The sequence below is a fragment of the Dryobates pubescens genome, chromosome 17 (genome assembly GCF_014839835.1).
Source record: "Dryobates pubescens isolate bDryPub1 chromosome 17, bDryPub1.pri, whole genome shotgun sequence".
Taxonomy (NCBI): Eukaryota; Metazoa; Chordata; class Aves; order Piciformes; family Picidae; genus Dryobates; species Dryobates pubescens.
The window spans coordinates 5,611,559-5,748,659 of NC_071628.1; the positions used below are offsets into that span (position 1 = coordinate 5,611,559).

Sequence of the window (137,101 nt, forward strand, 5' to 3'; positions counted from 1 at the left end):
ACCTCTAAATTTAGTGTGCAAGCCAAGTGTTGCATCCAATGTAAAGGTCAAATTCCAGTGAAAGCAACAGCCAAGAAAGGCTGGTTGGGACATGGGTATAAACACTACCTGCTGCTTCATATCCTGGCCTGGGTGCTGGCTCTGGCACAGGGCAGAGTGATTTGCACCAAGGACTTGTGTGTGCTGGGCAAATAATGCCCTTGTAAGCATCCTTGCGATGGGACGTGTCGCTCTGCCCGCAGGTAAAGCTGGACAACAAAACTCTGGTGGACTTTGCCAGGCTTCTGATGGCTCTGGCAAGGACTGAGCTTTATTTCTCATGAAGGGTTTGGCTCATTCCTTATAGCTGCTGTGCTTTGAGCTCTGAGCATGACCTGGCTGGTTGAAGTGGCCAGGAGTAGAGCGTGATGCATGCAGATGATCTCAGCGCTTGCTTCTGACGCACTCTCTTCTGAGCGCCCCTGGAAGATAACAGGAGGTTCTGCATGGTGTAAGCTTGGGTTGGTGAGATGCCAGTCTCAAAATAAGCAGTGTGATGTCTTGTGTGCTTAAACATAGTACTGGTGTGGCTCTAAAACCCTTCTACATATGTACTTTTTTTTTTGAGACCTTAAAGTGGCAGTTTAGGTTTAACGCCTTTTTTCCTGGTTAAAAACTGCTGGGTAAAAGGCTGTGCAAGAAAGCTGAAGGTCCTTCATGATTCCTCTGGCTCAGAATCATAGAACTGTTAGGGTTGGAAGGGACCTCAAGGCTCATCCAGTTCCAACCCCCCTGCTGTGGGCAGAGACAACTCACTCTGCAGCAGGTTGCCCAGAGCCACATCCAGCCTGGCTGCAAAAACCTCCAGGGATGAGGCTTCCACCACCTCCCTGGGCAACCTGTGCCAGGCTCTCACCACCCTCATGGGGAAGAACTTCTTCCTAACATCCAACCTGAATCTACCCATTTCTAGGTTGTTCCATTCCCCCCTGTCCTATCACTACCTGACACCCTAAACAGTCCCTCCCCAGCTTGCAGTACTTGTGTAGCTCCTGTGACCTCTGACTGTCCTCCAGTGCTCTACAGAAGCTTAGTCTGGCAGCCTTTTCCATCCAGGTATGCTGCTGTAGAGTCTTTCCTGGGTGTGTGTGTGCCTTGTGTATGTTTTCATCTGAGTGGTATCCAGTCATCTTCCTCTGCAGTTAATCCATTGGAAGCTCAGCCCTGTGACAGGCTTCCATAGACTTCCTGGAGTGAAATGCAAATGAAATGCTGGCATGGAACTTGGCTTTGTTTTAAAAAGCCTTTGGAATGCTCTGACTTTCCACCCTTTCCTTTTAAAGTTCCCCTCTCCATAATGTGGTTCTAAATATCTTCCCTGGTAGTGCCAGGCCTGTGACTTCTGCTTTTGCAGTGTACCTCTTGGAAGAGGCACTAGCTTTGGCTGCTATTGAAGGTGGTTCATTTAATGGAAGCATCCCCTAAGTTCAGTGAAGCAGCCTGCCTTCTTCCCCTCCAAAGTGGGGAAACCCCTGGTTTCTGATCTGAGTCTGCCTCTTTCAAGTGGGATGAGTTTGCTTTTCTCTTGTCTGGCAGATTTGCTGTCAGAGTTTTACTCCTCAAGCAGGCCCTATAAATAAATGAAACAAGTCCAAGACATGTCTTGTCTGTCTGGAGAGAGCCTCTCTGGCTCTTCTCAGGCTTAGTGGGGAATAGAGGATGTTGCACTGTGTGGCAAAAGCTGGAAAACCATAGGGAAGAGGATTCTTAGAGGCTCTCGGTGTTGGCTAGGCGTGCTCCCCTGGCTCAGTGTCCAGCTGAGCTCTGACAGCAGTAGTGAGCCAGTACACTGTCTGGTGGGAGAACAGCAAGGAGGCTTTTGTGTCAAACTACCATTGCTGGAAACAGGATTCTTCAGTGAATGTGATGAAGCATGAAGTACCTTGCTAGTGGAACCCCTCTCAGAGAGGCTGTCTTTGCTTCTTGTCTGTGGGGAGTTGTGTGCAGCTGCATCTTTGCTTTAGCCCAGAGCATTTCTAATGCTTCAGTGAAATGTGCCTGCCAGGCTTTCAGCTGCTCATTAAAAGTCCTGAGGGAAGGACCCTATGGGAGTGGTTTCCTTCATTGTTTTTATCTTTTAATGTTTGCCTTCCAGTATGCAGAGTCAGGCTGAAGTTTGGCATGGGTGGAGGAGCTGTAATGCTTGGTAGTCACCAAATCCTGTGCGTGCCCTGCTGAGTCACAGAGGGAGCTGGCTCCTGCCCTGGAAGAGTCTCTTCTCCCCAGGAAACCTGGAACAGAAATGGTATCCAGGTCTCAGAGTTGTTGTCCATCATGAATTCACTTACTGCACAAATAAGTATCTGGATCTTCCCCCTGCCCCCCCAAAACCTCTTTGAAAGGATACATAAGGAATTTGCTGCAGCTCTACTGGCTTTTGCTGTGCTTGTTTCTGTTCCTGCCTGGGGGACACAAGGGTTTTCTCATTCTGCTTGTACAGGTCAGGTTAACAGCAGTGCTGAAATGTTTCCTGCAATGTGATTTGATGTATTTTCCCCACCACCACCTTTTCACTCTGTGATGAAAGTGGATGTGTGAGGTTATTACTTGAAAAGACTGCCAGTCCAAAGGGCTGTCATGCCTGGAAGTGATTGTTAGTAAAAGAATTACACACTTAAGGTGCTTCTTGGCCCCAGGAACTTCAGCTGCTTTGTGTTCCTCTGTGTGGATCTCAGAAGGCAGCTTGATGGCTTCCAGTGATACATCTGCTGCCTCTTGTTAATGTTGTTTAGCCTGCTACAAGTGACTCTAATGTTCTGCATAGAGAAAAGGCCAAATGTTTGTCTGTTGATATTGAATGCTTGACCCATTTAGAGGAGATCCTGGATTAAAACTGGACTGGCTCAACTCTGGTTATCTGGCCTTTTTCACGGACAGGTTAATTGGGTCAGTGCAAAGAAGGCTTAGCAAAATGGGAGCAAGGTGACCTCATCCCTGCCAGTTAATAGGGAGGCATTTGTCCTATGTGACTGGAGGCAGAGCTCTCAAATCATGGAATGATTTGGTCTGGAAGGGACCTTCTGACCTTACAGTGGTGGAAGCAACCACCAGGTGAATGGAAACATCCTGTGCCACCACCCCAGATAGCATCCTGGACCTTGAAAAGCAAGTCTTATGGTGACATGGTGAGCCAGACAGTACTGAGTCAGGCAAGGGGATTCACTGCACATCCAAAACTGTGCCAGGAAAAACAGCCTTAGGCAAAGGCAAGCCCACATTTGCACCAGCAGGAGAAGGACCTGAGTGCACTTGACATGGAAGGATGAGGAAGTCTGATGGCTGCCTCAAGAAAATCCTTAAGGATTTTTGTTAGAGGTGAGACTAGCCAATAGATTAAATTCCATTAGCTGTGCCTAGCAACAGCTGAGCCTTCTGAATGTAACTCCAAGCTGGGGTGCTTTTTTTAAAGGGGCAGCAAGCTAAAATGAGACCCAGAAATAGCAGGGAAGATGTGATGTGTTTGTAAGCTGAAGATGATGTGGGAGAGAAGACTGTCAGGGAGATGCAGCCCTGCTGGGCCAGCGATGTTGAGTCATTGGTACCATGACTAGCTGTGCCCAGTCTTATTCCTAACAGCTCCACTGGTGGGAAAGCTGCAGACAGCAAACTAACTTAAAATCCAAGCAGCAGGAAGGTCTTGGATAATTTGTGTAGCAGTGTCTCCAGACTTCTAATTAAAACCCTGAAGATGGCAACAATTTCAGGGAGTTGCAACTGGGGAAGGTTTGCTTGAGCACTTGGCTGTCCTTGAGCCAGTGACTGCTCAGGAATCATAGAACTGTTAGGGTTGGAAGGGACCTCAAGGATCAGCCAGCTCCAACCCCCCTGCCATGGGCAGGGACACCTCACACTACAGCAGGTTGCTCACAGCCACACAGCCTGGCCTTAAAATCCTCCAGGCATGAGGCTTCCACCACCTCCCTGGGCAACCTGTGCCAGTGTCTCACCACCCTCATGATAAAGAACCTCTTCCTAATATCCAATCTGAATCTGCTCACTTCTTGGTTTGCTCCATCCCCCAGTCCTATCATTCCCTGACATCCTAAAACATCCCTCCCCAGCTTTCTTGTAGCCCCCTTCAGATACTGGAAGGCCACAATTCGGTCTCCTCAGAGCCTTCTCTTCTCCAGACTGAACAGCCCCAACTCCCTCAGTCTGTCCTCATAGGAGAGGAGCTCCAGCCCTCTGCTCATCCTCACGGCCCTTCTCTGGACACCTTCCAGCACCTCCAGATCTTTCCTGTACTAGGGGCTCCAGAACTGGACACAGTAATCAAGGTGGGGTCTAACTGGAGTAGTGGGGGAGAATCACCTCCCTTGCCCTGCTGGCTCTGCTTCTCTTGATGCAGCCCAGGATGTGATTGGCTTTCTGGGCTGCAAGTGCAGGAACTTGCTCTGCTCTTCTGCTGGTACCTTCCCTGGAGAAACCATTGCTGGGGTCTGCCTGTTGTCTTCCACGTAGTTGGTAATGGCATTGGTGAGAGTCTAAGTATGGAAGTGAGGTGGCATAGTGCAGCTGAACACTGCCCTCAAAGCCTTCATTGAGGCAATGTCATCTTCTGCCTGGAAGCATAAATGGCTTTCTGTAGCCCACTCTTCTCTGCTTTCTACCATGAAGCTCAGAACTGGGGAGGGGGGGGAAAGAGATAAAAGCATCAGAGTTGCCAACTCTTAAATGTCTCAGCTTCCTTTCACCCTCTGTTCTCCTGCAAGGCAGATGGTTATGGTGGCAGAAACCTGCAGCTTTCCAGCAGGCTGGTAATGGATAGCTGATGTCAGAGTTGTGTTCTTCTAAGGGGTCCTGCATTGAGGACATAAAATGCTTCTGAGGTTTTGTCTTTGCTCGAGTGAGTAAGACTTTGGTGTGGCTTATCCTGTTGGTGTGGGGTTTGGAGTTGGAAGCAGCAGCTGTGGTGGAGAGCAGGCAGTTCTGGAGCCTTTCCTTGGAAGCCCAAATTCCTTGGGGGTTGGCTGTGCCTGTAGAGAATCCAGTTCTAATTGTAAATGGCTAGGGGCTGAAAGCTTGCTCTCTTTTATTGGCCTCATCAAACTCTTGTAACAAGCCTTGGTGCCTGTGCACTGGTGTTAATTGGGTGGCTGTGTCTGAGGCTCCTGGTGGCTCTCACCAGCCTGTTGAAGTGTGAGATGTTGTAACTTCTCAAAAAAAAGGGAAGTGTGGGAACAAGCAGAGACTGTTTACGAGCTTCCATCTGTAGGAGTGTGCTGCTTTGCTGAGCCTGAGTGGAAGGAGCAGGAAACTTCTTTCAGACTGGCTTCCCACTTCAGTGACAGTGCGGAGAGTGCAGGAAGTGGAGGAGAGCAGCAGCCCCTTCCTTCAGGCCTTTTAAACACCAAGAGGTTTGGTAGGTGTAGCTGTTGCTGTCTTTATAGAGGTGGTGACACTGTACTCTGCTGGAAGTTCAGAACTTGGCTTTGGTTTTCCTTCCTGCTTTCGGTCTCTTGAAGGTGCCTTTTGGATCCTGCCCGGGAATTAAGCTGCAGGCAACTGATCTGCTCTAGAGCCTGCTCCTAGACAAGAGGCTTGATGCAGATGGGCTAGAGCTGAAGTGCTTGTGACTGAATACATGAATCAATTGCAGTATCTGTGGTGTGACCTCTGTGTTAGTGCTCTTCCCTTCCAGACAAGGTGGAGCCTAATCAGTGATGATTTGCTCTTCCTCCCTTCGCAGGTCAGCTTGGGTAGCACGCGGATCCAGACGGTGACATTTCTGCTGAGGACTGGCAACTGCTTCTGGCTTGGAGAACAAGTGACATTGGTAAGGTTGACTTGTCAGCTGCTGCCTGCCTTGGGTTACCCATGGGGCTGAGGACAAGCCCAGTCTCATACAATATGAGGGAAATCTCCCTGTAGTAACTGCAGACAGCTGTTGGAAACCTCTTCAAAAGGAGCTGGGTTGGTTTAGAAAGTTGACTTCAAGCAGGAAGGATGTTGTCATGTGGAGGTTTTGAATGCTCTCCCCTGCCCCTCTTCCTTTTACTCTGAAGCCCCTGAAAGGGTAGATGTTAATCTGGTCATCCTTCAGCTGCAGAGCTACAGTGAAGCAGAAGCAATGCTGAACTTCCTGGCACCTAGTGAGCACCTTAATGCAAGAGTGAGTTACAGTATTCTCATGGAGTTGCAAAATTCAGTAACTCCTCCAAGTTCTCCTTGACAAGCCTGACTTGTACATGAGAAACACATCCAAGGCTGCTGGCATGTCTTTATAGCCTGGCTTTGCCCTCCCTGTCTGTTTGAGCTGGAGAGTCTTGGCCCAGATCCAGTGACAGTCTGCAGACTGCACACCTGAGACACCTTTGTAATTCTAGTGCAGCACTGATTTGAGGAATAGAGCTTTCCAACTGCTCATCCTTCTGGTAGTCAGGGGGGATTTAAAGCAGTGCAAAACAAACTCCATTTCATCTTAATTGTAGTCAAAATCACATCTTGGTTTCCTCTTGATTGTAGTCAGTCCGCTGGGATTGCTGTAGCAGCAGTCCCTAGCGAAGGCAGCTGGTGAGCAGAGTTAGAGTAGAATTTACCAGGTTGGAAAAGACCTTCGAGATCATCAAGTCCAACCTATCAGCCAACACCATCTAATCAACTAAACCATGGCACCAAGCTCCCCATCCAGTCTCTTCCTAAACACCTCCAGGGATGGTGACTCCACCACCTCCCTGGGCAGCACATCCCAATGGCCAATCTCTCTTGCTGGGAAGAGCTTCTTCCTAACATCCAGCCTGAACCTCCCCTGGTGCAGTTTGAGACTGTGTCCTCTTGTTCTGGTGCTAGTTGCTGGGGAGACCAACCCCCACCTGGCTACAACCTCCCTTCAGGCAGTTGTAGAGAGCAATAAGGTCTCCCCTGAGCCTCCTCTTCTGCAGGCTAAGCAACCCCAGCTCCCTCAGCCTCTCCTCCCAGGGCTGTGCTCCAGACCCCTCCCCAGCTTTGTTGCCCCTCTCTGGACACCTTCCAGCAACTCAACATCTTTCCTAAACTGAGGGGCCCAGAACTGGACACAGGACTCAAGGTGTGGCCTGACCAGTGCTGAGCACAGGGCACAATGACCTCCCTGCTCCTGCTGGCCACACCGTTCCTGATGCAGGCCAGGATGCCGTTGGCCTTCTTGGCCAGCTGGGCACCCTGCTGGCTCATGTTCAGCCCAGTATCAACCAGTACCCCCGGGTCCCTTTCTGCCTGGCCTGGTGTTCTACATGGTGGCTCCTTTTGCTGTAACTCTACCAAGAACAGCTTGTGACCTCCTTGTAGTCAAGATGGCCATTTCAGTGCTGGGCAGCAGCATCACTGCTGAAAGCCTTTTTGCCCCTGGTCTCCCTTTGCAGGCTGGCCATGAGCGCGATGCTGGAGACGCCGGAGCTGCCGGCGGTGTTCGACGGGGTGAAGCTGGCCGCGGTGGCTGCGGTGCTCTACGTCATTGTTCGCTGCCTGAACCTGAAAAGCCCGACTGGCCCTCCTGAGCTCATTTACCAGGACTCTGCTTTGGCTTGTTTTCTACTCAAATCCTGCCCACTTTTGACCAAAGAGTAAGTAATCTCTCTGTTTTTTCCTCCCTTCAAACATGCTGACTTGTGTTACAAGGAGAGCGAGCTGCGCTTCACCCTTCTCCCGCCTAGTGTCAAACCTGGGTGCAAGTGACTGTCAGGGTGTTCTCTTGGAAATAGAGATGTACAATCCTAGAATGGCTCAGGTTGGATAAGATGTTAGAGATCATCTATTCCAGCCTGTTTACCATGGGCAGAGATGCCTCTCAACTAGACTTGGCTCCTCAAGGCCTCATCCAGCCCAGCCTTCAACACCCCCCAAGCAGGAGGCAGCCACAACCTCCCTGGGCAGCCTGTTCTAGAGTCTCACCACCCTCCTACTCAAGAGCTTCTTCCTCAGCTCCAGCCTAACCCTGCTCTCCCTCAGCTTCTAACCATTTCCCCTCACTAGACACCCTCAAGAAAAGTTCCTTTGCAGCCTTCCTCTAGGATCTCTTCAGGTATTGGAAGGCAGCTCTAAGGTCCCTCTTCTCCAGACTGAACAACCCCAGCTCCCTCAGCCCTTCTTCATAGCAGAGGTGCTGCAGCCCTTGGATCATCTTTGTGGCCTCCTCTGGACTCACTCCAACAGTTCTGTGCCCTTATCATGGGAACACCAGAACCAGATATGTTCCAAGTTAAACACTTAATAATTGCAGGTGTCCCACATGCCTGGGTTTAGGACCAGGTTTTCTTGTGCTGGGCTCTCCATGGACCCAGGGAAGAAGTCATCCCTGCCCCTCTGTATGGCAGCTGTGTGCTGATATTTTACTGTCCCAGCACCACATAGCCCAGTGTCTGTGGAGATAGGGCAGGGGTGGAGGTATTTGTTCCTCTTCATGTGTTCTCTGTTGGGGAAGGAATTTGTTTGGGCTCGCTGCAAGGAAGTGCTTCCATGGTGTCTAGGCACTTCTAATGAAGGCAGGGGTGGCTATTATTTTTAGAGTGCCTACTCTTACTTGAAGTGCCTGAAGTTGATTGAAAACTAATGAAATCATCTGCTAGGTAAAGCACATCATCATAACTGGCTTAATAAAGTAGTGACTTACTGGCCAGCTCCGAGCCTGTTGAATCCACTGTCAGACTGACCTAATGTCAACTTGTGTTTGAGCAGGCTGATCCTTGCCCTTCCATTCTAGAGCCTCCAGAATCTGTGCAGCTGCCCTTACCTTCAGCAATAATGGGAAGCATTTGCTACAATTTGCTGAGGCTGTGGAAGGACAAGGACTTTGATTGCAGTACTTCTTCTGCAATCACTTTGAGAACTTGCAAGTTCTATTTAGAAGCTCTAAATACATCAATTATCCAGTAAGAGCTGAGTGCAGCTGCATGATCCTTTTGGATATCAAAAGTCAAGCTGACTTAATGATAGCCCTTCTAGGGCACATGAGAAGCTTTTAGTGGTGCTGCTAGGGGTCTTGATTACATAAGGTGTGAGATCTCAGGCCACAGGATGTGTAAACTCTTGGAGGAAGCTGCTCTCTGGTTTAAATTGGAGCACAGAGTGAGTTCCCTGGTACACTAAGGAGGTTCTAGCTACTTCTTAGGGAAGCAACTGCTTAGCAGTTAAGTCATAAGCAAGAATCCAATTTCATTGCTCAGCTTCACCACACTCAGTGTGAGGGAACTTAAGTGTGTATCATAGGCAGTTGTCATCTTGGTGTTGGCACTCCAGACTGCCAGCTCCCTATTAAAGACAGAGCAAGCATGAAGCTGTGCTGACTGCCAGTCATGAAGTCATCTTAGTATCAGGCTAATCTTTGGAAACAGATTGTAAACTGAGTCCCTTTTTACTCCTGTTTCAGCTCTGTTCTTAGGGTGCAAGCTCCTAGCACTACTGTATTAGAGATGTGTTTTTTGACTTGCACTCAGTTGGAGAGCAAAGTGTTCCCAAAGGAGTGAAAATACAGAACATGGCTAAAAATTGCAGTGCATCTGCTGTGTAGCAACTGCAGGAGCGAAGGGCTGCTTGTAGAACCCTGGTGTTGTGTTTAACAGTGTGCAGGCTTGGGTTGTTTTTGCCTTCTCTGGATCAGCTCAGGCTTGCCAGCTTCTCTCAGCACTGTAGCAGTGATTCCAACAGGCAGAGGGCTGCCTGGAAGGTTTGTATCACCCCAAGAAACAAACTCTGCTGAAACGAAGGAGAACAACCTGAGAGGTTCAGCTTTATCTGTGTGCCTACCTGGGGGGAGACAGGAGCATCATTGCTGTTGGTGATTGAAAGGGTTTACAGGAAAGACAACTGCAAGGATGTGGGGGGGTTGATTTTTGGGGTGATTCTGCACCTTGACTGTGCTCTGCTGAGATCCCACCTCCAATACTGCAGCCAGTTCTGGTGTCCCAGCAAAAGGAGGACACACAGCTGGTGGAGTGAGTCTAGAGAAGGGCCTCTAAGCTGATCAAGGGCTGGAGCACCTCTGCTATGAGGATAGGCTGAGGGAGCTGGGGCTGTTCAGCCTGGGGAAGAATCTAGGGGGACCTTAGAGCTGCCTTCCAATAGCTGAAGGGATCCTCCAGGAAGGCTGCAAAGGGAATTTTCCTGAGGGTGTCTAGAGACAGGACAAGGGGGAATGGCTTTGAAGCTCAGGCAGAGCAGGGTCAGACTAGAGCTGAGGAAGAAGCTCTTCAGCAGGAGGGTGGTGAGACTCTGGAACAGGCTGCCCAGGGAGGCTGTGGCTGCCTCCTCCCTGGGGGTGTTGAAGGCCAGGCTGGATGAGGCCTTGAGCAGCTGAGACTAGCTGAGAGGTGTCCCTGCCCATGGTGAGGAGGTTGGAGCAGACGATCTCTGAGGTTCCTTCCAACCTGAGCCCTTCTGTGGTCTTAACACTGAACTTTTTCAATACAGAAATGAAGAAAATAAATCAAAGAAGTCCTGTCCTCAGGCATGAAAGTCACCTGGAGACTAAAGGGGAGCAAATGCATTTAAATCCTGCTATTATGCATGAAATAGTTGGTATCACTAATTAGCAAGGGGGGGGGGGGGAAATGATGTGAAAACAGCTTGTGCCATCCTCCACTGCAAAATCTTGCAAGGCTTTGATTGCTTGCTAATTATTCAGAGTGTGAGGAAAGCTGATTAAGCAGCTCTTTTCAGCTTCTACTGTGAAAGCAAAATGAGTAGCCCCACAATCCCTCCTGTTAGATCAGTCCTGGGCCTGCTGTACAGATCTGAGAGCAGCTCTCTACAGCTGTGAACTGGCTTTCAGACCTGGGTGCTGCAGATCCTTTGTGCTCAGAGGAGGAAGGGCTGAGGATGTTGCAGGGGGAGTGGGACACACAAAGAAGAAACTTAAAAAAGGTGCAGAAATAAGCAAAGTTATTTTGTGTGCAGCTGTGCAGAAGTATTTTGGGGGGGGATTGGGAAAGACTTCTGGATTTTATTTCCCTTCTGTGGCACCCTCCTCACCTGTGGACTTCTTCAGTGCATTTTAGCTGTGGTGTCATTCAGTAAACCAAGCAGTGGTGGATGAATAATTGAAGAGCTTTGGCCTGCCTGAGGTGGCTGTGTGCCAGGTACCTTGTACTTGCAGATGTTAGAGCTGCCTTTTACAGCTCTCTAACTGCTGAAAGCTTTCTACATATTGACCAAACACTGGGAAGCAACAAACTCTCTTCCTGGGGCTTCTCTTATTTCCCTTACAAGAAGCTTCCCTTCCCTTTCTCATGTCCAGCCCTGTACTTGGGCTTACCAGGTGAAGTAGCCCAGTCAAACCCCTTCTTCCTTCAAAGAACTGCTGCTTGCATGGAAGCTCTTGGTGCCCTCCCACTTGAGCCTAACCCCTGGCTGCAGGGGCTCCTGCCCTTCAGATGGGTACAGAAAGCTGCCATCTGTTCTCTTGTTGCTGTAGAAATGCAGCCCTGGCTCTTTGATTCATGAGCACAAATCTGGCCAGTGCTTGCTGTGCAGGGTTAGACCTTTTCTCATCTGTTCCCAGTTTCTTCCACCATGGAGTGTGTAGCTTTATTCCTGCAGAGCAGTGGCACAAGTGTCATCCCCCTGGAAAATAATTATCCTTGCTGCCTGCACTGTTGTCATTAGCAAAGGCAAGCTCCTCAGAGTGAGGCAAATGCCTGTCAAGCCTGTTAGTAAACACTGTCAAAGATCCAGCCTAGATCCTTCTTATCCTTTGTTCACACAGTAACCTACACTGGATAAGCAGGCTGCCTGGAACCAGAGGAGTCTTTTGCACTGTCATGGCTTTCCTCCTAGATGCAAAGAGACAAGCAGTCAGAAAAGCTCTCTTCAAGCTTTTCAATGTTCTTTTCTTCCATCTGATAGCAAACAGTGTTTGATTCCTGTCAGCTCCTTGGTGTTTTACCCTGGGAAGAACACTTCCAGGAGAATAATAAACTAGAAGAACAGTGTTCCTCTTGAAGCTTTGGCAGGGGAACATCTTGAGAGGTAGAGAAGAATGGCAGCTCCCTATGGATGTCTTGAAGGATTGACCTCAGAGAGAAGGAACCCCAGGGGGTTTGAGTCCTGCTTAGGTGCTCTGCTTGTAGCAGCAGCAGCAGCAACAGCCCTGTGTTCTCTGACTCTCATCAGCAGGGAAAACATGCTGTAATATTCCTGTCCTGCTTTGACTGGAGTACTTCTTGTAGTCACTGAAAGGTGAGGGAGAGTGTGGTGTGCACTTCATTGAATAAAAGATGCCTAAACTGGGAAGACCACCATTTATTTAACCAAGGAGGCCAGGCTGGGCTTCTAAATGGTCCTCACTTCAGACAGCTGCTATGGGCAGCAAACTCTTAGGCTTTTCTTTTTCAGAGGGAAGAAGTTCTTCAGTAGGAGAGTGGTGAGACTCTGGAACAGGCTGCCCAGGGAGGCTGTGGCTGCCTCCTGCCTGGGGTGTTGAAGGCCAGGCTGGATGAGGCCTTGAGCAGCTGAGTCTAGCTGAGAGGTGTCCCTGCCCATGGTGGGGAGGTTGGAGGAGATGATCTGAGGTTCCTTTCCAACCTGAGCCATTCTGTAACCTGTAAGGTGCCTTACTTTTTTTGCTGTTCTACCTTTGCTGTGCCTTTGCCACCCTGAGCAGTCTGAGCTCAGCTGCTCTCTGTGTGTTTGGGGGAGAGGGAGTTGAACCCTGCAGACTTTTAGATGAGCTTTCTTGATTTGAATTGAGATTTCATTCCCCAGCATCAAATAAGAGAAGGTTCAAATAAAGGTATTTTTTTTGTGTGAAGCATCCTTTAAATAGCTCCAAAGTACTCTGTAAAGGGTGGGGGGAATAACTTGTCACCTGTTGTAATGCAGGCAGCAGTTCTCAGGCTGTTCCTCAGCATGGGCAAACTGCAGGCTTTGCCTTCTTGCCATCAGTTTCTGAGGCACTGAATGTGAAGAGTTAACATTCTGCAGTGTTAATCTCCTCAGATGAAATGAAGTAATGCTCCAGAAATAAGCCTGTTCCTGAACTTCCACTTCAGATCTTTTGAGGACCTGAATGCTGATGCTTGCTAATAAAAATAGCACAGTTTTTGTGCTTTGTGTGAGCTGCTTATGCAGCTGCTGCTTCCCTAAATTCCTGCATGCTAGGCCATCTACAAGCTCTGAAATCATAATCTGCTGGAAGCCACTAAAACTTAATCTACAGTCACATGTTGGAGTTGGGTTGTGTATTAAAGGGCTAGGAGGATGTTTGTGATGCACCTCAAAAGGCACTTGCTCTAGGGCACTGCTGGGGACAGTCACCCCTCAAGGTGTGGAGGCTGTGCTGCACAGCAGGGGAACAGCCTTGGAAGCTGAAACATTGCTTGTGAGTTCACTTAGCCAGTTGAGACTGAGCTCTACTTGTGCCCACTGAGTCTACTGCCATAAGTAACTGGCATCCCCAGACCATCTTTCCTGTCTGCCTTCTGCTGCAGGATTCTGTTCCTGGAAGATACAGGACTGGAAGCCTTAACTACCTGCCTCAAATATTTGTCTTTACTCAGTGCCTGATACCAAATCCAAACAGGAAAGTGAGTCAGTTATGAAGCCCTTGAGTCTGGAGCAAACTGGGAAGCTGGTTTTGATCAGAGACAGATAACTTTTGTTTTCAGGGCAACAGCACTTTGCTGTTAGAGAGCCTAAGTAATCAATGCCTGTTTGTCTGTGCTGCTGGGGTACATCCTCCTCATCCCTGTGTCTATACCTCTGGCAAGAGACCTTCCTGCCTGCTGCTCACCACCCAACTGGTTACTCAGCTCCTGCCATCTGTGGAAATGCTGCTTACAGGCAGGGTGTCTGTGGTGGGGCTGTGAGCAGCTTCTCTGGAGCACCTTGTGATTCAGCTCCATACACTGAAATTGGCTCTGCTGGAATAACCTTTGCACTGCACACTGCTTTTCAGAGCCACTGCTGTTGGAGATGTTGAATTCTGTTATATCTGGAGAAAGAGACTTGGGTATGTTCATTGAGAAGCTCAGCATGAGCTGGCAGTGCCCTCATGCAGCCCACAGGGCAGCCATGTGTGCTGGGCTGCATCCAGGCAAGAGAGGGAATTCTGCCCCTTGGCTCTGCTCCTCCACCAATGCTGCCTCCAGTTCTGGTGGCCCCAGCGCAAGGACACACAGCTGTTGGGAGTGAGTCCAGAGGAGTCCACAAAGATGATCCTAAGGGCTGAAGCACCTCTGGCTGGGGGGGACAGGCTGAGGGTTGTTCAGCCTGGAGGACACTCTTTGGTTTGGAAAGCAGGGTGCAGAAGAATCACCGAAGCTTCCTAATGCCTGCACGTAACCCAAGATTAGAAACCAATGTTGGTGTCTGAGCCTCTGAAAGAGCTGCACATTCTTCTGGTAGGTTGTATTTGACAGCCTTCCTCAATCTGCTAGCAAAACCCCTCTGCAAAGGACTTCTGTGAAAGAGGACGAGCTAGTCATGCATCATCTCGAGGGGGCTATGGCTACTGACCTGAGCTGCTCACAAAGTGAATGCCTGGGGTGAAGCTAGCTGCTGCTTCTCATGCTAGAGAGCAGTGTCTCTTCCATCTATCTGAATAGTTGCTGTTCAGAACCCTCCACAGTGAGCTGCAGAACCATCTGTAGTTCTTGTGCAGCCTTCTTTAGGCTGCAGCATCCTGATGGATTGCTCCTTTGAACTGTGAGCCTGTGCCCACCGACTGTGTTCCATCTCTGCCAGCCACTGCAGAGCAGGAGCTGCTCCAGTCCCCACCACTGCTGGGCAGCTCTGCATGCTGGAGCTGCACATTCCTCCTGCAAAGATCCCCCTGCAGTGCACAGCTCCCTGTGCTGAGGTGCTGGGCTGAGAAAAGATCATTCTGCCAGCCTCATGTGGAGTCCTTTGAAAAGCTTTACAGTTGAGTGATCAAATCCAGGACGCACTGAGGGCTAATTTACAAGGTTGAAAGCATCAGCTGGCAGCTTTTGCAGGCTCTGAAGTGTCATCTGCTTCTGCAGGAGCTTATTTTGGGTCTCTTTGGGAAGTGCACTTGCAAAAACTGAGGGGAAAGTGTACACTGAGTTCCTGCCTGACTGTGAAGAAGTCTCAAATGAGGGAAGAGATTGGGGACACAAAGCTTACTGCTGCTCTGGTCTCACTAAACAAGCCTAATAGTCCTCAGTTTTATAGGAAGTCTTCTCCTGGGGAGTGTGTAGGGGGTTAGGGAGTTGTGGGTATGACACATGGGAGCTGGCATGAGGAAGGAGGTCCAGCTGTGTGAGTAGGGAGTGTTAGAGCACAAAGGCAAGGCTGCTGGCACATGCTGGCGGATTGTGGTCCGAAGCAATAAAGTTGAGTCCCAAGCTGCCTGGTTGTTTCTGTGAACAGGAAGAACATGTTCTCTGCTTTGTGGTGCCTCGAGAAATCTGTGGGAATAATTACAGGAAGCCCTGACAAACACAGCAGGGAGAGAGCTGCTGGTGTCTCTCAGCATCCCAGCTCTCAAGCTTCTTTTGGATACCCTGCTCCCTCCTTGTCGCAGAGACCACAGCTCCATGATTAGAAGCACGTCCCCTGGGACTGCTGGTCTCCTACCCAACCATTCCCACTCTCTGTTGCTGTAATTACCTTTATCAAGGCAGTGGCTGAGTCTCTCCATGGAATAAGGCCATCAGGTGATGGCCTTGCCCCCACCAGGATGCTTCTTGTTGAACCACTTGCAGCTCTGTTGGTACTGAAAAACCTCCTAACTCAGCCTTCACTGCCTTCCAGCGAAGAGCTGTGTTTCACCCCCCTGTCTTTTGAGGGTCACTAAGCAGGTGAAGAAAGACAACTTGCTGTGTCACCTGGCTTTACTGTGCCCTTGATTAAACCTAATTGCCAGACTGCACCCTCTGAGAGGGATTTGTTTGGCAGCAGAGCTTGGCCAGTTGCGACAGGTCCTTTCAGAGCTCTCCCAGCTTCACCTGACTTTGCTTGAGAGGGAAAAAAAATCCCCCTGCTCTGGAGCCTGGTTGTACCAGTGGCTTGTGCAGTCAATAAGCCATTTAATCCCTGCCTCTTTCAGGTACATTCCACCTCTGATCTGGGGAAAGAGTGGACACATCCAGACCGCCCTCTATGGGAAGATGGGGAGGGTGAGGTCACCGCACCCCTGCGGGCACCGCAAGTACCTCACCATGCCAGATGGAGCCACAGCCACCTTTGATCTCTTTGAGCCACAGTCTGAGCACTGCATTGGAGGTCAGTCACACAGCTGCTGGCTGCAGCTAGCTGCTAATCTTGATCCCCTGCCCTGTGGGGGGGGTGGACAACGACACTGCCACTTGGTTTATCAGAAAGGATGGATGTTAATTCTGATAGGAGGCTCAGGCTGGGTGTTAAGAAGTAGTTCTTCCCAGCAAGAGAGGTTGGCCATTGGAATGGGCTGCCCAGGGAGGTGGTGGAGTCACCATCACTGGAGGTGGTTAGGAGGAGACTGGCTGAGGCACTTGGTGCTGTGGTTTAGTTGCTCAGATGGTGTTGGGTGATAGGTTGATGATCTCAAAGGTCTTTTCTGACCTGGTTAATACTATTCTGTAGTAGAAGGGGACTGATAAGCCACACTAATGTAAGCTGAGGCCATTCTGCTATATACTTGTAGCTGAGACAGCAGCAGAGACCCTACTAGGCTAATTGTCCATGACAAGGGGGGAGGAGGGGAGTTAAGGAATGGAAGAAATGTTCTGTAACTTGTGCTTGTAGTGATAGCCTGGCAAAGCATCTGGTGGTTAGCTGCCTTTGGAATGCTCTTTGCCTCTTCAGCCTGTGGGATCATAGAGCAGAGGCTGGCTGCATGGGGTTCTTCAGGGCCTGGTGTGTATGGAAAGGAAGCTAGGCTTTATCTCCCCCTTAGGCAGATGTTTGTTAGCCTTCAGTAACAGAAGGTGTTTGAAGATTGAAGGGAAACGAGCTCTGTGCACAGTGTGGAGTCCAGATCGTTGTGAGGGTGACAAACCACTGGAGCAGGCTGCCCAGAGAGGTTGTGGAGTCTCCTTCCCTGGAGACATTCCAAACCCACCTGGATGTGTTCCTGGGCGATCCTGCTGTGGCAGGAGGGTTGGACTGGGTGATCTTTGGAGGCCCCCTCCCAGCCCCTGACATTCTGTGCCTTCAGAAGCACAATTCACCCCTGCCTTAGCTGATTTTGTGGTAAGGCCATGACTGCCTGACCAGGGTTTGGCCTTCAGATCAAGCAGAGTTCATTTCTGAGCTGCCACTGCTGAGGTCCTTGTGGTATGATGCTGCACTGGAGCAGCTCCTGCTTTGTATTCTGAGCAGTCCTTTGCCAAGGAGGCAGAAACTCAGGGGCCAGAGCTGCTGATGTTGGAGCTTTGCAGGGGAGAGGCTGATAGCAGATTCCAGGCACGTATGCTAATCCTGGATGTAATTTACTGCACTTACTTGAATTACAACAATTACTTTCTCAGCTGATGAAATGATACCTTGTTAAACCAGTGAACAGTGTCAGCAGATCAAATGGCATTAGATTAGCCACGAAGCAGATGATGGCTGATAGCAGCTGATCAGAATGTCTGCACGTGGGGAAGGACAGCCCCACGGACTGGTACAGGCTGTTGGAGAGCAGCTCTGGGGACAGGGACCTGGGAGCCCTGCTGGACAACAGGATGGCCATGAGCCAGCAATGTGCCCTTGTGGCCAAGAAGGCCAAGGGCATCCTGGGGTGGATTAGAAGGGCTGCGGTGAGTAGGTCCAGAGATGTTCTCCTCCCCCTCTACTCTGCCCTGGTGAGGCTGCACCTGGAATATTGTGTCCAGTTCTGGGCCCCCCAGTTCAAGCAGGACCTAGGGGAACTGCTTGAAAGCGTCCAGCACAGAGCCATCAAGCTGCTGAAGGCAGTGGAACACTTCCTGTGAGGGCAGGCTGAGGGAGCTGGGGCTTGGAGCAGAGGAGCCTGAGGGGCGACCTCATTCATGTGCAGGGCAGCGTTGTGAGGACAGAGCCAGGCTCTGCTCAGGGATGTCCAAGGACAGGGGACACTGGGGGCAAGCTGGAGCAGAGGAGGTGCCACAGGAACATAAGAGAGAACCTTTTCACTGTGATTGTGCCAGAACCCTGGGGCAGGCTGCTCAGAGAGGTGGTAGAGTCTTTCAAACCTGGCCTGGACATGTTCCTGTGTGCCCTGCCCTGGGTCATCCTGCTCTGGCAGCAGGGTTGGACTGGATGAGCTTTCCAGGTCCCTTCCAACTCCTAATATTCTGTGATTCAGCTCTGGAAGGAAAACAAGGGGTAAAAATAGCACAGCCAATCTGCTTGGTGTGTGAAGGAGCTGTGAGCTCCTGAGCTTCCCCACACTCAGCAGTCACAACAGGCTGTCATAAGGCAGGACACGTGGAACATCAAACACCTCCTTCAAGGGCAAAGATTAGCCTTGGTCTCTAGGCAGTGCCTGTAGAACTCCTTGGGCAGCTTTCCCTGCAGTTAGAAGCCCCTTCATCCCCTGTAGCATGAATCACTTCTTCACCTCTGCAGCTCCTCTCCCGTCCCATCCTTTTGGCAGGCAGAGAGGATTTCTCTCCTCTTTTTTTTTTTTGTCCTTTAGCTTCCTTCTGGTAGATGGTTTCCCATGGCTGTGGAATGGGAACCTTCTGAGTCTCTTTCATTTGCATGAGGTGACATTTACTTAAGTTGCCTGTCTGTGTGTGCTCAGAGGATGTCACGATGGTGATCTGCCCGGGCATCGCCAACCACAGCGAGAAGCAGTACATCCGCACCTTCGTGGACTATGCCCAGAAGAATGGCTACAGGTGTGCTGTGCTCAACCACCTGGGGGCCCTGCCCAACATTGAGCTCACTTCTCCACGCATGTTCACCTATGGTAGGTACTCCATGGCACCTGGGGGGGGGCTGGTTTGGGCTGTAGTGAACTGAGAATTGGCTGGAGAGCTCCCAGACGGAGAGGGACCTGGGGGTGCTGATTGACAGCCGCCCAAACATGAGCCAGCAGGCTGCCCAGGTGGCCAAGAAGGCCAAGGGCATCCTGGTCTGCATCAGGAATAGTGTAGCCAGTAGGAGCAGGGAGGTCATTGTGCCCCTGTACTCTCCACACCTTGAGTCCGGTGTCCAGTTCTAGGCCCCTCAGTTTAAGAAGGACATTGAGAGACTTGAGGGTGTCCAGAGAAGGGCAATGAGGCTGGGGAGAGGTCTTGAGCATAGCCCTGTGAGGAGAGGCTGAGGGAGCTGGGGTTGTTCAGCCTGGAGAAGAGAGGACTCCAGGGGGACTTTAGAGCTGCCTTCCAGTATCTGAAGGGATCCTACAGGAAGGCTGCAGAGGGACTTTGCATGAGGGTGTCTAGAGGCAGGACAAGGGGGAATGGTTTGAAGCTCAGGCAGAGCAGGGTCAGACTAGAGCTGAGGAAGAAGTTCTTCAGCAGGAGGGTGGTGAGACTCTGGAACAGGCTGCCCAGGGAGGCTGTGGCTGCCTCCTCCCTGGGGGTGTTGAAGGCCAGGCTGGATGAGGCCTTGAGCAGCTGAGTCTAGCTGAGAGGTGTCCCTGCCTGTGGTGGGGAGGTTGGAGTAGGTAATCTCTGAGGTCCCTTAGATGATTGTGGAGGTTCTGAAATGTCAGTGCAGTGTGAAGCAAACCTCTCTCTGGGGAATAAGCACTTCTGAGGCTTTGTAAAACATGATGAGAGGAGCTTGTACCAGCTGATCCAGAAAGTACACCTCTGTCTTAGGAGGGCATGTGAAGATTGGTCCTTGGATGTAACACAAATGTGAAGGAACAGCCACAATTCCACAGTCTGACAGCAAAACTGCACAAGTGGGAGTGCTGAACTGCCATGATCTTGATCTTTCACCCCAAGTATAAAGAAATCTCTTCTTAACCCACAAATTGAAAGGCATAAAGGATTTGGACCTCTAAGGGTGACTCCAGCTGTTCTTAACTGCCTTGCTAGTGAGTAACAGGATCTTTGCAGAGCCTGGCTTCCTTGGCTGGGACCTAATCTGCTTGTTCCTGAGCTCTCTTGAGCCCTCATGTCCCTGCAAACATTGTCAGGAGTCAGCTGTGGGGTTTAGCAGGTGTTAGGCTTCTTTCTTGTTGAGGAGAGCGAAGGTAGATGCTTGCAAGAGCTTGAATTAGCAGCTTGAGTGTTGATCTTCAAGTGCTGAATTGCCCAAATGCTCTCAGATTCTGGGTCTGGCAGACAAAGAGACCAAGAATGCTTTATTGCTTGGTTTATAGTTAGTAAATCTGCTGCTCAGTGGAACACAGCTCAGGAATACCAAGTCCCTCAGTTTGTGAGGCCTCAGGCTGTTAATGGCTTCAAGCCTACCATGCTTGGGAGCTAAGCTTGGCCTCCATAAAGCATTTGCTTTTTGGATACAAGTTAAGAGCTTTCTTCCATGAGGCTCTGCTGTGGACTTGAGTTCAGCAGTGCATCCCTTGAGACACCTTCCTGAGCCTTTCCTAGCCTTGGGCAGGGCAGAGAGTACCTAGTTGCCTTTGAGTGAGGCAGTAAATCACTTGACCAAGTTGCCTTCCAGCAAGACCTTGAGCAGGCTTTACTCTGCCTCCAGCCCAGATCCCCCAGTGTCAGCCTGTGCTGAGTTCCTGACAGCAAACAGGAGAATCCTAAATCTGGGATTCATGGAATCCCCCAGCCTTCACAGCAAGCTTGACCTGTTGCTCTTCTAGTGTTGGATTTCTGAAGTAGTTGCCAGCTGCCCTCAAATCATGAAGGTCAAGCACAGAAGTATTCTGGCTGCTGGCTTCTTGCAGAGGAAACAAGAGCAGTGCAGCTGTCTGTTAGCCATTGGAGAATGGCTCATTCAGAATCTTCACAGGGAAGTGCCCAAGCCCTGCAGAAACAAACAGCCAGAGGTTTGCTGTTCCACAGAAGTAAACAGATCCTAGTGCTCAGTCTGCTCCAGAGCCAGCTAAAACTGGACTCTGATGCCCAGCAAGGATGGCAGCATAACTGGAGCAGTGTTAGGTGAGCACAAGTAGAATCCAGACTCAAGATTTCAGTACTGTGTCCAGTTCTGGGCCCCTCAGCTCAGAAAAGATGTTGAGTTGCTGGAAGGTGTCCAGAGAAGGGCAGCAAAGCTGGGGAGGGGTCTGGAGCACAGCCCTGAGAGGAGAGGCTGAGGGAGCTGGGGTTGCTTAGCCTGGAGAAGAGGAGGCTCAGGGGAGACCTTCTTGCTCTCTACAACTCCCTGCAGGGAGGTTGTAGCCAGGTGGGGGTTGGTCTCTTCTGCCAGGCAACCAGCACCAGAACAAGAGGACACAGTCTCAAGCTGCACCAGGGGAGGTTTAGGCTGGATGTTAGGAAGTTCTTCCCAGCAAGAGAGATTGGCCATTGGGATGTGCTGCCCAGGGAGGTGGTGGAGTCCCCATCCCTGGAGGTGTTCAAGAGGGGATTGGATGAGGCACTTGGTGCCATGGTTGGGTTGATCAGATGGTGTTGGGTGATAGGTTGGACTTGATGATCTCTGAGGTCTTTTCCAACCTGGTTAATTCTGTTCCAGCCTGGACAAGCTCCATGAGGTAGAGTTGAGTCAAGGCAGGTGTGTACAGCTGGAGTTCTATTTGCTGGTCCTGTGCTGCCTCCTGTGTGGTTTGCAGTCTCAAATGCAGTTCACAAGGTGCACAGGCAGTTGATACCAGTGTACTAGTTGCATCAGTCTTATAGCTGGCTTTCTCCATGTTTCTTTTGTCATGCTCAAAGGCAGGAGGAATAGCTGGGGGTACTTGGGTGTTGCATGTTTGGAGGTCTTCATGTCTGTCAAACAATCTGAGGACCCCAGCACTGCCAGAAGCTGAATCCCTGCAGCCCTGTGGGGTGCAAATGAATGTTAGCTGAGAGCAGAACAGCTTTGTGCAGAGGCACTTCTATCCTCTCTTGGTGAGAGGATACCCATAGGTGTTCTAGGAAGCTGCAGTAACTTCTTCAGTGACTGAAAAGGTCTGGCTGCCTCTGATTCAGACAGTTCCTGCTTAGTTAGGCTCTGCAAAAGCCCATTGGGAGCTCTGTCCTCATGAGACAGCTCTGCACTTCTACTTCCTCCCTGTGTCAGCATGGATTTAAGGATCCATGGCAATCTTGCTGCTTTCCAGACACCTCACCTCGGTGCAGAAGTGGCAAACTGCCTCAGGAAGGTGCTGATGTGTGGTGTTCTGAGGTAGCAGTGTCAAGCCCAGAGTTGTTGGGCTCTGCTTTTTCCCCTCTTAGGCTGCTTTAGAAAGGGGGAGCGTAGATGTTGCCATGATTTCTAAGGAAGCTTATTTCATCTTGCTTTGGCACCCTGTCAGAACTGAGCATGAGCTGAGGTCCCCAGGACTCATAAAACAGAAGAACACATGTGTGAATCAGAGCTTTGAGAACCTGAAGGCTGCTGAGAAGTCAGGGGCAGCAGCTGAGCTGGCAGCACACAGCTGAGGCTTGAGGGGGGAATCCAGGGGCGTTACAAGATGGTTCTTGACATTGTCCTCATTTTCAGGTTGCACCTGGGAGTTTGGTGCCATGGTTAATTACATCAAGAAGACCTACCCTCAGAGCCAGCTGGTGGTGGTGGGCTTCAGCCTGGGTGGAAACATTGTGTGCAAGTACCTGGGAGAGAACCAGGCCAACCAGGAGCGAGTCCTCTGCTGCGTCAGCGTCTGCCAGGGGTACAGCGCGCTGAGGTAGGTCGAACAGGCTGCTCCATGCTCTTCTCCCTGGCAGGGCTCAGTGGTGTTTCTCCTGGACTGAACTGCTCCAACACACTGCAGCATGCAGGATGCTGCCCTCCTGCATGAGCAGACAAAGCTTTGTTGATTTGGGAGCACAAAGAAGCTTTCTGTCAACCGTGCAATAAGTCTTCTGTACCTGGCAGCTTCTGGTGTCTGCCTCTGGTCTGGCTTAGCTCTCATTGCTGCAGTGTCTGAAGCAGCACTTGCCATGCAGTCAACCAGGCATGTTGGGCAGCATGAGGAATGCCACTCAGCTGCTCAATGCCTCATCCCACCTGACCTTCAACACCCCCAGGCAGGAGGCAGCCACAACCTCCCTGGGCAGCCTGTTCCAGAGTCTCACCACCCTCCTGCTGAAGAACTTCTTCCTCAGATCCACTCTAACCCTGCTCTGCCTCAGCTTCAAGCCCTTCCCCCTTGTCCTGTCTGTGGACACCCTCAGGAAAAGTCCCTCTGCAGCCTTCCTGCAGGATCCCTTCAGGTACTGGCAGGCAGCTCTAAGGTTCCCCTGGAGTCTTCTCCAGGCTCCACAACCCCAGCTCCTTCAGCCTGTGCTCACAGCAGAGGTGCTCCAGCCCTCATGCTGTTCCCTAGCCAATTCTGTAGTAGCATGCCAAGATGTGCTGGTAGAGGAGCCAGGCAAGGCCAACCTTGTTTGACTGCACAGCCCTTGGCCCTGTGTGTTGAAGAGCTGCCTGCCAGAGTCCGGTGGAAGCTTTCAGCGGGCTGTGTGGCTGCGTTTCGAAGCTCTCGACTCCACCTGCTGGGTGCACACCCACGAGCAGGTCTCCAGCCCCCAAACCTCTGCTGTGCATTGCTGGGCAAGCAGCAGGAAGGAGTTTTGCTTGCTTGTCTTCCTCCCCAGTATCTGCTGCTGCTTTGGAGTGCTGATTAGAAGAGTTAGGGGAAAGCAACAGCAGTAAGTATCTGCTAAGCAAAAGCCAGGGTAAGGAGGGCCTTGTGCCTCTGGTTATGGGAGACAGAAGGACTGCTCAAAGACTGTGTGAAAGGGGATTAGTCAGGTAGATGTGAGCAGTTAGTTTAGAATTCCACTCTAGGAAGCTATGAATTCCTTTTTATTGGTTGATACAGCCTTGATCCCCCCCCTATAGCTTTAGGAAGCTGGGGGAAGAGAGTGGTGGAGGGCAAGGTGACCAGAGATCTGAAATGTCCAAGTCCTTCCAGAGCATTTAAGCATGAGTTCCATGGATGGGCACAATAAAGCAGCAGCAATAGTAGGCTCTGCCAGAAGAGCAGGAGGCTTTCAGTTTAATGAATTAGCCCAGGCTGGGGAATTTGTACCCTGAGGCCAAACAGGGACCTGTCTCCTTATTCCTTAATCTCTGCCTGCACAGGCTTGATTCTGCTTCTTGAGCTTGTGGAATGCACCTTCACCATAGCTGCAGGCTGTGGGGAGAGTCCTCAGCTCTGAAACCTGGGCAGTCCCTCAAATACCAGAAGGTGCCCTGTGGTTTTTGGCAGTGCTTGCAGCTCATCCTGTTGGGAGTGCTGCTCTACACCACAGACTGCAGGGGAACATAGTAGCTTGAGCTTCAAACACCTGGGCATGACTTGATAGGTGTGCTTGGGAAACCTCCTGTGAGGAAGGCAGTGTGCATCTGCCTGTCTTCATTCCCCTCCCCTGGCACAGTGTGGCTGGACAAAGGTATGCAAGGGGGGTTTTGAGTTCAAAAGAAACCATTCCACCCTCCAGCATGGCTTTACTGCAGGCAGACTGCTTGGGTTTGACCTGCAGGTTGAGGCTTGGGAGGTGATGCTAAGTCTGCTGTCGTTGTCATGGTGTGTTAATGTTTAAATGGCAGGAGCAGTTCAGCAGCTGAAAGTGCTCCCAGCACTCTGAGGTTGCTCAGTAAATGAGTGTGTGTTTCCTCAGTAACAGCAAACCCTGCTCAGAGTCAAGCTGTAACCTGCCTGTGACCCTGCAGAGCAGGGGAGTGCTGCTATCTGGCAGAGCACAGAAGTCTGGATGGCTTCAGTTCTGTTTTAACAACAGATAAGCTGTGAAGTGCCCTTCTGCTTTGGGAATAGGTGAAGGCATCAGCTCAGATGCCACTTGCAGCTGCAGCAAGGATTTATTCCTGCAGCTGCTGTCAGCCAAGCTGAAACAATGGCAGGGTCTGTACACATTGGAAACATCTGCACAAGCTAGCTCCTCTGCAGGGCTCTCTCTGCAATAGGCAGCACTTTGCTCAGCAGCAGAGTTTAGGTCCTTCCCAGCAGATAACTGCATCCAGTTAATGCAAAGGGACACTCAAATCCTGCTGTCAGGGTTGCAGACCTTGATGAGTTGCCCCTGGTCACAACAGCTAATTGCACTGTGCAACATGAGAGGGCAGATCTTGGGTCTGATCTCACCAAACCTCATCTGGGTGGAAGTCATTTCCTGGCCAAGGTTAAGCCCTGGCAGGGAAGGCCTGGAGATTTGTTTACACAGCCTCCAGGCTGCTGGGGGATGTTGCAGTGTGTTCATCTGATCTCCCAAGAGCTCCCTTAACAGCTCTGTTTGTTCTGCACTGTCTCTCTTCTAGGGCCCATGAAACCTTCATGCAGTGGGATCAGTGCAGAAGATTTTACAACTTCCTCATGGCAGACAACATGAAGAAGATCATCCTTTCCCACAGGTACTGCAGGACATCCCTTGCACTGAGAGCACTGATTGGGTCAGTTGCTGCTGGGGCAGTTTGTCTTCTCAGCCCTGTAACATGGCACTCCTGAGAGATGAGGAGCCAGCTGCTTGCTTGGTGGCCTTTAGCAGCAGAAGGGGAGCTCATGTGCCTCTCCCTGGTGTGCTGTAACATCCAAGCAAGCTCTAGTTTTGTCAGAAGAAAGAGGGGTTTGTGTTTCTGCCTTCTGAGGAAGCTTGCTTAATGAATAAACAAGCTGCACACAGGAAAACCATTGCAACTAAACTTCAGAGTGGAGTGTTCTGCATCTGTTTCACTTCTAGCCAAAGAACTCCCTCCTCAAGGAGCCTCTTGTTCTGCCACCTACCTGAGGTAGGACTTCAAGCCCTGCTGTATGGCTATGAGCAAATAGTCCAAGTGTAGCTCTGGCTTCTAGCTGTTCCTCTAGAGAGAGTCTGTAGCCAGCAAAATACTTTAGTGTTGCCCTTCCTAGAATGCAGCTGTACTTGTAGGATCCCTGTGCTGCTGTTGTGAGCTGTGGCTGTCACAAAGGAATGTGTGTGGTGAGCAGGTGACAGACTCAGTGGTGGGGTTTCCTCCACCAGAGGTTCTCTGGGTGCTTCTTTCCAGGGCAGTAGATGTGTCAGTGCCTCCCCTCTGTGTGCTGGAAGCTGCCTGGCAGGAGGGGAGCCTCAAAGACCCATTCCAGTTGAGTCTGTGTCACTTGCAAACTTCTGGGTCCCTGTTTACACTCCTGTGCTATATGAAACACTTGTAGAAGGGATTAGGGCAGCTGGCCTGGGGGCTGATGCACAGAAGCCATTTCAGATGGGCCAATGTTTAGACAACTTGACCAAGTTTGATGTGTGGAGTCAGGGAAGCCCCAGTTAATACATACTGCTGCCTGGAGGGCAAGGCTGCTCTGTAAACTTCTGTCCATAACCTCTTGTGCTCTGAGGCAACTCCCCCCCCACATCAAACCTAGCCTCCCTCCCACTCTGCCTGTGAAAGGGAATAAAAATCCCTTTGCAGCTTTTGTTCTGTTTGCTAGGGAGCAGTTTGTTCTGGGGAAGCAACACCTCCTCTCCTGAGGGCAGTCAGTCATGATAAGTGTCCACAGTAAATAGCTTTCTGCTAAAGTAATGCCCCAGGTCCTCTCTGCTGTGTGACCTAATCTGAGCTCTGTGCTGGGGGAGACTCCTGAGGAGCAGCTGGTGAAGGAGATGCTCTGCCCAGGACTGCTGCTGCTGTCACCCAGGCCACCCCCAGGTTTGGTGTGAGGCTGAAGGACCCTCCCTCTGGCATGCAGCCTGTGTTGCTGATGCCCTTAGTGCTGTCTGATCTGGGAAGGGTCTTTTTAAAGGCCCCTGGTGCACTTTTCCAGTGTGACAGGGGAACTTTTTATCTCTGGGGGAGGCTGTTGGTGTTCCTGTTATGTCTTGCTGCAAAGAGCAGCAGGCAAGCTGTGCTCCTTCCCAAGAAGGCCTCCTTGTGTGAAGCCCACTTGTTGTCCTTGAGCAGGTCCTGGCTCTGCTTCCCTGGGTTGATTTGGATGTTTCTCCTTGGCTGTCCTCTTTCAGGCATGTTCTCTTTGGAGACAACAACATGAAGAAGCCACAAAACCTGGCAGATGCTGATCTGGGCAAGCTCTACACAGCAACATCCCTTATGCAGATTGATGACAACATCATGAGGTATGAAGGGTGATTCTGTGATCCTCTGGAGAGCTCAAAGGACCTTGTCTTGCAAGTGCTGCCCTTGCCTGCCCCTTGCTGTGCCTGTAGGAGTCTGCTGAATTGCAGTGCTGACAACCTCAAATTCCTCCTTGCCTTCACATTCAATAAAATCTAATAGCAAGGAGGGTTTTTTTTTTCCCTGCTGCCAGCCACAGCCTCTGTGAAACCATCCAGGAGGGATTTACTGGCAGCCACATCTGAGCCTGCAGCCTCCAGTAGTGTAGGAGGATGGTGATGGGGACACCAGAACTGAAGGCAGTGTTTGAGGTGGGGGGGCTCACAAGAGCCAGAGTGAAGAATGATGACCAAAAAAAACCACCCCAAAATCATTCTCTTGAAAGTCTTGTGAGTAGTAGAAGCCCATGACTGCAGAGACTGTCTGCTGTGTTTCAGGAAATTCCATGGCTACAGTTCCTTGAAGGAGTATTATGAGGAAGAGAGCTGCCTGAAGTACTTGCACAAGGTAAGCTCTGGCAGTGGGGGCTGCCCTTGCACCTTCACATGCCTGCTGGGGAGAAAATGTGCCTTAATTTGGCATTGATAGCTAGGCACAGCTGGCTTCCCTGGCAGCCTATTGGAGTGGGATTTCAGTGCTTGGTACCTCTCATACTGCTGGTAAATGCTCTGGGCTCTCCAGAGCTTGCAGCTCTGACAGGTAGCACCCAGGTGATCTAGAGAGAGCCACAAGTTCAGCTGAGCTGCCCTGAGCACACAAGGATGTGGTGGGGAATGGGTAGTGGCACAGAGCCTGCAGTTTAAAGGAAGATACTGTGGAAGAGGTTCAGGATGCTGTCTGGCAGACAGATGTTCAGCAGACCAAGGCTTTTCAGAAGTGGAACTTGAAGGTTAATTGCTTCTTAATCTACTGAGCCAGAGGATGGAGAAGTTCCAAGGGAGTTTCCTGGCCTTTACCCAAGGTGTCCATGTCAGAGCTTGGCACTGCCTGCCTGCCTGATGTGCAAAGGAAGAAAGGTGAATCTGTGTGAATGCTGAGAAGGGGGAAGGCCTGTGACTCTGAGTCTGTTCTGAGGCACTCCTGCCCTTTGCAAACAATGCAGCACACTTCAGCTGCCTCTTTAAAACTCCAAGGCCTCCAGTGGTGAACAGCCCCCAGCCTTCACTTGCTGCTTTCCTGATGCTTCTGCAGGCACAGGGCAGCTCTGCAGGAAGGTGTCCTCACTGAACTGAGCTGAGATGCTCTCACACTTGGTGAATTTCAGTGCTAGCCCCTCACTGGTTTGTTTTCTCCCTTTCTGCTGTGTTTCTTGATGCAGATCTATGTTCCTCTTCTGTTGGTTAATGCTGCTGATGACCCTCTTGTGCATGAGAGTCTCCTATCAATTCCAAGAGCTCTTTCAGGTATGTTGAAGCAGACTTCTCCAGCTGTGCATGCTTGTGTACCTGCAGCTGCTTTAACACCAATGCTCCATTGTTGCAGAGCAGTTGGACTTGCCTCCTCACATCTGTAATCCTCTGGGAGGGGTTACTAAGCCACTTTAAATCACCAGCTGCTAGAACTAGCAAGGCTAACCTTGAACAGGAGGAGCTTGAGGCCTTTCAGGCATTGTCTCCTGTTTTGACTTGTTGATAGCCAGCAGGTTACATTCAGGTCATTCCTGAGTGGAAAAACACTTCCTCATATCCTTATTCCTCCCTGGGATTTAGTAGAAATGTGAGTTATGAGAGTGACAATGTCTTGATCAAGTGCAGATGAGCAGGCCCCTTTGAAGGGGAGGCACACACTTAGCTGTGTTCCTGAACACTGGGCTGGGGTCTCTCCCATGAGAGGAGCTCTTCAGCCAAGAAAACAATGCAAATTACCTTCAGGAGAGGGAGCTGGCTGCTGCTTCATCCCACAGCTAGTGGGTGCACAGGGAAGGGAGCAGGGTTCATTCTTTCCCTGGTTGAAAGCTGTGAGTACAAAATGTATCCACAGCTGCTTCCAGATCAAAGCACACATAGGAGTCTTCTCACTGCTCCTGGGGGTGTAGAATCTTAGTGGTTTGGGTTGGAAGGAAACCTCCACAGGGCACCCAGTCCAACCCCCCTGCAGTCAGCAGGGACATCCTCCACCAGAGCAGGTTGCTCAGAGCCTTGTCCAGCCTGACCCTGAATATCTCCAGGGATGGGGCCTCAGCCACCTCCCTGGGCAACCTGTGGCAGTGTTCCACTCCCCTCAGGATGCAGAACTTGTTCTCAGCATCCAACCTGAATCTTCTCTAGCTTCAAACCATTGCCCCTTGTCCTGTCCCTGCAGGCCTTTGCAAACAGTCTCCCTGCAGCCTTCTTGTAGCCCCCTTCAGGTACTGGCAGGCTGCTGTTAGGTCTCCCTGGAGCCTTCTCTTCTGCAGGCTGAACAACCCCAGCTCCCTCAGCCTGTCTTCATAGCAGAGGTGCTCCAGCCCCCTGTGCATTTGTGTAGCTCTCCTCTCAACCTGCTCCCACCAGGTCCATGTCCTACCTGTGTTGAGGGCTCCAGAGCTGGACACAGTGCTCCAGGTGCTTACTGGAGCCAAGCAAAGTGGAATGAGGTGGAGGATGGCAGAGCTTAGTGCAGCTAACAGTCTAGTTCCAGTGAGTGTGAGCTGAAGATCCTAAAGAGTGAGCAGGTGCTGCTCTAAGGGTCCAGCCAGCAGCACCTTCTGGCCAACCTTCCTGTAGCAGCTGAGCTCCTGCACACTGCCCTGTGGTGGGAAGCAGTGAGATGATGTCCACTGGGCTTCAGAGTGGCCATGGCTTTTGTCAGGGCATTTCTGCTTCTTCCACATGACTGTTCCTGTAGTTCAGGTGCTGTGGCAGGGCTGGAGTTGCCTGTCCCAGCTGCAGGCTCCAAGCTCTTAACCTGGAACTCTCTGCTTCTGTTTGTTTTACAGAGAAAAGGGAGAATGTCATGCATGTGCTGCTCCTGCATGGGGGCCACCTGGGATTCTTTGAGGGGTCTGTACTGTTCCCAGAACCTCTCACCTGGATGGATAAGCTGGTGGTACAGTATGCCAATGCCATCTGCCAGTGGGAGAAGACAAAGTCTCAATGCTCAGACACAGAGCAGGCTGTGTCTGGCCAGGAGTAATTGGCCCAAAGACTCTGGATCACTTCAGTATATCTCCCCCTTTGGGAACATCTTGTTCCTTCACCTGCTGCTTCAGGTTTCCATTCTCCTTGATAATCCTTTGGCTGGGGTTTGATCACAATGTTTGCTTCCAGGGTGGAGTCCAGCAGAGGTTAGTGTCTGCTCAGAGCATCTCTGCAGCAGCCCCTGGGGTTTGTAACTAACTGCTCTGCTTGTGGAATTAAATGGCCAGTGATTTTTGTTGAGCTGAGGACTGCTTGCTTTCAGATGTCAAACCTCTTCACCCACTGGCCCCAGCCTTGATCTGCAGTGTGTGTTTAGGTGTAGAGGAGAGGGTAACCATGGCTCTGTTCTGCCCTGGTGCTGAACCATACCTCTACTAAGCCACAAGCCAGTCAATGCTTCACTAAAGTGTTGCAGAGAAACACACTTGGCTGCAAGTGGAGTTCCAGCCTTGCACCATCCCAAGGGAGGCCTCTTGGTTCCTAGGAAGCCCTTTAAGCAGTGAATCAGTTTAAAACTACTTAGTGGGGTTTTGTGTTTCAGCTGTCTGTGGGTTGGGGAATCTGTGCTGGGACTCCAGGCAGGGAGGCTGCAGGCTCAGTACCATTTCATGTGTCTGTGTAAACATGTCTTTGCACCAAGACCAGGTCAGTCACCTTCCTGTCGCCTTGGCCTCTCTTTACATGCACTCATCTCTCTAGAACTGGATTTTTGTTTGATCCAGGGCTGCTTAAAGCTGGCTCTGAGCTCACAGATCCTCCAGATTCTTAATCACTGGCAAGCCAATCTCTTCTTAAGAATATTCCACAGGGACTTGCATTCTCTATTAGGGTTTAATTTGTTAGGGGTGGGAGCTATCTATTGAGCTCCACCCCTTGTGTCAGGGTAAATCATGCCCAAATTCTTCCTCTTGGCTCCCAGAGCACTGCATGGTTTCAGACTTGCCTTGCAGTTGCTGGGGAGCCTCTAGCCCTGGTGTCTCTCTTTCCATACCCATGCAGATGCTGCAGGATTACTGGGCTCTCCCTCACCCCCAATTCCTTCTCCACACCCAGACAGCCTCCTCTTATTTTACTGTGCAAGGTGAAGTGTGGAAATGGCCTGCAGGAGAGATGCCTGCTGACTTGTGCTTGTGCCTCAAGTGGCTGCTGTGAGCTGTGCCCAGCTGGTTCTGAAAGACTCCAGTCCTTTCCCTGGGAGGAAAGCTGTCCTGTGGCAATCTGGAGACTGAAACTTTGTGCTCAAAATCTTCTTCTCTTGGGTTTTTGATTCTTGTTTGTTGTGTCAATATTCTAACCTTCATCAAGCCACCCTGAGGACTTCTTTATCCCAGTTGTCAGTGAAGTTGGTCCCTTGTCACACTTCCCATGTCAATTAGCACTTTATTGCTTCAGCCTTGGTCTGTGTTCCAGGCACTTTAATAGCTTAAGAGCAAAAGGAGCTGCAGGACTTCAGTCTGGTAGTAGAGGGAAAGAAGCCTTCTGGACTGCCCTGTCACTGACCAGCAGGAGGTTGGAGAGGTGAGGTTCTGCTCCAATAAAGCAATAATTGGTGGTTGTAGCAAAGGTGCAGTGTCCCAGCAGGCCACTCCTTGCATTTGCCTTGGCCTGGCAGAATGGGCTGTGGAAAGCTGCACATTCTCCTTCTAGTAAAGCCAGGTTTGCTCTCCTCTTCAAAGAGGAGATGTGACCAAGTAAGGCTAAAAACAAGACTTGGCTCTGCTTGTGGCTGTTCCTGAAGAACTATTTTAGGGCCCCAGTTAGCAAGGATATTCTTAGCTGATGGATGCCTTGTCTCTGTGTTGTTATCCTCTTGCTCATTGCTGCATCTGTACATCACTGAAATCTGTCATGAAAGACATTGGAGGTTTCTGCTTAAGTAGCTGTTCATGTAATATTCATTGACTGGGACTTAAATATCTTCTCACTTCAGCAGAAGCAGAGTGTAAACAGCTCTCACACATCAAGTAGATAGTGTGTAGGGGGGTATGGTTCTTATCTCCAGCAGGTCACAACTTCAGAAGTGCTCTTGACTTGCAGAGCATACCCCAGCTGTAGCTTACACAGGTCATGGCTGGCTGGCTGCCTTCAAAGACCTGCCCTTGCCTTGTGTCCTGCCTCAGTGCAGCTTTACTGTGCTGAGTCTCAGCTTCAGGAGCAGAAGCTGGCCTTGGCACAGTACTGCTGTTGAGGTGAAGAGCCCATCCCATGACCCAGCAGGGAGATGCCTGTGAATCAGTGTAGTATGCCTCTGACCTCCTTTGAGAGCAAAGTATCTGCACACCAAGCTGAAAGCCTTACCAAGAGCAGAGGCCTCTGCCCAGCCCCCCAGGCAGCTGGAGCTCAGCCTTCCTCTCCAGGACCCCAGGCTGGCAGAACAACTTGGTGGTTGACCTGCCCAGAAGGTGAGGTGCAGCCTGGGCAGGTCAATGCTGAGGCAAAGCAGGTGTCTTGCCTCTGGCTGTGGCCATGCCAGCCCCTCAGAGTGGAGCTCTACAGGGGAAGCTTTTTCTTGGGGGAGAAAAAACTTGTCTGCTTCCACCTTGTAAAGGTCACTCCTGACAAAGCAGGCTTTCAGAGGGGCTTCTCTGCTGCTGAGGTATGAGGAAGCTACCTTCTTGCCCAGTGTACCTTTGTTTCAGACCACTTCACTACACCAGATGGCCAGGCAATCCATGATCCATTTCTGAGCAAATCTCCTACAATGAGGTGAGCAACTGGGCAGTTCCCAAAGCTGCAGGAGCTTTGGCTGATCAAATAGATCCATTTGGAGGGTCTCCTGGAGCCTTCCTCCTGCCTCCCAATCCAGGCCTTTGTACTTGAGAAGTGCCAATGCTGTGGACTTTGTGAAACTCCACTACAGAAGCTGTGTGGGTATCTCTCCTCCTCCTGACCTGTTCTTGCACTTCCATCTCCAGCTGTTCAAGCCACATTTGACTGGCCCAGCTAATTCCACCCTGCCTGGGGGAGAGCTGATGTCACAGCTGCTTTGTGCAAGGCTTCTGGAGCCTCAGGCTCATCTGAACTTAGGTAGAAGCAGTGGTGGACAACCTGTCCTCCTCTTCTTACCCAGTTTGATGCTGGTGTCACATCAAGGCTCCTGGTGTCAGACTTGCAGCAGGAAGTGGGAGAGGAGACAATTGTCCTGCAGTGACATTATCTAAAGGAGCTGTGCTTGAAACCTTGCTGCTGACAGCAGCTGGCAACTGATCCCCCCCCCCCAAGATGCATGGAGCTTTGTCCCAGCCTAATCTAAGCTATACTCTCCCCAGAGCAGGCAGTGGTAGTCTTGTGGTGTGGGCAGGTGGTCTTCACTTGCTCAGTGGACTCCACCTTTAGTGCAGCCTGAACTTTCAGGACTGGAGTTGTCTTTCATCTCTTGTCAAGACACAGGGGGATGTTGAAGTGTGCACTTGTAGATCATTGCAGGCTGAGGCTGACAGTGCAGTTCCAGATTCCAGCAGGATGCTCTGGCAGGGGCTCTGCTCCCTTTCAGAGTGGGGTTAGAGCACCAGGAGAGCCCTTGTGTGGGCAGTCCCACGTTGTGCACTCACTCCTGGATGGAAGCAGCACTTGAACAGAAACCCCAAGGGCTTTCTCAATCAGATAGCAAGGTGCAGTACTGCTCTTAGGTGGTCAGGCTGGTCCAGCCATCACCTGCTGTCAGTGTCTGGAGAGGTCCAGGACTGTAGCTTAGCAGCTGGGACTTGCCCTTACTGAATACAAGGAACTTGCAGCCTCTGCTGCACTGACTCTGCCAGCATTTTCAGTGGTCCCTTGGTTAGCCTCCACCCTGCAGGTGTCTTCAGATGGGTCTGGCAGTGTTGTGGTTGCAGAGCCAGATCCTTGAACCTCCCTGCAGTCTTTCCTGGGCATTTTTCAGCAGTTCCTGATAAAGATGTGGGTTACAAAGACAGGGCATTAAGCAAAGATGTTGAGAACTATTAGCTCCAGTACTGGATCTAGCCAAGCTCTAGCTGTGTCACCTGTCCTGGGTCTGTCACAAGTTCCTAGACCTTCTGACACGTGGTGCCTTGCCCTCTTTCTCCTCCTCCCTTGACATCAGCATATCTAGAGACTTCAGAAACAGCTCTGTCAGTGCTTTTGAGGCTTTGCTTTTCAGTAAATGACTCTTTCAAGAGACACCTCCTGCCAACTGTGCACTGTACAAAGCATGTCCTGACTTTAAAGGACCTCTGTGGGCAGCCTACAACTAGCTACAGTCTGTTTCAATGCTCAAAACAGCCATGTGTGTGAACAGTGGGTCAGTTCCAGCTCTCTGCTCCTCTAGCAGTGGGGATTGAGTCACAGAAGGAGGGTTTGCCCTGCTTAATGTGACTTTACAGTCCCAAAGTTCTTGTCTGTGCAGCTGGAGGTAGATTGCCTAAGTGGCTACAGCTCAACAAGAGCAGGGTAGCAGCTTCAGGCTTTAGTCACTTGGCTTGCTCCCAAGTTTCTCTGGAAGCATTCTGCCTGCCTGGAGCTTGCTGAAATTCTTCCCAGCCTTCTTCCAGAAGGCCTGCTAGGGCCTCAGCATTGTGCTGCCTGTGGAAGTCACTTGTGAAGAGCATCCTGTTTCTGGCTGGAGCCATGCTCTGTGTATCCCTGCTCCTCAGGTGGGTCTGTTGGCTGTGTAGGTCCTGGTGTCACAGTGTCTCAAAGCAGGGTCACCTTCATGGCTTCTGGGTGAGGAGCAAACAGCTCTCCTTGGTGTGAGGACTTCCTGAGTCTTCTCTGAGTGCCTCAGAGCAATCCCAGGCCAAGAGAGGGGTGCCTTGTAAGTGCACCCCTTTTATCACTGAGTGTCTGATCACTGCCCTGGACTTCCTCAGCTGCTGGGGGAGCTTTGGCTCAAATGCCATCATTGAGTCAAAGCAGCTGTCAGCTTTCCATGCTGCTGGGAGAGTTTGCAGGGCTGTGCTGGACCATTGCATTCTGAACCTCTGTGTTCCTGGGTTTGCTGGGTAATCAGTGGACACACACACTGCAAGCCAGGGCAGCCTTGGTCAGTTTGACTCTGCTCCTCTTGACCAGCCCTTGTCAAGTGCATCTGATAACACTTCCCCAAAGCTCTATCCCCACACCACTTATGGCTAGAACTCTTTCCTTTCCCAAGGGCCTTGCCTAACCCAGTTTTAATGCCAGTAAGAAGCCAAATGTGAGTGGCTCTGCACAGAGCCTTTTCACTTCTGAGAGTGACAAGCTTGCATTGTCTGGCTCTGGCCATGCAAGAGCTTTGATTAGCCACAGACCTTCCTAGGAGCTCCCCTGCAGCTCTGCTGGGTTGCTGACTCTCCTTATGGCTCCTGCCAACTGGGAAGCTTTGAGCAGCCAGACACTTGGTGTCTGCTAAGCCCAAAGCCTAGTGCTCAGCCAGAGTCAGGAGCATGTTTTCTTGTGTCACTTGAGAGCCTGACCACCCTTCCCAGGGACAGAACCCTGGGCATTCCTCCTGAGAGCACAGCCTCTGCTGCTGCAAGCCCCAAGCAGAGGAGGTAGGTGGAGAGCTCAGCCCTGTGCCCCTCTTGTTTTGCTCCTGCAGCTGAGTGCCAGAGCAGGCTGAGTGACTTCTGCTGGGCTTGGGCAGCACTTTGCTAGGCAAATGTTTTCAGATTGGCAGAGCTTGACCTTGGGGACCCACCTCTGAATGCTGCCCTGAGAGAGCTTCTACAGCCAGGCACCCTCCCCACTGCCATCTCCTGAGCCAGGCTCTCTGGAGCTGGCAGCTGCAGGGGAGATGATTTGCAACTAGCAATGCAATTTTTTTCTATATCTGCTGATGTTTACCTTGGAAAAAAAATGATAAATATATAGATCTATATGAAACAGAAAAGGCCATGTCTGAGTCTTTTGTTCTGTGTGGTGTACAATGGAGATCACTGCAAGCAAAATGTGATTTTTGTTATCTCTTGAGTCAGTTGGGGTTTCTTTATTTAAAAATAAAGGACTTGTTGAAGTCAGTGCTAGAGGCAGTGAGTGTGTGTGCAGTTATTGGGGGAGGAAGCACAGAGGGGGAGGGGTTGGAAGGGACCTCCAGCCGTTGGGTCTGACCTCCCCCACCTGCCAGGGCAGGGTCACCCAGGAACACATCCAGGTGGGTTTGGAAAGCCTCCAGAGAAGGAGACTGCAGAACCTCTCTGGGCAGCCTGCTTCAGGCCTATCACTCTCTCCTGCTGTTGGGGTGGACCCTCCTGGCTTCCAGCTCCTCCCTGTTCTTCCTTGGCCTGGCCCCTTCATCCTGACACCCATCCCTCAGATACTGATAGGCATTGATCAGATCCTCTCTCAGCTGCCTCCTCTGACTAAACAGCCTCTGTGCTCTCCCTCTCTCTCCCTAACAGCCTCCCCTGGACGCCTCCAGCAGCCCCCTCTGGAGCTGGGGAGCCCAGAGCTGGACACAGTACTGCAGCTGTGCTCTCAGCAGGGCAGGAGAACCTCCTTAGCCCTGCTGGTGACACTTCCCTTGCAGCATCTGCCGCAAGGCCTGGTGATGCTCAGCCTTCTGCTAGTTCCTCCTGTCCTCTGGCCAAGAGAGGTCCTTGATACCACTCTGGTAGAGTGGCAACAGCTTCCAGCTGAAAGCTTGCCCTGCCTCTCCTGGAGAAGGGCTGGTTTTGCCTGTGGCCAAAAGCAGGCTCTCAGGGTGCTCTGTCAGCCTCTCCTGTCACTGGACCCCTGACTGGCACAATCCTCCAGAGCCAGACCTACAGCTGGGCCAGGACTGAGGGCTGCTGTAGGGCTTAGGTGTGGCCCTTCCTGCAGTGCATGGGAGGGCTCTCCCTGGGGACAGCAGCTTGCCTGGAAGCTGTTCTGCAACCATCATCATCTGTTATTTTTCCCTCCAGGGGAGTGAGTGGATTGCCTGATCATTCAGCTGCTGGCAGCAGAAAAGCACAACAGCATCTCTGGCCAGGACACTGCCCCTCTTTGACCCCAGGGCACAGCAGTGCTTGGCTTGGGGGGGTTGACTTGTCACTTCCAGAGCAAGTGAGGCAGAGGTGGAGGGTCACTGGGGCTGCTGAGCTAATGTGGTGGCTGGGCCAGGCCCAATACTGCTCTTCCCCTGTAAGGAGAATTGCTCTGGGGGGACAGCATCTTAGGTGCTGTCTCTACTGGCCTTCATGCTCTAACTTAGATCTGCTTCAAAGCTCTTTCCCAGCATGGTCAGTGTTCCTCTGAGGGGAAGCTGAGGGCAGTGTGGATCATGCTCCCAGTTCTGTGTGCTGTGCTGCTCCCTGTCTCCCTGTCAAGGCAAGCTACTGACAGTTCGGTCCAGCAGTGATGAGCAGCCCCAGGGACCTCCCAAGAGCTGTGACTGTCCCAGAGGCACAGTGTGGCACCTCCATCTGTGCACCTATGGGTGGGCTGCTCCTGGCTTTCACAAGTGGGCTGCAGTTGGCTTTGTCTCCCTAACAAAGCTGTGCTGTTGTTTGTACTGGCCTGAGGGTGCTGGGGATGTCACACAAAGTTTCTCTGGGAGGGCTCCAGGTGCTCCCTGGCCCTGTGGAGAGCACTGCACAGCGAGGAGCTGAAGGCAGCAGAGTGGTGCCTTTCACTCTGCCTCTCACACAAGGTTGGTGCAGCCTCAGGCTGGGGCTTGCCCTGCCTGGAGGAGCCACGTTGCTGAGGCTGGAGAAAACAGATTCAGCCCCAGTGGCCTTTGCCCAGGCAGGCCCCATCCTCCCCACAGCTTGGGAGCCCATGTGCTGTTTGGTTTGAGCCTCAGCCAGTGCCCTGATGAATGGGGCTCTTGTCAGCACCCTCCACCTCGGCTGGCTTCAGGTGGGGGTCTGGTGTCCTGGCTGATGAAAGGTGCCTGTGTGCAGCTGAGAGGGGCAGCCCAGGAGGACCAGCTTGACAGAGAAGAAGGTAACCTGGGCAGGGACCAGCACCTTCCTCCTCTCCAAGCCCTACTGCTGGCCAAGGGAGAAGGTGGCCTGGAGAGACGTAGCCGCTCAGTTCCTTGGGGGAGGTCTGGCTCATGAACCAGGACAGGATGCCTTGCCTGGGACACTGACTTCTGCCTCCCTCCTCCTCCCCTGGTCCTGCTGGCTCCCCATTAGCAAGGGCTGACTGGCATCAGGCACAGCTCCTCTGCCCTTGCTAGTGGCTTTTGGTGGGGCTTCCCTGACTGAGCTCTCTTGCTGATGCAGTGCTGGGTGGCTCTTCTGCTTGTCTTTCACTCGTGGCTGCTGCAGCCTCTGTTCCTCCTCCCTGCCTGCCTCCCTGCCTGAGCAGGAACTGGGCAAAGCCCTGGGCCCCTGGCTGAGCTTTTGTTTATGTTTTGGGGGCTGTTTTCTCTTTCTGGGTTCTAGCAGAAGACTGAGAACTGGGGGGAGGCTTGCTCAGGCAGGGGTAAGGCTCATTCTGGAATGCAGGGAGAATGAAGACAGCTGAGTCCTGGGTCCTTGTGCCAAAGAACAGCCAGTGACGAGGGGCATAGTACCAACCCTCCCTAGAACCAGCAGCAAAGCCACCACCTGTGCCCAAAGAGCTGCACCTCTCTTCCTTGCCACATGCCACAAGGGAGCCTGGAGCTCTGACATTAAACACTTTATTTCTCCCTTGCTGTAGCCCTCCCTTCCCAGAGTTGTTGCTCTCCTTGTCCTCTCCCTGCAGCTCCAGAGCATGCTGCAGAAGAGGGCTAGTGGCTTCCTCTCTCTGCTGACTCCTGAGGGAAGGAGGAGCAGAGCTGCCAGGCAGCCCGCTGCCAGGTCTGGGGAGGGGAGGGACAGGGGTGAAGCAACGTGCCCAGGGCCTCGTGAGCAGCCAGTCAAGCAATGCTACAGTAAGGAGGTGGTTTGGGTTAGGGGGCCACCTCTGAGCCTATTTCACAGGGGAGGGGGAGCGAGCCCGGGTCTAGAGAGCTGTGTCTTCAGCCTCGATGCGGGGCCCAAAGAGCTTCTCTGCAGTTGCTTTGCCGTCGTACTTGGGCAGGGTGCCCCCGAAGTCTGCCGGCAAGATGTCAGCATCGATCTCCTGGTAGAAGGACTCCAGCTCCTCCCCGTGCACAAAGACCTGGGCAGAGATGGGAGTGACCCTCAGCAGGGGGTGACTCTCCCTGGCTGCCCTGTTTCGCCCAGGGACACGCCTCTGGTGCTGGGTCCCCTTCCCCCACTCACCCTCTCCAGCAGTTTGCTTTTCAGGAAGGGTTTGACCACGTTGTAGGTGGTGGTGAAGTACCAAGGCTGGTGGATGAAGTGGACGGCCTTGAACCTCGCTGGGAAGGAGTCCTAGGAGCCCAAATCCAGACAGAGATGGTTACAAAGGGTGCTGGCCATGTGGAACTGGGTGGGCAGCAGTGAACACCCTACCACTGCTGCGGCTCCCCTTGCCCAGGCTACCCTTCTCTCTTTGAGGCCCCTCCTTCTTCTGGCACAGATTGGCTATCCCAGCCCCAGGAGGACCAGGGAAGCTCAAGAGCCTCACAGAAGATTCATTGCTCCCACTCCCACATCACTGCAGTCCTGCTTTCCCAGGGAGAGCTGAGTGTCTTTGGCTTCTGGTCCACCTGTGAGTGCCTGGGCTGGGCTGGGCTGGCCTGAGAGGGTGGTAAGGAAAGGCCTCCAGGCCATGCTGTAGGATGCTGCTTCTGGCTGACCATTTGAGAGGACAAGGAGCTGGGGCCAGTCCCTCTTGCAGGACTTAGCCAATTAGCTGGCAAGAGAAGGAGCATGTGCCAGAGGACAGCCTCTCCACAGGCTTCTGCCAGGGTGCCGGTGCAGTGGCAACCACAAACCCTGCCAGCCTTGCATTCCCCCTTCCCTAAGCTCTCTGCTCCCCTCAGGCCTGCTCTGCCACTGCTGGGTGCAGACTTTGCCACCTCACCTGGAGCATGTCCACCATCTTCTTGAGCTCGGAGGGTTTGATCCCTGATGCCTGCTGCATGGTGAAGCCCTTGAAGTTCTCAATGATACAGAACCCATTGATCTGGGTCTCATCATTCTCCAGCAGCTTCTCCAAGATAACACAATAGGCACGGAGGATCTGATGGAGAGGAGAGACAGACGAGTATGGTGTCAGGTCTCACCTCCCATGGGCTCCACAAGGCTCTCAGGAAGATGCCCATGCAGTGTCAGCCAGGGTCTGCTTGACTCCAGCCTGCTTGTCGCAGCCAGCCCCGGGACTTCAGAGCAGGGAAGGCGTTTCAAGGGATGCTCAACAGCCACCATGTTCCCCTTCCAAGGTGGGCATGTCTCACATTTGGATCAAGGATATGTTGCCACCAACTTGAGAAAATGGAGCTGAGATAACTTGTGAGTTAGATGCCTGCAGAGCTCTTGGCCAAGAAGCACACTGTGTGCCTTGTGCCTCAGGGTCCTCCTTTGCTCTGCAGGTCTCTCCTTGATGTAATGGTGTGGTGCACCCTCAATGGAAGGAGGCACCCTCAAATTTGGCCTTGCACCACTTCAGAAGGAACCCTTTGGGATCACAGAATCATAGAATTGTTAGGGTTGGAAGGGACCTCAAGGATCATCCAGTTCCAACCCCCTGCCATGGGCAGGGACACCTCACACCACAGCAGGTTGCTCACAGCCACATCCAGCCTGGCTGCAAAAATCCCTCCAGGGATGAGATTTCCACCACCTCCCTGGGCAACCTGTTCCAGTCTCTCACCACCCTCATGGACCATGCCCTCCCAGGCTACAGACTTGCTTCAACCCAGATAGCTGGAGCTGGGTGTGCTGGACACAGAGATGCTGTGCCCAGGTGTGCCGGGCTGGGAGCAGGACTCCGCTGCCCCGGGAGCAGCAGCTGGGCTGAGCTGACCTCATCGAAGGTGATCTCCTCGTAGTCCCAGTTCTCGATGTTGAAGAGCATCACCACCCGGCCGTACTTGTCCCTGCTGGCCAGGATGCCGGGGTAGCCGGCCTCGATGGTGCTGCGCACGGCCTCGGGGGTGAGGTTGTCGAAGAGCTCCGGGTACTGCTGGCGGAAGTTCACGTAGCCTGCGGAGAGGCAGAAATCAGCCAGGACGGCGGCTCCTCGCCTGGCCTCGGGAAGCTGGAGGCGGTAGGGTGGACTGGCGGGGGTGAGACGTCAGTCCTGAGCCCCGGGCTGCAGCCTGGCTGTGCCACGGGTCAGGTCTCCCCCAGCAAAGCAGGGCAAAAGGAGCTCAGCAGAAGACCAGCCCTAGCCCTGCCCTGCTCCGGTGTTAGGCTCCCCACGCCAGGGGCTTCCCACGCCTGCCTTCTCTTCAACACCTCAACGAGCAGATAAAGCACTTTCTGCCCTCATTTCCCTTCTTCTTTCCCTCCCCATTTGGGTGACATTCCCCAGCGCCCCTCTCTTGGCACCCTGCAGGCACGAAATAAGGAATTTCATCCTGGGAAAATGTGGACAAACAAAACGTCTTGTCTGGGAGCCAGCACCGATAATTACAACTCATTATCCCCCAGCCCAGCACAAAGAAGAGTGGAGCCAGAGCCAGGCAGGTCCCCACTGGCAGCCACCCCCCGCAGGCTGCCTTCCCACTCCCCCTCCATCCCTACAGGTCACTTTCAGTGCGGGGAGGGGGTGCCACAAGCTCCCCGACATAACCTCAAGGGGTCCCAGGGCTGCTGAGCCCACCAGGGAGAGAAGAATCAGGGTGGGTGTAGGACCAGATCCTTACAGGGACACGGAGGAGCATGTTGGGGAGGTGTGTGGGGTTCTCAAGGGGCTGCAGCCCAACCCAGCTGGGTTTGCTACACGGATTTAGCAGCCTGCCACCACCAAATGCATTTGTGTTTTCATCCAGTAAATGGGCAAGGAAGGGGAATGCCCTGGCTTTGTGGGATAGCTGGCACCACCCTCATTTGTTTCCTTCCCAATCCCAACTCTTCTCCCTGCACCCCAAGCCCCTTGCCTTGCCTTTTTCTACTTATCCTCTCCTCATCTCCTTCTCACGCCAGCATCCTGCTCTGCAGGCACAGCCCCGACCGAGGAGTTGGGAGGCTCCAGCATGGGGTCGGGAGCTGCCAGGGGGACGGATAACCCTTCCCTCACCCAGGATCGCAGCCTGGGACCCCTCCTCACCTTTCAGCAAGTCATAGGCCCTGTGCACGTCGAACTTGCGGGCGCGGATGAAGCGCAGGAAGAAAGAGTCGTCCTTCCCCTGCACCTTCTCGGCCACCGCCTTGCAAACCTCCTCGCCGCCCGCCCGCTCCTGCACCAGCTCCCGCAGCGCCTTCACCGCCACCCCCCTCTGCTCCTCCGTCTCGTTCAGCTCATCCTTCGCCTGAGGGGGGAGCAGAGAGGGGCCCAGCTCAGCGATGCTGCCTCCACACACCCCCAAAACACCTCAGGCATCCAGAAGCTGGGTGGGGTGCAGTGATGCTCACTGCAGCATAGCAGTGCAGGGAGGGCAAGGTCACCTATGTCATAGAGCCCTAGAATCACGGAAGACCAGGCTGGAAGGGACCTCAAGGATCATCTGGTGCAACCTTTCTTGGCAAAACTATGGTCTAGACAAGGTGGCCCTGACCCCTGTCCAGCTGAATCTTAAGTGTCCAAAGCTGGGGTGTCCACCTCTTCCCTGGGGAGGTTATTCCAACGCCTGACTGTTCTCACTGAGGAACAGGTTCCTCTTGTGTCCAGCTGGAGCATCCCCAGGAGCACTTAGTACTCATCACCCCTCATCTTTTCCCTGGGACTCCTTGCAAAGTCCAACTTCCTTGTAGCCACCCTTTCAGTACCAACTAGGTATCCCCTACCCAGACACCCTCTGGGCTAGCTGCACCCAACGCCCCCTCCAACCACCACAAGAGCTCTCTTCAGGGGTCTTCTCTGACCCCCAAGAAGGAGCAGGAGCCCTGAGCTGTGCCTGACCCCTGCTCCCCACAGCCAGCCTCACCTTCTGCAGGGTGTGTGGGGGGATCTTCTCACACCTCCCAAAGACAGGGCCGTGGTCCTTGGTGGTCAGGCGCTCCAGCTTAGTGCGCAGGGCTTGCTCCTCCTCCGAGACGATGCGGAAGGTGCCCGTCTGGGGGTGAGGAGAGGATGTGAGGCATCCCCAGTCAGTCCCCCCACTTCCCTGCCCCACCACAGGACTCCTGGGAGGGGGTGCTATGGGGAAAAGCAGAGCCACCGTGCCTGTACCCGAGGGGGTGCAATGGGCTGCGTGGGCTGCGTGCTATTCGGGCTCCCCACCGTATGGTAAGAGCAGATGGGGAGGCAGGGGTGCATGGGGCACACCCCAACACAGTGCTGGGGAGAGGGCATGCTCAGAGCCCAGGGGACAGGGTGGTGAGGGAACAGTACTCACGACTGCAGACATGTCGTCCTCTGTCCTTTGTTGACTGCAGGGCACTGGGAGAGGGAAGGAGGAATCAGCAGCAGCGGAGATCCCAATAACCTCTGCAGCCCCCCGTGCCCCAACCCCTGCCCTTCTTGCTCAGGCAGGGGTGCCCCAGGTGCCCTCATCTCCATCACACCCTGCCTGCATCTCTGCCTGCATCTCTGCCTGCCTGCTGGGTGGACTGGAGAATCACCAGGGACTCTTGCAAAAGCAGCCTACCTGGGTATTGCTCATCTGACACCTTCATCCTTTTATTTCCACTGGTGGTTGGGGGTACCTCATGGGGACCCCTAACCCCATGAGCTCACCCAGTGCCATTTCACCACAGACCATTCTCATCTGGACAGAGGCAAGTGCCCAGCTCTGTCCAGGTAGGCAGCCAGCTCCTGCTTTTATTGCCTTTGACTTCTACTGCCCCGTTATCCCCCAAAGGGTTTCCAAACCTTTGAGCCCCTGCTGCTTCAGCCCAGAGCCTCTCACTGGCTGCAAGGTTGGTCCATGAGCCTCTCAGCATCTCTCAGATGCCTTCTGGGTGAACCACGTTTCTCCCAAGCCTGAGGAGGAGCAAGCCTGCCTTCATCCTCTCTCCAGTGCCTGACACTGCCCCTGACCAGCCTCAGCACCAGATCTGAGCACAGGCAGTGTGAGGGATGCTTGGCTCCAGCTCAGCTGCCTCCCAGGGGCATCCTGTTCCCCACCAGTTCGTGGGAGGGGACGAGCATCCCCTATTTCCAGCCGCTGAAAGCAATCCCGTCCGTGGAGGTGCCAGGTTAAGGGAGGGCTTGGTGATGGTCTCCACTGCAGTTATTTTGGATGGGGAAAGTCCCGGGAACTCACCAGGGAGAGGAAAAGCTGAGCTGTCCACAGGAGGTCAGTGCACAGGGGCCGAGATGGACACACGGAGGGCGAGGCCGGAGTGGAGCGGGAAGAAAGCCGGCAGAAAGCTTTGTAGAGTCACCGGGTTGGGATTAGACCGTCACAAGGCATCAACTCACTGCAGCTTTGTAACTAAGCCAGCACAACCCAGGCAAGAAACCCCATTAAAACCTTACAAAAGGCAGCTGAGGAGAGGGAAGGAGGGAGCCGGAGCTGCGCCGGGCAGCCGGAGTGTGCGTGGAGGGGCGGGGGGTGGGGGTGCCGGACCCGATTAGCGAAGTATAAAAGCTGCTCGTTGTGTAACTCACTCATTAGCACGGAGCAGGGGCAGAGGCAGGCGATGGGCAGCCTGCCAGCCCGGCCTGCTTCCCCCGGGGCGAGTGGGACGGCTCTCTTCCCCAGCTTCTGCCCCACAAAGCCTGGCAAGGTCCCGCTGTGGATTTGGCCGCGCAGGCAGCATCCAGCTGCGGGGTTGTGTCCACGGCACAGGATGCTCCTGGGTCTGGTGCTGCCTGGGGCTCTCCAGCTCCTCCCCAGTGAAGCCACCCAAGCCAGCATCCACTCGGTGTCTCTTTCAGCTTTTGAAATAAACAATAGGTGGATTTTACAATGGCTTTTCTTACTGCGTCCCCAAGTGACAGTTGCCAACTTGGAGCTTTAGGAACTGGAACCAGGTCCACTCCAGAGGTGATGCTGTGGACCAACAATGGAGAGAAGTCCCAGGATGTGGCCAGGACCATGCTGAGTCCACATGTGGGTGCAGCAGAATGGCAAAACACAGTTTGCTGGGGCATCAACATGCCAGCATGCTGGAGTGGCATGGGGAGCCTTTGCAGTCTTAACTCTTTTTGGGCTCAGGGTTTGCATGGCTCCTTCCCCCAAGCCCAAGAGAGAAGCTCAGCTGGGTTCTTACAGCAAAGGGGGATTTTGGGGAGGTGGCAGAGCCAGGCTCAGCAGCAGAGAAGGACTGAAGGGGCTTACACAAGGCATGTTTTGTAATGCCACTGGGATTTACAGATTTCATTTCCACGGGGCTGCCCTGCAAATGGAACCAAGCCCCCACTGCGAGGGAGGAGGAGGAAGGCACGAGACTCCATCCAAAGGGCAGAGGGGAGCGGGGAGGGAAAACCCAGACCTGTGCCAAGAAGCTGAGAAATGCCATCATGGCAAGGGCACCGTGCACTGCTGTCCACTGGAGACCCCCCTGGTTATTTCCCACTCCAGCCCTGGTGGAGTGGAAGCTCAGCAGCCTCCTCCAGCTGATGGGAGGTTTTTCTACAGCCCAGTGAGTTAGACAGTGTGTGACAGGAGGACACCGTGGCAGCGCTGGGGCTCCTGAACAGACTCAGTAGCTCTGCACAGAGAGGACCTGTGCTGCCCCGGCCGCTTTGGCATCCTGGCCATCATGCTCACTGCAGATGAAATTGTTTGGCAGTATCATGCACAACCCTTGGCATCACTAAGTGGGTGCTTCATCCCACTTAAAAGGGGAAAAGAAAAAGGGTCTTTGGATGCAGCAGCAGCCCTAAAGGGAGCCACCCCAAGGGTTTATGGCTGAGTCCCTGTGGGGAAGCTCTTGGCCAGGTCCAGTTATCCCCTTCCACATGGCCCCTGGCCTTAGGTGAACCTGCTTCTCCCTACTCCGCAGCGTCGGTTCCCACTCCCTGCAAGCACGGGGCTTGCAAAAGCTCCCATGCTGCTCTGGCACCGGATCCCCCGGCTAAATCCTGCTGCTTAAGGGTGGGCTAAACCTCTCGTGTGCCCAGGGCCACTCCTCGTGCCCCCCGGAATTAAGGGGTTTACTCGAAGGGATCCGCGCCCCACGTGGGTGGCACTCGCCGGGGCTGGGCAGCGCTGCCGCGAGGTGGCCCTGAATGGACACTTTGTACCCAGTGCCCCGGCTCCCTCCCCGCCGCCAGCCCCACGCCGCCCTGCACCCCACGCCGTAGCGCACCCCACGCCGTAGCGCACCCCGCGCCGCACCCCTAAACGTGCGCGCCCCCACACCGCTCCGCACCCCAGCCTGCCCGCACCCCACACCCTCTTCACACCCCACACGCGTTCATCACACGCTGTCCTTCAGCCCCTGCTGCCCTGCAGTCCGTGTGCCTGCACCCCACGCTGCCCCGCACCCCACGGGACTCGAACCCGCGGCTCCCGGGGCGGGCGGCGGGCGCGGGAAGTGCGCGCCCGGGGCGGGAGCTGTTGCCCCGGTGACTCGCGGCCGCTTCCGGGCGGGAATTTCGGGGCGGCGGAGCTGGGGCCCGGCCGGTCCGGGCGCCTCCGTGGGAACATGGCCCAGCGCATCCTGGCGCTGGCGGCCGAGGAGGCTCCGGAGCGGCTCCAGGAAGCCCTGCAGAGCATGAGGGAGAGCGAGGTGCGCGGCGCCCTGCGTGCGGGCGGCGGGGCTGGGGGCGTTGCGCTGCCGGGGCGAGGGTGGCTTGTCCGCGGGTGGGGTGCGACTGACCGCCTCCCCTTCCCCCTGCAGCTGGGCGATATGGTGACGAGGCAGGCTCTGAAGGGCAGGGAGACGGCAGCTTTGCTCAGAGTGATCTTCAAAGGTGGGTGAGCTGCGAGCTGCGCTTGGGGGGCAGGCGGGGAGGGCGACCGTGGCCCCAGCTGGCCGGGTGGTGCGGAGGGAAGTGTCACTTTGGTTTAAAACACAGCCAGGCTGGGCTGTCCCGGGGAAACGACATCTGGGGGTGCAGGGAAATCGACGGCCGTTTGTAATGAACCCCTGGCAAGTGAGCTTTACTTTGGGGAGCCCTGGGGTCTGAGCTGGTCAGCTGAGATTTGACTGCCAGCAGATCCTCCCCAACGTTTTGACACTTCCTGGTCTCCAGCAGCAGGCTGAATGAACCAGGGGGTGTGCCACAAGTGGATGAGTGCTTCAGCGATTTCATCCCAGAGCTCTCATTTCCTCTGCTCAGCTTATTTCTCTGTTTCGTCAGATAGGTAAAACAGGGAGCTGCAATGACATCAGCTCGATTGTTGCCCTGTTCCATTAAAGAACAGCCCCAAACAAAAGATCTCAGGGCTGGATTCCCATCTTAAGGGGAGGATTCAGTGTGAGCAGTGTTGTCTCTTGCTGGGTTTGGGTTTGCCTGTGGAATTCTGTGTGCTGCCTCAGGCTCTTTCCTGAGCCAATCCCATCCTGGGCTGCAGCAAGAGAAGCACAGCCAGCAGGTGGAGGGAGGTGATTCTCCCCCTCTACTCCACTCTGGTGAGAGCTCACCTGGAGTACTGCATTCACAGAATCAGAGGAAACACCCTGTTGGAAGAGACCTCCAAGCTCATCCAGTCCAACCCCTGACCCAGCACCGCAGGGTCCCCACTAAACCACATCCCTAAGCACCAGGTCCACAGGCTGCTTGAACGCCCCCAGGGATGGTGCCTCCAGCACTGCCCTGGGCAGCCTCTTCCAATGTTTGAGAACCCTCTCTGTGAAGAAGTATTTACCGGTTCAACCCTGCTCATTTCCTGTGGTTTAGCAGTGTGTTGTTTCTTGTGTAATTTCCCCCTCCCCCGTTCTTTGTTCTCTTTCTCTCCTCATTACAAGGCTCCCCTTGCTCCCAGCCCAGCGGCCTGCTCAGGAGGCTCCAGGTTTACAAGCACTGCATCCCACTGGTGGAGTCAGGGGACCTGCATTTGGGCAAGGTGTCTGAAATGATGGGCCTGCTGATGCTGGAGGTAGAGATTCCTTGGGGCTGGCTTTCCTGGGCTCTGCTGGGTATCATTTTGTGTGCAGACAGAGACATCTCGCTGAGGAGAGCGAGTTGTGTCCTTCCCGTGGGTCCACCCTGGGCTAAGCTGGTGTTGGAATATGCTCTCTGTGTGTGAATTATTCTATCATCCTATGAACCTGTGATTCCAAAGGTGATTCAGCTTTGGCTGTTCAGACTCAAAACTCCAAACTTGTAATTGCATCAGCTCGATTTTTGCCCTGTTCCATCAAAGAACAGTCCCAAGCAAAGATCTCAGGGCTGGATTCCCATCTCAGGGGGAGGATTCAGTGTGAGCAGTGTTGTCTCTTGCTGGGTTTTGGTGACAGTTTGGGTGTGCATGTGGAATTCTGTGCCTCAGGCTCTTTCCTGAGCCAATCCCATCCTGGGCTGCAGCAAGAGAAGCACAGCCAGCAGGTCAAGGGAGGTGATTCTCCCCTTCTACTCTGCTCTGGTGAGACCCCACCTGGAGCACTGTGTCCAGTTCTGGAGCCCCTAATTACAGGAAGGATCTGGAGGTGCTGGAAGGTGTCCAGAGCAGGGTCACGAGGATGAGCAGAGGGCTGGAGCTGCTCTGCTGTGAGGACAGACTGAGGGAGCTGGGGCTGTTCAGTCTGGAGAAGAGAAGGCTCTGAGGAGACCTAATTGTGGCCTTCCAGTATCTGAAGGGGGCTACAAGAAAGCTGGGGAGGGACTTTTGAGGGTGTCAGGGAGGGATAGGACTGGGGGAATGGAACAAAACTAGAAATGGGTAGATTCAGACTGGGTGTTAGGAAGAAGTTGTTCCCCATGAGGGTGGTGAGAGCCTGGCACAGGTTGCCCAGGGAGGTGGTGGAAGCCTCATGCCTGGAGGTGTTTGCAGCCAGGCTGGATGTGGCTGTGAGCAACCTGCTACAGTGTGAGGTGTCCCTGCCCATGGCAGGGAGGTTGGAACTGGCTGAGCCTTGAGCTCCCTTCCAACCCTAACCATTCTATGACTCTTTCCTGCTGCTGTGTCTTCTCCCAGGCTCGCCAGCTGCCAGGCCAGGCCTTGGCTGAGCTTGCCACCCTCTTTGTTGATGTTATTAAAAGTGGCAGCCTGTCCAATGGGAAATCCTTGGAGCTGTTTTCCACTGTTCTCGCTGCACTGGCCAATTCAAAGGAGAGCCTGGCTTATGGGAAAGGTAACCCCTCTCAGTTCCTTCTTCCCAGCCTGTCCTCCCCTCCTCTGGAATTGTCTCCTAAAAGATTTTTGCCCTTTTTTTTCCCCCAGGTGAACTGAATGGGGAAGAGTTTAAGAAGCAGCTGATAAATACCCTCTGCTCCAGCAAGTATGTCCCAGCTCTGCCAGCCCATGGCAAAACAGGGTGCTTCATGTCGTGCTCTGATGAGTTGGACGTCACCATCTGTGTCCTGTTCTGTCATCTTTGAATCTGTGCCCTCTGTGGCAGTGCCTTGTCTGGCTGGGAGGGCAGAGGAACACCCTGTTCCCACATCTTGCATGAACTGGTCTCAGGAAGTGCTTTTTCTTTTCAGAGCTGGGGCAGTTCAGAAGTGTTAACAAGCCTGGGTGCTTGCAAGGAGGGGGTGGGTGGTTTCTGGTGGGAGTCTTAATACCAGCATGTGGTGGGGACAGGGTGGCACTGAAGAATTGTGTGCAGGGAGGGGAAGGGCTAAGCCATAGCTTTGCTTGCTCTCCAATTTGCTGGCTGATTTTTGCTTTACCAGGTGGGACCCTCAGAATGTGATACACCTTGCCAACATGTTCAGGTAATCCTTTGTGCCCCTTCAGCACCAACACTTCCCTCTGCTGTGCTCAGGTCTGTGTCCTATTTCACATGCAGTCTGGGGGCAATGACAGATAGGAGGTCTGGCTGTGCCAAGACACAGCCTTCTGGATGGTTGGTCAATGAACATCCAATGTCAGATCCATGTGGATCCAAAAGCCAGCTGGGAAGGCATGCCCCCCTCCCCAAAGACTGGGCATGCCATCCTGGGTTTCATTCCCTGTGTGAGTGAGCCTTGCCAAATGAACAGCACATTAATGAACAGACACACTGTGGAGGAGATCTCAGCACCTAAGGTTGAAGAGTGTCCTGGGACAGGGTGTTGAGGGCTCTGTGGGGTGAGGACTTTGGGAGCTCTTGCTGCCCCTCTGGGGCAGCCTTGGTCTAGTTCTGGGGTGAATCTGCTGAGGGATTCTGGAGGAAATCAGTGAAATGCTCAGGCTGCATCTCTGATTCAACAGGGACATTCCACTGTCAGGAGAGGAGCTGCAGTTTGTGGTGGAAAAGGTCCTTAGGATGTTCTCCAAATTAGACCTGCAGGAGATTCCCCCTCTGGTCTATCAGCTGCTGCTGCTTTCTGCAAAGGTAAAAGCTCACAGGAGCTGCCCTCCCTCCCTAAGCATACCCCATGAGACAGCAATATGGAAAGGCTGAGCTACAGGCTGGATTTTGCTGGGAATCCTGTGCTGTGGGGAGCAGGACACAGCAGGACATCCAGAGGGATTTTTTTCCCCCCTAACTCCCTGTGGCCTTGTAAGCTGACTGCTCATCTTGAGCTTCCTTGTGGGGGAAGAAGGAAACAGTTGGGGAAAAAGGATGAGCACAGACCTAGAAGACAGCAGGGGTGATCTGGGGTTTTAAGCTTGGTTTTGCTCTCTCTCTGTCTGTGCTCTCCACACTGTAACAGGTCATGCAGTATGACTCTCTTCTGGGATGTATCCTGACTTGTCTCATGCCTTGTGCTCTTGCTGCAAGCAGAGGCTGCCAGTGGCATCTCTGCTCTTTGACAGGGTCATTTGCCTCTTTTGATTGCTTCATTTCAGACAGTGACAAAATGATCCAGTCAAAGCCAAATAACACATTCTGGAGGTCAAAATGCAGTGCTGGATGTGAGGGCAGGAGTTGAAAAGCCTTCCCAGCTGATAACAGCATGACAGATCCTTCCAAAGGTCCTTTCTAATTGGTAACAGCTTCTAACTAGCTTCATCCAACTCATCAATAAGTGCAGCCAAAAGAAAGGCACCAACCAAACCAGTCTCTTTAACTGGAAATGAGCCACACCTTGCAGTTTATGAGGGGAAGTGAAGGACACAATGCCATTTGTAACTGGTGTGGGATTAGAGTGTTCCCTGGGGTACTGCTGGCCCTGCAGTGGCTCACTGTCATGTCCTGCCTTGCAGGGCAGTAAGAGGGCTGTCCTAGAAGGAATCATCAGTTTTTTCAATCAGCTGGATAGGAGACAAAAGGAAGAACAGAAGGGTCCACAGTAAGTTCTTCCTGTCATCCCCTTCCCATTAAATACCTGGGTATGTGTGGGCACACTGGGCCTGCACAGGGCTCCTTCCAACCTGAGTGGTTAAGCCTTGTACAGGTACAAAGTCCTTGGTACATGACAAAGGATTTATGGCTTTGAATGGCTTGGTAGACCTGCAGCTGGGTCAGGCCAGTCCCAGGCACAAATCCAGGCTGGGTGCAGAGTGGGTTGAGAGCAGCCCTGAAGAAAGGGACTTGGGGGTGTTGGGTGCTGAGGAGCTCCCCAGGAGCCAGCAGTGCCCTCATGCAGCCCAGCAGGCAGCTGTGTGCTGGGCTGCAGCCAGAGGAATGTGGCCAGCAGGGCAAGAGAGGGGATTCTGCCCCTTGACTCTGCTCTGCTGAGACCTCACCTCCAATCCTGCCTCCAGTTCTGGTGTCCCCAGCATGAGAAGGACACAGAACTGCTGGAGGGAGTCCAGAGATGTCCTCAGAGATGATCCAAGGGCTGGAGCACCTCTGCTGTGAGGACAGGCTGAGGGAGCTGGGATTGTTCAGCCTGGAGAAGAAAGACTCCAGGGGGACCTTGGAGCTGCTTTCCAGTAGCTGAAGGGATCCTGCAGGAAGGCTGCAGAGGGACTTTTCCTGAGGGTGTCTAGAGACAGGACAAGGGGGAATGGTTAGAAGCTGAGGGAGAGCAGGGTTAGACTGGAGCTGAGGAAGAAGTTCTTCAGCAGGAGGGTGGTGAGACTCTGGAACAGGCTGCCCAGGGAGGCTGTGGCTGCCTTCTTCCTCCCCGCGGGTATTGAAGGCCAGGTTGGATGAGGCCCTGAGCAGCTGAACCTAGTTGAGAGGTGTCCCTGCCCATGGTGGGGAGGTTGGAGCAGATGCTCTGTAAGGTCCCTTCCACCCTGAGCCATTCTCTGATTTTTCTGCTAAACTCACAGATCAGTGGAGCTCGAGGTAGCCACGATGCCCCTGGAGCAGCTGCGCCACGCGGAGGGCACCGTTATCCTCCACATTGCCTCTGTTATCAACCTGGATCAGGACCTGGGCGAGGAGCTGATCAAGCATCTCATGGTAGGAGAGGGATGGAGCAGGCAGTGCTCCTGAAGATGTTGAATCAGGGTGTTTAGAGCTGGTCTGGGTGGTTATCTGTAGAAGAGATTGAATGATTCCCATGGGGGCAGTCACGGTGACTTTAACATAGAACCACAGAATCACCCAGGTTGGAAAAGACCTCAGAGATCACCAAGTCCAACCTGTCACCCAACACCTCCTGACAACTAAACCATGGCTCCAAGTGCCACATCCAATCCCCTCTTGAACACCTCCAGGGATGGTGACTCCACCACCTCCCTGGGCAGCACATTGCAGTGGCCAATTGCTCTCCTCACCTCCAGCCTAAATCTCCCCTGGCACAGCTTGAGACTGTGTCCTCTTGTTCTGGTGCTGGTTGCCTGGGAGAAGAGACCAGCCCCCCCAACTACCTCCCTTCAGGTAGTTGTAGACAGCAAGAAGGTCTTCCCTGAGCCTCCTCTTCTCCAGGCTAAGCAACCCCAGCTCCCTCAGCCTCTCCTCACAGGGCTGTGCTCCAGACCTCTCCCCAGCCTCCTTGCCCTTCTCTGGACACCTTCAAGTGTTTCAATGTCCTCCTTAAACTGAGGGGCCCAGAACTGGACACAAGTGCTTAACACGTGCCTGAAAGCTTCCCTAAACTTGCAGGAGGCTGCAGTTGACCTTAAGAAGCTTTCTGAGTGTTGTTTGTCATCTTCCAGAGCGAGCAGCAGAAGGACCCTGGTCGAGCCCTGTGTCCCTTCAGCGTGGCTCTGCTGCTGTCGGTCGCAGTGAAACACAGACTGCAGGAGCAGGTATGTGGCTGCTAAGCTCACACAGAACTTCCACTGCACTCCTTGTAGAGGAAAGGAAGCACTGTTAGGTCAGAGTCCCATCAGAATTAGGCTCTGAATGGCTTCAGGATGCTCCTGGAGAGGCAGTTAGGTCATTGGTGTGCTGTGGCTTACGGACCCCAGAGCGATATCAGCGTTTCCCAGGGCTGTGGTTGCTGTGGCTTTGGGTTAGAGGGCAAAAAAAGCAAGGTCTTATTTTCCTAATGTTTTGGCTCTCTGGTGGCCACCTGAAGAGGATCTTGGCAGCAAGTTCCCCTCCTTGAGGCACTTAATGAGGTTGGTGTGTTTGTCCTGAGAAAGAAGGGAGTGCAGGTTCTTGGCAGGGTGTTCTGAAACTGCTGCTCTTACTGGAGCGGACCCAAGCCTCTACAGGTCCCAGTTCAAAGCTCATTTCCTCACACTCAGTGATTTTACCTTCCAGATATTTGATTTCTTGAAAACATCAATCACAAGAAGCTGCAAGGACCTGCAGTTCCTCCAGGCCTCCAAGTTCCTGCAGGATTTGTTTCCTCACCAGTATGATGTCAGCTCTGTAATCCTGGAAGTGGTGCAAAATAGGTGAGGGCTTGCCACGGGCTGCAGGGCACCCACTGGGCTTTGGGAGCAGAGTCTCAGCCTCACCAGGGTGCTCTGGGCTGCTGCTGACCAGATGCCAGCAGGGAACAGTGTCCAACTCCACAGTTTTAATCCCAGTGTTACATTGGTGAATTAAAACAAGCCAATAACCAAGAAGGCAATGAAGAGAAGCTGGATAAATCTGCTCCCTGTACCTCAAACCTTGGCAGCTGATGGAACAAAGGACTCCCTTGGATCAGGCTCCTTTCTGCTGCTTACTGGTGAAGCAGTGGATGAGAGGAGTCATGCTGCTGGCTGGAGTTTGTGTGCTGGTCAAGGGATCAGTGAAAGGTTCACTCTTTTCTTCCCCCCCCACCATGGATAGTCCTCTGAGCATCCTGTGGGATAGCTCTGTGATCTGTCACCAGCTCTCCTTCAGTTCCTGTTCTAGCTTCCTGGCTGACTTGAAAGCCTGAGGATCAGCAGGGTAGTTGTGCACCCTGGCTGGATCCTGCTGTCACACCCAGGTTAGACTTGAGTGCACAGAGCAAGGGAACTTTTGGACTGGAAAGGAAGTGTGAAGGTTGGAGAGCTAGGACTGCAAGATGGGTTGTGCTGTCCCTCAGCCTGAAGACAGCCTAGAGGAGACTCCAAGGAGACCTCAGAGCTGCCTTCCAATAGCTGAAGGGATCCTCCAGGAAGGCTGCAGAGGGACTTTTCTTGAGGGTGTCTAGAGACAGGACAAGGGGGAATGGTTTGAAGCTGAGGCAGAGCAGGGTTAGACTGGAGCTGAGGAAGAAGCTCTTCAGTAGGAGGGTGGTGAGACTCTGGAATAGGCTGCCCAGGGAGGCTGTGGCTGCTTCCTGCTTGGGGGTTGCTGAAGGCCAGGCTGGATGAGGCCTTGAGCAGCTGAGTCTAGCTGAGAGGTGTCCCTGCCCATGGTGGGGATGTTCCAGTAGATGATCTGTGAGGTCCTTTCCACCCTGAGCCATTCTGTGGGGCTGCAAGGGACATCATCTTCCCTGGAGTGATCAAAGCATCTCTCACTGCTGCTTTGGACCCTGGAATGACTGCAGAAGATTTTACTTTAAGATCTCTAGTCTCAACCTTTTCTGTGTCTAAGCTGTTTGTTTCCTGGTCTGTTTCCTGTTTTCCTCAGTGCCTTTGGCTGGGACCACGTTACTCAGGGCCTGGTGGATCTTGGCTTCAGCCTCATGGAATCATATGAACCAAAAAAGCCTTTTGGAGGAAAAGCTGCTGATACCAGTTATGGCCTTTCCAAAATGCCAGCCCAGCAGGCTTGCAGACTGGGAGCAAGCATCCTGCTGGAAACATTTAAGGTAGTGCATGCTTTGGAGAGGATTTCTGGGGGGAGGGAAGGGAACTCTGTTCCTGCTCTCTTGGAAAGCGGTGCCAAGCCCTTGGCTGCTGTATCCACCACGAGGGTTTTACCAACAGGACCAGATGTAGGCTCCTGCCTGCCCCTGTCCTGCTGGAAGAAGCCATCCTCATAAAGACCTGGCCCTAAATCCTTCCTTTTACCATGACAGCTTGCACAATCCCTTCTGCAGTATGAAAGAAACTGCTGAGAAGGTAGAGAAATTCAGAGGTACAAAGAGAAGCTGGCAGAGGTGGGGCTGAAGGCAGCACCTTCACTGAAGTGCTGAATTGGCAGCCCACAGCCCATTTGACCCTCTGTGTTCCAAATGTGGTGTGTGAGCCTCTCTGAGGTGCTGGCTCTGAGTGGCCTGGGATGAAATCTGAACCAAGCTGTGAATTCAGCTGCAAAAGAGGGGAGTGCTGGCAGCCAGTCCCAGCTTACCTGGCAGGTCTGGATTTGCTTTGTGCTGCAGGATGCCTGTGCTGGGAGGTGCAGTAATGTCTTCAGCTGATGTGGGGCTTGATGTGGGTTTTTTTCACTTACTGTTTTTTCTCATTTCAGGTTCATGAGGCCATCAGGAGTGATATCCTGGAGCAGGTCCTGAACAGAGTCCTCACAAAAGCAGCATCTCCTGTCAGCCATTTCATAGGTAACAAAGAGCAATGTGTCCTGCTCGGGGGGGGGCACTCAGAAGGTAGCTTCTCAGAGCAGCTTAGACAATCACAGAATGGTTTGGGTTGGAAGGGAACCTTTAAAAGTCATCCAGTCCAACCCCCTCTGCAGTCAGCAGGGACACCTTCAACTAAATCAGGTTGCTCAGAGCCCCATCCAGCCTGACCTTGAAGCATTCCAGGGATGGGACATCCATCACCTGCTTGGGCAACCTGTGCCAGTGTCTCACCACCCCCATTGTAAAAAGCTTCTATCTAGTCTAAGTCTTCCCTCTTTTAGTTTGAAACCATCACCCCTTGTCCTGTGGCAGCAGACCCTGCTGAGAAGTTTGTTTCTGTCTTTCTTATCAGCTCCCTTTCAGTGCTGAATGGCAGCTCTGAGGTCTCCCTGGAGCCTTCTCTGGTCTCCAAGCCAAACCACCCCAACCCTCTTAGCCTTTCTTCATAGCAGAGGTGCTTCAGCCCTCTCATCATTTTTGTGACCTCCTCTGGGCCCTTGCTCCAACATCTCCCTGTCCTTCTTGTGTGGAGGACTCCAGAGCTGGACCACAGTAGTGCAGGTGGGGTCTCAGCAGAGCAGAGGGGCAGAGTGCCTGCCCTTGGGCTGCTGGCCACACTGCTTTGGATGCAGCCTGGGACACAGCTGACTTTGTGAAGTTCCTGCAGACATGACCAAGAAGAGGAGTTGTCCCTTCCCCTCCTACTGAAGTGTCAGCTGCCTCAGATCACCCTGTCTTCAGTGCAGGTGACAAACAGGTCTGCAAGTAGCTGCCATGGAGCAGCTGCCCCACAGGGAGCTGGTGTCAGTAACTTGTGACACATTCCTGCCCCTGCCTTCCTGCTCCCCCTTGGGCAGCTGCTTGGCAGTCACTGGGGCTGCTGAGCTGCCTGTGCTGCAGCCTCTTCTCTTATACCTCAGTGCCCTCTGGTGGGGTGAGGCCCTGCAGCCAGGTTGTGAGCTTTGCACACTTGGTGCCTGCAGCAGAGCTCAGGTTTTTGGTCCTCCTCCTCCCCTGGCCTCTCCCTGTAGCTGGAAGGGCTTGGCTATTCTGTAACGGTTAGCTCTGGAGGCATTTCCTGCCCTCTGGGTAGCAGCTGCTCCTTTGCTCCTTCTGTTTTTCAGACTTGCTGTCCAGCATTGTTGTGTCTGCCCCTCTTGTGCTTCAGTCCTCCTCCTCCAAAGTCACAGAGACCTTTGACAATCTCTCCTTTCTGCCCATCGACACGGTGCAAGGCCTGCTCCGGGCAGTGCAGGTAAAGAGCTGCATTTCCCCACCAACATCCTCAGTAGTGACAGCCCTGGGCCACAGTTCTGGGCATGATCCAATAACCACCCCCTCCTGAAACAGCCCTTCATGCTCTGCTGTGGTTGTTCAGTGCAGCATGGAGCTCTGCCCTCTAGCAGGAAGCATATGGTGCAGTCTGGCGTGGTCCTGAGCTGCTCTGTGCTGACCTTTCAGCTGGAAGATGCCCAGATGCTGCACACTGTAGAGAACCAAGCAGACAGTGTTTAGCTGAGCAGCTGTAGCTGTCATCTTGATTTTGTTTTATCTCCTCCCAAGCTCCATGTCAGTGTTTGTCTTTGCTTGGGTTGAGATAGGATGTTAGGGGTTGGAAGGGACCTCTGAAGATCATGGAGTCCAACCCCTGCCAGAGCAGGAGCATAGAATCCAGCCCAGGTCACCCAGGAACACATCCAGATGGGGCTTGAAAGTCTCCAGAGAAGGAGACTCCACAACCCCTCTGGGCAGCCTGCTCCAGTGCTCTGTGACCCTCACAGTGAAGAAGTTCCTGCTCATGTTGAGGTGGAGCCTCCTGTGCTGGAGTTTATATCCATTGCCACTTGTCCTATCCCAGGGTGCAACTGAGCAGAGCCTGTCCCTTCCATCCTGACCCCCAGCCCTCAGATACATCAGCTACTGCCCTGCCATTCAGCTCAGCCCAGTCTGGGGGGGAGCAGTTCTTTTCCCCAGCCCTTGCACTGTGTCCTCACTAACCTGAGGAGGTGTCTCACTGCTCCAGCTCTCTGGGTTTAATTTTACATGGGTTTTATTTTGGTTCCCCTGCTGGAGTGATGACAGTGTTGGAAATGCAGGGCCAGATGGGCCTGAGGAAGATGAGCTCATATGCCCTGAGGGCTTGGCATGCCTTTGTGTTTTTCTCTCCAAAGTCTATCTTCCTTTCCAGCCTCTACTCAAAGTCAGCATGTCAGTGAGGGACTCCCTGATACTTGTCCTCCAAAAAGCTATTTTTTCCAGGTAAGCTGGGAAAGGGATGCTTTGAGAAGATGTCTCCAACTCACCTGTGGGTTTGGAGCAGAGATGGGTTTGGGTTGTGCTGGCTGAGTGTCTTCTTACCATGTTCTTCCCCAGAACCAGAGGGTGACAGCTGCCATCCACCCCTTTAGCCTAGGGCTGTTACACAGCAGCAGCTCTACCCAACCCCAAACCCAACCCCAGCTGAATGGGCTCTGGAAATTCAGAAACTGCTGGGAACTCCAAATTTGAAGGCAAAATTAAACCCAGTTCCCACAGGTGTTTACACAGCTGAGTGCATCCAGATGCTAGAGAGGCTGGAAGGAGCCAGGGAGCAGAGTGCTGAGCTGCCACCTTCCCTCTGATCCCTCTCAAGGTGGGGGAGAAGCAGACTTGTTGTCTCAGTAATGCTTAGAGCACACCATCCTGCTGCCTTCACGGTGCTCTGCTCACAGACTGGATGTGGCTGGGCAGTGGCTGCCTGGTTGTGAACCCAGAAGTGCTGCTTAGGATGATTGTTCAAGCCAGGGGCTTGGGAAAGGCACAGGGTTTCAGTGAGCAAAGCCACACACCAGCTGTTTGGGAGGAATTTCCCATCCCTGAGCTCTCTTGAGACTCTTCCCATTCCAGCTGCCAGGGGACATTTGATGCTTGAGTCTTGGCTTGGTGCTGTCCCTCAGGGTGAGCAAGGAGGGAAAGGAAATTGAATGTTGTGAGGTTGTAGAGCAAGGGAGTTCCCAGGCTGTGCTGTCCTCTTGGGGGTAGAGTCCCATGGGGCCCAGCCACTCTCTATTTGGGGACCCTTCTTCATTCTCAGCTCTTCTTTTGTGTTCCCTTGCTTCCTTTTTCCCTCATGCTCCCCTCTCCTGCCCTTGCCCCACAGGCAGCTGGATGCTCGCAAAGCAGCTGTGGCTGGATTTTTGCTTCTCTTAAGAAATTTTAAGGTCCTGGGCAGCTTGTCCTCTTCCCAGTGCAGCCAGGCCATTGGTGCCACTCAGGTAAGTGCTGTCCTGCACTCCCTGGTGTGGATATGTCACAGGATCACAGAACGCTGGGAGCTGGAAGGGACCTGGAAAGCTCATCCAGTCCAACCCCCCTGCCAGAGCAGGGCACACAGAGCACAGCCAGGCAGGCTCTGAAAGTCTCCAGAGAAGGAGACTCCACAAGCTCTCTGGGCAGCCTGCTCCAGGGCTCTGGCACCCTCACAGTGATGAAGTTTTGCCTTCTGTTCCTGTGGCACCTCCTCTGCTCCAGCTTGCCCCCAGTGCCCCTTGTCCTGTCACTGGACATCCCTGGGCACAGCCTGGCTCTGTCCTCCCAGCACTGCCCTGCACATCTTTATCACCAGCAATGAGGTCAGCCCTCAGGCTCCTTTGCTCCAAGCTAAAGATCCCCAGCACCCTCAGCTTGTCCTCACAGGGTGATGTTCCACTGCCTCCAGTATCTTTGTGTCTCTGCACTGGACCCTCTCAGGCACATGAGGCAGTCTTGTGTCTGTTGTACACTGTCTGAAACACCTCAGGAGTGGTTCTCCAAAGCAGCAATGCAACTTCAGCAGGGCTTAGTCCTGGAAGGAAAGCTTTGGGAAGTGCAGTGTGCAAAGAGAACCTGGCTCAGGGAGGTTGCTTCTCAGAGTCATTCTCTCTTCCAGCACTGGTGTGCAGAAAAGGACCTGGGGGTACTGGTTGACAGCCAGCTGAACATCAGCCAGCAGTGTGCCCAGGTGGCCAAGAAGGCCAATGGCATCCTGGCCTGCATCAGGAACAGTGTGGCCAGCAGGAGCAGGGAAGTCATTGTGCCCTGTACTCTGCATTGGTTAGGCCACACCTTGAGTCCTGTGTCCAGTTCTGGGCCCCTCAGTTTAAGAAGGACATTGAGAGACTTGAAGGTGTCCAGAGAAGGGCAACAAAGCTGGGGAGGGCTCTGGAGCACAGCCCTGTGAGGAGAGGCTGAGGGAGCTGGGGTTGCTTAGCCTGCAGAAGAGGAGGCTCAGGGGTGACTTCATTGCTCTCTACAACTCCCTGAAGGGAGGTAGTTGGGGCTGTTGGTCTCTTCTCCCAGGTAACCAGCACCAGAACAAGAGGACATAGTCTCAAGCTGTGCCAGGGGAGGTTTAGGCTGGAGGTGAGGAGAAAGTTCTTCCCAGAGAGAGTAATTGGTCACTGGAGTGTGCTGCCCAGGGAGGTGGTGGAGTCACCATCCCTGGAGGTGTTCAAGAGGGGATTGGATGTGGCACTTGAAGCCATGGTTTAGTTAGTCATAAGGTTTTGGGTGACAGGTTGGTCTTGATGATCTCTGAGGTCTTTTCCAACCTGGCTGATTCTATGCTGAGGAGCTCCATGGTGGTGCTAAGAGCCTGGCAGCGCTCTAGGGAGCATTTCTGTGATCCTTTAGGGGCTGGGCCCCTCCTCACCTTGCTCCTGTGTTGTGATCTCTGAGAACTGTAAGCAGGACTGTAACATGACTAATATTCCCTCTCAGGTCCAGGCAGATGTTCATACCTGCTATAACTCTGCAGCTAATGAGGCCTTCTGCCTTGAAATCCTGGGCAGCCTGAGGTGCTGCCTGAGCCAGCAGGCGGACATTCGGCTCATGTTGTACGAGGTGAGCATGGCCTCTGCCATCTCCTTTTTAAACACCACTGCTGCTGCAGGTCCAGGGAAATAATCATCACAGCAGCCCATCATCACCTCAGGTATCTTGGGACACAGCTGCTAAGGACTGGGGGTGTTTTTTTGGGAGGTTTGGTTGGTTTTTTTCAACCCTCCTTCAATTTATTTGGGAGCATTCTGAGGCCAGAGGCACAGTGATCTCTCTCCCTCAGCTCACCCTGCCCAAGAACCACATTCTGAGGCCAGAGGCACAGTGATCTCTGTCCCTCAGCTCACCCTGCCCAAGAACCACATTCTGAGGCCAGAGGCACAGTGATCTCTGTCCCTCAGCTCACCCTGCCCAAGACCCACATTCTGAGGCCAGAGGCACAGTGATCTCTGTTCCTCAGCTCACCCTGCCCAAGACCCACATTCTGAGGCCAGAGGCACAGTGATCTCTGTCCCTCAGCTCACCCTGCCCAAGACCCACATTCTGAGGCCAGAGGCACAGTGATCTCTGTCCCTCAGCTCACCCTGCCCAAGACCCACATTCTGAGGCCAGAGGCACAGTGATCTCTGTCCCTCAGCTCACCCTGCCCAAGACCCACATTCTGAGGCCAGAGGCACAGTGATCTCTCTCCCTCAGCTCACCCTGCCCAAGACCCACATTCTGAGGCCAGAGGCACAGTGATCTCTGTTCCTCAGCTCACCCTGCCCAAGACCCACATTCTGAGGCCAGAGGCACAGTGATCTCTCTCCCTCAGCTCACACTGCCCAAGAACCACAAAAAAAAGAGGAGGCTCTCTTCCTGTGGTGTGGCCTGAGAAGTGGGAGGTGTACTTGATGCCCAGTGTCTTAATGGGCATTGGACAGAGTTGCTTGTAGTCAGTGCTGAGCTCCAAAGCAAGCCCTGACTGGAGGCTATGGGGAAGCTTCCCCAGAGACTGCATCAGGGATCTGTCTCCTTTTTTTGTGTCCTCCTTCTGCAAGTTTCTAGGAAGGTTAGTCCCTCCCTGAGGTTTCTTAGGGCTGATGGCCTGATACCAAGAGCCTTTTTTGTGTGTGTGTGTGTATCTTAGCTCCTGAGACAACTCTGAGGTACCCTCCTGAGGGAAAAATCCTCTTTAGGTCAGAGGTGTTTTGTTTCCTTCTCGCCTTGGTTGGGCTGACCTTTGGTGAGCTGCAAGCTTTTTGCTGTGTGTTTGCTTTACCCCTCCACTGAGTTTTTTTACAGGCTGGAGGATTTTTTCCCCCCCCTCTCCCATAGTTCCCCCACTGCCTTGTTTTGCCTTTGAAGCAGGATTTCACAGTTTGAAGTTGGATCTGGCGCTGGTGTTAAATAGCAGCAAAAGTCACTCTGGGCTCGGTGCCACTGCTGCTAGGGAGATACAGCCTGTGAGAGGGCCCCTGTGAGGAAATTCATCCTCCTTCTGATTCATCCCTTCTTTCTGTGGTGCCTTGGCCTTGCCAGCTACGGGGTTTTACGCTGAGCACATTGCCACTTGCTCGTGGTCCCTTGCAGCGCCCGAGGGTCACTGCCGCCTTATGACGCCGGTTTCAGTGTGCCTGTGGCTTCTGCTCTTGCTGGTGAGAGCCAACCTGTCCTCCCTTCCTGTCTGCAGGGGTTCTATGATGTCCTTCGCAGGAACTCCCAGCTGGCCAGCTCCATCATGGAGACTCTCCTGTCCCAGGTGAGTGCTGCCCTGTGCTGGGGCTGCAGGCGCCGGCGGGGCTGCGCTGCCGCCGCTCTGAGCAGGCAGCTGGGGTTAAAGAGTGGGGAAACATTTCTCCCTTACCCTGGAAACATGTTTGAAAGTGCTGTGGCACTTCTCTGAGGAGCTGTTCAAATCCCTGCTGTGCTGAGAGAGCAGCCTAGGTGAACACCTGGAGGCTGGTTCATATCCTGTCACAGGCTGGAAGGGAAGGGATGTCGGAGCCCTTCCCAAGCCTCCAGCTGGGAGGTGCTGTGAGAAGGGTGAGCCCAGTGCTCTGTGCACTCCCTGCTCCTCAGCAGTTGCCCTCCCATACCTCCCCAAGGATGTGTGCTGACACAGTAATTACTGTTACTGTCCTCCCATCAGGAGAATACCCAAGTCCATGGAGGATCTGGGAGGATTAACTCATTCCCCAGGAGTGTTGCTCATGGCAACAAGACAATCACATTGCCTCCATCCATGGACAGGCTGTGCTTTCTTGTAGACAAGTCATTTTCTTCCCTTTAATCATCCAGAGAGTTCATGCTGACTAATTCCAGCTTTCCCATGACAGCACAGGGTCTGAGATAGGAACATGAACAGAGCCAAGCCAGCTTTTGGGTAACAGAGGGCACTTCATGGGAGCTTGGTCTAAAGGTTTAATGTTTTGTCTCATTGCTATCTGCATAACTTTGCCCATTCCACACTGGTCCTGTGTCAGTACTTGGAGCATATCTCTCCTTTGGTGTGCCAAACAGCCAGGAACTGGTACAAGCATGGTCTCTCGTGGTTTGTTTTGGTGTCAGGTGGAGCCTGTGTCACTGACTGCACCCATAGGCCAGGACACACCACAGCAGAGCCAAGCCTCTGGGCGATGACAGGCACCAGAAGCTGTTACTTGTCCTGACTGTTCAGGGGATGGGCAGCACTGCAGGCAAAGTGCAAGTGGGGTTGCATGTTGAGGCAACACAACAGCAAGTGGTCAGATAAACCTGCTTTTGTCCTGGCTGAGAGGCACCTAAGCAGCTCAGGAGGGGGTTTCAGGTACGAGTAGAGCAGCTGATGTGGCTCAGGGATGTGTTCAGGCTCGTTATTGCAGTGCCAGCTTTCACTCCATGGGAGATGATCCTGTTCTGTTTTCAAGCACCCTGAGAGGCTCAGTCACCAGCTAACTGGTTATTTCTCTTGTTTTCTATGGCAGATAAAGCAGTATTACTTGCCCCAGCCAGACCTGCTGCCTCCTCTGAAGCTTGAGGGATGTATCATGGCTCAAGGAGATCAAATCTTCCTGCAGGAACCACTGGTAAGAGCTGTGCTGGCTGGCCACAGCTGCAGGCACATCTGCTGTGCTGTGTTTTAGTTGTGCTGCTGCATGAGCTGCATATTTTGTGTTTCTTCAGCCTTTTCTGGCCTGGAGCAGCTCTTTTAGTAACAGTAGAGCTGGGCACCTCACCCCTGTCTCAGGCTTTCTGTCAGAGCTCCACTAGCACAGTGGTTTAGGGGGACCTGTGTGAGAAATGCTCTAAGAGTAGTGAGTCCTGTTATCCTGTATTGAGATCACCATGGCTTGGGGAGGGATTTTGGCCCCTCCTTCACCTTAACTCCACATCAAACAGTTGAGCAGTGTGTGTGTAGCAGAGGGTTTGCTCCTTTGAAAGTGCTGGAGGTGAGACCTCAGTGATTGGGTTCAAAGGAAGCATTCAAATGAATCACTCTGTTTCCCCCTAAGGAAGCTCCCACCCTGTGCTGCAGCAGCACACCCAGGAAGGGAGCAGGCACTTCTCTAGAGTAAGAGCCCTTTTGGGAATTCCTTTTCCATCTCCTTCAGCAGTTGAGGCAGCTGGGTGAGGGAGCAGTGGGAGTTAAGTGTCTGCATCCCCTGTTGGCAAGCTTGGGCAGACAGCCTTGTCTGAAGCTAGAGGTGGGCAGCTGCGTTCAGCACTGCAGGTCCCCTCCTTCTGGGAATGAGACACTGAGTCTCATGTGAACCTCCAAAGGGAGCTATGGCTCTTTGCAGCCAGCTAGAACAGTCTGTCAGTGACCTCCAGCCAGAAGGCTGAACGTGACTGCGTGGCTGCTGCCTTCAGGCCCATCTGCTCTGCTGTATCCAACACTGCCTGGCCTGGTATAAGAGCACTGCACGTCTGTGCCAAGGAGCTGAAGAGGAGGAGGAGGAGGAGGAGGAGGAGGTGGGATTTCAGCAAAACTTTGAAGAGATGCTAGAATCTGTCACAAGAAGAATGATCAAGAGTGAGCTGGAAGACTTTGAACTGGTAAATCACATTCTCAGTTTGGCTCAGTGGAAGAAGACACCGAGTTCTTGTCAGGCTTGGAGGAGATTTGTTTTCTCACTTCTTTCCTTTACCTCTTAGGATAAATCAGCAGATTTCTCTCTGTCTTCTGGTGTTGGTGTGAAGAATAACATCTATGCCCTTCAAGTGATGGGAATTTGTGAGGTCCTGATTGAGTACAACTTCAACATAGGGAATTTCAGGTAAAACATCAACTCTCAGCCTCCAGCAGCAGCTGTGCCTTGCGAGTGCAGCTTCAGTGCAAGCAGAGGAGTGCCAGCACAGAGTGGGGGTGATGCTTCCTGGATGCCAGTGCCTTGTGGCACAGGGAGTGTCTTGCCTTGGAGTGTTGTGAGAGATGGGATGTGACATTTTATAGAAGAGCAGGACAGGGAGGAACAGATGGAGGTGTTAGGGAGGTGGGGAGATGTCGTGTGTCGTGGGCTCCTCCTTTGCAAAGTGTGGCTGTGGCATGTGGCAACTGAAGCCTCAAATGGGAAACTCCTAAGGCTGGGTTTTCTCCATTAATGCTTTCTGCTGCTTTATTGCAGTAAGAACAAGTTTGAGGATGTCCTAGGCCTGTTTGCATGTTACAACAAACTCTCTGAGATCCTGAAGGAGAAAGCTGGAAAGAACAAACCTGGCTTGGGCACCAAAACTGCACGGAGCTTCCTGTCCATGGCTTTTGTATCTACTCTGCTCACAGCTCTCTTCAGGTGAGAAGCTGTCACATCTGGAGTAGCTTGAGCACCATTCACAAGCTGCTTCTGTGGTGTCTGCATGCTGGCTGCCTTGTTCAGTGCACACACAGCACTCTCCTTCATGTTCAAAGCATGGGTGGTAACAGCACAGTCTGGAGACCGTCGTGGTCAGGGCAGGATCCAGAGGTGTGCAGCTCGTGGTATTATAGAAGCATAGAACTGTTTGGGCTGGAAGAGACCTCTAAGGACATGGAGTCCAACCTTCAACCCAACACCAACATGCAAACTAAAGCATGTCTCAAAGTGCCATGTCCACACACTTCTTGAACACCTCCAGGGATGATGACTCCACCACCTCCCTGGGCAGCCTGGTCCAATGCCTGACCACTCTTGCAGGGTCCAGGGCTCCTGAGCTGTGTTCTGCAGGGAGTGCTCCTGGACCTTGCTACAAGACCCCAGAAAAGCTCTGCTCTTCCAGTCCTGAGCCATTCCCTAGGCATCAAACTCCATTGTTTGAGTACCAGAGCTCTGTGGAGCAGAGCCAGACATCAGTTCAAACCATGTCTGCTGGTGTCTTGGGACAGGCTGGTCTAACTGTGGACAGTGGTGGAGTTCCCATCCCTGGAGGTGTTCAAGAGGGGATTGGATGTGGAACTTGGTGCCATGGTCTAGTCATGAGGTCGGTGGAGACAGGTTGGACTTGATGATCTTTCAGGTCTCTTCCAACCTTAGTGATACTGTGACTCTGTCATAGAATCATAGAATTGTCAGGGTTGGAAGGGACCTCAAGGCTCATCCAGTTCCAACCCCCCTGCCATGGGCAGGGACACCTCACACTGCAGCAGGTTGCTCACAGCCACCTCCAGCCTGGCTGCAAACACCTCCAGGCAGGAGGCTGCCACCACCTCCCTGGGCAGCCTGTGCCAGTCTCTCACCACCCTCATGGGGAAGAACTTCTTCCTCACATCCACTCTGAATCTACCCACTTCTAGTTTTGCTCCATCCCCCCCAGTCCTATCCCTCCCTGACAGCCTCAGCAGTCCCTCCCCAGCTTTCTTGGAGCCCCCTTCAGATACTGTCCAAGTGTTCACTACAGGCTACCAAAACCAAGGGGCTTCTCCACCCTGAATTCAGCTGATGACTTTGAACCTTGTAGGGCCATCTCTGTGCCATCCTGAGTTCTCTGACAGCGCTCTTGACTCCTCAGGGACGATGCGCAGAGCCACGAGGAGAGCCTGGCGGTCCTGCGCTCCAGCACGGAGTTCCTGCGCTACGCTGTCAGCGTCGCTCTGCAGAAGGTGCAGCAGCTGGAGGAGACAGGCCAAACTGATGGGCCAGATGGGCAAAACCCTGAGAAGATGTTCCAGAGCCTCTGCAAGATCACCCGGTGAGCGGCTGTGGCACGGGGAGGCGGCAGCCCTGCGGAGCCTGCGGGAGGGCTCTGGGAGAGGGCTGCAGGCCACGGCTGCTGCAGACACTTGCAGTGATCAGGTGGAGGGCAGGGCTTTGTGCTCCTGAGGAATCAGGGGGAGAGTGGGTGGCAGAGCTCCAGTCACAGCCATTGGCCTGGAAGAACCAAACACCATCAAACCTTCCTTGTCAATCTCTTTCTGAGTTTTGGTTCGCAGAATCCTAGCATGGCTCAGGTTGGAAGGGACCTCACAGAGCATCTCCTCCAACCTCCCCACCATGGGCAGGGACACCTCTCAACTACACTCAGCTGCTCAAGGCCTCACCCAGCCTGGCCTTCAACACCCCCAGGGAGGAAGGAGGCAGGCACAGCCTCCCTGGGCAGCCTATTCCAGAGTCTCACCACCCTCCTACTGAAGAACTTCTTCCTCAGCTCCACTCTAACCCTTCTCTGCCTCAGCTTCAGACCATCCCCCCCTGTCCTGTCTCTAGACACCCTCAGGAAAAGTCCTTCTGCAGCCTTCCTTTAGGATCCCTTCAGCTATTGGAAGGCAGCCCTAAAGTTCCCCTGGAGTCTTCCCTTCTCCAGGCTCCCTCAGCCTGTCCTCATAGCAGGAATGCTTCAGCCCTTGGATCATCTTTGGGCATGATGATCTTTGAGGTCTTTTCCAACCTTGTTGATTCTATGATGTTAATTCTGTTCTGTTCTGTTCTATTCTATCCTATCCTATCCTATCCTATCCTATCCTATCCTATCCTATCCTATCCTATCCTATCCTATCCTATCCTATCCTATCCTATCCTATCCTATCCTATCCTATCCTATCCTATCTTATCTTTGTGGTCCTCCTCTGGCCTCCCTCCACCAGCTCTGTGTCCTTCTCATGCTGGGGACCCCAGAGCTGTCCCATCACTCCTGCTCCTGCATGGTTAGAGGCTGGATGCCTGAGGCCTCTGCGACGCAGTGAGGTTAAAACTCGTTTTGAGCTGCAGCATGAAACAGATGTAAGAGGGGCACAAGCTTTGCAAAGCCTTTCTTTAGGGCTTTTTCAAGATGCCTGGAGACATTCAGGCATGTAATCCTTTGGAAATCCAGGAATGTTAACCGTGGAAATGTCTTTGGGGATCTAGGTCACATCTGCATGGGGTCTTTTCAGCTCCCAGTCAGCAGAGAGCACAAAATGCAAATCACCTCTGCCATGAATAATGCCTGGGTCGTGTCTCACCCCAAATAATAGAGGCTGGGTTTGTGGCAGCCATTAGGACTGCATGTGAGCTACATGTTTTGTGTGACTGGACACTGAAACAGAATAAGATCATCTGTGTGGGCAGCCCTGACTGGTGAGAAGAAAGGAGAGGGAACAAAAAAGGGAAAGAGTGGGCTTAGGGGAGCAGGAAAAAGATGTTTGCCTGCAAACAGACAATTATCCTTTGGGCCAAACAGTCTGGGTTCTCTTCAAAGCTTTTGGCTTGGTCTTGCCTGCCTTCACCTTTCTGATTTTATTTGTGTGGAGCCCTAGAGTGAGGGCTGACATTTCACAGATCCACACTGCCCAGAGAGGAGCTCGTTTTGGCACTGACAGGTTTGACACCAGCAGTCAGTGTTTGGGTAGGCTGAGACAGAAGGGAAGCTGGGTGGGAGAAAGGGGTGGTTAAAGATGGACTCCAGATGGGATTGGAAGGTCCCCTGACCTTGACATTCTTCAGCTGTGCAGGAGGAATGCAGAAGCTGTTTGGCTGACTTTGTACATGAAACCTCCTTCAAACTGGATCTCTTCTCCCTCCACTTTCCCACAGCAAAGGAGACCTCACAATGGATATCAGGAAGGGGATCCTAGCAGGGAAATCTGTGATCAGCCCTCTTCCAGTTCTTGCACTGTGCAGCCAGCTTTACTGGAGCATGTGGTTGGTGGTAACTCCTCTCCCATCCCACAGGGTTCTGCTCTGGAGGTACACTTCAATTCCCAGCGTTGTGGAAGAGCCAGGGAAGAAGAAGGGCAAAAGCATCTCCCTGCTGTGCCTGGAGGGCTTGCTGCGCGTCTTCAACACGGTGCAGCAGCTCTACGCTGCCAGGATCCCCCAGTTCCTGCAGGCCCTGGGTAAGCACAGGGTGCACTCCTGCTTTGCTCTCTAGCCTTTTGCCTTCCACCATGGGCACTTAGGGACCTTTCATCCATAGCTAGGGGTATGGCCCTCGTCTCTCAGCAGCAAGGTGGGCTTAGCACCCTAGAGCAGTACCTGAAGGGAGCCTGCAGGAAGGCTGCAGAGGGACTTTGCATGAGGGTGTCTAGAGACAGGACAAGGGGGAATGGTTTGAAGCTGAGGCAGAGCAGGGTTAGACTGGAGCTGAGGAAGAATCTCTTCAGTAGGAGGGTGGTGAGACTCTGGAACAGGCTGCCCAGGGAGGCTGTGGCTGCCTCCTGCCTGGGGGTGTTGAAGGCCAGGCTGAGTGAGGCCTTGAGCAGCTGAGTCTAGCTGAGAGGTGTCCCTGCCCGTGGTGTGGAGGTTGGAGGAGATGATCCCTGAGGTCCCTTCCAGCCTGAGGCATTCCATGATTTTCACACCAGAGGCAAGTTCTAGAGGTATCTTTCCCTGCTTCTGCAGAGCTCTGAGGCCTGCCAGGGGAACAGCTGAGCTCTGGTACAGCATTTGTCTATTCGGAGTTCGCCCCTGACATATTTCTGTGCTCACCGTGGCTTTGCAGTCTGTATTCCTCCTCTAGCTGTGAGCAGTTGCCACCTTTCCCAGTTTCAGGAAGAAATCCTGTGTTCTGCTCTTGGCACTTAGCTTGGTGGGTTTGTTTTTCCTCTCTGCACCTCTCTGTCTCTGCCAGATATCAGCGATGGTGACGCAGAGGCAGCGGATATTAATGTCACCGAGAGAGCTGCCTTCCAGATCCGGCAGTTCCAGGTGAGTGCCACTGAGTGCTGCAAGTGTTCCAAAACACTGCTAATTCTGGCACAAAACACTGCTAGCTCCCTCTTGCTTGACCACAAACTCTGACACAAATTCACTGCCACTTCAGAACAGCTTCTGACCTCCGAGGGAAGCTGCCCCAGGGCGCTGCGCAGAGCTGGGTTGAAGTGCAGCTCTGCTTACAGAGCTTCAGGTCCTGCAGCTGGCTCAGGCCAGACCCAGGCACAAATCCATGCTGGGTGCAGGGTGGGTTGAGAGCAGCCCTGAAGAAAGAGACTTGGGGGTGTTGGGTGCTGAGAAGCTCCCCAGGAGCCAGCAGTGCCCTCATGCAGCCCAGCAGGCAGCTGTGTGCTGGGCTGCAGCCAGAGGAGTGTGGCCAGCAGGGCAGGAGAGGGGATTCTGCCCCTTGGTTCTGCTCTGCTGAGACCCCACCTCCAATCCTGCCTCCAGTTCTGGTGTCCCCAGCCTGAGAAAGACAGAGCTGTTGGAGGGAGTCCAGAGGAGGCCACAAAGATGATCCAAGGGCTGGAGCACCTCTGCTGTGAGGACAGGCTGAGGAAGCTGGGGGTGTTCAGCCTGGAGAAGAGAAGACTCCAGGGGGACCCTCCAATAGCTGAAGGGATCCTGCAGGAAGGCTGCAGAGGGACTTCTCCTGAGGGTGTCCAGAGACAGGACAAGGGGGAATGGTTTGAAGCTGAGGGAGAGCAGAGTTAGAGTGGATTTGACCCTTCAGTAGGAGGGTGGTGAGACTCTGGAATAGGCTGCCCAGGGAGGCTGTGGATGCCTCCTCCCTGGGGGTGTTGAAGGCCAGGTTGGATGAGGCCTTGAGCAGCTGAGCCTAGTTGAGAGGTGTCCCTGCCCATGGTGGGGAGGTTGGAGGAGATGATCTCTGAGGTCCCTCCCAGTCTGAGCCATTCTGTGATGATTCTGTGATAAACTGACCTGAGTACTGTAAAAGCCACACTGGATCCTATGCAGGCCCTTGTGAGCACTCACAGCAAAGGCCAGCACTTGCTCTTTAGGAGCATTCTCCCTGCTGCTGATTCCTTTCTGTGCTGCAGCTTCTCCTTCTTTGCTTCTCAGAATGGCCCTGCAGCAAGCATTGCACACTCAGAGGCTCTGTCTTTCCTTCCCATGGTCAGAGGTCTCTGGTGAACCAGTTCAGTGCTGCTGAAGATGACTTCAACTCCAAGGAAACACAGTCACTCATCACAGTCCTCTCCACTTTGTCCAAACTCCTGGATCCAGCCTCCCAGCAGGTACTTCACAGCTACCATGGAGTGGCAGGGAGGGGTGTCCTAGCCACAGGGGTGGGAAGAAGACTCTCAGATTGGGCTGGTGGCTGAGGGCTCTGCTGGGTCTGCTTGTTCTGCCTTCTGCAGGCCAGACCATGGCAAAGGGACAGTTTTGGTGTGTTACCAATCTCACTCCTGTCACACTCCTGTAAGGACAGTTTGGAACAAGCTGGCTTCCCAGTTTGGAACAAGCTGTGATGTCCAGTGGCAGGACAAGGGGAAATGGGTACAAGCTGGAACAGAGGAGGTGCCAAGGGAAATCTTTGTCACTGTGAGGGTGGCAGAGCCCTGGAGCAGGCTGCCCAGAGAGGTTGTGGAGTCTCCTTCTCTGGAGACATTCAAAACCTGCCTGGATGTGTTCCTGTGTGCCCTGCCCTGGGTGCTCCTGCTCTGACAGGGGGGTTGGACTGGATGATCTCTGTAGGTCCCTTCCACTCCCTAACACTCTATGATTCCCACCCTGCTTCTATAAGCTCTGATCCTGCCTTTGGGCACCTGGAGTCTGAATGGTTTGTTCACCTGAGCAGGGACTCCTAACAGAGCCTACTTGTGGTGCAGCTTCCCCATGAGAAGAGAGCCAAAGGCAGCCAGCAGACTTGTGACCAGTCCAAACTGGCTGAGTGCCTAATTCCTGCTTCACAAGGAGACTTCCTGTAAAACTGGGGCACTCTAGAAGCTGGAGACTGCACTAAAAGTGTGCCAGAAGTCTGGAGTCATCATTTACCTTACATTAAATGGAGCTGTTGCTCTGTCCAAGGGAACCTGGAGCCATTCCCCTGGCCTGGAGCTCAGCTTTGTGCTTGCTAGGTTTAGTGTCCCTTGTGGAACTTCCCAGAGCATGGTGGGGCACCTTTCCACCAGAAGAGGACTCTGCTCATGTCCCTGTGCAGTGATGCATTGGCTGAGATGGTTTGGGGGTTCTTAATGGTTGTTATTAGTTTTGTGCTTTAAATCCTGTCCCACAGCCAGGATATCTTTTCTCCTTTCTGCAGTTCCTTCAGTTCCTGACTTGGACAGTCAAAGTTTGCAAAGAAAATACTCTTGGTGAGTAAGCTTTGGAGAGCAGGTTTAGATGTGGTCAGCTCTGATAATAGATCCCTAAATGCTGTGCTGTTGTCTGTGCTGGTTTTAGCTCTCTGGGACAGGTAGATTCGGGTCCCATTCCGTGGCACACTGGACTCTCTGGTTATTGGAGTCATAGGTGGTGGAGTCACCATCACTGGAGGTGTTCAAAAAGGGATTGGATGTGGCACTTAGAGCCATGGTTTAGTCAGTCAGGAGGTGCTGGGTGACAGGTTGGACTTGATGATCTCTGAGGTCTTTTCCAACCTTACTGATTCTAGGATTCCCCAGACTCTCACCTGCTGTGTTCCTGGGAAAGCAGACTGTGAAACCCCCCCTGAACCCGAGCCTTTCCCTTGCTGGAAGCCTGATGCTCCAGGAGCTCTGCAACTTGCCAATGCATTGTTTGCTCTTGCCCACAGAGGATGCTGCTTGCTGCAAGGGTTTGCTGTCCCTGCTCTTCAGCCTTCATGCTCTCTACAAGAGTCCTGTCAGCCTGCTGCGGGAGCTCGCCCAGGACGTCCACGCCTGCCTGGGAGACATAGATCAGGTACGAGGCAGAGCCAGCCCTAACTCTTCCTCACTTTGTGCTGCCAGGCCAGGATTGAGGGCATCTTTGTGTGGCAGCAGCTAGCCACTCACCAGAATTTGCTTGCTTTCTCTCCTCTGACCAGGATGTGGAAGTGGAGAGCCGGTCCCACTTCGCCCTAGTGAACGCCAAGACAGCAGCCCCCACTGTCTGTGTGAGTCAAAGGAGCCTGGCTGGAGCACTCTGGGGGGGTCTGGGCTGCTCTGCTGCAAGTGGCTCAGAGATCCCTGCTGTGCCAAACTCCTCCACAGGTTTTGTTATTGGTCTTCTGTCTCATTCTGTCTTAGCTGCTGGTTCTGGGTCAGGCAGATAAGGTCCTTGAGGAGGTGGACTGGCTTATCAAGAAGCTCAGCAGTCTGGGGTCAGACACACCAGGTAATAAGAGGGATGGGATGGGATGGGATGGGATGGGATGGGATGGGATGGGATGGGATGGGATGGGATGGGATGGACCAGACCAGGTTGGTAAAGAACTTTGAGATCATCGAGTCCAACCTATCACCCAACACCATCTGATCAACTAAACCATGGCACCAAGTGCCTCATCCAGTCTCCTCTTAAACACCTCCAGTGATGGTGACTCCACCACCTCCCTGGGCAGCACACCCCAGTGGCCAATCTCTCTTTCTGGGAAGAACTTCCTAACACCAGCCTAAAAGTGGCCCAATTCTTATTGTGACACCTTTGGCAAAAGCAGATTAAGAGGGTGGGGAGAAAAAGAAAGCTGTTTGGGGACTTTGAGGTAGCATCACCTGAGGGCAGGCTGAACTCTCCCTTGAGCTGGTTCAACATGAGCATTGTCACCAGATCCCTCCCTGTGCCACCCTGGTGCTTTGTGCACGGACACAGGGGTGGCCCTTTTGCACTTCTCACCCACATCACTGGCTTCATTAGACATACACTCACCAGGTATTCATCCCTTTCTTCTAGAAGACTCTTCTCAGGCATCAAACCAAAGCCAGGCTCTGGAGAAAGGCATCATTCTGCAGCTGGGGACTCTGCTGACAGTTTTTCACGAGCTGGTGCAGACAGCACTCCCTGCAGGGAGCTGTGTGGACACGCTGCTGAGAAGCCTCAGCAAGACATACGCAATTCTCACCTCCCTCATCAAACATGTGAGTGCTGCTCTGCTGACAGTCAGCTGGCTGAGAGCTAACAGCTCCCTGCCATCTGCTACAGCAAGCTCACAGTGACCCCTGGCAGCAGCTCTGCTCAGGACTGGGCTGGTTGATCTCCTGCAGGAGATGAGTCCGTCCTAACTCGGCTGGCTTTCGTGCCCTCAGTGTTGTGACCTTTCTGCAGCAGTGCAGATGGAGGGAGGACTCTCCCCAGCTGAGTTTGGCCATGCAGGGATTGGAGGGGGTATGGAGTCTCCTTCTCTGGAGACCTTCAAGACCCATCTGGATGCATTCCTGTGTGACTTGTGCTGGATTCCATGGCCCTGCTCTGGCAGGGGGGTTGGCCTTGATCTCTGGAGGTCCCTTCCGACCCCTAACATCCTGTGAGTGGCTCTTGCCAGTCCATCCTGTAGGTTCCTCTATGCAGCTGTGTGCCACAATGAACAGCACTGGTGATGTCCTCACCGTGCTCAGCCACCCTGCCCTTGGCACTCCTTGCTGCATGTGGCTTGAAGCATTGGCCCTGGGGGAAGAGGGCCATGAAAGGAGGCCAGTGGAGCTAGTTGGAGACCAGGTGATGAGTACCCCAGAGCTCTCTCTCAGCTCTGGGGTGCAGCCATGGCATTTGGGGTAGAGCAAGGCACTGGGGAGGGTAGCTGTTGCAAACCTTGGCCTGCCCACTGTGCTGTTGGATGAGCTGCTTGGTGTCCCTGGCAGAAGCTCTGCTGTTTTCCTTGCAGTACATCCAGGCTTGCCGCAGCACCTCCACCACCATCCCAGGAAGGCTGGAAAAGCTGGTGAGTGTGAACTGCTGGGGGAAGTGGCTCCTTGCCTCGAGCTGGGAGCACCACCAACCTCTCTGCTCCTTTGCAGGTGAAGCTCTCGGGTTCCCACCTGACCCCCCAGTGTTACTCCTTCATTACCTACGTGCAGGTAAGGCCTAAATGAACGGGCAAAGTCAGAGGCAGCCTGCCTGGTGCTGAGTGGTGCATCAGCTGCACTACATGGGCACCTTGGGGGATTATTCATCTTCTTGACAGGATTTGAGGTTCTTCTGTTTCAAGCTTTGCTGTGTCAAATAATAGCACAAGACATTTCAGCACCACTGGGACCCAGCACGCTGATCTCTGCTGGAGCAGGGACGGAAGAGCGTTTGGGGAGCTGGGTTTTAGCTTTTCTTTTCCTCTCCCTCTTCATGTCAGGGTTTTTTTTGGGGTTTGGTTTTGGGCTGGGTTTTTTTGGATGAGATTAGTGCTGCTGTTAACCACAATGGCAAATAAAGGTCAACAGCACTGCAGTCCTCACAGTGCAGACTAAGGTGGGTGCCAAAGACTGCAGTGCCCAAGTGTTTGGAGAGGAGTTGGGTGCTGGGGTGAGGCACTGGAATAGTGGGGAAGGTGGAGTGGTGTGCAGAGCTGCCACTCCTGAGGCCTGCTCACATGGGTGTATTTCTGGAAGTATAAATCCTGAAATTAGGTTTTCCTTTCTTCTCTTTTTGTTTTGAGATGACTTCCCAATTCCATCCTCCTTGTCTCACCACCTCTCTGCCATCTCGCTGCTAATGCTGATGGCTGGCCAGAGCAAAGGCTGCTCTGGCCTTTCATCACTCCTTACCCTCTAATGACACATCTCTTTTGGCACCCTCCTTCAGAACATCCACAGTGAGAGCTTCAGCTTTGCAGAAGAGAAGAAAAAGAAGAAGAAAGAGGATGAAGCTGCTGCAGTCTCCACAGTCATGGTAAGATTGAGTCACTCTGTTAGAACACAGGCTGCATTTGAACTTGGGCTCATGACTCCAAGGCTTGTGTTAACTGGTGGCTTCTTAGAGATCACCAAGGACAGATGGAGCCTTTAAGGCACATTCAGATTTATTCTACCTTAACTTCAGAGAAAAGTCCTTAAAAAAAAACAAACCCAACCCAAGCAAGCAACCAAATGAAAAACCAAACCAAACCAAACCCACCTTCACTAAATGCAGCCTAGAAGCTCACAGCCAGGAACCAAAGGTTAAGTCTGGTCTGGAATGTTATCATTTGGCACAAGCTGTGAAAGGACAGAAATGAGCTAAGGTCTTGGAACCAATCCTGCCCTCTGCTGAAGTGTTTCTTAGTTTTATCAGTGCATTGAAAGATAAAGTGAGGTAGTTGAAACTGACTGGAAAGATTTGGTCAGGAGCAAGTGAGCAGGCTGGCAGGTTCCTGGTCTTTCATGTCCTTTGTGCTCACAGCCAGCATGTCCCCTGTCTTGTCAGCTGTCCCATGATGTGAAGGGTTTCAAAGCCTCAAGCATGACCTTCCCAGCTGTTCGCTGAGCAGGGGCCGAAACGCTGCGCTGAAACCGTGGGGGACAAACAGCAGAGGTGGCAAATAAACAGGGCAAAACTGTAGTGAAAGCAAAGCACTCCCTGCCTGCAAAGTGTGTGCTTGTGATGCCTTGGCACAGCTGGAGCAGAGGGCGTCCTGCTCTGATGGCTGTCAGAGTACAAAGCAATTCCTGAGGCAGCCTCACAGCAGAACCAGCATGGGAGTCAATTTAATGCCAGTAACAAGCTGGCAAAGCTTGCTGGGGTACAACTGGCATGGACCAGTGCTACTGAAGGCAGTCTTCTGAACTGGAGTGTTGTGCTCCTCCTGCCATGCTACAGGGGCCTTGCTACTTCCACGTGTGACCCCTCAGCCTCCATTCTGCATTCCAGGCTAAGGTGCTTCGGGACACCAAGCCGATCCCAAACCTGGTGTTTGCCATAGAGCAGTATGAGAAGTTCCTCATCCATCTCTCCAAGAAGTCAAAGGTAAGGGGAAGCAGAGCTCTTCTGTGACCTGAACTCAGGGGAGCAGAGGGAGCAGTGGTGTGATGGAGAGCTACTGCTGGTCTACCTTCCACCTTTTAGCTTCTATTAATCATAGAATGGCTCAGACTGGGAGGGACCTCAGGGATCATCTCCTCCAACCTCCCTGCCATGGGCAGGAGACCTCTCAACTAGGCTCAGCTGATCAAGGACTTATCCAACCTGGCCTTCAACACCCCCAGGGAGGAACCATCCACAGCCTCCCTGAGCAACCTATTCCAGAGTCTCACCACCCTCCTACTGAAGAACTTCTTCCTCAGCTCCAGTCTAACCCTGCTCTGCCTCAGCTTCAAACCATTCCCCCTTGTCCTGTCTGTAGACACCCTCATGAAAAGTCCCTCTGCAGCCTTCCTGGAGGATCCCTTCAGGTACTGGAAGCCAGCTCCAAGGTGCCCCTGGAGTCTTCTCTTCTCCAGGCTGAAGAGCTCCAGCTCCCTGAGCCTGTCCTCACAGCAGAGGTGCTCCAGCTCCAGTGCTCAAAGGAGGAAGGTGTAAGAACCTTGCACCTCTCTCAGCCTTTGCCCAGGCTGCCCCCACACTGAAACCAGCAGGTGCCAGGGGCAGTGCTGCTGTGAGCCAACATAGTTGGGTTTCTGCTTGAGCACAACTCTCACACCTAATGGCACCTTTCCTCACCCCTGTCCCCCACTCTGTTTCACAAACAAGAGAGAAAGGTGCCAGGCTGAGGTACTACCTGAGAGTCACCAAGTGGTGCCCACCTGGCTTTTAGGAGAACAGATCTGGGCCACAGGACTGCACAGGGGCAGCTGCTTCGTCACCTACCTTTTCCTTTCAGCCTGCGTTCTTACCTTGAGGGACTCGGTCCCAGTGCTGTGCACAGGCCTGGGCAAGGTAGAAAACTAAACTAGGATGCTAATGGCATCATGTCCTCTCCCTCTGGCTTCTCCTTGGCTGCTGCAGGTGAACCTGATGCAGTACATGAAGCGGAGCACCTCGCGGGACTTCCGCATCAACGCGGCCGTGCTGGACAGCGCCATGCAGGAGCACGGCACCCAGGATGCTGAGAACGAGCCAGACAACGACCAGGTCAGAGCTCCTTCAGCTGCTCTCACCAACAGCTCCCCCCGTGGGAGCCCAGCCGTTCCTGGGAGCTGTCTGTGTGAAATCAGGACAGTTTGGCTTCCCTGGCTTAGCTCTCGCTTGAGTGCTCAGCTGATACGGAGGAGCTAACAGCCTGGCTGATGGCCCCTGCTGCACTCAGCCCTCTCTCTGCCTCCAGTGGCCTTCATTGCCATGCACCACTTGGCTGCACCTCTGCTTTTAGGGAAGATAGGTTCTTAAGGCCTTTTTGTTTGCCTCAGCAAGCAGATAGGTCTATCAGCATTCCCTCTGAGGACCTAGTGGCTGGCCAGGATTAGACCTTTGCAGCATGATCCAAAGTGATTGTGCAGCCAGGTTGATGGCTGGCAGGGCAAACACAGCAAGGCATCGTTCTCCTCAGACCCATCCCCTCCCCTGGGCACTGCTGCATTCAAAACAAGAGAGACAACTGACTTTGCTGATTGTCCAGGTTTTTATTGGTGCTTCTGTTCAGATTTTCCTGAGTGTGTGAAAAAGCCAAACTCCAGCAGACACAGACCCTGTCCTGTGCCACTGCTCACCTGTGGTCTGAGCTCCACAGCAGGAACAGGGGTGGAGCCATGGGGGGAGAGGCTCAGCAGGGGAGAGAAGGCACATGGTTAGAGCAGGAAAAGAGCTATATCCTGTTCTGCACAGCTGGGTTCTTGCTTGAGGTAAACATTCCTTAGCCTCATCACACACAAACAATGCCACTCTGTCCTGCTACCCTCCCCCTGCAGAGCAGCACCACGGAGCAGACAGATGAGAACCAGGAACCCAAAAAGAAGAGACGGCGAAAAAAGTGAAGCTGTGGCTGCTGCTGCTGCTGTGCCTGGCCTGTGGCAGCCTGGCTTGGCCTTGGAGAACTGCAGCTACCTTGTTTCTCTTGCCAGATACTTTGGATTTCTTGCTTCCTGCCCAGGAGTGTGCAAAGCAGTGGCTCTGGCCCCCATGTCAGGTTTTAGAGCTGGCTGCCTCCCTCAGCAGCACCTCTGCTAGTCAAATGTGCTGCTGCCAGAAGTTTCTTGCCCTGGAGCATCCCTTCTTGAAGAAAAAAGGGCTCAGAGGGACCAGGATCAGTCCCTGCCAAGAGATCTCCTGAAAGAAGAGCCAGGCTGTGGCACACAACCTGGACAATTGTCATGCTGGCACTCTGGTGTCATCATTTCTTCTCCAGTGACCCTTTGGTTATTTCAATGAGCTGATAGATATCCAGTGCTTCTCCTGGAACAGAATGGGACAATCAATTCCCTGCCTTCTGCAGCACACTCCCAGGCTGCAACACAGGGGGGTGAGGGTCAAGATTTGCTTTAGTTCAGAGGATGGAGCACAAAAAGCCCTAAATGTATTGAAACTTCTGGTTTGTGTGGTGGTGTGAATGCAACAACCAGCACAGAGGGAAGCTGGAACCATGAGCTGTGCTGACTGGGAGCTGAAGCTGGCTGCTGTTTGCAGCCCCTGAGGGAGCTGAGGTGACAGCTTCCTTGGGCCCTCCAGGCCACTTTTGCTGTTACAGTTCTGCTGACCCTGATGCACTTGTTGGGTTTACCTTGTTCTTGGTAAGAACAGAAGTTCCTCTTTTTTGCCCACAAACACAAATCCTGTTTCTTTAAGCACCCTTTCCCTGCAAGATTCCCAATAAAGGTTCCCTAAGAGGAGTGGAATGTGTGATGTGTCCAACTGAGAGAACAAATCTGAGGGCAGGTTCTTATCTGGAAAAAAAAGCTGCCACACCTTGAGAAGGAGCTGCTTAAGTGCAGACATGGACAGCTCTGGGCCTTAGGATGGTTGGGGAAGACCACAGCAGTGTCCCAGCAGTTCTCTGAACAGAGCTGGGCTGGGCTGAGTGGGGTGGGCAAGGAGAGAAAGCACCATGGGCTGGGACAGTCTGGGGCTGGAGTGCAAAGTACAGCTGCTGAGGTGCCTCCTTCCAGAGAAGGAAGAACCCCAACTCAGGCTGGGTTAGAGCTGCAGCAGAGGGCTCCTATCTGAGGGGCACAAAGCAAACGTGTGTGGGGTAACAGAGCCAGGCCTGGCTCATCAGGACCAGAGCTGTGTGGAAGCAGCAGCACAAACTATCTGGTGACTGAGAAAGGAAAGAGGTAGAGGGGCTGGGCTGGTGACTGCCCTGCAGGGCAGGTGATGGGGCAGAGAGCTGAGGGCTCATGAGGTGCTCCTGGCCAACAGAGGAGCCCTCAGGGAACAAGTGCTCAGCCAAAGTGCTTTGCCTCAGCTGGGGAGGCCTGTGCAGAGAGCACTACCTTGCACAGACACTACTCAACCCTACTGACCTTGAGGGATGCCATATTTCTTCTCCATCCCAGATGGATTGGAGGGTGTCACACAGTTCATGGTGACCTCTTTCCTTAAGCACTGGTCAACATCCACTGCACTGAAGAAAGCCACTGACTGTGGCAGATCCTGGAGGCCCAGTTTGTAGGCAAACATGCACCTGGGAGAACATGAGACCAGGTGGGACAGTGCTACACAGCACCCTCAGCCTCGTCACACCTGGCTCTGATCAGCCACAGCTTCACAGAGTCCTGGCCAGCCACAGCTACCAGGGTAGTGTAGGTTGCACCCACACCACTCAGCAGCTGGTAGTCAAGGTGCTTCTGAAGCACTCAGTACCAGGAGGGTCAGGCATTGCCAGATGGATGTTGGAGAAACAGAGCAGCAGCAGGTTGAGCCTCCTTGGAAGATGGGAAGGACCCAACCCTTTGCTGCTGGCTAATCCTCCCAGGCAGAGATGATGCTGGATTTTCCCAGCAGGAAGCCCTGGGCTCACACAGCAGCCAGCACAAAGACAAACATCAGGGTGTCTGCCCCTGCTGCATCCCTGCCTCAGTGCAGGAGAGAACAGCTTGGCTTTGGCCAGCTCCCACAGAACCAAATGGCCCCAGCACTGGGAAGGGATTTGGCAGAGCTGGCTGTGCCAGAGCTGATGGGAGGGGGGCCCTTTGAGGTCAGGAGCTTTTCTAGGCTGAGCTCAGCTTTGCACAGTGCAGGGAAGCAGCAGGAATGCCCCACACTGTGGAAGAGACAACAGCACCAGTGCTGGCAGCAGACAAGACGCTGTGCCTCCTGAAGGCGGGAGGGAGATGAGGACACAGTTTCAGGCTCCCAGCTGCTCAGTCAAGCCCAAGGGCTGCTGCCACACACCACCTGCAGCCCTGGAGGATCAGAAGGTGATGTACTCACATCCCAGCAGAGCAGATCCGTTGGCCCCATCCCTGCAGGAGCCAAAAGCTGGCAACATCCCCCTCTTGCCAGCACATCACTCCTGGGAACCGGAGCTGAGCTCCACCTACAGCCACCCGAGGCAGGCGTGAGGGAGCTGCACACTCCACTGCTGCCAACTTCCCTGCAGCAGAAGCAAGCTGCTCTGCACCAGCTTGCCGTGGGCAAAACCAACACCTTTGCTGCTGTTACAGCTCGAAGGGGGAACTTTAGCCTAGTCCCTGACTGCAAAGACTGAAGATAAAGGAAAACAATGCTAAGGTCTATCTAATTCATTGGATTGCTAATGGCAACGTAGAGCAGTTCTTCCTCTCTTCTCTTCTCCTGTCCCTGCTTACAACTTCCCTCTCTCTCCTGCCTTGCCAGGGGTATCTCTGTTTTGACTGCTGTGTGAGGGAATGGGAAGGAGGGAGGGAAGTAGGGGGAGGAGGTGGTGAACAGCTCCCCTGGATCCACCCAGGGAGTTCTGAGCAGTTTCTGTGCTGTTTATAAATGATAACTAGATAGGTATTGTACATCTGCTGTATATTCTGTACATCCTCATTGCATTTCCCATCTCTAGCTTGTGGTTTTGCTTGTAAGTAGAGCTTCATCTGCTTCCATCCCAAACTGAGCTGGGCCTGGCAATTTTATCTGGAGGGTAATTCTCTCAAATAACTGGGGGGCTGGAGATGAGGCAGGGAGGCATAATTTCAACCCACCACAGCTGTCACCCCAACCCCTGGAGCTTGCCCTGTTCCCCCCAAAAGGCACATCCCCAGCAGTGGCAGCTCACCTGGTGAGGAGGTTGGTGATCTGCAGGGCCAGGGCTGCCCGGTAGCGGTCCTGGTGCTGGACCAGGTAGCGCACCTCGTCGTGGATGCTGATGCAGAAGCGCCCCTTGATGTCAAACTCCTCAAACAGCCACTTCATGGCCACCAGCATGAGGTGCAGGTAGTCAACAGCAGAGCTCTGCACCACCCAGTTCACTCTGCTGGTCACGAACTGGTGGAAGGAAACACAGGCACTAAGAGAGGGTCAGGGTGCAGCGCCCGGTCCCAGTCCAAGAGGGCTCCCGGGAGAAGCCTGCTAAGTTCAGGGTTGGGGGTTCCTGGGGGCATGCAGCTGAAGAAGAGGGGCAGTGGGTGTCCTGTAGGGTCTCCAGAATCTAAGAGTGGCTGAATGTGGGACTGCCACTCTGGAGAAGACAAGCAAAGCTGGGAGGCTGGCAGCCCAGCGCCACGTCCTTACCTCCCCCTTGGCCACAGCAGGCTCCAGGGCCCTGCTGATGTGGCAGCCCAGCACTGGGGTCTGGGGGAATGGGGACAAGGCAATGCTCTCCAGCTTGTTGAACATCTCAGACTCGGTGCCTCCAGCCCACACTCGTTGCTCCACCACATTCCACTTCTTCTTCTTCCGAGACCTGGCAGGGCAGAGGGAAGGTTTGCTGGAAGCGTGGGAGGGCAGCACAGGCCCCATTTGAGAACCTCAAATGCTCCTTTCCTGGTTTGGGGAAGCCAGAAAGAAGTCCCTGCAGCCTCCTGCTGCCAAGTGACCACTGGGAGAGACTGAGAGAAATGGAACAGAACAGAGTTAACCAGGCTGGAAAAGACCTCTGAGATCGAGTCCAACCTATCACCCAATACCATCTAATCAACTAACCACGGCACCAAGCTCCCCATCCAGTCTCTTCTCAGATGAGAGCTTCCAGATCAAACCTACTCAGTCTTGGGGGAGCAGGAAGGGGACTGGATTATGCAGCCCTATTTCCCTTCTCTGCTCACCACCCACGTGGCTGCAGCTCCCTCTGCCTCACACCCTGACAGCACCAGAGCCGCACAGGGTCACAGCACCTCACCTTCTGGTGGCTTCTCTCTGCAGCCGCTGGACATCCTGGGCTGACACTGACCCATTCTCCGCCCTGTCCATGTTCAGGCCCAGCTCTCTCACCAGCCACTCTCCCTCCTCAGAGAGGTGAAACCTGGAGGGGAGAGTGACCCATGGGAGGTCCAGTGGGATGCCACCAGCCTGCCCAGCACTCAGGCTCCAGTACTGACCTCAGGGGTCAGTACTGGGACCAGTGCTGCTCAACATACAGAACAAACCAGGTTGGAAAAGACCTTTGAGATCATCAAGTCCAACCTATCACCATCTAATCAACTAAACCGTGGCACCAAGTGCCTCACCCAGTCTTATTTTACACACTTCCAGGGATGGTGACTCCACCACCTCCCTGGGCAGCACACTCCAACGGCCAATCTCTCTTTCTCATCAACAACCTGGATGAGGGCACCGAGTGTGCTGCCAGCAGGTTTGCTGAGGACACCAAACTGGGGGGAGTGGCTGACACAGGAGGGTTGTGCTGCCATTCAGCCAGACTTGGATAGGCTGGAGAGATGGGCAGGAAGAAGCTGAATGAAGTTCAACCAGGGCAAGTGAAGAGTCTTGCACCTGGGAAAGAGTAACCCCATGTACCAGTATAGGTACTGCTGAAGAGCAGTGAAAGGGAAAAGGACCTGGAGGTCCTAGAGAAGGGAAGGGCGACCATGAGCCATCAATGTGCTCTTGTAGCCAAAAAGGCCAATGTGATTCTGGGGAGGATTAGAAGGGCTGTGGTTAGTAGGTCAAGAGAAGTTCTCCTCCTTCTCTACTCTGCCCTGGTGAGGCCACATCTGGAATATTGTGTCCAGTTCTGGGCCCCTCAGTTCAAGAAAGACCTCAGGGAACTGCTTGAGAGAGTCCAGCACAGAGCCACAAAAATGATGAAGGGAGTGGAACTTCTTCCTTAGGAGAAGAGACTGAGGGAGCTGAGGGCTCTTCAGCTTGGAGAGGAGGAGCCTGAGAGGTGATCTGATTCACGTTTACAAATATGTAAAGGGTGAGTGCCCAGAGGCTGGAGCCAGGCTTGCTGGGTGATGCCCAATGCCAGCACAAGGGGCAGTGGTGGAAGCTGAGGCATAGAAAGTTCCATGAAAACAGGGGTGAGAATTATTTCCCTGCGAGCCCTGGAACAGGCTGCCCAGGGGGGTGGTGGCATCTCCCTCTCTGGAGCTATTCAAGCCCTGCCTGGATGCCTTCCTGTGTGACCTGCTCTAGGTGCCCCTGCTCTGGCAGGGGGGTGGGACTGGGCGATCTTTGGAGGTCCCTTCCAGCCCCTAGCGCCGATGGGCTCCGTGGGGCAGCACCCACCTGCGGACGCCCTTGGTGAGGGCGTACATCTGCTGGGCCTTGTGGCGCGCCTGCTGCGGGCTCAGCCGGTGGTTGAACTGCAGCAGCAGGCGCTCGGCGAAGGGCTGCCCGGCCCCGTAGATGCGCCCGTAGTTGAACACCTTGGCGTGCTCCCGGCTGATGCCCACCGTGCTGGCGGTCCTGCTGTGCAGGTCCGTCCCGTTGCTCTTCTTCCCCTGCAGAGTCATCCAGCCGAAGGCAGTGCAGCCTGCCGGGAGGGAAGCGAGGGCTAGACACCCGACAGACCCGGCCCTGGGGGCAGGGGGGCGCCCCGCTGCCCCCGCGGCACAGCCCCGGCTCACCGTGCATGCCGGCGAAGTGCGCCTCGCCCAGGACGGCGGCTATCCACAGCTCCTGCGAATCCACATCCGCGCCCACCAGGGCGTAGCCGGGCGGCACCTGGACCATGGCTTTCAGCTCGCTGCCCACCCGGTCAGCCTGCACGCAGGGCACGGTGCCGAGCTCAGCGCCAGCCCTGCCCCTCCCTCTCCTCCTCAGCAGCACAGGAGCAGCCCTCCCGCTGCAGCTGTGCCAGCACGGCACTGCCCACACCCCTCCCCGTTTCGCTCTGAAAGGCAGAAATAGGTTTAAGGCACGCACGGAGCGTCACCCACCCGGTTACTCCCAGCGGGCTCCTCCAGCACAGAAGAAAGGGAGCTTGGAGAAGGACAGAAACTCGTGCTTCAGTATTTTCTCCTCCTTTCACCACACTTGGAGGCTCAGGAGCCTCTGCTGCCTCCTTCCCCTCTCCCAAAGCGCATGAGCAAGACTAGGCCCCCAGCACCAGCCCTGCCCCCTCAAACCCTGCAGCATCCAGCCTAAACTCCTCTCTTTTTCTGACCCGGGCTGTTCCCATCAGTCCAAAACACGCAGAGGGTGCCCCAGAAGAGCCCTGCAATGACCCAAGCCTGGCCATACCCGGGCATTGCTGGCTGTCAGCCAGGTGGGCTCCACCGCCCGGCGGGTGATGGTGCCCGCGGTCACCACCTGCGGCAGGATGGCTCCGTAACCGTCCTCCTCGTTATAGTCGGGGTGCCTGGGACAGAGGTGAGGGTGAGCATCGTCCTGCCAGAGCCCTCCCAGAGCAGTGTAGAGGGGACCACGACCCCGGCTGGGGCCGCTCCCCGCTGTACCTGGTGACCACGCGAGGCAGCTCCCCTTTCTTCAGCCACACCACCATCTGGGAGCTAGGAGGACATGCAGCAGGCGAGACACTGAGCACCACTGGGTCTGCAGGGCCTTCCCCCCGGGCACAGCGTGGCCTCCACTCAGGGTGGGGTCACGACGCGGCCGAGGCTCACCTGATGCGCTTGTGAGCGTTCCTCCAAAACGAGACCATTTTGTTGATCTCCAGGGCTCTGGTGCCGTGGCTGCGGCCCACGGCGGCCCGCAGGGTGCCGTCCTCCATCTGGGGCAGGAAATCCTTGGCAAAAGGGCTTCCCACGTTGTTAGCGTTCCCGTCCTGCGGCAGCGAGAGAGGCGCCACAGCTCCGGGTCAGCGAAGCTCTCTGCATCCTTCCGCCTCGGATGCCGTGGGCACCGCCCCGCGCCAGGCTCGGCAGCAGAAGCAGAGGATGGGCAGGAAGCCCCCAGGGGCACCCAGCTTGCCTTGTGAGGCAGCTTGAAGAACCAGCAGCCAGGGACGTTGACATCGTTGTAGGGACCGTTGCCGTGGTGGTGTGGGGGCTGGCTCCCTGTCTCCACCAGCTCACACAGCTCCTCCATCTCCTGCAACCAGCGGTGCAAGGTGATGCCAGACACGTGCTCAGGCACGGTGGCAGGAAGTCAAGGAAAGAGGGAACAATCCACAACCCCATCCTGTAGGAAACCCCCCTTACCTGTGCCAGGCTCTGATCCACTCTGCCCACCTCCACCTCCAACTGGCTCAGGTCCTCCACCTGTGTCAGGGAGGGCCCATGGGGGAAGCTGGGTCAAACACCAGCTCTCCAGGGACTCCAGACTGTTAAGGGAACTTTCTCATTTTCATCCCCTGCAGCCACACACAGGCCTGGCTTTTGCATGCACACAGGAAGAAGCCCAGCCCCACATCTTCCTCCCACTGCAGGGCCCTCCACCCCTTCCCTCACCTCCTGCAGCATCATGCCATCGTCCAGCAGCAGCAGCCCGTTCTCCACAGCAGCCTCCTGCCCCGGGGGCTGCTCCTTGCCCTTCTCCAGGCAGTGCTGCCTGTACAGCTGCTCGATCACCCTGGCAGGGCAGAGGACAGGGCTCACATGCCCAGCACAGGGCCCGAGGTTCCAGGGCAGCACCTGGCCAGGGTCCTGGCAGCCCCCAGCTCAGCACCCCACTACATCCCCCTCACCTGTGCGGGCAGGAAGGGCCCCCAGACTCTGAGGGGTCTGTCAGCAAATTGTCCTGGCGCCCTGGCACCAGGTAGCCCCAGCCATGCTTCTCTGAGTAGTGCAGGGGGAAGCCGTCCCACGCCAGGCGCATCAGCTTGGGCGTCACCCTCATCTGCAGGCTGATCAGGCTGGGCCCTGGCACCCACCCTGCCTCCTCCAGGCGTGGGCACAGCTTGCGGTACCAGCTGCAGGGCAGCAAGGACGGGTTAGACCATGCAGGGCAAGGCCTGGGGATACCCAGGGTCCCCAACTCACCCTGGGTGGCCTGGCAGGTGCTGGAGTCTCTTGGGCTGCAGCACAACCGTCTCCTTCAGACGCTCCAGGCAGACCTGGCTCGTGGGGACTTTCAGCTGCTCATCCTCGCTGGGGGGACCAGGATCTGGTAGGGCAAGGAGGACTGGGTGACAAAGAACCCCCCATGCCACCCCACTGGCAACCTCAAACCAGCCCCTGGCCTCATGCCTCCAGTGTAGGGTCTCAGATCAGCAATGCTACATCCTGCTGGCTCCAAGGAACCACATCCTTCCATCTCAGCACCCGTGGGGAGGTATCCCTCATGCATCCATGTCCCAGGGATGCCACACACTCACCTTCCTGCCACTCCTGTGCAGCCTCATCTGTGTCCACTGCCACCAGGGAGGCCTTGCTCTTTCCATCCTGATCCTTCTTCTTTTTGTTCTTCCTTGGATTCTTTTTCTGCTTAAACTCCTGTGTGTCCCACTCAAGATCCCAGAGCCAGGGGTCATCCTTGTACCTGCAGACACATGGGAGCAGCTTTGCTCCCATCCCCAGCACCTGCCCACAGCCCCCCCATGGACCACCCAGCATCTGGTCTGTCCTAGGAGGGGCAACACCTGCACCCTCAGCCCACAGGTACCTGTCCTCATGCAGCAGCTCACAGGCATCGTTGGCCAGGTTCATAAGAGACTTCTTCATCTCCTTCTGCAGCTCCTCGTAGGTGCCCTGAGCATCATCCAGGTACCTCTTCCAGTTCCCATTGACAGGCAGGTAGGACACCCCCATCTCCAGCATCCCTGCAAATGTCACAGGGTGGGGGCACCTACAGCACAAAGCAGTGAGGAATTAGATGTCTGCCAGAGGGATTTGCCCTGGAAGCACCAGGCTATGACAGACACCAATCTGTCTTCACTTAAGAGGTTCCCAGCCTCACAGGGCTCTCAATGTTGCTCCCCTGAAGCCATAAGGAGCCCTGTAAGGTCTGTCTGCCCTGCATAGAAGTTGCTGTCCTGAAAACCACCTCATGCAGTAACCCCAAACCTGTATCCTGCTGATTTACCTCATGGAGTCTACCTGCCACCTCCAGCCATGCTGTGCTGCTGCTTACTCCTCCACACCTACAGAGGAGCGGCCTGAAATCTCTCCTGAAAGGGGTCCAGAGGTACCCAATCTCCTGCCACCACCTTCAGTTGAAGCAGAGCCATATCCCATCCCCAGAGGGATCATGATCTGCCCTGATGCCAGCCAAGCCTGCAGCCCCTGGCCAGAGTTCAGCAGCCCTCACCTCTCCATGAAGAGCGGCAGCTGCTCCTGAAACACCTCGTGGGTGGCCTGGACGTCGTGGGCACAGTATGACATCAGGTCCTGGGGGGCAGAGGCAGGTGAGGGCAGAGCAGTGCAGGGTAAGGTGCTGACACTACAGGAGGATGGGGAACATCACAGCCCCATGCACACCCAAAGCCCTCATGTGGAGCAGCAGCAAAATGGAAACTACCACAGAAACATTCAGGCTGGAAGAGACCCTCAGATCACCAAGTCCAACCCAGAACCCCACTCTTCAAGGCTCACCCCTAAACCATATCCCCAAGCACCACATCCAAACCACCTTTAAACACATCCAGGCTTGGTGACTCAACCACCTCCCTGGGCAGCACATTCCAATGCCTGACCACTTTTGCTGGGAAAAACATGTTCCTAATATCCAGTCTAAACCTACCCAGTCATAGCCTCAGGCTGTTCCCCCTCTTATTCTGTCACTAATTACCTGTGAGAAGAGACCAGCACCAGCCTCTCTACAATGTCCCTTCAGGTAGCTGTAGAGAGCCATGAGGTCTCCCCTCACCTCCTCTTTTCCACAGCCCCAGCTCCCTCAGTCACTCCTTATAAGATTCTTTCTCCAGCAGCTGCTCCCACCCCGCTCCCATCTCCAGGTCCCCTGCCCGTCAGGATGCTGGGATGGCCACCTGGAAGTGACTCCTGATGTCAGCCATGGTGCCCTTCACAAAGAGCTCCCTCGCCTCCTTCTGCAGCGGCTCCCCACCCACGTAGAGCGCGTGCACGTCCGCCAGGTTGTTGATGCTGCTGACGTGCACCCAGTCCCACGAGGTGATCTGTGAGCAACAGGGGAGGTCAGGCAGTGCAGGACGAGGATCAGCTGCAGCTGAGGTCAGCAGAGGCAGAGGATGCTGCTGCTCCATTTGAAACCAAGGCCACCTCATCTGGAAGGTGCTGGGAGAGCTTCACCCACCAGAGCTGCTCCAGCACTTCCTGCTCTGTTAGCACAGGAGCAGACGGCCCCAGGAGAGGAGGAAATGGTCCCAACACAGGATCAAATGGTGCCCTGCCACCCACACTACCGCCAGCAGCTCAGCTCCTTTACTCACAGCTGGTCCCTCCGTTTTGCTGCATGTTTTCTTCATGTGCTCCTTGACCTGCTGCATCCCCTTCCTCTTGCCGTGCTTGGCAGCCATCCACAGGCTCCGCTGGAAGCCCGTCAGCCCCGAGATGGCCATGTGCATGCTCATGGTGTCCAGGAAGCGCACCCGGGAGCCCTGGGACACGCCAAGGCAGAGGAAAGAGATTGTCTGGGCACGCTAGAGGAGAACAGTGCTGCCAAACACACTGCACCTGCCAGCAAGCACCACCCTCCATCACAGAGGTGCAAGCCCTCAGCTGAGGCTGCTGTCATGGAGGGAATGCTTTGCATCCCGGCACCCTCTTCTGAGGGCCAAGAGCACCCCCAGTGCAGGCTGCCAGCTGCTCAAAGGCTCTTGCCGTGTCCTCAGCTGCAACTCTGCAGTCTCAAGCAACTCTACAGGGTACAAGAGTATCTCCCCTTAAAAGGAATCAAACCTCACAACCCCAGGGACAGCATCTGACACAATGACCCTGAGAAACTGATGCCAATGACTCTCCAAGAAGCCAACCACAGCTACCAGCACTGCAGGTTACCTGGATGAGGTACTGCTCCTTGATGAACGCCCGGTCAAAGGCCACGTTATGCCCCACCACCACTCTCTCCAGCCAGTCCTGCTTGCTGGCACAGCTGGCACCTGTTGGGCTCTCCAGCGGAATGAGGTCAGCCAGGGTGAGGTGGCTGGACCAGGAGTATCGCTGCTCCAGCAGCCGCCTGCTGCACCACGAGTACCTGCAGAGGACATGCAGCACCCCGCAGCTGTCAGAAATTAAGTAGGAGATCCTGTGCCCAGTTGTGCCTTCAGGATCCTCCTGACCACCATGCTGTGGGTGCTGAGCAGGAGCCTGCCTATGGGAGGGAGGCAACTAACCCTGGGGCATGCTGCTCTTGTTAACCAGGACACATATCCCACACCTCAAACCCACACTTTGGGGCTTCCCTGTGTTTTTCCCACAAGCCAGCAGTCATCTACAGGAAGAGATTCTGCTCAGGAGCATCCTTATCCTTTCCAAAGCTGTGTTCCCCTGACCACCACGATGGGTATGACCCCAGCATCGTATCTCACCAGGCACGTGGTGAGACTGCTACAGCCAGCGTTGGGCAGTGGCCGTCAGCCACACACACCTCCACGTCCAACACCATCGCCCGCTCCTCAGGGAAGTCAACAGCTTCTGCCTGCCCATCAGGGCCATAGCGGGTCCAGCCAAGCTGCCATGCCCATTCTGTGGGCATGGAAGGCAGCTCACACCGCAGCAACTCGTTGGCTGCCTCCAGGTAGGGCAAGCTCTGCTTCTGTGCCAGGAGGCGAAAATGCTCATCGATGTTGTCCCCATACATGCGGGGTAGCTGCAGCTCCACGTCGGGCAGGGTGGAGGTCTCCTTGCCCCACAGGTCGTGGTGCTGCAGGTGCTTCACGCTCTTCTGGACCTCTGCTGCCGAGTAGTGTACTTGGGCCCCCCGGAAGATCTGCTCGTGAAGGCTCTTGGACAGCATCTGGATGTTGAGGGGGTTCATGCGCCGCTGCTCGCTGGCTGGCTCCGGGCTCGGGCTCTCCGGCAGCGGGCGGCTGGCCGAGGAAGTGGAAGAGCATCGCCGGGGCCTGGCGCTGCCCCTCACCGACCTCCTCCAGAGCCAGCCCCTCATCCTCCCTCGCTGTAGGGGTGCTCCCCCAACACAGGCTGCTCGCCCCGGGGCGGCCGGAGCTGCGGGGACGGGGCAGCCATGAGAGACGAGCTCGGCACCGCCACGGACACGCACCGCCGCAGCCGCCCGAGGCACCGCACAGCTGGGAAAGAGCGAGCCGCCAGGCACCCTCCCCACAGGACGGCACAGGCACACCGCTCCCCCAGCAGCCGTGCACACCCCGCAGGCGTGCAGCCCCCCCAAGGAACGCACCCCTGCCGGAGCAACCCCCGTAGCCGTGCACAGCCCCTGCAAGCGTTCGCAAACCACCCCACGCACGCATGCACCCCGTGCACCCTTCCCCGCACCCGCGAATCCGCCTGCATCTGTGCGCAGCCCCCATAAGTTTGCGAACCACTCCCCGTATATCCGTACCCCCCCCGCACGCCTCTACGCAGCCACGCACACACCCCCGGCACGCATGCACCCTCTTATACAGCTGCGCACATACACACACCGCCGCAGCCGTGCGCAGCCCCCGTGAACCTGCAAACGGCACACGCACCCCCGTTACACGGACGCACCCCAACACGCACCGGCTCCCGCCGCCACGCTCCGCCCGGGCCTGCTCCGCAGGGCGGGTCCAACCCAGGCCACCCCGGGGAGGCTTCCGGTTTCGCTGACGTCCTATCCCATCCCCCCCACAACCATGGTACAGTCCGCCGGCTATAGGCTCACTAGAACGCACGGAAAGGCGGCTCTCGGAGCGGCCGCGTGGCCTAATGGATAAGGCGTCTGACTTCGGATCAGAAGATTGCAGGTTCGAGTCCTGCCGCGGTCGGCTGGAAGGCGTAGTGTGGTGTGCCGTTTCCGTTTTTGTTCCCGGGCCTTTCTCAAGGGAACCTGTGCGGGCCTGAAGCTGCTGCGTCCACGACACCGGAATCAGCGCATGAACGGTTCAGCGTTTTGTTCGCGTTTTATAACTGGAGAGAGGAAAAAAAGCAGAGGGGCGGCTGCGTGCGCGAAGCCCCAGAGCTGTGGTGTGGGTACCAGGGGCGCGACAGAGCGGTCCCGGGGCACCGAGCGGCCCCGCAGCAACGTGGGGACCGGCACGGTGTCACACCTTTGTCGTGCTTCGCTCTCCTTCTCCCCGTCCGTGGGCTCCCAGGGCGGGTCACTGAGCACTCACCACCCTGCTCCCCGTCACCCCGCAGCCCCGCCGTGTTCCAGGCGGTGGTTTATGGGGCTCCCCTCAGCAGAATCCGACAGGAGTCGGGGCAGTCACCTGCACCCCAGAACCTCTCCCTTTAAAGCTTTGAGGTCTCAAGGGTGGCTTGGATCGCACGGTGGGGTCTGAGGTCCCCAACCTTGACCTTGGCGTTGAGGGCGCCTTGCTGAGCCGCCAGGTGTCGCTGCGGCCCCGCTGCTGTCCCGTTCCCGCGGGACCGGGGCCGTCGGGGCGTGGGCATGGCTCCGGGCCCATCCCGCTCCGTGCTCCCTCTGGGGCACCGGGCAGCAACTACCAGGCACTGCGGCCCCTTACTTGCCCCTTCCAGTCCCTGCGGAGCTCCAAATCCGGGATGAGCCCCCCCGAAGTCCTGCACGCCCGAGGAGAGGGGGGCAGGATTGGGGGAGGGGGAATCTATTTTCCTCCTCTCCGAAAAGAAAGCTGCAGCACGATGCTGTTCTCTGCGGCTTTGAAAGTATTTCACAGCATCCCAGTAACCCCTGAAATACCTACTGCTGCCCCTATCCCAGCCTGAGATTTGAAGGGAGACAGGCGAGTAATGCTTCACCCAGTTTCACCCAGCAGCGAAAGGCACCCGCCTGGCGGAACCCACCCCGTGGGTGATGCACGTGCTCAGACCCACCCATAACGGGGGCTTGAGGTTTCCCAGGTCGTTCTGCGGCTAAGGCGGGGAGCTAGCAGTGCCGAGCCAGCGAGGAAGGATGCTCCGGGGCCACGGGTTCTCTGGGAGGGAGCAGGAGGTGAACTGGGGTAGAATCTGGGGGGCACCTGGTGCAAAGTAGCTCTGGAGAAGGACCAGGCTGCGAAGGACTTGTTCTCCCCTCCGGTGCATTATGTCAGCGCCTCTTATTTGGGGTCTTTGATCTGCTTTTCCGTCTTAAAAAAAACCCGAAACACACAATACAAAACATAAATGTATGAATACAAACCTGAGCCACCAAAAAAAAATTTCCCCTTCCTTCCAAAGAGGGGAAAAAAAAAAATCCCTGGAATTATTCTCGCCGCTTCATTTCTGAAGCCCTCCCGGGCGCAGCACTCTGGAGGGAGTCGATGCCAGCGAGCCCCCGCTCGTTGTCCGCAGGCAGGACCGTGCCGGGGCTGTCTGTACCTCACCCGGGTGCGGGCAGGGCGGCTCGGCAAGGCAGGGCACGGCTGTAAAAAAAACAAATAGCCACCATCAAGCCCGCAAGAAGCCCCAAATCCGCCGTCTCAGCAGGGCTGGTTGCAATGCCTAAGTAGCGCTCTCTTTTATTTATTTTTTTCCCTGTCTTTTTTTCCCCTTCCCCTAGGCTCTTTGTCTGTCTGTCTGTTTGCAGGGGAAGCATCCCCATCCTGGTACGCCCCGTCGGGCTCGGGTACAAGCGCTAGGGAATGCAACTTCCCCCCCCTCCCCGCCCCGCCTTGGAGACCCCACTCCCCGCCGGTGCTGTCGGTCGGATAATGGGGCGGTGGGACTTTGTTTAACCCTGTTGCCCCCGGGGCCAGGGGTCAAGGGCTTCCTCTTCCCCTGGGGCACGGCGGAGAGGCCGCCGGTCTCACCGGGAGGACCGCGGCTGTGAGGGGGGAGGCGGTGACCGTCGCCTCTTCCTCCCCGTCACGGCCCTCTTGATGGGACCGACGTGGAATCCCGCAAAGCCCCATCGCCCCGCCAGCATCGAAAGGCTGAGGATGGCTCCGGGTGTGTATTTCGGGGGAGTAGGATGCGATCAAATATCATCCCGGGACAGGGCGAGGTGGGGTACTGCAGTGGAGCGGCCCCTGCCTTCCATCATTCCCCGTCTCTTGCCTTCCCCTCTCGATTTTAGGAAGGCTGTATTAACGCGGTGCGATTTTAACGGGGCTTTAACCCCCCTCCGCAAGCAGAGGTATCTCAGCCGCCCGCCCCGGGAGCCAAGAAACGGGAGAAATGGGCAATTTTTATAGGTGACGTACGGGCTTACGTGGGATCCCGTGCCCAACACCACTCTTTCAGCGTTTTTCTCCTGAAATAACCCTTCTCTGCATCTCGTGCCCCCCTTTCCCAGTTCGCACCCCCTTTTCCAGACTGGGAGGGGAGGGGAGCTGGGAGGGGGAGAATGAAAAGGGCAAAGAAAAGCAGCCCCTCACATCCCGATATTTTCTTGTTCGGGAGAAGAGCTCCGGAGCTCCCAAAGTGAGCAATGACGAGGGCGCGAGGAGACAGGGCGCTGTGTGGGGGTCGGGGATGGGATAGAGGGGTCTGGGGGGCCTCCTTTTCGGTATTAAGGGAGAACCAGCGAGGGAAGGATGCTGGCCGCACCGCGGGCATCCGAGGTAAGTCCTCTCCTGCCCGCAGCCGTGGTAGCGGAGCCCGGGCGCTGTCGGCGCTGCGGGCTGCGATTGCTTTAGGGGTGCAAAGGAGCCTGATTCTGGGGGGTTACCCAGGCCGAGGGCCGTCTCATTCCCACCCCCGAACCGGGGTCCTGCGGGGCCGGGCTGCTTCGGAGATTTATCAGGACGGAGAGATGCCGCTGATCTCGGCCCCGGGGCTGCAGGCAGCCTCTGCTCCGCGCCCTGCCAGCTCCCTCGCCTCTGGGTCGGGGTCCTCCCGGGCCGAGCAGCCCCCGGAGCCCACTCCCAGCCCCCGGGACTCCTCCCGTGTGTGTCTCAATTCGCTCAGGCTTGACTTGGCAATAAGCTCTCTCAATAGGGTGACAATAGAGCCCCGGTGGGACCCGAACAAAGAATTTGAAAGTAGTTAAACTGCAGGACACGTCCATCGCCTGGGTGCTTGAATTTAAAAAAAAAAAAGGGAGAAAAAAAAATAAAAAAAGGGGGGGGGGGGGGGGAGAAAAAAAATCGGAGAAAAGAAAAAGGAGAGAGAGACTTTTCTTTGGGCTGGTGAGAAAATGCTCAGGGTAAAAGTTGGTTTGGCGTCTTCATTTCAGCGACAATGGAGCAGAGCTAATTCAATAGGAAACGCGGGGATTTTTTAATGAAAAGACCGCCGGGGTTACACCGAAGTTAAGCTCTTGTGAATTAATTATTAGGGCAAATAAACTTGGGGGGGGTGGGGGTGAGGGGGGGTGGGGGGAGCGCTCGGGAGGGAGTGCTGCAATTTCTTAATATTCTCCTTTTCGTGTTTAACGACAATGCCATTAGGTTTTCGACTCTGGGTGAGCAAAAGGATTTCTTAAACTCCCCGGGAAGAGGAGAAGACGCTTTTTTTTTTTTCCCCTTCCCCCTTTCCTCCCCCCCTCCCCTTCCTTCCTTTCTTTCTTTCTTTCTTTAATTTTTCTTTTTCTTTTTTCTTTTTTTTTTTTTTTTTTTAATGGCGTTAACTGCTTTTTAAAATAAAATCCTTCGGAATTTGGCAACGACCTCCGGTTTCTGCTGGCGGTGGCGTTCGGGGTTAGATTTCTTTTTCGCGGCAACTCGCAGATGCGAAAAAAAAAAAAGCCCAAACCCACACCAAACCCAGGAAAAATAACGGGGGAATTTAAAAAGCAGGAATGTAAAGGGCGAGGCGGAGTGCTCGGCTGTTGCGGATCTCTCGGGCTCGATCGGTTTATTTTTTCCTACATAGAAAACCTGTCCGGGGATCCCTCTGTTCTCATCGGGGCGGCGAGAGACTCCCCAGAGCCGCTCCGGACACCGGTGGAGTGAATCTGAGATAAAAAATAGGAGCCGGGTTACACGCAGGAAGAGGAAGGAGAGGTCGGAAGCGAAGTAAAGGTGTGCCAGGAGGGGTTGAGGGGAGGTGGGGTATTGATGGGGGCTTGGAAGGGGGAGGGGGGCTTTTCTTTGCCTTACGGCAAAGGCTGCCGGCTATGCAAGATGTGTGTAATTCTGTACGGAAGACTAGGAAGATAGAAATGGAGGGAGCGGAGGAAAGAAGCGCAGGCGGTCTCTGCCGTGCCCGCGCCCCGTTTCCAGCTCGCTGCGGCTGTCGGGGCGAAGCGGCCGCGGTGCTGCGGCCTGGCTTCGGGGTAGGAATGGCATAGCTCGGCTCAGCTCGGCCCGTCTGCAGGAGGGACCCCCACCGCCGGGGCCGGAGTCGGAGCTCTAGGACAGCCAGTTCCCGGGCTCTGCCCGACGGCTTCAAGTGGGCCGAGCCGGGTCCGGTCGTGCCCAGGAGCCGCGGGGACGTTCAGCATTTGGACAGCGGTGCGGGCCGTGCCGGGCCGTGCCGAGGCGGGGAGCAGAGCAAGAAGGCCGGGGAACTACAGGGGAACGGAGCGCTAGGGACGGCTGAAGCCGTGGTGGGAGGGGGTGTTAGGAGCTCAAAGGACCGGAGAAAGAACCGAGCGGGGGACACGGGCTGCAGGAGGTGTCCGGCCCCGGCTCTCTCCTCCTGAGCTAGGGGCAGAGCGAAATGCCAGGCGGAGTGACCAGGTGAGCGGCGGCGGCTCCGCAGGAGCGGGCGGCAGAGGGTCTCCCTGGGGACCTGGGGGGGGTGGGGTGGAATACAACCCCTCTCCCTCGCTCAGCCCCATCCTCGGGGGGTAATTATGTGGGTGAGGCGGAGGGGCTGCGCTTTCTGCTCGGTGGAGCCTGCCAGCCACCAACCCCCGCCGCCACCACCGCCTTCCTCCCGTCCTCCTCCTCTCCCCCTCCCTCCCCCTGCCTCCTCCCCTCCCCCTCTCTCTCTCCTCCTCCTCCTCCTCCTCCTCCTCTCCGCCATGGTTGGAGTGAATAGGAGGCTGCCGGGCTGACGTCAGTGCGGGCAGAGCCTGCCGGCGGCGGCAGCTCCTGGCCAGCAACCAGAGCCGGCACCGGCAGCAGCCGGGAAGACGCACGGAGCCCGGGCAGAGCCGCCCCCGCCGGCCCGCTCCCGGGGCTGGGGGATGATGCTTGGCCGAGGGCAACCCTGCCCGCCCCTCTGCCCGCCTGCCCACGGTTGGAGCAGGGAGGCCCCTGCCGCCCGCTTTGGCCAGGGACCGCCGTCCTCGGCACGGCAGCAAGAGTGAGTGTCGCGGCCGGGCATCGCCGCCTCGGTGGGGCGTCCCCAGCAAGGCGGGAGGGACGTTTTCCCCCGGGAGGGAGGACACAGGCGCATCGGCTGCCGGTGGGGAGGAGGGAAGCAGGGAGGGAGGCAGATGGGTGATGAAGTTGGGCCGGTTCCCGCGGGGAAGTTGGGTGCCCGCAGGTGCAGGCATCACCCGGGACCGGGACAGGAACCGCCCCGCGCCACACCCCATCTCCGGCCCACCCGGGGAACGTGGGGGACCGTTTGCTGCCGGAGATGTGTTTCCTCCGGCAGCCTCTCGCCGGCTGCCCGGGAGGTTGCAGCTAGGCAGGGGGACCTGGGGCGGGCTAAGCCCCGACGGGACGGTGAGGAGTTGGGGCCGAGTACTGCCGGGGGGCTGCTGAGTTGCCCTCAAACGTCCCCGCCCGCTGGCCTAATAGAGACCGGACAAAACGCCTGGGCGAGGCCGAGCTTCCCGAGGCACCCAGGCTTTAGGCCGCGGGAGAAATCCAGGGCTCCCGGGGAAGTTCTGCCTCCCGGTGCAGCGGGGGAGGCTGCGGAGCCTCTTTTCTCTGCGGGGGGAGTGGTTGTAACAGGGCAAGCGGCGGTTTTACCGCCGCGGAGCAGCAGCGGGGACGCCGCTGCCCGTGCCCCGATCCACCATCGGCTTCTGGTAATGGAGGCTTTATTTTATTTTTTTATTTGCTGCATCTCTTCCTCCCCCTCTCCCCCCCCCCCCTATTTTTAAAATATTTAATCCTGTTTTCCCCCCCCCCATTGTTTCCCCCCTTTTTGTTCTCTTTTATTTTCTGCCTTTCCCCCTTTTCCCTTCCATTCATTCTCCCCTTCTGCTCTCTGCTTTCCTGCGAATGCTTACTGCTTTGGGCTTTGATTTGTTGTTGGGTTTTGTTGTTTTGTTTGCTTTGGGTTTTGTTTTGGTTTTTTTTTCCCTCTCTCTTTTTTTTTTTTCCTCTTTTTCCCCTCCCCCCTTTTTTTTTTTTTTCCTTTCCCCCCCTCTCCTATCTCCCTGGGAGTGAAACGCGTTTTAGGCCTCAGCCTTAAGGAAACCCGAATCATAGCAGTGCAGGTGGCCTAAGAGCCTGCACCTGGCCAGGTCTATTCGACGTGTCTCCACCTCCCGGCTCCCGGCTGTGCAGAGCCTCGCCCTGCCGAGCAAGGAGGGTCCGGGACCGGCCCCGCCTAGGTCCCTGCCCAGAGGAAAAAGAGCACCCGGGGGCTGGGACACTGCTACTTAGGCTTTACAGCACCGGGGCTTGCTCGGAGGCGGCTTTTAATTGCTAAACAAAGCGACGTGTTTCCTTCGCGCCCGTAGGGAGCTGCCGTTTCTGGGCGAAGCCCCGAGTGTGGGAGGAAAAGAAAAAAAAAGGGGGGGGGGGGAAAGCCCCAAAATTAAGAGAAGATGCAGCTCGACTCGGCGAGGCGCGGGGGGTTACTCCAGGTTGGCTAAAAATAACTTCTCCTAATTAAAGAAAAGTGACGTCAGACGTGCAGGACGTAGAAGAGGGGAAGGCAGCGGACTCGTTACAGGGCGATCACGTTAAGTAATTCAGGGGCAGCCCGGTGACCGGGCTCTCCCGAGGCCGCCCGCCCTGCCCAGCGCCGGGGTCACCCGTGGCGGGAGTGGGCAGCGGGGCCGTGCCACCCTTCGGAGGGCGCGGAAGCTCCGCGGTCGCGGTAGGGCCGAAGGTCAGTGCAGCACCATGGTCAGAGCCGCGCCGGCCCCGCCGCTCGTCCCCGTCCCGTCGGACCACCCGCAGCTGCGGCTAGTTTTCTCCCGTGGGTGCGTGAAAAGAAAGGACGGTTCCGAGGTCCCCGTGGGCGACCCAGCTGAGACAGGACGCGGGATGCCTCCGGACGCTGCTCGCTGCGGCCGAGGAGCCCCAAAGCCCAGGCAACTCCCGCTGATCCCTCCCCAGGATGCTCGCTGGCGCTTTGAGCTGTGCCATGAAGCCATTTTGTACGTATCCAGCTAAAACTGTGGAGAGGAAAGGAAAAAAAAAAAAAAAAAAGAAGGCAAGACCGAATCCCCAGCAACAATAATAAAAAACCCCAAAGCCCAAAAAATTTACTCCGAATACCCCAAGCGCACGGCGCAATTTTCTCCCAGGTGCAGGGGCTTTGCCTGCATGAAGCGGGCCGAGGCGAGAGCCCCGATCAGAGCAAGGCATTGCCGAAAAGAAGCAGGAAAAAATGTAACAATATTACATGTATTTCTGCCAAGAAAATTGCCTCCCTTACCCAACAGAAAGCAGGCAGCCCGTTCCCAGCGCCGGCAGCCCAGCCAGCTGAATTGCTTCACCCGCAGCATCTTCTCTCGCCCGAGCCACACAGCGGCCCGGGGGCTCGGCACGGCTGGCGGCAGACCTCGCATGGCGGCGGCCGGGCAGAGATGCGGCTTGGCTGGGCTGGCTCCGCTCGTCTGGGCCCCTTTCTCTCTGCCGCAAGGCCGGCGGGGCCGGAGCGGAGCCGCGTCGCCTCCAGACCGCTCCTGGGAGCTGGGGAGGCTGCCCACGGCCCCCCTTGCAGTTCCCCACCGCCGAGGCCCCGCAGTAAGTAACTGGGCCTCCTCCAGTGGGGGGAAACTGAGACCGGGCCGTGGGCCAGGCGAACCCCGCTTTTCCCGTGTCCGCTCGGCGGTGCCGTCCTTGCACCTCCGGGCAGCCCCGCGGAGGCGGCAGGGTAGGCATCTTCCCCAGCTCCGGCTGGGGAACGTACCGGCAGCGACTGCCAGGACAGCGACAGCGGCAAATTAAGAAAAAATCAGGACCATAAAATTAAGGAGCTCCGTTTTGTAGCAATTTTATTTTTCTCCCCTCTCTCAGGGAGGAGAGGGGGAAAAAAAGGAAAAAAAAAGAAAGAAAACCAGCCAAGCGCCCTCCCGAGCTGCTCCGGGCAGCGGGGAAGGCACCGAAGGGCTAGGGATGGAGCAAAGATTTTTCCCCATCTTCTCCTGCCCCATCGGGTCTGCCGTGCCACCCCGGATCTGGTTTCTCGTTGGGCAGGAGGCGGAAAGGAACCGGCGGTTCCCGGGAGCCAGGAAAGGCGGCCAAAGCTCGCCTGGGCGCCGGGAGCAGCGGGGCTGGCAGCGCCGATTCTGGAGCTTTTAGCCTAATTGAGCTGGTAGATTTTATATATTCCTTTTTTTTTTTTTTTTTCTTTAAGGGAATGGAGGGGAGGGGGAAGGCGAGGACAGGAAAGAAGAAATAAATAACCCGAGCAGAGCTCGCCGGGAGCCGGAGCCGCGGGAGCGCTAGGCTGGCTCAGCGGCGGCTGCTCCCGCCGCGATCGCGGCGGTCCGCGGCTCCCCCGGTCTGCATCAGGTCACGTTTTACCTTCTCCTCGGGTTTCGAGGAAGGCGATGTTTAGGAGGGGCACGGGATTAGAGATTTTATTTTTAAATATTTTTTTTTTCTCAGTGTGGAGGTCAGAGAATCACCTCAGATAATCGTATTTACCCCCTGGCATCTTATTATTATCGTTGTGTTGTTATTTGTACGAGCTGGATTCGGCCGCTCCACGCCTGGCGCGTTAAGGACTTGTGCTGGAAATAGCACAACCTGGGAATGAAACAATTAAAAACAGGGAGCAGAGGAGATCGTTGCGGGATCGCGGGTGCGTCCCCAGCCCCCGGATGCGTGGCGGGACGGGCGGGCCCCGACCCTGGCTGCGGGGACAGAGGCCCTTCGGGCTGCCCCGGGTGCGGGAGTTGCTGGCGTTGCGGGGAAGTGTAAGAAAGATGCGCTGGATGGGGACGGGAGTGGGTGGAAAAGTGTCGGGAAAAGGAAAATGGATGGAAGGGGGAGAAGAGGGGGGAAAGGAAAGCCCGGGGAAAGGGAGAGAGGAAAGGGAAAAGATAAAGGGGAGAGAGGGAAGTTAGTTGCAGGTGGGTGCCCCCGCGCCGAGCCATGCAGGAGTGCTGCCTGCGTCCTCCCTTAGCTGCCAGACACGGGGCACGGTTCGGGGGGGTAGAGCGAGAGGCATCGGCAGGGCGGGGCCCAGCGACCCTCGGCTCAGCCCCTCCAGCACAGGCCCTGAGGCCAGGCACCGCGGGCGGAGGGGGGCCGGTGCCGGGGCGCGGCGGGAGGGGGCTTGGGGATAGGTCCCGCCCGGTGCCGTGCCGCGCTGTGCCGGTCCGCCCCGTCCCGCCCGCCCCGTCCAGACGCCGGTGGGGCTGGGGCTTGGAAAGCGCGGGAAAGAGGGCGCTGATTTAAATGCGGGCCCGGGGATTGGCTGTGCGAGGCGTGACGTCACTTCCCAAAGGGGGCGATTACCGTGCGAGGGGAGTAGAAGTTGGGCAGCGGGGCGGGAGCGCGAGTGCCGCTCGCCCGGGCCGGGACTGGGCACGGCTCAGCTCCGCTCGGTGCAGCCCCGCGCAGCCCTTCTCGGCTCGCCGCAGCCCGGTCTGGCTCGGTACGGCTCGGTTCGGTGCTCCGCAGCCCTCCCCCGAACCCTCGCGGCAGCCCCGCCGCCGGCCGTGCGCCCCTGGCTGATCCCCGGCTCGTCCTCTCCACGTTGTATTTATATTTTTTTCCGTTTGTTTTCTTTTTAAAAATCTGTTTACCTTTTTTTTTTTTCTTTTTTTCCCCCTTTTTTTTTTTTTTTTTTTTTTTTTCCCCATGTATTCGTGTGGTTCCCGGTGGCAGCAACCGGCCGCCCTGCCCCGGCCGTGCCCGCACCCTGGAGCGGACGGACGGATGGACGGATGGCCGGCATCCCCGACGGAGGGATGTTTCTGTCTTTGGTTATCTAGCTGTATGAGTGTTGTGGAGCCATCATAAAGCTAGATAACCGAAAGTAGAAATGACTTCCAGACCTACTCGCCCGGGGGAAGCGGCCGCACCAAGACCGGCGGCGCAGGGACGACCCGACCCGCCGCCCTCGGGGCTCCAGGTAAGAGCTGCGGCTCCGAGCCCTCCCCGTCGGGCCGCTCCGCGGCAGCAGGAGGGAGGGCCGGGGTGAGGGGAGGCGAGCCCTGCGCGAATGCGTTCATTGCCAAGGAAATTCGGGGTTTAACACGCGATTAAACGCACCGCGACATTCACTCCTGGGCTGCAGGGTGTCGCGGCTCTGGGAGGATCGGGGGAGCGAGCGCCCTCCTCAAATAATTCCCCTCTTCCCGTCCCAGCCTGCTGATCAGACCTCGAAAACCCCATACTTTTGGATGTTTCCCTTTCTCTCCTCTCTCCCTTCCTCTCTCTCTCTAATTTTTCGGCTTTGGGCTTGATCCTGGCCTCCCTTTGGAAGGTCAAGTTGGTAATAATGCGATCATTTTCTTGTGCGGTAGCTGTTGCTTTTGTCCATAGCTGGAGGGGGTGGCGGGGGGGGGATGTCCTCGGGAACGGAGATGCCCAGGGAAGGGGTCCTGCTGCTGGTTGCACCCCTCTGCCGTGCAGCTGCCCGACCCTGGTGCTTCTTTGGGAGCCGAGCGGTTGGCAAGATACAAAGCCTCTCTCACCTCCGCTGCAAGCATGAGAAGTTGAAACCTAATATGTATTACAATGTCTGGCAAATAATAATACTAAAAAAAACACAAGAACAGAAAACAGAACAAAACGAAAGAAAGACCGTAAGGAAAAAAAAGCAATTGGCAAATCTGCATTCCGTTCCCATGGCGACACAAAGCACCGCGCTCTCCGCCGAGCCTCCCCGGCACGTTTTCCCAGCTGGCGTGGGGCGAGCTCCCCAGGCCGGGGCCGAGGTCCCCCGGGCCACCCTGGCACCCAAGAGCAGAGTGTGGGGATTGCCACCAGCCCCTAGCCCGGCACTGCCCATTTGTATCCCGCATGGATGATCCCCACGCTACCGGGAACCCACTCACGCGGGCTGTGACAGCTCCAGGGCGGGGGGGCTACAGAGAGGAAAAAGCTTTCCGTGGCTGAGGCTACGAGTGAGCTGTTTGCTGGCTCTCAGCCCCGCAGGAGATGCTGTGGGAGATGGGGAAGGGTGGGAAAGATACTGCCTCGCTCCCACTGCTCGGAGAGGTGGCGTGCGGGCACCCTGCTCCATCCTTTTCGCTGCCGCTGGGCATCCCTTGCCGAGGGGAGAGGGTCGCAGCGCAGGGCTGAGCCCCCCCACGCCCACCAGCGTGCGGGGATGGTGAGAGGCGGGGAGCCACGCACACCTCAGTGGCAGGTTTTCCACCTTGCCTTGCACGGGGTAATGGCGTCAGACGCCACGTAGGCCTTGCAAAGCTAAATATGCCCGTGCACCCTTCCAGGGCCAGCAAAGCACCGCCATAACCACAGTAAGGGGAGGGGGGGGGGGAGCAAAAAAACCCAGTCGAGGATCTCAGCCTGAATTTGGCTATACCGGGAGAAAGAAAAGTTCTGAGGAGCTGTTGTTATTGTGTGCTCTAATGAGAAGTCATTGGAGGAATTAAAAGCCCAAACCCCAAAACCCCACAAACCATAACAGAGAGGGGCAGAGAAAGACGAAGACGCCAGCGCTAATTCTGCAGGAAGCCTCCCAGGGTAAAAAAAAAAAAAGAAAGAAAGAAGTCTGTGTGAGTGTGAAGGCTGAAAAGCATGAAGGCCTGGAATTAGACTATCATTTAGAGAGCGTTACTAATCCGAAGTTACAGCAGTAATTCCGTGATTTGCTGGGGTCCCACACGCGGCGCCAGAATTAAAAGATATGGATTTTCTAGAAAGAAAGAAAGAGAGCAAAAAAAAAAAAATACCTAACTCAACTGTGGCACCGAGCCTCGTCGGGATCCAAATGAATCATTCATCCCAAAGGCAGCGAAAAGACGTGTCATTAAGAGCCAGCCTCCTCCTCCTCCTCCTCCTCTTCTTCTTCTCCAGCCCATCTGGAATATGCATGCTCGGTGTGCGAGCCCAGAAATTGTGGAAGGGATCGGAGGTGGGGAGGAGGCAACGTAGTCCTTTTTCCCCCCCTCCTTTTATTACCTCTCTTATTTCATTTCATTTCATTTGATTTTCTTTTTCTTGCAAAGAAATAATAATTTTTTCCCAATTATTTCCACAACATTGTCCGTGCCACTTGATTTATTTCTCCCCCCCCCCCCTTCCACCACCTCCTGTTTCTTTATTTATTTCATTTTCTTGTTTTTAATTCCCCTCCCTCTCCCATACGCCAGCACCGAGTCAGGTGCAAAACGGTTGGCAGCAGTGGAGATGCTTTAAAACTATAGGACCGAACAAAGCGTGGAGGGAACTGAGCAAGGTGCTTGATGAATGCATTTATTCCGGAGTAATGATTTGATGGGGTTGGGGGGGTGGTGGTGGGGGGAGGATGGAGGAAAGAAACATTCAAATTCCTAATGAATATAATTCAGGAGGAATCATTCAACCAGCGTGTTAGAGGTTGGGGGGGGGGGGGGGGGGGGAGGGGATTGGGGAAGGAATCTGTTTGGTGGGAGTGTTTTCTGCACTGGCAGAACCCAGGAGGTATTTCTGTCCCTGGCTTTTGTAATTGCAAAAGGTGGGGGGGGGGGGGGGGGGAGGAGGTTGGGGAGGGGGGAAAAAAAAAAAGGCAGAGGATCTGAAGGGGGGGGGGGCGAAATCTCTCTCTATACACACATCTAATAAATGTCTTTGTGTGTGTGTATAGAAATGCACATCCATCTGGAATGTTATGAAATAAAATGGAAGTGTGGAAATCCGTGTCTACATGTGAACTCTTACAAAGGAGCAGTGCAAGCTTTTTCACCTTGCTGTTCCATCAGCTGGTCAGAAACCACCCTTGAATACACCCCCACCCACCTACCCCCTTTTTTTTTTCCTTTTTTTTTTTTTCTTCTTCTTCTTCTTCTTTTTTCCCCCCTTCTTCTCCCCCAGATCACCTGTTCTGTGCTGACTTTTCAAGTATGTGTTGGTTTTTTTTTTCAGGCTGTGGGCTTGGTTCGCTTCTCCCAGAGCAGTTTCCCCTCCAAGGGGATTGAGGCAGGGACTGGGCAATTTGGTCTCTTAGTTAGGGAGAAGCTGCAGGTGAAACTGTAAAGGGGGGTGCCTAAATTCTTCCTTTTCACCCCCTGTTGTCGATGTGAACCTGTGGGTGTTTGGAGGAGGCGTGAATGTGCTCCCCCCCAGTTAACGAGGGAGGTGGCAGTGAGTAATGGGGGACGGTGGCACGAGCATCCCCAGCTCATGCACGGGTGGGTGGGGGACAAGGAGTCAGGTAAACCACCACCCTCTCCCCAGTAAACCCCTGCTTGCAAAATGCCTCCTGCATTTAAAGAGTCCCTGGCAATCCACCATCAGGTCTTTGCTTTCTGTATTTTCCTTTTTGTTAATTGCCGTGGTGAAAGGAGGCTCCCCGAGAGTCCATCTTCAGGCCAGGGGTGGATTTGGGCTAAACAAGAGCCTCTTTGTAGCTTAGCCCTTGGCCCTGTTTTCATAGCTGTTGGCTTTGGATGGATCTTCTCCCCTGTGTAGCGTGAACCCTGAAGGAAAGGTGTCTTTTTTTGGCTGTGCTGAGAGGAAAGGCCAAGTCCTGGCATTCCCGGCCCTTGCCGGTTTTCTCTTCTTGATGGGACTCTCCTGGCAGAGCAGTAGGATGCAACACAGGCCAGATGTGGGTGAGGTTTCTGGAGCTGGGCCATGATGTCTTTGTTCTTCAGACTAGGGATGGGCATAGGGAAACCATGCCCTGAGACATCGGGTGCTCCAACTCAGCATTTCCTATCTTCTCCTAAAACTTGGCTGCTGTGCAGGTTTGGCTCGAGGCACGAGGTGAAGGGGCTTTGTACCAGGTACTTGGGGGAAGCCACACGCTGCCAGGCTCGGGGTAGGTGGAGAAGGGGCTGTGTGGTCCCTGCTGTTGGACAGGGCTGCCCTGGGAGCCGGGCTGTGCCAGCCCTCTGGCTCAGTGATGGATGAAATCCCATCAATGGGCATTTCTGCAGATTCACCTGGCAATGGCAGATTCCACGCTCGAGGCCGAGCTCATCCATTTCTTTTGTCTCTCTCGGCTCCCACCCCCTCCCCACACCCTCGATGCTGGCAGACAGTGCCTGCCTTTACCTGCCACTCTGCCCTGCCTTTGTCCGTGCAGCAGGAGAAGGGGCAGAGCTCAGGGCCTTGGAGGGTCCATCCTGCCTGTTGCTGTGGATTGGTGCTGCTCGTGCACCGGGGCAGGATGTGCGGCTGCCCGCTGGAAACACTCTGCCTCACGTCTTGATGGAGGGAAGGTGCTCTCTTGGCACCCTCACAGGTGATGGGAGCTGTTCCCAGCTGTGAGCACCGAGGTGCTGGAGCCTGGCATGTGGCAGTGCACACACATGGTGTGGGTACCGCGTGTCACCCTGCCACCGCTGCTGCCACACCATGGTTCCTTGGTCACCCTGAATCTCTGGAAGGCCTTGGGGGCCACAAACATAAGATGGCTGCGTGGGATGCCCATGCTGGCTTCTCCACCATGGGATGCCAGGGTCACCCTTTCCAGGTCGGGGGTTTTGGCGTTTCATGACCATAAGCCTGACCGCCTCAGGAAGATGTTTGCCAAGAGCTCGGCTGCAAAAGCATCGCCTTGGGCTGTTCGCTCTCCCTCCCTCCTTCTACCCCTCCGGGCACACGTGCTTGGGACCAGAGCTTGCCCCGGTACAGGGCTGAGCCATCAGGCTGCCCACGGCTGGCTCCCAGCATCCACAAAGAGATGGGATGGGGCTCCGGCTTTGGCGTTTTCAGGCGCCGTCCAATATTTATTCAGGGGCTCAGGTTTGGTTAGGAGTGTTTGCCTTGAAAGCTCAGGAGTGGGGGTAAGAAAAAGAAAATAGGGGGGAGCAAAAGAACACAATCTCCGGCAGTTAGCTGTCTCTTGGAAACTCGGCTTGCTGTTCCTATAGAGGCTTTCTCTTTTCCTTCACCCTGGTCTGGCCTTAAGTACCACTTTAAGTGGGCTTTGCTCATTCACATCCAGGCTCCTTAGAGCAATTGAGCCCGCGGGGGTTTGAAAAGAAGGGACAGTCCTTCAATGGCAGGACCTTGGGCCAGGCTAATTGGTTTTGGTTCAAGGGGATACTAGATTTGTGAAAAGCCCAAAGACATCTTTCCCACGCCAAATCCCGGCTCTTCAGAGGGGGAAGTGAGGGGTGCTGGGTGGGGAAGGGAGCTGAAAGAAAGATGGTTTAGTTGAGGAACCTTCATAACGACCTGGTTGCCCACCAGTCTCGGCTGCAGCTGGGTGCTGCGCCCAGAGTGTCAGTGCAGCAGGGGGCCAGTGTCCATCCTCCTCGGGACAGGTGGCTGGCGGTGGCTGGCTTATGGTGGCACACTGGAGGCGGTGGCCTGGTTTCATTAAAACCAGGCTCTTTCTGTGCGTGCCAGGCTCCTGTGGAGACACCAGGAGTGAAGGAAGGATGGGACCTGGGTCCAGAAGCCTAACTGCTTCTGTTTGCTCGCATGTGCAGCCATGGGGGGAATTTGCTGAGGTCTCTTGTACCTCCTTTTGATTTAGGAATTTATTTATATTTAAACATTGACTCTCTCTGGCACCATTCCAGCAGCCCCACGACCTTTACTCTCCCTGATCCATAAAAATCACTTAATTATTGGGCCGAAAATCAAGGCTTGGAAACAAAGCCAGCTTATGGGACCATCATTCCTTGATATATTTCCTGAGAGGACATATTTCTGGGCACCTTCAGAGCAGAGCACACAGCTTGTTGGATATGAGATATCAAGGCATTATTTATTGAGGAAGTCTTCACACTCCCTCATCTGTTATAATTAACTGATGACATTTTTTTCTTAGGTTCAAAATATGGTGAAAAAAGTATAATTAGCACGAAGCTGAGGCACTGCATTAAAATGTCTCCTATAGTTAATGTAGGATAGTCATGCTATTTATTATAGGAGGAGCTGGCTCTGACCTCTGTGTTGCCTAACACTTTTTATTGTAAAGATTCTTGAACTTTTCTCTTTTATTTCCCTCTTTCCCCCCCCCCCCCCCCCCCACCCCCCCCCCCTATTTGAGCACCTCTGACACTCCCATTGTTTGCTGCGGGCCCTTGAAATTCGGCCGGGGGGGGGGGAAGCTCTTAGGCTCGAGAAATGCCTATTCTTTGTCCCTTAAATTCCTTTCAGGTTTAGCTGAATTATGAATTGTTCAGTATCACCATTTCCCTTTGCTTGCCTCTCAGAGTGGAAAAAAAAAAAGGGGGGGGGGGAAGGCCAAAAAAAAAAAAGCAAAATGTATTGTTTCCCTGGAATAATGACAGCAGACCATGAGCAGAATGAAGCCCTGGACTCCCACCACTGTATTGCAGAGCTCTGGACCAGCTAGGGAAGGTGGGAGGGCAGCTACAGCCCGATTCATGACCCCCTTCCCACCTCTAGCTCCTGCTCTTCCAGCACGGCCCCATCTCCTGGGAGAAAACTCCCTCGGGTCCTGGCGCCAGAAGGAATGAATGTAAGGGGGTGTGGGTGCATTGGCCTGGGCACTGCCAGCCCCAGCGGTGCCCCTTCCCCGCCAGCCCCGGGAGAGCAGCCTTCTGCCACTGCCAGATAGCATTAGTCCTGTGTTTCATAGTGGCAGAAATCCGTGCCGAGGCTCGGGGCTGGAAATCGCTCTTGCCCGTGCAGGACCGAGGCAGGGATGGGTGTGGGGTGGAGGGAGAGAGGGGAATTTGTTACACTTGCCTACAATTGTTTTCCTTTTTTTTTGCTTATATAAACAATCTATTATTTATCAGCTATAAATAATGCATTTTTCTGTATGTTTAGACCGCACGTGATTTCTGTAGATTAAAAATGTACACGGTTGAAGGCACCAAAGCAGGCGCTGGCAAGGCAGGGGGTGCCTGATTTCAGCCTGACCACAAGACGTTAATTCAGCCTCTTCCCTGCCCATGCCCTCACCATGCTGTAATGACACGGTCACAGCCTATTTTTAGCTCTCTCCCTCTTTCCCTGGCTAGGGTGGCTGCACAGCGAGGTGGAATTAAGGTTGCATGGACGGCCATAAATTGGACACTTCCTAACTTTGAAGTGCTTGGCCACGCAATCTAGGCGAGGGCTCTTCAGAGCAGTATTTCTGCATGTGGCATTAACTGCCTTGGTGGGGAACAGCAAATACAGGGGTAGAGAAGCTGTAGAGCAGAATAGCCCTATCAGACTATTGAAAGTGCTTGTTTGAATAGATGGGGGAGTCAACAGAGCCTACACTTGATCTGAGCTAAATGGCCAAGAAGATGTCTCCAAGCTGAGAGGGGGAAGCCTTTGTTCCTTCAGCCCAAGCCTTCATGTTTTCTTTGCCTTTGGTTTTGCCTCCTTCGCGCCTAGGGAGGTTTGGGCTCCTGCTCTGCCTGCATAGTGAATTTGTGTGCTTGTGGAAAGCAGGGGTGTCCCTCAGAATGCATGCATGGTCCCATCATCACAGCAGCAGAGGTGTGCTACCAGCTCACAGATGCTTGCTGATTGGCATCCTCCCCTTGCCTTGCCCACTCCCTTTCCAGTGTCGCTACCAGGAGCCATCAGATACGTTGGAAGGAAAGGAGAGGCCTTTGTGTCTTACATAGGAGATCTGATCTCTTTTTTTTTTTTTAACTGCTGGAAGAATGACTTCAGAGGTGATTGCATGAAATGCAGATTTCTCTTTGCTGGAAATAGCTTTTTGGGGGGCTTTTTTCCCTCTCTTTATTTACTGGGTGTTTCTCCATTCGGGCTTTTGAGAAGACACTCGGCCGCCAGTTTCCCCCCAGAGTGGACTCTGGCTGGGCAGAGGAAGTGAACGCTCTATTGTTTTATTTCCTGGGTGTACTGCAGTCATGGCGCCTTGCACATACCTTGTGCTGATACTGGAGCATTTTCCCCTGGTCAGTAGTGTATTTGCCCTGGGTTATAATTATTTGACCGAGCATTTCTTGCCCTGTGGACTCCTGGAGCCTGGCAGCTGCCTGGGGCAATTCCTGCATCGGCACAGGTACTGAAGTGTCCTACACTTGGGTTTCCATGGCATGGGTATGGGCTTGCATTTCACAAGCATCTTCTCCATAACTTTCCCCCTCTCTCCTGTATCTCAGCTCAGCAAAGGGCCTGTCTGTCTGGATGCAGGCAATAAACATCTGTTCTCACCCTGACTTCTGTTAATGAGATAGAGACAGGTAAGCATCACACATACCAACTTTCCTGCTCTCAGCAACATCAAGGAAACGGTGACAAGCTATTAATGGAGAGTGATGGTCTGGGTGCTAATTAGTGCTTCCTTTTCAACTTTTACCTACATGTCTGCCGAGATGCCCATCCCAGCCTCTCCTCTCTCCTTGCATCCCTTTGTTTCTAGCATGTTCCTTGTTCGCCGCGCACATCCCATGTCGAAGAAGCTTCTCTCCTTATGTTTCCCCTACCAATGGCTTTCTTCATCTCCCCGTTCCCTTTTTGTGCCCTTTTTCCCCTGGGTAATTGCTGCTTGCACCCTCATCCTCCTGTGGTTGTTCCCCGCAAAAAATATTAAGTACACCACTGTAGCAGGATCTGAAAGCCTGTGGATTGGGCATGTGAAGTTGGTCAGGAGCTCCTTGTCTTCACCACAGGCTAGCAAATGTTCTCTTGTGGTGCCAGTGCACAGGGTCAAATCGTCTTGGGGACGTGAGGTCAGAGACCTGTCCCCTCTTTCCACAGGTAAGGCTGCAGGGAGGCTCCCAGCAGCTCACAGGTCTTGGTCGTGGAGTAATTAGTATTTAAAACAGATCCTCTGGTGATGCCCAGAGACCGAGTAGGATGGGCCTTCAGCGTGTGAGCCTGCAGGAGATGACAGATCCTGCCCCAGAGAGCTTGGTGGTCTAAACCCTACGTGATTTTGCTGCTCACCAGGCCCCATTAATGGCTGGGCTTTGGGATCCACCCCAATTTATGCTGCTGTATATGGTGCCTGGTCTCAGCTTGGTGCCCGGCCTCTCCCGTTTCTCTTTTTCTGGTCCCTGGGTTCTGCCCCTTCCCTAAGGACTCTAATCATCCCCTCCTCACTTCTTTTGCACGGACTGTGGGTTTCTTGCTGCCAGGCTCGCATCCCAAGGAGCTGCCTAATCTGCCCCTGTCATTCCCAGTCACAGGCTCCACACAGACCGTAGCTTTCCGGCGAGCGCTCGTAGGGCAGTGGGAAGAGGCAGCCATGGTTTGCACATTAGCTAATTAATTTTCATGACTGAACGACGCTGCCTGGTCTCTTGTTTATACTCCTCGCCGCTCCCCTTCTCTCCCCCTCCTCGCTGACACACACACAAGACGACACATCTCGCAGGAACGTCAGCATCCTCCCGCAGCCCTGAGACGCCAGCGGTTATTCTGTTGGCTTGTCAGACGCGGGTTTCCCTGCTTCATGGTACACAGGGGCCCCCTGTTTCACATTTGCTGATTCTTATTAGACCCAGCGCGCCAGGGCCCCGTCTCTCTCTCCCCGCAAAGCAACGCGCCGCATCCCATCCATAAATCCAACCCTGGAACAAAGCCTCCTCTACCCTGCCCCATATTTCTACCCAGCCTGCCCGCTTTCCCTTCTCTCTCTCTCTCTCTCTCTCTCTCTCCCCCTCTCCCGTGCTGAAGGTTTCCTAGTGCCAGGGAGATATGATAATTCTTGTGAAGAGAGCATGAAATGCCTCTGCTCTTTGTGTCTGTTTAATTCAATGAGAATCCCAGCCCCAGATGTCATGAATGGTGGGCTTTGTGCTGGCCCTTCCTAAGCCCTAACCGCCAGCTCTGCTCTCTGTCTTTCTTGTTTCCCACCACTGGATACTGATTAACAAACTAAATTATTTTTCCTCCCTAATGATGTTTTCCCACTTTGCCCACCAGGCTGGAAGAAGCCACGGGGAGGAAAGAGTTTGTGCAAAGGATGAGATAGCCAGGGAGAAAATTAAAGAGACAGTGTTGCTCTCTGGGCTCTGGCAAGGCAGGTCCACTCGGCTTTATTTCCTTATTAGAGAGCGGGGTCGTGTCTGGCTGTATTTTATGGGGCTGGGTGTATTTCAGCCGAGGGGATGGGCTCGAGAGCATCCACACAGGGTGTCCTCTGAAGCATGCTGAGGTCTGTAACTCACTTGCAGTTGTGTGTGAGTGAGTTTGCAGGGTCCCAAATTTAAGGTCTCTTCTGCAGCCCTGAGTGACACACGATAATTACCCTCCATGCATATGGGAGCCTCTTTCTAATTGAGACAAATTCTCTTTTCCTTAATCAGACATGACTGCGAGTTCGTGGAGTGGGATGCCTTGGGAAGGGCTGGGACGTCTCCACTTGAGCAAGGTGAGGTGAGTCCCTGGAAGTCTTGCAGAAAGATCTAGTCCGACTCACGCATGGGAGACCAGCTCTTTGACCTGAGCCCTCTCTCTCTCTCTCACACAGCCAAATTTCCCAGCCAGGTTTTTGAAACAGGGCCAGTTGTTAGCTGCTGCTAGAGAAGGCCAGCAGCGATAATCCAGCCAGCCTGGATGGAGCTGGAGGCGGGTGGCCAAGGCAGGTCCGTTCAAAGCCACCTGCTTCCTGGAGCCCAGCAGTGCCTCCTTGCTGGGCAGCAATGAAGCTGTGGCCAGCAAACACCCTCCTGGAACAGAGAAAGAGGATGGGTGTCAACCTTGTGAGTAGAAAAGGCAGTAGGGAGGGAGAGCTTTTCAACAACGACCTAGGGGGTCTGAATTGTGCAGTTGGGAGTCACTAAGATGGTCACTGGGTTTGCATTTTGGGTTTTGTTTTTGGTTTTCTTTTGTTATTTAAAAAAACCCAGCAATGAAAACCAGAGGAGTATCCCATGCTGGTGTTGTGGGACATGGGCAGGAGCAGACCTGATGGACATGGCGCGGGAAAGAGTGCTCAGAGGCGCTTCAAGGCAGTGAAGGCCTCAGCTCCACATTTATCAGATACTGTGAGAGCTTTAGTTGGAGAGGTACAGAACCTTCCCCTGTGCAAAGCAGGGGAGCTTGTGCACACTCAGCTTGTAGAGTGGCTGCTCCCCTCAGAGCCATGCTGGTGCTGCAGTGCCCAGCTGTGGTGCCCCTTTTCCCTAGCCGAGACTAGGAAGGAGAATGAACAGAGAAGGGGGTGCTGCTTGTCTGCACCCACCGAGCCCCCCCCTGAGCACACCCAGCAAAGTACTGCCTCACATGCAACCTTTGCTTCCCACTGCAGTCACATCTGACCCTTATTACTTCTGCAAGGTAGAACAAGGCAGGAAAAATGGCTGTGCAGTGAGTTTCTTCATGCGCCAGGATTTATTAAGAACAATAGGGGAAATCAATCCATCTATGTAGAATACATGGCGGGCTGCAATGGGATAAAGCATTTATTCCGCTCTTGAAGGGTAGAGCTATAACTCATGGGAGGCAAAACCCTTAGCGCTCTGGAGTCCCTTCCCTTCATGTGTGCAAAGAAATGCTTTAGCCCATGGCAACCTACCAGCTATTGAATTTGTGTGGAGAATCTGCCGCCCTTCCCCTCCGCCGGCCCCTTTTTGGAAGGCGAGTCACTCATTAAAACACACCTCTGGAAAAATGAAGGGGCTGTCTGTTCCAAGGCATCTCTGCATCTCAGCTTTACTTGAAACAGAAAGAGAACAGAAACGTTTTCAGTGCTGTGAAAGCAATCCCCCCCCCCACCCCGCTCCCCCTCCCCCTGCCCTTGCCCCACACTGATTTTTTGGAACGGACAGATCGCGCTTAAAGCGGCTCAGGATTGGTGGCAACTTTCTGCTAATGCCCATGGACCGGGCGCTGCGATTACAGCAGAAAGGGACGGGCTGGGGTGTCGTGACAAGGCAACACGCTGCGCAGGGAGGTCTGTGCTGTGCAGCCGAACATCTCCAGTGCTGACTAGATAGATCGCGGTGTATAAATATATCTAAATGCACTACCCTGTGCCCAGCTCTCTACTCGCAGCAGAAGGCCTGCAGTGCGAAGACTGGAGCAGTAGTTAGCGGGGGCAAAAGGTGACTGGGATTTGTTCTAATCTTTCTGGGTGTGAGAGTGTGAAGGTGGGGGGAGGGTGGGGGGCATTAATGGTGAAATGGTATTTTCACTAAGCCTATTTTCACTGGATCTAATCTATGTTGTGGGAAGAGGATCTCAATAGGGACAGACCCAGTGAGGCTGGCGAGCTGTTTGGAGGGAGGCTGAAAAGCCAAGGAGAGCGGGCAGGGGGAAGTGTAGCCATTGGGCAGCCATGTCAGACGGCCTTCCTCGGCAGAGATGACTTAGTAGGTAGTGTGCTGTTGGGCAGATGGGGTTAATTCTTACACCCAAATCAAAAGGCAACTGAGGGGGGAATGTTTTATTAATGACAGCAGCCCTTTGTGAGTATTCCTCCCGAGGCACGTTCCCTCCACCCGTTGCCTTCCCCCCTGGCTGCTGTCTGGCCCCACGTCTTGCTGGGTACCTGCTCAGCTGCCACTCACCCACTGATAGGTTTCATCAGAAAATGTCTCCATATGTCTGAGTCCTGGACCTGGGTGAGTGGGACAGGAAGAGAAGGAGGAGGGATGGGTCCTTGGCTGTGCTGGAGGGGGATGTGCCACAGGCAGGCAGAGCTCAGGCTTTCACAGGTTGCACACTGGCCCATTGACTGCTTCAGCAGTGCTGTGGGGATCACCTCTTGCTGGTACCAAAGAGCAAGAGAAACTGCAGTTTGCAGAGTGCTAGATGAAATGCGGCTTGAAAGTGGGTGCCTCACTGGCTTAGGGCTGAAGGGAACAGCTAGAGATTGGGTTGGGGAGGCTGGGAGTGCTTTACCCGCCATCTAAGCCCTCTTCCCATCCTGCTGCCTCACTGCCAAGCGAGGGGCTCAAGAGAGGAGCAGTAGATTTCTGTGCAGCAGAAAGCAGCCTCTCCCAGTCTTCCTTACCCTGCTGTCTTTCCACACCCTCGTCCTTGGGGATGCTCTGGGCACCTTGTGGTGCCAAACGCCGAGGATGTGGGAGCGGCCAGGGCCGCGCGTGGAAATCATCTCTGTCGCTTTGATAAAAATAAACCCAAGGCTGGTTTATGCCAATTGATTTCAGAAGAAGTAGGAAGCGGAGCTCAATTCCCAGAGCACCTTTTAGCGAGGCTCTCCCTGCGAGCGCCCGTGTGTCATACGTGTGTCGGAACAGAGCACCCAAGGAAGGCCAGGTCGGGAAACCTCACATGGAAGCAGGGAAAAGACCCCGGTGTACGGCTGCTTCCCTGAGGGAACCCCCGCAGGGCTAATGTTTGATCTGAGGCTTGGTTGTACTCCTGTGAAACCTTGGGATGTCAGGAGCTCGAAGGGAGCCTGAGACAGAAGAGGCTGCTATTTGCATTTTCCTATGAATGCATTTATTTGTCTAAAGCTGGGGCCTCGGTGCATGCGCACACTCCTGGACGCATGCATTTGTTTGAAGAGCAAGGCGCCGTCTCCGTGCTGGTCTCCGCTCAGGGCCGCAACTGGTTAGCCTGAAATCCAGCCTCTTCCTTGAGGAGTCCCAGCTCCCCTCCTCGCTTCACATCCGGCCATGGCTGCGGACAGAGGAGTCCCGAGATGTTTCCCCATGTGCTGGCGGAGTTCCATTGTTGAGGATGAAGGCTCCCCCTTTCAAATTTGCGCAGACATCAAAAGAGTCTGGAAGGTTCAAACAGATCACAACGTAATCAAAATGCCAAGCCACCGTCTGCTTCTGCCTTTGGGTTGACAAGCAGGATTAGCACCCAAGGGAAGCAGGGTGTAATAGTGTTTCACGGGCACTGTGAACAGCCCAGAAGTGTGCAGAGTACAGAAAGGTTAGCCGAAGGGCAGGTCTAGCTACAGACGTACGGTTGGGGGGTGGCTTTGAAAGCAAGGAGCTCCACACGTACAGCCTCTGTGGATATTTACTTCGGCAGAAGGCAGGACTCTCCTCGATACTGGGTGGTGTCACGCTGGAAGCAGTTTAAGTTGAACTGGAGAAAGCCAGTTTAAGAGTGGAGATGTGCACCAGCGCAGCAAGGAGCAGCAGCAGTTGACCTATAGTGCTGTCATGATAATGGTGTGGTTTTCCATGTAGACAACCCCGGAGCAGAGCAGCTAGCCTGCCATCCCTTATGTTTCACTGTCTAACCAAGATGTATAACACGGCCCTGTCTGCATGTAGTTGCAATCTCCCCCTCATGCTCTGGTTCTCTGCGGAGCACTGGAGCTGATGCCCAATATTCAGCGTACCTTGTGTGCCTCTAATACCGTGTGAAACAGGCCTGTTGTGGGACGTGTGAAGTGCTTCCCAAGTACTGCTTCACTGTCAGTCGCTGCTTTGACTGTCCTGAGGACAGCCCAGAACCAAGGATGAGGGTTCCTTGGGTGCAGTTTGGTACTGCTCGTTGGCAGAACTGAACACTGAGGTTTCCGCTGTAAAGCTCCAATGGAGGGAGAAATTCAGGTGTAACTTTGTCCGTGTTGTCTGTGTAACCGTGCCTTTTCCATCTATAAGTGACCCTGTTTTAACTTTGTGTTAAGGTATTTAGGAAGCTCACATCTTCTTTATTGGCATCTCTGCAATTTCAGTTTGGCATTTATTTCGTTTTGGCCAGGAGAAAGGCAGAGTTTGCCCACGACTCACTCTCTGATGGCCAGGCAGGTGCTCTTGAACCGCTGACCTGTGTTGCTGTACCTGTTTAGGTTGCATCTTCCAGGGCCAGACCAGTGCCCAGCAGCTTATGGGACCGACCGGGGCACGTACAGGCAATTATGCCCTGAAAGCGGCTGCCTGCGTGGAGCTAACCCTGCCTTTGCTCCTGCACCGCTCGCACCCGAGGGAAAAGCCATGGCAAGGGCGCAGCCAAGAGCCGTGCCTGGGCATCGTGTGCTGCCTTGTGAAGAAGCAGCGTGCTGTGATTTTCCCAGTCGGGAGGGCTGGGGTACAAGCTGTGGAAGCGCTGCGCGCCCAGCGCCTTGGCACCGTGAGCGGGGCCCAGGCTAAGATGGCCGCTCGCCAAGCCTTGAGAGTGCTCTCCGGCCCGCCATGGCGGCTCCCCGCACCCGGGGCCCCCCTTTCCCCCTGGGCCTGCGAGATGGCTGCCGCTCCTCCCAGGCACCGGGTGCCAGCCTCTTTGGGCTGGGCAGAGGGGAGCCCACCGGGGCAGGCTGGCTGCAGGCCTGAGGCAGTGTGGGCCCTGGCGGCCATTTTGCAGGAGGCGAGCGGCGCCTGTAAGATGGCCGCATGGGCATGAGGTGGGGTGCAGCGCTGCCTCGTCCTCACCATGCTGCCTCCCTCACGCCGTCCCCTCCTTATCTTGCTAATTACCGATGAAGGCAGAACAATAACGGGAGCTGGCATGCCCCAGTTCTTTCTCTGCCACCTCCTTCCTCGGGCGGAAAATCTGCGCGCACACTTCCCCCCCCCCCCCACATTCCCCCCCCCCACATCCCCCCCTTTCCTTCGCCCGGCAGCCCCTCTGTGATATTAATTGAATTAACATACTTCCTAATTTGCCCTGTGTTTTTTCCACCCCCCCCGCGCCGGCTCCCAGCCGCCTCATCATGGCTTCTCCAACTGGTGGGGAAGGAGCGAGCGCCTTGGTCCCGCCTTCGCTCATTTGGTTGTATGCGAAAAATCCTTAATGACATCTAAAAGGGGTGGCGGGACAATAGCCCACGCGGGCTTTGGCAGGAGACGTGCAATATTTACCCCGCTGGACCGTCCCCGCTGCCGCCTCGCCGGGGGGGATTACGCCGGCTGCCAACCCCACCCTTCCTATGTTCAGCTCCTCGCTCTGGCCGGTGGTGGTGGTGGTGGTGGTGGTGGAGGGGGGATGCGTTGGCACGCGGCTGCTTTGTGCGCCTCGCTTCACCTAGGGAAAGGACACGTTGAGGTGTTTCCCTAAACCCCCGGATGACAAAGAAAGAGCCTTTCTCTTCGGCTCACAGGCGACAATGACAAGAAGCCTTTAAAACTGTGATTATTTCCCCCCCCACCCCCACCCCCCCAACGACTGCAGAAGGCTTCCCCTAAAAGGAACTTAAATACATATCATTAAATCTAAAGCGCTGAGCTCCGCTGCTGCTTAGCTATGCCATGCTTTTTGTTTCTGATAGTATTTGTCCGTCGCAGAGAGCAAGCTAGGGATATGGAGCCTCCCCCGCCCTCCCTCCTCCCTTTGTTTAGGTGACAAAATGTTTCTATGTTCTGGTGTAGAAAATAAACCTTTGTGGGGTTTGCAGGTTGGGTTGATGTTTCTCTTAATAATAATATTATTATTATTATTATTATTATTATTATTATTATTATTATTATTATTATTATTATTATTATTTAGTTATTCTTTATTGTTATTATTTTCATTATTATTATTCTGCTGGTGGTGGTTTATTGTGGTATGAAATCCAAAATTCCCTCTTCTTCCCAGATCTTGGGAATCCATGTTCCTCATGATCATTTTTCCCCGCCCTTTATCTAAAAAAAAACCCCCACAACAACCAAAAAAAAACCCCCCACCAACCCCAAACCCATTCTTTTCCAGGATGGCTCTGAAAAGGCAGGAGCAACCCTGTAGAATTGGAGTATTTGGAGCTTGAGGACATTGCCATTTTTTAAACATTTATTTGTTTAAATTTGGGGGGGGGGTGGGGTGGTGTCTAAGCAATGAATGAGCAGCGATGATTTAAGTGTGTAATGTGCTATGTGGATGCCATGCACGGTACATACGTTTCAGGGGCATAAAACGCGACACGGCGAGCCGGTGTTCCACAAAAGCTGGGAGCCCAAAAAATAACTGTGAAAAATGAATTGTCTGTCGGGGCGAGCGCCTCAGATCCCAGCCAGTATTTGCAGGGTTGCAGTCTACAGCTGGGGCGCTTATTGGCGTGAATACCTCGTTTTGAAACCCCAGAGATAAACTGATAGGAGAGGTGAAGGAGGTATTTGGCTGATTAGCGGATGCCATGGGTCCCCTGCGTTGCGTTTCGTACTTACGTGCTATTTGCTTATCCCGTGGTTAGGGGTATGTGCTTTAGATTCGTATAAATCTCTCCTGTCTGTCTGTCTGTCTGGGTTCTTTTCTCTTCTGCCATCCCATCTGCTTCTCGTGGTCCTTCTCCTGAAACCACATCACAGGATCTGATGGGGATAATGGGAATCCGCCTCTGGTCTCTATCATAAACATGCCAACGTGGGCTATTGTGTAGGGAACCGGCAGTCACCAGATGGTGCTTGGTTGCCCAGGGTCTGTATCACTGGGTTTGGTCTCTTGATACGCCAACAGCTCCTTTAGCATTGTGTTTTCCCCCCCAAGATCTACCTACCTTGGCTAAGGAAGGTGTAAGGACCTCAGATAATATACCCCAAGGGGTAGAATGTTTCTGGGTGCGTTGGACTCTTTGCAGCCTCAGTCATGCAGCTATGAGTTGCCCTTGCAAGATGAGGTTTGTTAATCCCTGTTAATCCCTCAGCCGTGTTCACCCTATCTGCCTTCCTGGGTAGGAAAATTAGCACGTTGGTTTGTGTAGGATTGAACGCTGTCTTCAGGTGAAAAGCTGTCCACATCAACTTGAGCAGGCATCTTGCTAGCTTTATGTCCTGGTCTTGGGAAGACAGGGCAGAGATACCTCTGTGTCTCTGGGTGCAGACAAAATCAAGGCATCTCCTCTTCCCTGGGCTACCAGACAGCTCTTGAGTGTCTGTGAAAGGGCTTGCTTGTGCAGGTATCGTTGAGGGATGGAGGTGGTTACAGAGAATGGCCGAGGTACAGGGCTTTCCATGTGGAAAAATGTCCTCCAGCCAGGAGAAACCCAGGGACAAATCCTGCTCTTCCTTTCATGCCTGTCTGTTCTCAGGAGGTCCTGGACATTGTTGTGCATGTGAGCTGCAGAGGAGGGATTAATGCAGAACTAAAATAAAAACACTGGGAGCGATGGCTCTCGCTGAATGCAGACAGATGGAGAGAGCCTGGCATAATTACATTTAGCAAAGGGCCGCCATGAATGAAACCAATTAAAGAAGCAATGCTCCTACCAGAGAGCGAGCGAGAGGGGAAGACAACCACCTCTCCAGGTCTTCTTGGGCATCCACCTTCCATGTGGGGGTGAGTCCTGCACAGTCCCCAGGTCACGGGCGAGCTTGTGCAGGCACCTGCCTCCTGGCTTACAGGGGACTCATCTGCCAGGGTGAAAAAAGAAGGCAATAGGAAACGTCGGGCACTGGCGGGGCCGGCGCGGAGCTGGCTTGCAGCCAGCCCCAGCCTCGCCGTCTCCATTGTCTCATGGCTTTAATGCGTGCCTAGAAATCCAGTATTTAGGATTCAGGTTACCATTGTAAAGCAGAAAGGTCGTGCTCAGCGCTGCTTGGCGTGGATTCCTCCGGCAGCTCTTTTGCCTGCGTGCCCCCATGTTGGGACGCTGTTGGCAGAAGGCCTGGGGCCGCCAGGAGCATGCCGGTCTGCCTCTGGCCTGGGCAGCACCTTGCGAGGGATGCTGCTGCTGCCTTTGTGATTTAGGGAGGGTGGAGGGAGCCAGGGGCAGGTCTCCAGAAAGCCAGGGTGTCAGGCCAGGTTTTCATATGCTGGGTGGCCACGGCTGAGAATACTTTGCTGACAAGCTTGGCAGAAGGAATCTAGCAAGGCAGGAGCAAGGAGTCTCTTCCTCTAGCTCTCGCTTGGGCAAATTGGTGTGAGCTTCACAAGGAGCTGCTGCTGGTGACCAAGGCTAGGAGAGGCTCCTTCTGATTTATTTTGCAGTCCCAGAAATGGCTGTTTTCCAGCTTGCCTCCCTCACGCTTTGGCTGGAAGAGCAGCTGGCAAGGCTGGACCAGAATGATTCACATGAGTTTTAGGGCAAAGCTTAGGATTTGGGGTGTCTGTTGCAAGTCTTCAGCACCCATAATCAAGGGCTGTTTGAAAGTCTCCATTCTCACTTAAAAGCAAGAAAATGATTGTAAAAAGAAATTTATTCAGGGACATCATCGTTGAAGAGAAATAAATCAAAGACCTCATAGGGCTTAGGCATTATTGGTCTGGGAAAAAAAAATCTCTCCAGAGTTGGGGTTTTTGGGGTCAGCCTTAGAAATTTTTGGGATCCAGACCCATCCAGTATTCAAAGCTTAAGGCTTAGAATCTAGGATGCTGCATAACAGTGAACTGGGAGTGCAGGAGAGCCTGACAACTCAAAGTATTACACTCTGTTGGATGATGGCTGATCTGAGTCCTGTTTAAGCCACTAGACATACTGATGACTCTCAGGAGTGGTCCTAGCTCTAACTGAGAGCTCAGGTACTGTGTACAGCACTGTAGGAGACTCTGCTTAATAGCTAGAGGAGGAGATTGTGTCTCTGTGGTGTCCTCATGAGCCCATGCAGGATCTCTCCAGGCTGCTTCAGACGTGTCCCGTATTGCCACTCAGACCAGTGTCTCACCGGAATGTGCTCCTTCAGCCCACCTGTGACACAGTTCACAGGCATTGCCCTGGCCCCAGTGGCCACTTGCCTGACTGCGCTGTAAGCAGTGCAAGTTTGAGTCTGTCTCATGCAGAAGAGTGCTGGAGCTGTCCAAAATGAAGGGCAAACTCCCTGCATGAGTTGGGATTTGTATAGGTGTTTAAAGCAGCTGTGGTCCTGCACCATCCCCAGGCTGGGCTTCCCCGTGGCATGGCACTGAGGAGCAGAGTGGAAATAGAGAGGGCTCATGAGTGATGCTAGGCTGGGACCCATCAGACTCGCTTCCCTTGCAATCAGGTGGAAGGCTGATGTTATAGAGCCAGTGGAGAGCTTGGGGAGCAAACAAATGGTTCACATAGGTAAGTGCTGGATGGGGAACCCTTGCAAAGGAAAGATCTGTCCTGCAGCTTGTTGCATTTATCCAGGCTCTGACTCACTCCTGCCTTCCTCCATCCCCAAATGCCAGAGTCTAAAGGAGTGCCTGCTATTGCTGCAAGAGCTTGAGGATATGCTGGGAAGAGCCTGGTCTCTCTTACCTGATTGGCAGCATGCAAGCAACATGGCTGAGTGCTGGGAAACAAAGGCTGAGATTTCTCCACTGTCCTCAGCTGGCTTCCCTTCCTCCCTAGCCCCGAGAAGAAGCTGTCCTGCCAATACCATGGGGTGTTCCCACAGATGCCTCTGTAGGTGCATGGATGTGGAGGAGGCTGTCTCACTGTGTGCAGTGGGATGAGGATGGTGATGGTGTGCCTTATTCCAGCCTTGGGTCATGCGTGCTGAGGGAGGCATTGCTGCAGGAGCAGCGATACATCCCCTCTGCTTGGGTGATTCCTGGCTGCAGCTGTTTCAAAGCCCTGCAGAGCGCCCTTGTGCCTGTCTTTGGAGAAGAGCTGCCTGTGTTGACCCATTTGGGCATGGGGCATGCAGAGCTGGTCACAGATGCCTGCTGCAAGGCTTTGCCTGCTCCCTGCTGCAAAGGCAGAGCCTGTCTGCTGAGGTCAGCCTGGGATGGCTGGCATCAGTGCTCAACGGGGCCAACACACTTGTCTGTGGGGCCAGGAGCTGCATGGGCTCTGCTAAGGAGGGATTCTCTACATCTTGGGGAATTTTCATACCTGTGTCCTCTGATCAGACCCACTCAGTAAGTGTCAGGCTGTCAGGCAGAGGAACACCAGGATGTTCAGAGTGTGTGTTGTGCTCCTGAGGGACTCGCTTTATGGCCATGCAGAATTAGTCTGTGTTTTCTAGGCCACCTTTGAAAATGGCTGAAAATTTCCTTCCCATTACCTAAAAACTGAGTTCTTTGTTTAGCTCCTTAAGTGTCAGGCAGGGACTAGAGATCTCCTGTAACCTAAGAGCCTAACCAGGCTGTGAATAGCTCAGTGAGGGTGGAATTGGGGTTTGCAGTGATTTAAACAGTCAAGTTTGCTGTTTTTCCCCCACTTTGGGCACATGGGTTACGTTGATATTGTCCTCCATGAGCATCCCAGCTCCTCCCTGCTGCCTGAAGTTGCTCAGACAGAAGCATGTCCTTTGGTCGTTTGGCAGGGCTGTCTGCTTGGGGAAGGACTGGGGTGGTGGCCATGAGGACTAGCATCTCCTTAGTGTTGCTCCTTTGGGGCAGTGCTTGGAAAGGGCAGGCAGGCTCAAAGCCACCTATGCTGGGGAGAAGGGACGTCTCTGATGACGACCACTGATCTTGCCATGCAGCCCTGAGGAGCAGGAGGCTGTGTGACAGCCCGATGGAAGCTCTCTGCAGGTCCCTCTGCCCGAGGAGCTGGCGGTGACACATTTATGACACAAACTGAGAGGAGATGCCGGTGTGAGATCCCAGTCATGTCATCTGGGATCAGGTACCAGAGCCGGCTGTGGCTGCAAGCAGTAAAGGAAGCAGCTGCCCTAAGCGCTGGGGAACACGATCCAGAGCTAATCCCGGGGCGCCTGCTCCCTCTATGTGCCTGCAGCGAGGTGCCATCCTCAAGGTCTCCCAGCCCCACACCATAGCTGCTCCTGGGGCTCTGTGGCTCTCTGGAAACACTGCCAGAGTGATGCTGAGAGTGCCAGAGGGTCGCCAGCTGAGGATCTGACAGGTTTGCACTGGGCTTGCATTCAGACGACGGGTGCCAGCTTCACAGGGTGCAGGCACAAACGTCTCAGGGGGATTTGCTTTCCTGCAGAGGCTTTTGCTCTCCCAGGAAGATGGGAAAATTCTGGTCCTAAAGGGGTGATCACTGTCTGCACTTTGATGGCAGACATCCCAAGAACCAGAGGGGGGAGAAAAGACACCCACTGATTTTTTTTTTGTTGTTGTTGTTGATATATATTTCCCCCCCATTTCTCCCTGTTTCTGTCTGCCTATCAGCCTGTCAGCCAGCTAGATGCTAATCCACAGCAGCAGCAGCAGCACAAATAAAGCTAGACTAGAGGGATGCTAATTTATGCCTGGATTTCATGCTTTGTTTTACTTCCCCACTTTATTGGACAGAGCAGGCTTTGTGAGTGACGTAAAATGTCGCGTGTGCTCTCCCCATGGCAGGTTCCTGCACATGCAGCAGGAGAAGTTCATTTCTCCACAGCCCCTGCAGCCTTGCACGTGCCCTTCTCTGCCTCCACTGGGTCATTTTGGGGGGGTGGGGGGCTGGTGTGCGTGGGAGGGGGTGTGTCATTCCTGACAAGCCCCCATCTGCTGAGGACTGCCTCTAAGTTTGGCCGTGCTGCATGTGAAACCCAGGGATGTGTTTCCAGTCTCCTCGATGCTGCCATGATGGTGCCAGCACTGCTGCATCTAAACTGTAATTCTTTACGCCCTTGCTGGGTAAAGCAGACTGCAGCCTCTGCAATTTGCATGAATAAATGTCATGTTAAAAAAAAAAAAAAATTAAAAAAAAAATCATCTGCTGGTGGGTAGTGACCAGCAGCAAAGTTCTGTTGGAAGGCAATCTGCTCCGAGTGATCTTGCAGAGCCGTTTAATGAGATGTTGAGATTTACACATCTCAGCTTCTGAGGGGGAAAAGCGTGTAGGGATTTAAGGTCACGGTCCAGAGATGACCTTACTTATGTGGTACAAGGAGGTGAGGAGTTTTATCACTTGTTGCTCGTGAAACCCAGGGTGTCAAACCATGCTGCTGTTTGAAATGCACTGTCTTAAGGTCAAATGTAAAGAAGACTTGAATAGGTCTCAGTAACGGAGATCTCGTGTGGTTTCTTGTGAGTGTCTTGTATGGGATCCACACTGGGACCCTCAGGGTATTGGAAAGGAAGGAACAACCCCACCCCACCACCCCCAGATGCAGGAAATGAAGGTTGAAGGACTGCTGAGGGCTTCAGCTCCCTTTAGAGGTAAAGGGAAGGAGATGCCCAAATACCTTTAAGTCTCTGTTGCTTACAAGGCTGGCACTGACTTTCCGCTGCGGCCAAGGCTTTGTGAGCCAAGCGGCAAATTGCTGGTGAAGGAAAGAACAGCTGAGATGGAGCTGGAGGGGGCTTTGAAGTGGCCACGTTGGCTGGGAGCTCCTCTTGCTTCTTGACTCAACTTTTCCACAACTCCTGCTGACCTCTGCAGAGCGAGTTGAAGGGAAGAGCCCAGAGGTGGGTCTGCCACCAAGGTCTGCTCTCAGCTTCACTGGGTTTAATCCTAAGTGAGGATTTAATTGCATTCAGCATGGAAATTAGAGCAGAATCATGAGTGTCCTTGTTTCTCTTTACTGTCAAATAGCTTTTCTCAGCCTTGAGTCCTGGCAAGCTGATCTCTGTAGGGTTTTATCTCATCTGGTATCTGCATTGCCCTATTAAAACCGCAGCTCTGTCCACAAGTCTCCACATGTCACTCCTCTGTGTCAAGTGCTTATCCCTGCGTATTGGGGCAGAGGAATGTGGCAATAAACCTGCTCACAACCACTTGTTTAGATAAAAAGCAGAGATTTGTTTACTTGGCAGTAGCTTCCCTTTTTGTTTTTTCTAAGAAGAAATATTTGCACCTGTGACTTTCTTTTTGTCACGGTGGCGGTGTGAAGGAAATGCGTATTCTTGAGTATGTGTGTGACGTTTTGCCCTGCTTTCTTCAGAGCCATGTCCAGAAATCTCTTAGCCTTCCTCTTATGGAAGCCAAACAAAGGTCTAGGTGGTGGATCTGGCTGCAGCATCAATGTCGTGGAGCTAGGCTACCTCTGCTGCACTGAGGCAGGGCTCTGTCGGGTTGGCATCACAGCTTTTCTCTTCTCTGACTAAGCTGGTGGACAGGAATAGTTTTGTACTCCTGAGGTACATCTGTTTGTGTAGGAGGACGTGGGATGGTGGCATTTGTGTTCACAGCATTTACTGGGCCCCTCCACCTGGCTTTCTTTGGGCTGATACCTGCTGAGATGGGGGGGAACCCCCCGGGCAGCATGGCATCTCGCGTGGCACAGGCTCTCCACGTGCAGACGCCATAGGTGTACGGAGGTATCCGGCTTTGTGCGGGTCTCAGAGCCAGCCTCTTTGAGGTCTCTTTGTTTTGTCTCCCTCTGGGTATCTAGTGCAGATGCATTTGCATATATGGAAAACGTTGTCATCATCTCCCCCTCCCCAGCAGCTCCTGTTCCCTTTGCTCTGCCGGCTCGTAGGCATTTCCAGCTGAACGGTGTCTGCCGAGGCCAGCCAAGCGCAGCAGGGCTGGGGGCTAGCACTCCCCATCTGCACCTTTGCTATTTCCTTCTCCAGGCATGGCTTTGGGGGGGGGTGGGCAGGGCACTGGGGGCATTTTTTTCCCTTTTTTTTTTTTTTTTTTCCCTCCCCCTTTTCCTAATATTTAATAGCTAGCAATAGGCAGCCAGTTGGATCTGAAGGGAGCCTGGTCCGTTCCCCGAGCCTCCAGCCCCGACACCCTGCTGCTCCCTCCCTTTCTTCTCGCACTGTAGCGTGCCTGGCAGCAGCACTAAAGAGAGCAGTCCAAACCGTGTGGTGAGTCTGCTTGCTTGCTCTAATCCATGAGGCCAGGTTTCAACAGTTTTTGTCCCTGCTTGGAAAGCCTTGGAGTGGTTATACCAATAAATCCCTTGCTCCTCCACGACGATGTCCTTCCCAGGACATTTTGCATCCACTAATCCTCTCCAAGACATCTCTGGATCCATCTTCTCTTCCCAAATCCATACATATACCTGTGCTGAGGAAAACTCCAATGCCCTGAGGCTTCATCCCTCCAGGCTACCATCTCTCTGTGTACCTCTGCAGCCTTGCTCCTGCTGCTGCTCCTGCCCTGCTGTCCTGCCATCCCGCCGCCCGCCCCGTGCTGGGGACATGCTGGGCCATTGGAGCAGCCGGGGGCGGAAGAAGGGGGTGGAGGAGAGACGGGGCAGCTGCGAGGCTTGTGTTAGTAAACACTTCCTTGGGTTCACATTTTAATTCCTTACCACCCCCACCACCCCCTTCCACATCTTCTCCCCCATCCTTTCCCTTTTCTATATGCTCACACAATGAGACCATTGTCAAGGGGTGATTTGAATGAGGGGTCTCCGGGCATGTTCCCAGCATTGTCAAACAGAGTGGGAAAAAAAAAAACACACACAACCCACAACTCCAGCCCAGCCAGGAGGACCAGACCAGACTGAGACAGATGCCTAAATTAGTGACAAAGCCTTTTGAATGTCCCCCCTAGACAAGGGTTGCCTTGTGCATGTGTGCGTGTGTGTGTGCATGCTCGTGGGTGTGTATTTGTGGCTGGGTGGCAGCTTGCATGTCTCCCCATGTTAATTAGTTTTGCATGCATGTCTGATAAGGTGCCAATGAATATATTTGTACTCCTTCCATTGGAGAAAGCTGTCTGGGCGGCGGGGGAGATGCGGGGTGGCGGGGGGTGGGTGTGTGTGTGTGCTGAGTGCAGCCTGGCGGCCTGGGGTAATTGAGCTGTGTGGAGCTGGGAGAAGAAGGGGTGAGGGTGGCTGTGACTTCTGGTGCATCGGTGGAGCTGGGCTGCCGGGCGCTGGGATCCGCTGCCTTCCGCTGCAGATCACGGAGAGTTTAAAAGCAAGCCGATATGGGGTTTTTTTTTGGTTGGCTGTGTCTCCCTCTTCGTCTTCGCTGATTGTCTGGCTGGGGATCTGTAGGCTCTTTCTTCTCCTCTGCCCTGTGTGTGCCTCTCTCAAGTCCCTTGAAAGGTGTTTATTTCCAGTGGATCTGTATCCGGCTTTGTATGTCCGTGTACACAGGCGATCGCTCACACAAAGCCCCAGCCACAAAACCTCTGCCTGCCTCTCCAGGAAGGGAGTCAAATTCTCTACCAAGTGACAAAATACAGGAGGGAAGTGAAGCGTGTGGGTGCCAGGGGTGGAGCAGTGGAAAGAGGCAAATGGAAATGCAGAACAGGAGTTGGAGAGACAGAGATAACGTGTGCTAGAAAGGATTTATCAACATTTGCTCAGGATAGAGTTATTAATTACCAATGCAGAGAAAAGTCTTTCTACATCCCCAGCGTATGGACCAGAACATAATGTCATTCCTAGAGTGCTGTTATCATCTACCCATCCATCCATCCATCCATCCATCCACCCATCCATCCATCCATCCATCCATCTGCATTCTGTAGGTGCACAGAAAAAACTCATTGTAGGTGTGGGGATGTAAACACCAGTTCACATCTAATTAATTCCCTGTCTAAATTAATTTTGCATCCTTTCCCTTACATCAACAAGACTTAAAAGCCCACATACATTTCTTGAGCAGGCTGGGAAGCAGCCCTAGAATGGGCCAAGAGATCTTTTCTCCCTGTTCTCCCATCTGCCTCTGAGCAGCTGCTAAATGCCAAAGAGCAGGGAATTCCATGGCACAAGGCTGCTCCGAAGCAGAGGTCTTTCAGGGAAGTTTTGCTGCAGCGCAGCTTGTTGGCTGTGGAGTTCAGTGGCACCCAGCTAGCTGCCATCCACTTTGCCTTCTCTTCCATACTTGGGTCCCGGTGCTGGCAAGTGAAGGGATGGAGAGCAGGAACAGACATGCAGTGATGCAGAGCTGGTTCTGTGGGGAGCCTGGGTGGGAGATGGCTTGGTCAGAGCAGCAGAGCATAAGGTTGGCTCCTTCTGACCGACTGGATGGGTAGGAAAGGGAAGATCCTGGTGAGCGAGGTGAAGTGGCCATTAGCATCAGCTGGCTTTGGGTTGGGCAAGGGCTTCATGCCTCCTTTCTCCACTGGCTCTACAACTGCACTGGTCTTCCCTCTGCTGCTGAAAGGGGAGCTGGGAGATGACACAAAGTGATGATACAGTAGCTGACACATCCTCAGCAGGGACAGGGTGGGCTGCAGGAGGAGCAGCTCTCCTTTGCCCTCAGAGAACTCCAGGAAGATGGTCAGAACCAGGCTGCATCTCCCCATCGACCTTCACAGGGCGTTGACAAGGGTCTGCTTGTGGCCAGTCTGTAAGGGTGCCCCCCAGATCCTCGCTGCCATTCCAGCAGTAGGTGCAGAGGGCAGCTGATGAGTGCTGTGCAGGAAAAGGGACTCCTGTGAAAGGCAGGTCATCCAGTTGGAGAACAAAGGCAATTTCGTGTGACTTATCAGCGGTGCCTAATTGCGCAGGGTGAATAATGAGCAGCCAGGGAGGCAGCGCTGCGGTCCCTCCCCACAAGCTGCAGCTGGTGGCTGAGCCCCGTGTCTGGAAACCCCAAGCCCAGTGCCAGCAGATTGTGGGCATTCTCGGAGAGGTCCAGCCCCAGTGCTCTGCATCTGTGACCACCTCAGAGCCGTTTGGGCTCCTCCGTTGCACAGTAACCGTGCTAATCCCACATGGATGTGAGAGGGGAACTTGTCATCGGAGAAAGTCACTCTGCTGTTGCTCAAACCTTGCACTTGCTCACAGGGTGAACGTGTCATCCACGTCTGACCCAGATTCAAGGTGGCCTTTGGTCACAAAGAAGAACCAGGCACCGGCATCCTGCAAAGGGCTGGCAATTCTTGTCCTGGCCAGTGCCTTATCCTTGCTGAGGACCCTTTCCAGCTGATCTCCCACCCCTCCGCCCTCCTTCCCCATTTGTGCATTCCTGCCTCTCCTTAATTCTGCTCCCGAGCAATGGGCAGGGCTGTGGAAACCGCTTTGTCAGAGCTCCTCACCAGGTTGATCTGCAGAAGGGTTTTTTTCTCTTTCCCCATTGGGATGACTATTCCCACACAAGCAAAGCCTCTTAATGAATCCGTGGCAGCAAAGTAGGTAACGCTCTCGCCCTGCCAAGGCTGCTTGGCACAGCTGGAGTCACGTAATCAGGCTAGACTGCCAGCCAGGGACAGAGCGGGAAGAGTTAAACTGAGGACAGTGCAGGGACAACTAATCCCCAGCAGGAAGAGGAGCAGAGACCTGCCTGTCCTTCATCATCCTCCCCCTCCATCCACGCGCTCTTCCTACCTCTCCACCGTGTCCTATTCCTCTCCCACATCCTCCCTTTACTTATTTCTCTTTTGGTCTTTCTCATCCTCCTCTTCTCCATCGCTTTCTCACTCCTCCCCCTGGTTTCCCTCCTGCCCCCACTCTCTCCAGCAGGTCTCCTCTCACATGCTCCGTCATGTCTGCAGAGCTGGTTTTCGAGTGGGACCGAGGGACGGTGTATTTGGGCTGCGGTGGAGGTCACAGCTATATGGGGATTGTTTAAAAGAGATTTGCCCACATCCCAGCCCATGTGACCAGCCTCAGCTGCAGGTCTCTCTTTCTTAATCTGGAGATAAGCGTGATTATCCGAGGAAGGGCTGTTTGGAGCTTTGTAACTGTGACAGGGGAGCTTTCAAGTCGCACTTTGCTGGCAGAGCAGCGTTTAAAGCCGGGGAATCAGATTCCAAGCGTGGCTTTGCATCTCTTTTCTGCTGGAAGCATGGTGCAGGGCTGGCAGTGGGGATGGGAGCTTTATTAGGACTTTGCTTATGATGCGGAAAAGGAGTTAGGGGAGGGAAATGGGGGAAAGAGGGAGGCAAAAAACATAACCCCCCAGTTCCCCGTTTCCCCATCGGTGGTGGCACAGGAGAGATGCACTGATTCAAGGGGCTAGGTCGGCCTGAGCCCTGGCGTAGAGCAATCAAGTCCAACAAGCCTGGGATCTGGCTTATTTTTAGCCTGGGGTTGTATCTCCTTGTTCTACACTCTCCCAGCTTGCTCTGCCAACACCCTCACACAAGAGGTCTCAGGGGCCCTGTTTGGAAATGAAATGGTGTTTTAGCAGCTCCCATGGCAGAGCCTCCCTGGGCGAGATGGCAGAGCCAGCTTTGCCGCCTGAGGAACACATCGTGCCCCAGCACTCGAGGCAGCTGGCTCCCTGTCCCTGACCAGAGGAGAATTTGCTGGAGATGGGCCCTTGTGGGACATCTCTGCAGGCAGGGTGGGAATGCAGGGACAGACAGCAGCTGTAAAACTGAATGTCCTGGTGGTGCCTTGTGTTGGTGGAGGCTGAAATATTTAACATCTCGCAGAGGGGGCACAGTCCCTGAAGATTTCTTTCACCAGGACAGGCATCAAAATAGGGTTTAGTGGAAATGTTCATCCCTGGAGCAGGCACAGCTTTGCTTCTATTTGTAGACTAGAAACTCAGAGCAGAGACTTGTAACAACATTTCCTTTGATGTAGATGGGTCAAGGAGAAAGAAACCTGGATGCAGGCCAGGGGCAGGAATCTGGGGCGAGGTTGAATCGGGACGAAGTGCCAAACGCTCTGGACCGTCGCTCGGGCAGGACTCGCTGTTCTTGCCCTATCCTCCTTGGACACAGTTCAGCTTCCAGCACAGTAGCTGAGGCCAGCCTGAGCCAAAGGATACTCTGAATCCCATGGGCTCCCCTGACACCACCCATTTTTAGCGGGTGGGAGTCTGCAGTGAGAACACCAAACAGCCTCTTCACTTGGGTTTGGTTGTGGAGCGGCAGTTCCTTGCCTCTGTTTGGATACCGAAGGACAGGAAACATCCCTCTTCTTCCTCTCCCATGAAGGCACATCTCATAGAATCACAGCATTGTTAGGGTTGGAAGGGACCTCAAGGGTCAGCTCATTTTTGCTATCCTTAAAGCAGCCCAGGCTGTGACCCTGTGCCCGAAGACACATGGATAAAAATGTGTGTCTGCAGGGCAGATAACTCAGCTTACCTCCACTGGTTGCAGGAGAGAAGTGGTTGCAAACGCATCCAACATCCTGAGAGCAAGCTCTGAAACATCTCCCACGTTGCCTTCCTGTCCCTGGAGCCCCACACAGCTGCTCTGTGGGTGGAAGCTCTGTTTTCCTTGTGCCCCTGTGAACTTTATTTTTTGCTGTTTTTCTTTTGGTGCTGCTTAGATGAATCCTCTTCGGTGCCTACAGCTTATTCCAGGGGTTTGCTGAGATCTGGCCAACATGGGTAGCTTTACCCTAGGGCAGGTCTCTTGAAGGAAGTAGAAGATGAATGTAGGGACTGGGGGAAAAAATAAACCAAGCAGCCCAAATGCCAGCCTGCAGGCATGTTGTGCAGATAACGCCCATGGCCCTGGGGAGAACAAGAGCTCCCCTCAAGATGTGGCAGTGGGAACGTGGGCAGGAGCGTGTAGGTGTTGGCATGTGCAGGCAGGAACACGTGTGTGCTGGGGCAAGCATGCCCATCTCTGCAGGCACAGTTCCACCCCTGCCTGTGGACCAGCCCATCTCCCTGCACTTGCCCCACACGAATCTGCCCCATATCCTGCCTGAAAGGTGGGGTTGGGGGTGTAGGGTGATGGCAAATTTACTGATGGTAAACGGAGGGAAGCACAGGAGAAGGGACTAAAGGAGAGGAGCGTTGGGGATGCAGTGAGGGAAGGTTTCCTGCTGCAACATACAGCAGAAGGAGCTAAAAAAAAAAAGGGGTGGTGTGATAGAGACATGTGTGAGATCAAAGGCTGTGCCAGGGCTGAGAGGAAGGAAAGGTGACAGCCAGGAGCAGTTTGTGTTCCTGGGGTTTGGGTGATGCCAAGGAGAGTGAAGGAAAAGCACCGGCTGCTCGCAATGAATGCCACCGAGAGGGGAGGCAGGAACGGGATGGAGGGCACCAAGCAGGTGTCGCAGAGCAGCAAGCACCAAGCTCAGGGCTTTCTGGAGGACCAAGTGGGTGGCTTTTCATGCTGGGGTAGATGATGAGCTGGAGAAGACTTGCACTCACCAAGGATGTGCAAGGTGGTTCTGGCCCACGGACAGGGAGGAAGCACAGAATCTTGCAAGCCAGAGGCACGGAGTGATTTTGGGATGGAGGAGCTGTCCCAGTGCCAGGGTGGATGATTTCCCAAAGGTGTGCTGAGGCCAGAAACTGTGATGTGACCAAGGTTTCATTGAGAAGGAGAAGCAGCTCCACAGTTGGGTTGGGAAGAGCTGAGTCATTTTTCCAAGCACCACCTTAGGCCAAGCTGCTGGAGTCTGGCACAAGCTGTGCTCATCTTCCTGTCCAGCTATCATGGAAAGTTCATTCTCCATCCCGTGCCTGCACAGCATCCCTGAACCATGCCAGGGCTGCAGCCCACCCTGTGGCAGGAGGATTCTGCAGGGACCAGTACGTCCTTTTGGGGACCAAGGGGAAGGGAAGAGCTCCAGCAGCTGTGGTCAGATTCTCCTTAACTCACCCAAGTGTCCACCATCACTGCACAGGCAGCTGAGACCCAGGGGTGACTGAGTCCCTTGCTATTGTTGCTGTTGTTCAGGGCCATTTCTTAGAAGGCCCCCAGCACCCTGGTACACAAGTCCAGTTTTTGTGATTGATTAAAAGCAAAAACCTTAGCTAAAAAACCCCATGATGTTTGCTTGCAACCTCATTGCCATAGTAACAGAGGTCCTGAGGACACCTCTGAAGTAGGTCACCGCAGGCCCCATTTTGCTGCATCTCCCAGTGTGGCATGGCTCCGGATGCAGGGTGCACCCACTGCTATCCAGCCAGGCATCCCTTTGGCACAGCCCAGCCCCACTCAGGGTAGGCCAGTTTGGGGAGCTGCCCAGCAGTGACAGCACCCAGTGGTGCCAAGGTCTGTCCTGCACCCGGTCACAGGAAACTTCTATTCCTCCTGCTGCTGCCCCCGTGCCAGCTCGCTGGTGTCCTTCAAGTCAGGACTCCCTTCCCAGCCTCCCCTCTCCCCATCCCCCACCACCTTGCTGCCTCCCTCCCTCCCCCCTTTCCCCCAGAGCCTCTCCTCCTGCTTTGCATAATTTTCCATTTTCAGTGTCCCCTTTTCTTTTTCTCCTCTCCATATGGTGCGTCCCCCTCTCTGCCTGGCGCAGGAGCCGTCCTTAACAAGCTCGGCAAAGCCCCCTCTCTCAGGGGCTGCACATGAAAGATGCTCTGTAAAAACAGAAGCCGGGACACAGTCCCCCCCCCCCCCCCTCCCCTTTTTTCCCCCCCTTGATTTATATGGGGCTGGGATGTGGGAACGTTTCTGGGTCGCGCTTTGGAGCCGCCGGGTGCTAGTGCCTCTTCTCTCCAGCCATTCAGCACAGACCCCTAAGGCCAGCTTGTTCCCTGCCTTTGATCTGCAATGCAGAAAGAGCGGCCGGGGCAAGTTTGTGCCTCTCTTGTCCAGCTCGAGTCCCTGTTTTGGCTGGCAGAGCAGGTTGCCCTGTCCCATTGCACTGGGAAAAGACCAAGTGCTTCCCACTCACTGCCTGGTGGTCTTCTCCAGCCGGCTATTTCAGCTCCCTCCTGCATCCCCGGCACCGTGAGGACCTTCAGCCCCACGAGGTGCAAGGCACTGGGTCTTGGCAAAGCATCAGGTCGTGGAGATTTTCGACACACGCCCAACCCATCACTGCCCCTCTCCTGCTCCACTGCTGATGCTGACCAGCGAGCACCCGCCCAGCCCAGCCAGGGTCGAAGCAAAGGGTGCTGGGGCTGCTGGTGCCTGCCCAGCATTTGACGGGTTAAGCCGGTCTCCAGCTAATTTCTCCCAGCGGCTCCCCTCCTCCTCGCACTTCTGTATGCAGCAGGCAGGGCCTCAGCGCAGGTTCCTGCACTGAGCTGTTGCCAGGGGAGTAGTTAGGCGAGTCTGAGCTATGCGGGGAAAAGGCCCGGGCTGTCAAAGTGTCTGAGATGAACCATAGCCCGGTCCCCCTGCAGCTGGGCCCAAGCATGCATCAGCCCTTGTTTGGAGCCTGGGAATGGCAAAGCCCAGGGAGGTTCAAGGGCAAACTTGCTATTCATTAGTCAGGGGTCCTTGACGTTCCCACTCTCTGTCTCCCTTCTTCTTCTTCTTCTCTTTTCTGTCCCTCTTTTGACAGATTCCTGGGTGCTTTTGGGGAAAACTCCCCTCCTCCTCCTCCTCCTCGCCCAAGCAAAAGCCCTCCACATAAACTTCCCTAACAGACAAGGCAGGAGGACAATGACGGCAGGGCCAAGATGCAAACGAGAGCCAGCGGAGCAGCCACCTCCCTCGGGTGTCCTTTCTCCCCAGTCCTCCCGGTGCTGCCACGGGGAGAGGCGGCCGCCGCATTCATTTCGCTCATCTTGCCCATCGCCGACGGTTTATTATCTTGATGCTCGCAGGAAATTGTAACTTGAGATAAGAAAAATGTCAGCTGCCTTCTCCTCTCCCCCTTAGCCCAAAGCGCCGAGAAGTTCCTCGGCAGGAAATGTAAATGCTTGCCCAGGTGCACGGGAGGAGCAGGAGATGGAGGGAGCCTCGAGAGGCCCTGTGAGCATCTCCACCAGGAGATAAAACTCGCGGCGTAGGCGGAACGCGGAGCCTCCCTCCCGCCCCACCGAACAGAATATTTCATAGCTCTTAGAAGCCGAAGCTCCCTTGTAATTATCCAAAGCAAACAGCACGTGTTATTAGTTCAAAATGATTTTTTTTTCCCCCTTACTTTTTTTTCTTTCTTTTTTTTTTTCTTCTTTCCCCTCTCCTCCCCCCCCCCCCCCCCTTCCCCGGGGCCCCTGGAGCAGAATGGAAGTGTAATTGTGCTAAGGAGTTAGCAGGGGAGAGCCACAGCTTTTGGTCACATTCAAGTTGGAGGGCTTGAGCCAGGGAGGTGGTATGAAAGGCTGGTATTTGCATAAGCAGCGTGCATCCCTACAGAAAAAAAAAAGATATCAGGGGCTTGCAAAATTCAATCAAGGCTGGGAGGGAGGGAAGGGGGGGGAGAAATAAAGAGAGGGGGAAAAAAAATAGAGGGAGAGGGAAGAAAGGCGATGGGGGGGGGGGAGGAGGGGGGGGTGCAAAATTGACAGTGAAAAAGGTTTTTCTAAGTAACACCCTGGCGAGATTAAATTGTCCAGAAAGTTTCTCCATGTGAGCCGGTGAAGCGGAGGCTGGGCTGAGGGCAGGGGAGGAGCGGGGTCCCTCCTCCCTGGCCTCAATAGGGGATAGGAATCTGATTAGCCAGAGCGTCCTGCATCTATTTGCCATTATTTGACGGGGGGTTTTATGCCCTTCCCACCACCAGAGCTGCCATGGCAGGGCAGTTTGTCAGAATATAAACCTGGCTCTTTTCAGGGCACAAGGAGGCACAGGAGCAAGTGCTGGGGCAGAGGCTGAGCTGTAATTGCAATTATTTATGCATCATTTTTAAAAGGAGAGAGGGATAATGAATCCACACGCTGCCTTGCAGGATGCTTTCCCTTGCACAAAGCACTGGGAAGGGAAGGCAGCACAGGGCTGGGATCAGGTCCTGCTGGAGCCCTGGTTTTGCAGGCACTGCAGTGCTGGGCTGAACTCTGCTCATGCAGGAGATTTGGGCTTTCCTGGAGCTTATGTCAAATCACTTGGGTCAGTCCAGCCCCTCCTGTCCCCAGTTACTGAGTGCTGCAAGGTGCAAACTCACCAGGCAGGCAGGGCATGGTTTTCAGGGTGGGTTGATGTCTCAAACCAACAACCATCCTCTCTACCTGTACCACAGATTAATTTCTCTGTAGGTCTCAGCTGGCTCAGCCTGCTCAGGTAGAGGGCAAGGGGCTTCACCCTGAAAGGGTTTTCTCTATCAAGCACAAGGCTTCAGCCTTCTTTTGCTCTCCTGGGCTTGGGAAAACACCTGCCACTGTTCAGATCTCACCTGCTCTGACCTCGACATCCTTGACAGCCTTGGCAGGACATTGGAGGTGACTTCTAATATCATGTAGGATAAAGCAGTGCTGATCCTTGGCTTCTTGCAGCCTGGGTCTCCCTACACACACGCAGCACTGGGGTCTCTCCTCTTGGTATCCCCCAATTCTCCAGAGCCAGGCTTGTGGCCCTTCCCCAAACCCATGCACAGGAGGGGTGAGTCTGGCTTCTGCCTCTCCTAAGTTCCAGGCTTGCTTCAAAGTTGCAAAAGGGAAGGGATTTTCCTCGGATTTCCATCCAGCGTTTTTATGAATATTGCAATAAAGGGGTTACAGAAGATCTATTTTTAAGGGAGAGAAAAAAAAAAAATGCCCCATGAAAATTGCAGCCTGGACCCCAGAGTGCAGAGTATTTGCACAGTTCAAAGAGTTACGGTGGTTCATCCAGTCGCAGCCCGGGAATGTCGTGGTGCGACCTACAGCGGATCACATGCAGGCTGCTCCCAGGGCGGCTCATTAGAGAGAGCCACACAGAAGATTTATCTCTTAAAATGGGCTTGCAAATATTTTATAAAATTTGCAATATTTTATAAAATTACAATTTGGTGCAATAAAAAGAATAAATTAGCCAGCTGATGGTTCCTTTTGCACGCTGGATCCAAGTGTATTCAAGGATTGCTTGTGTTAGTCTTTTGCTCCTGCCAGCGGAACAGTTTAGAGGCGAAGCAAAGGGATGGGGCCGAGTTTGGAGGCTGTGCTAGGGGATCTGTGCTCACCATGGGGAAGAGTGCTAAGGAAATAGAGAGAAAAAAATATATATATATATCAGGGAAACGGGAAGAGAACCTGTTGCAAGGTGTGAGACTTGCAGGCAAACCCCAGGAGGTGTGGGGAAAGCCGAGAAGGGGACTTTGGCTGAGCGTCACAGCTTTGGCTCCAGCTCG

General features: G+C 54.2%; 4 protein-coding genes and 1 non-coding gene across 5 annotated transcripts; 3 read left to right on the top strand and 2 right to left on the bottom strand.

The window, feature by feature from the left end:
* Positions 1–7,385: 7,385 nt before the first annotated feature.
* On the top strand, positions 7,386–30,963 carry ABHD2 (abhydrolase domain containing 2, acylglycerol lipase). Its single transcript, XM_054168836.1, has 9 exons — positions 7,386–7,580; positions 16,022–16,197; positions 18,665–18,832; positions 22,459–22,642; positions 25,240–25,332; positions 26,916–27,029; positions 27,465–27,534; positions 28,346–28,430; positions 29,945–30,963. Exons 1-9 carry the CDS (start codon positions 7,387–7,389, stop codon positions 30,139–30,141), a joined length of 1,281 nt encoding a protein of 426 aa, XP_054024811.1. The 5' UTR covers position 7,386; the 3' UTR covers positions 30,142–30,963.
* Positions 30,964–38,905: 7,942 nt separating this feature from the next.
* Positions 38,906–43,486, bottom strand: RLBP1 (retinaldehyde binding protein 1). The gene is made up of 7 exons (XM_009903915.2): positions 43,390–43,486; positions 42,979–43,107; positions 42,162–42,363; positions 40,914–41,092; positions 39,972–40,130; positions 39,266–39,376; positions 38,906–39,161 (listed from the first exon to the last, which is right to left on the bottom strand). Exons 1-7 carry the CDS (start codon positions 43,399–43,401, stop codon positions 39,003–39,005), a joined length of 951 nt encoding a protein of 316 aa, XP_009902217.1. The 5' UTR covers positions 43,402–43,486; the 3' UTR covers positions 38,906–39,002.
* Positions 43,487–46,577: 3,091 nt separating this feature from the next.
* On the top strand, positions 46,578–78,444 carry FANCI (FA complementation group I). The gene is made up of 37 exons (XM_054168765.1): positions 46,578–46,675; positions 46,787–46,859; positions 47,858–47,988; positions 49,027–49,183; positions 49,273–49,330; positions 49,728–49,769; positions 50,248–50,371; positions 51,187–51,272; positions 52,204–52,336; positions 53,035–53,127; positions 53,588–53,724; positions 54,881–55,061; positions 55,664–55,751; positions 56,897–57,027; positions 57,961–58,031; positions 58,912–59,026; positions 60,510–60,632; positions 62,242–62,310; positions 63,515–63,616; positions 64,401–64,586; positions 64,686–64,807; positions 65,156–65,320; positions 66,513–66,692; positions 68,651–68,814; positions 69,549–69,625; positions 70,774–70,890; positions 71,919–71,970; positions 72,411–72,538; positions 72,663–72,731; positions 72,865–72,952; positions 73,508–73,692; positions 74,436–74,492; positions 74,569–74,628; positions 75,347–75,433; positions 76,391–76,486; positions 77,465–77,590; positions 78,364–78,444. The coding sequence occupies exons 1-37, from the start codon at positions 46,592–46,594 to the stop codon at positions 78,427–78,429; spliced, it is 4,023 nt and encodes a 1,340-aa protein (XP_054024740.1). The 5' UTR covers positions 46,578–46,591; the 3' UTR covers positions 78,430–78,444.
* Position 78,445: 1 nt separating this feature from the next.
* POLG (DNA polymerase gamma, catalytic subunit) lies at positions 78,446–90,787 on the bottom strand. Its single transcript, XM_054168767.1, has 22 exons — positions 90,153–90,787; positions 89,623–89,818; positions 89,055–89,222; positions 88,635–88,781; positions 87,956–88,035; positions 87,311–87,493; positions 87,024–87,187; positions 86,689–86,812; positions 86,394–86,618; positions 86,158–86,278; positions 85,900–85,968; positions 85,679–85,789; positions 85,372–85,532; positions 85,204–85,257; positions 84,989–85,106; positions 84,373–84,508; positions 84,032–84,278; positions 82,701–82,823; positions 82,094–82,265; positions 81,639–81,847; positions 79,915–80,075; positions 78,446–78,847 (listed from the first exon to the last, which is right to left on the bottom strand). Exons 1-22 carry the CDS (start codon positions 90,728–90,730, stop codon positions 78,786–78,788), a joined length of 3,609 nt encoding a protein of 1,202 aa, XP_054024742.1. The 5' UTR covers positions 90,731–90,787; the 3' UTR covers positions 78,446–78,785.
* Positions 90,788–91,477: 690 nt separating this feature from the next.
* TRNAR-UCG (transfer RNA arginine (anticodon UCG)) lies at positions 91,478–91,550 on the top strand. Its single transcript has one exon. It is a non-coding gene; the product is annotated as a tRNA-Arg (tRNA).
* The last annotated feature ends 45,551 nt before the right edge of the window (positions 91,551–137,101 follow it).

Coding starts and splice junctions, on each gene's coding strand:
- RLBP1 (XM_009903915.2), bottom strand. Junction 40,131..40,913: donor AGGAGATCACCTTCGATGAG/GTCAGCTCAGCC, acceptor CCTCTCCATCAG/ATCCTCCGTGCCTATTGTGT. Junction 39,162..39,265: donor AAAGCAAACTGCTGGAGAGG/GTGAGTGGGGGA, acceptor ATCTCTGCCCAG/GTCTTTGTGCACGGGGAGGA.
- FANCI (XM_054168765.1), top strand. CDS start 46,592: ATGGCCCAGCGCATCCTGGCGCTGGCGGCCGAGGAGGCTCCGGAGCGG. Junction 46,676..46,786: donor AGAGCATGAGGGAGAGCGAG/GTGCGCGGCGCC, acceptor TTCCCCCTGCAG/CTGGGCGATATGGTGACGAG. Junction 73,693..74,435: donor TCACCTCCCTCATCAAACAT/GTGAGTGCTGCT, acceptor TTTTCCTTGCAG/TACATCCAGGCTTGCCGCAG.
- ABHD2 (XM_054168836.1), top strand. CDS start 7,387: ATGAGCGCGATGCTGGAGACGCCGGAGCTGCCGGCGGTGTTCGACGGG. Junction 18,833..22,458: donor TCCACGCATGTTCACCTATG/GTAGGTACTCCA, acceptor CCTCATTTTCAG/GTTGCACCTGGGAGTTTGGT. Junction 25,333..26,915: donor AAGATCATCCTTTCCCACAG/GTACTGCAGGAC, acceptor GTCCTCTTTCAG/GCATGTTCTCTTTGGAGACA.
- POLG (XM_054168767.1), bottom strand. CDS start 90,730: ATGAGGGGCTGGCTCTGGAGGAGGTCGGTGAGGGGCAGCGCCAGGCCC. Junction 86,619..86,688: donor CACCTGCCAGGCCACCCAGG/GTGAGTTGGGGA, acceptor GCTGCCCTGCAG/CTGGTACCGCAAGCTGTGCC. Junction 82,824..84,031: donor CTCACCAAGGGCGTCCGCAG/GTGGGTGCTGCC, acceptor TCTCCCCTCCAG/GTTTCACCTCTCTGAGGAGG.